Here is a 142,154-nt window from a genome sequence, read left to right as displayed (position 1 = left end):
GCTCTGATTGGTTCTAGGTATCCAATTGATCGAAGAGGCATTTTCTTTCCTGGTTCGTTGAAACACGCCCCATAATCACAACTCAATGGAGCAGTATCAGACTCATATTCTGACTAGAATTATGAGTATGACATTGTCAGGCTAGTATACCATATAACTATCGTCTGACTTTGAGACTTCTGAGAAGGTAGTATGTTGCTATGTATGTGGATTCTTTGCACAAGTGAAACCCTTCACGTCTCATCTTTAATCCTCCAATTTATAAAGTAGGCTACTTTTATTGTTAGGTTGACTTTACAGTTGCAATCAAAATTATTCAACCCCCATTGCCCTTTTAGGTTTATTGGCAAAATATACAATTTCTCAGCTGTTTGTAATAAACAAATTACACATTAATTGTTTCAGTAGTTTAACTCTTTCAGGTCCGGCCATGCAAATATCAGTACCACAGTACTGATGACGTAATTCCGCTGTTTTATCATAACCTAACATAGAAAACGTAAAAAAAAACTATTATATTGTGTGACAGGGAGGTAAGCCAATGACAAAATGTCTTCTATCTGTGTTTGAATGGTACACGAGATGGGATTAGTTGAATTTTATGTCAGTCTCGCATGACATAATTTCGCACCCGTATACTTTCAAAATGGCGTCTTTACCGAGACGAGCAAGACCATCGAAATCATATACTTTGGATGAAGTTTTAGCTATTTTAGATGATGAAAACAATAAAGGAGAGCCAGACAGTGAACCAGAAGGGATGTCAAGTTGTGAAATGAGTGAATTAGACCATTAGCTGCTAAATTATCTAGAATCGTCCGAAGAATTTAGCAGCTGATGGTCTAATTTACTCTCTTCACAACTGGGTGCCAAGTTTTTTCATTCGAGGCTGACATAAACTGCTTTGAAGTTTGGCACAGTGATGAATATCATAAACAGTTGATAATTGAAAAGCAACTAACAAATGTAGAACTATAAGAAATTGTAAATGTACATATTTAGCTAATAGTAGTCCATATTGTCAGATTCAACTATTTTACGGCATAGTGACATGTGTACTTTAAAAGTGTCCTGTGCCAGTTCTGGTTATTGAATAAGGATGAGAGCTTAAAATAAAGTGCACTACATGTCAATTTAACTTTTTGCTTTCAAATGTTTGGGATTCACTACTATTTTCTATGTTCTAGCCCTGTTTTACTGAAAATACGCGTCACGGAATATGCTAATTATGCACATATTTGCATAAATTAGCATAATTATAGAAATATATTTTTAAAATCTAATTTACCAAATATTAAATCCCAGTTGTCATGGATTAAAAAAAGTTGAGTATGACCAATTGTGATTCAATATATAATTTATTATTGATGTTTGAAACAAGTTATCCATTTTCTAGCAATTTTGCCTCGGACAGGAAAGAGTTAATGAAACTAATTTTAAAAGGGTTTTGTCCAAATTCAACACAAAATACAAGATGCATCACGTTTGCAGCAGGTCATAACAGCAAAAGGGTGCTCTACTAAGTACTGAAGATGCTCGTCATGAAGGGGTTGAATAATTTTGAGACTGCAGTAAATTCATTAAAGTCATTAAAAGTTTGTTAAAAGATTCCTTTTAATCCTCCTCCAAAGCACATCACATCACCATCAGAGGACCATCACATTGCCTCTACCATTGTTGATATATAGTGTCGAGCACTCTGGCATATTTTCATTTTTTTCTGTGCCTCACGAAAACAGAGATTGGCATTGATATAATATATATATTTTTTAAACGGCATTGATAAAAAAAACTAAATTGAAAAATAGAACATTGCCATTGAAACACATGTATTGAAATTAACTTTGGGCATTACATCTCTGAACATGGGCGTGGCTAGACGTATAGAGATTGTACAAAAGAGAAGAGAAAATCCCACTAAAGCCTGTTCAGCGGCACTTCTCATCCACAAAGAGTTTGGATTGATAATTTAACACTGGATGAGTAACTACCTAGCCAAACTGGATACTTTCAGGATACATTGATGTCCATACATTATGAAAAAAGGCCATCATTTCATCCTAAATACCCCTCATCACTCTTCCCAGCCCAATAAGCCTATGTAGATATTTCATTCAAAATCAGCAATTTCCAGTTGTTATTTCAATTTGCAAGTCTGCACTATAGTATATCCGGTCAGTGATTCCATAGTTTTGAACAGTAGTGTACATACTACTAATACAATGTAAACCCTACTTGCACTGTTTGTTAGCTGTTAGTAGCTTTAATGAATAAGTGAAAGTGCAGATTTGATAGATGATCTTTTATTGTTTGCTGACATTGTAGTTGAGGGGCTGAAGGAAACTACAACTAGCAACACATTGGCTATAAAACGGATTCTTACCAGGTAACTGGGGATACAGAACTTGACTACTCTAATGGGAATGTAAAAATGAAATCCTGGCAGTTGTTGAGAACAATCACACAGGCTCAATGTGTTGACAAATAAGGTCAGAGCAAATAATATTCATTGACATTCGGGGGATCTGCCAGATAAGCATGATTCAGGCCTCTGTCCAAAGATGAGCATTACTTGTGTCTTCTACCATCTCATTCTTCCTTGTTCCTGCTCTCCACATCTGTCCTGGATTTCAGGTTGGATGAGAAACTATTCACATTTTTCCACTTTCCAAAACTTGCAGATGCTGAAGGGGAGGCCATGTGACTGACAGCCCAGCAGGGCCAGATTCCCACTGATGCTCCAGACATGAAATATTTTCTTAAGTAGTCAGGTAGTTGACGGCACATTGGATGGCCTTGATCCCTGATCAGATTCCAGTCATGTCTTACGTTTCTCACTTTCCAAGAATGTTTGGCATACCAGTGGTCTTTATTGACTTGTTGGAGCAGCAAGAGAATGCATGCTCTGCCTTGTAAGGTATACCTGAATGATTTTGTGTACAATTCCAGGACCTCAAGGCAGAACACATATTAGATTCTGATCTGATACGGGGATGTCAACACAGATACAATGGAATAAAATTGAACATGTACGTACATTTATAAAACGTTATGAACACTGTTCACACATATAGCTTCATTAACCATTTCAAACTAAATGTAATGCATCCCTGACTGGACTGTGGCACAGTGTGCTTTAGGTGTCCTGTGGTATATTACTTACTTTTTTACAACTGTGCTATCATAAATCTGGGCTGGGTATTGTTAAACAGAATTGCATTAGACAATTTGCGATCAACAATGTACTGGGTGTTACATAGAAGTGAAAAGTATTCTATGTGCACAGTTTTGTAGTCCAAGTTTTGTAGCAAGTGTCAAACTTAAACTGAGAACTCAAATCTTGACTTTTTCACAATGGGCAAGTTGACGAGCAGTCATGAAGCCTGATGTAGGAACTAAGACAAATTATTGCATAAAGGGTGAGAAATGAGAGGGCAGAGAATACTGCGCCTGGTGTTGGCAGGATAAGATCTGCCCTGTCGAGGCGTGATCTATGTGGATCAGATGTAGAATTCCAGCAATGCCCACATCCTTGCCAAGATCCAGTGTTTTCGCCTTTTGTTTTGACCAAAATATTATCTGCTTTCCGTTTTCATTGTCCTAGATTGGCACTTAGGCATCACACAGAAATCAGACTGGGGTTTTGTCTATGTCTATATAACACACCATCTCCATAAACTTTGAACTTCTCACTTTTTTTTCAAACCAGCATTGCAGGTATTGTGGCATAATTTTCATGGCAAAACATATGATAAACTGCTCTGTCTCATTCTCCTGTGTGTGTGTGTGTGTGTGTGTGTGTGTGTGTTTTGGGGGATGTTGTTTGACAAGTTTTGATTTTGATGTTTGTTTATACCATTCGAGACCATTGATAGGAGCTGTTCAGGGGCGTTCTTGTACAGAAAGATATATTGGTCCCTTAATTTGTCTTTAAATACATTTTGGAAATATGTTAAAGGCTAAATTAGTGAAGTGTCTACATCACAGAATGAGCTCTACATAATCAGCCATTATACATCTTCCATGTCATATATCCTATCTATCCTTTATCTTCCGGTCTCTTTCCTATTTCCTATCCTATTCCTATTCCTCAGTGGTCCATTATGGGTAAAGTAGTAGTAGACCTGATTAACATTCGTTTCAGAATATGTCAGCTATAGTCTCATTGAATTCATTGCAAACACTTAGTATCTGTCTATAAGTTTTAAAGAGTTCTTGAACTTGTACGTGTAGTGTGGGCTCTATTCTCCTCTCTCTCCTCGCTTTTATTTATTCTGTTGTCTCTTTTTCCCTCCCCTCCTGTCATTGTTTTTCAAGTCTTCATGATCCATTTTTAATGAAATTAAACACTGCCATCTAGTGTTCAGTTTCTGTAAATATGTATTATTAGAGATAGAAACAATTAATGTTTTTGAGCACTTGCACATGCAACTGCACATGCACATGCAAATGCCTTTTGTCATGCATTCAATCTCAAAAGTTGGCGGCTACTTTGCTGTTTCATCATACATTCACGAGACTAACACCACACAACACCACAGGCAGGAGCATTAGCCTAATCATTAACAACTCTAAATAGGCTATGCCTACATAAAACACAAAATATGATCTCATACCAAATTAATAAAATCAATCATTGTTGTTTCAGGCAAATAGCTTAAATAGCTAGAGATCATGAAAATGAACAAGACTACAAAGACAAAAAAAGCAGAAATAAAAATATACAGTATATGACCCATCCTGATCTTTCACAACTAATCAAACAAGGCAGGATAACTGAACCTATCATAGCATTAATTAAATCACATTTTCTTTCCCTAATTGAATTGCCAGGCATGATTAAAGATTAATTAAAAGATGTATTTAATTTATTAAGAGCAATTTCCTTAGATGGATATTCAGGTATAACCATAATGCCACTAAAGTAGGCTATAGAATGTTCATAAACCAGACTTTTATATGGAAAAAGGGTATTTCAAATCTGAAGATCCCCCAATCACTGCTCTATAGGTCATCAGAAAACCTTATAATCTGAATCGGGATCTGAATTCCTACATTCAACGAGCACTAGACATGTATGCCTACAAAGATGTGGCTTGGTACAATTGCTAAGACACACATTAACACACAGTAGGGGAAAGTGGGGTAAGATAAGACTTCTTTCTTAAGTGAACCTATAGCCAATGGATGGAACAGGAATAAACCTAATGCATACAACACAAGCTCAGGATGTGTGCCCTCAATTGAAACCTTAGCAGTGTGCTTAACTCAAATAGACACCAAAATATAGAGTCCCAAAAAAGTGTTTTTGTGGCTCAACTTACTCCATACTCAATAGTGGTACACAATAGTGGTTGGTCCAGCTGACAGAGTAAGTTGAGTCATCTGAGTAAACAGTGGCTAACTATTGTACTAACCAGATGTACAAAGTAAAAGATGATATAAGTGTGAATCAATATTTAAATATGCCATTCTGATGATTTTTTTGGTGTTCATGAAAATTAAGTTTCATCAGTGTCACTAAACCTCAAGTCCAAGTCGAGTCACTAAACCTCGAGTCCAAGTCGAGTCTTGAGACCCCAGTGTCCGTGTCCGAGTCCAAGTCTGACTCACCAAAGAAGTGTCAACTCATCAACAAACTATTAGATGGATGAATCAGAAATAAATTAAACGATCCCTTCATTGAATGAAGTTCTTTAAAATATCTGTTGTTTGCCATTAATGTGTGGTGAACATTACACTGCCAAAGCTTGTTTACTTTGTCAATTCATGTCAATGGTAAATCTGTCAGATTTGGAAACGCTTCTCACAGCAAATTCATATATGCGATTAATTTAGATTAATCAAATCATGTCATCAACAAGTCATATCATTTATTTGATCTTTTCTTTCTTTTTAATCGCCTGACAGCCCTAATATTATATAGCTATCATGCTAGAAGATGATTTACCTGCATGCATAGTGCATATATATTTTATTTTCACATTATTATCTCTTTTAAATAGTTAAATAATAATCTATTTCAAGCATTTACATTATTATGTATAGTATGATTCAAAATCTGTTCTTTGGAAAATGTCAGGAGCAAACCCAGGCTGTAAACACACACAGAAAAGAGCAAAGAAAATATCTGGACCAAGTTATATAGTATACTGTCAGGAGCTGTATACCCCGCAAACAGGGAACGTCCCCAGGACGTTAACAGGACATTCGCAAGGTCCCCAATTGTCCCCAATTGGTCCCCGCCACAACGTTCGCTAGAGGATGTTACCAGAACGTTTTTGTCGTTCGTAGCAAGTCTACGTTGGGTCCTTCTTTGACGTTCGCATGAGTCTTAAATCGGACTTTTAGGGAACATTATAATTTGGTCTCTCAGAACACGTCCCCAGGACGTCCTTCAAAAATGTCCCCGTTACCTTTACCTGTGGTCGTCATGCATGACGTTCGCATGAGCCTTAAAACGGACTTTTAGGGAACTTTATAATTTGGTCTGTCAGCACACGTCCCCAGGACGACCTTTAAAAACGTCCCCTTAACCTTTACCTTCAGGTCCTCTGCGTGACGTTCGCATGAGCCTTAAAACGGACTATTAGGGAACGTTATAATTTGGTCACTCAGCACACGTCCCCAGGACGTCCTTTAAAAACGTCCCGTAACATTTACCTGCAGGTCCTCTGCGTGACGTTCGCATGAGCCTTAAATCGGACTTTTAGGGAACCTTATAATTTGGTCTGTCAGCACACATCCCCAGGACGTCCTTTAAAACGTCCCCGTAACCTTTACCTGCAGGTCCTCTGCGTGACGTTCGCATGAGCCTTAAAACGGACTTTTAGGGAACGTTCTTATTTGGTCTCTCAGCATACGTCCTCAGGACGTCCTTCAAAAACGTCCCCGTAACCTTTACCTGTGGTCCACTGCGGGATGTTCGCATGAGCCTTAAAACGGACTTTTAGGGAACGTTCTTATTTGGTCTCTCAGCATACGTCCCCAGGACGTCCTTCAAAAACGTCCCCGTTACCTTTACCTATGGTCCACTGCGGGATGTTTGCATGAGCCTTAAAACGGACTTTTAGGGAACGTTCTTATTTGGTCTCTCAGCATAAGTCCCCAGGACGTCCTTTAAAAACGTCCCCGTAACCTTTACCTGTTTTTTCTTTTGCCCGACATTTTAATGATAAGCCGGCCAAATATCTAGCCTATTTCTGCTTCTGAATTAGCCTATTGAAGAAATCTGACGGCCTGCGTAGCTTAAATAATAACATAATCAGGTAGTTTAGAATGCAACATGTTTATTTTCCTAAGTTTACAATGGGAAACAAAAACATTAATGTCTGATGCGCGTCAATAAGTGGCCTTTAATCGCAACCTGCTGTGGCGTTAAAATGAGCGCCGCAACATGGTCATTGCTCTGTTCAATGAAAGCAGAGATTCTTAAATTATTCGACCCTCTTGTGAATCCTTTGCGTCGCCTTTTCGCAGTGCTAACAGAACATTTTACTGTCACTATCAATTACCTCGCACCTTAGCCAAGAGAACTTGTCACTCCATAACGACATAAACGCCCGACATTTCGGATTTTTCTCTGGTGATGCTGTTCGAACATCTAGGGCTTCAGTTATTCAGTGTTTGGAAAGTTCACTTTCTACATGAACTAGCTCAGTTCATTGATCATAATTCAAAATTTTGAACTAAGTTCACAGCTCACAATTTTCAATATGCTGCGAGTGCGAGCTATCATTTTTCCAAATCTCTGTCTGCAATACCGCTCTCGGCTCCAACTTTGGTGCGCTCACGCACGGGCATAGACAGTAGGCTATAATAAAATGAAACGCGTTCAGACGCAACACTGCAGGTATTACAGGTTCATCCTCGTCAGACGGTTTACCCTCATCAGTTGTGTTTGGCCTCTAAAAAAAAAGCTTTTAAGGCTAGTCTGCTTGGCCATGTTGGATCCTTCTCACTCAGTTCGCTCCTCGTTTGAAACCGAGGGTTTGCGCTTTATTTAAAATGCAGCATATGCGTGTTGTTAAATAACTTTCTAACGGCAAATTAGCCTGTTCCTTTAAAACATAATAAGGGCAGTGCACGTTTGCTTTATAGGCCTAAATCTTAGGATTGTTGTCAAATCCAGATTGTGTTTGCGAGACGGGATTTTTAAGAAATTCCAATCAGACAATTTGACCGGTGAGGTCTACGTTCTGTTGCAGCATCTTTGAAGGCCTGTGGAAAGCTCAATGTTAAAGCTAGACACTTGATAGACCTTCCTATGTATGCATTGTATTGGAATCATGCAGACATTACATTTATACCACAGATCAGTAGAGAAGCATTCATATTTATTTTATTTCATCATTCTTAGTTTGGCTAGTTATTCTGCCTCCCTGCCCGCACTTCCGTGACGTGCCATGGATGTTAATTAAAGAAGGAATTATTACGGAAAACCCTCAATGCGTAGTGACTGAGATCGCTACAATATGCTTTTCCTCAAACCCTCGGAAAAAATGACTAAGTTTGTTGGCTGACTCACACTGTGATAAACGTGTTAAAGTGACAAAATAGTAATCAGTGACATTATTTTATTTTCTTCATTTAGCTCAGCAAAAACGGTTGTGCCTGCTACGTCCGAGGTGCGTCCTTGAATAACGTCCCCAGGACGTCTAAAACACGGTTCCCAGAAGTCACCACAATGCCCTCAGGACGTTCTTGCAACTTCCTGCAGAACGTCCCCAGGACCTATAGAAACACGTTTCCCAATTGTCACCGCAACATCCTCGGGACGTGCTTGCAACGTCCTGCATAACGTCCCCAGGACCTATTGTTTCCCAGTTGTCACCGCAACGTCCTCGGGACGGTCTTGGAACGTTGTGCAAAACGTCCTTGAGTTGTCAAGGGAACCATACACATTTACGTTTTTAGAACGTTCAGAGAGACCATTACAGGATGTCGAGGAGACATCATTTTGCTTACAGGGTAATCATAATCTGCCATCAAACACGTAGGACCTGTACCCATTTCTAAACACTGAACGATTTTGCAGTAGCCTAGACAAAGCACCAGAGATGTATTTCACAATAAGTAAGATATCTTAGCAGGAAGGGTAATTGTCCCCTGTCTTTTTAGGAAGTATGTTTCTTAAGGTCTGGAGTAAACTTGCTCTGTTATAACAGTACAAATGTGTCGTATTGTGACTGAGGTTGGCTGACAAACCATGTTAGCTTCACTAGCTAACAGTTAACTTATTAGACCAGTGCTAGTGGCAAAGTTGACAACTTTTTGAGCTTACCACAAAGTTAATGTAAATCAGTTTAGTGATCATGCCATTTTTACAAAATACAAGTTCAATTTCCAATAGTGATTGAGTCCGTTCTTTGCTGGACTTGACTGTGGTTGGTGATACAGTGCCCTCCAGAATTATTGCCACCCTTTAGTAAAAAATTAGCAAAACGAGATGCGAAAAAAATTCTTTATTGTTTATCCTCATGATCTTTCATTCAAAATATTCACAAAAATCTAACCTCTAATTGAAGTAACATAATTGAAAGAAAAAATTCAATTAATATCATGAAACAAATATTTTTCCCCAAAATATGTGTGCCACAATTATTTGCATCCCTATATTTAATATTTTGTGCAGCCTCCCTTTGCCAAGATAACAGCTCTGAGTCTTCTCTTATAAAGCCTGATGAGGCTGGTGATCACATGGCACATGATCTGAGACCATTCCTCTTTACAGTATCTCTCCAGATCCTTCATATTCCAAGGTCAATGCTTGTTAGGTTAGGCTGTTAGGGTTTCATTCAATATCTGCTGATATTTGATGAGGCCCATGATACCATGTCCTAACAAGATGTCCATGGCCTTCGGAAGAAAAACAGCCCCACAACATCAAAAATCTGCCACCATACTTCACAGTGAGTACGAGGTGCTTTTCTGTATGGCTATCTTTCTGTCTACACCAAACCCACCTTTGATGTTTGTTGCCAAAAAGCTCTATTTTGGTCTCATCTGACCATTTCACCCGGTCCCATTGAAGGTCCCAGTAACATTTGGCAAACTGTAGGCGCCTTAGTTTGTTGTTGATTGACAGCAGAGGTTTTTTTTTGGCAATTATTGCAAGTATTTTCCAAGGGCGTAGGTTTGCATAGGGTTGGTAGGGACTAGTCACGACCAAAGTTTGGGAAAGACAAAAAAGTCCCTACCAATATTTTGTTAATTTGAGAAATAAATTATTTTGCAAAATATATTTGCAAACTCATTCGTATTATTCGTACAATGTTCGTCGCCCAGAAGACGAACATAAATGCATTTCTAAGTTTTCCAATGCGCCCTTGAGCCTGTGAGACAAGATGCTGTCATTTAATTGGCTGAAGTGGCAGAGTCAGAAACACTACGTGAATCCTGAAAGAGTGCTGCTAGTAGTCTGATACGGTAAGCTACTTAATTCGCCAGGAAATAATAACGCCTCATATCAGTATTTCGTTTGGTCTCAGCATTGATATTTTGACCCTTTTGTGCTCTGAAAAGCCACCTAAAAAGAAAGGATATACCAGAAGTTTTTTTCCACCCATAGAGCTATCAAAAAGCCCAGGTCGCTGTTAGTTAGCTAGTCGGAAAACTACCCACATTGCGAAGCTGCTAACCCTAAATCGCCACCCATAGTACAATGGAAACATGTTTTGAAAGTTGTTAGTGTGTAGGGCATGTAACTTTAGCTTGCATTACATCTCGTCTTGTTGAAGACAGAAGGATAAGCTACCCTACCCTGTTTAGACAATTTTACCCATGAATGTAATCAATCACACTGGCTATTTTGAGAATACATGTTATACTTGAAGGTAGTAAAAAGGTGCAATAAATTGGGATGCCCAAATATATGTAGCATATAATTCATGAATACATTATTTCATTGCACTGCAATCCAGATGATGTAGGCTTAGTACAGCTCCATAAAACCTGAACATTTTTACAAATTAATTTCAGAACAAACAAATGCACTGCATGGACTTCTCATTAGGTAATTTTGTTCATTAAGGCAATATTTTGAAATGCATTCAGGAAACTAAGAAATCCAGTGCAGGTTGAGGAAGAAGCAGCAACATGTGATGAAAAACATGTGATGTCAAGAAATGTGGAGAACATTTAATTTTTTATTTAAACTAAGGGTTTATTATTCTTATTATGTTTGAATCAGCTCCAAGTTCCACAAGTTAGTAGTACACAAATGTTAATATATTCAAATAAAGTTTGCCTGTTAAATATAACATTAACTACATTTTTTAATTTATGGTGGGGGTAAGGGGGTCTGCCGGGCAGTGTCCCTACCAATGCTGAGACCAAACCTACGCCCTTGGTATTTTCAACTGTTTAGAGATTTTTTTACATCCATTTTCTGATTTGTGCAGCTCAACAACTTTCGCCAAGCCACAGCATCAACAGCCAGAGAAAAGCTGCCATCAGCTAGAGACACCAGCGTGTTGTTTACGATGCTGAACAGCTTGTCACAAGCTTGAGAGAAATGCTGCCATGTCACCATGGTCTGCTACAGGGCTCACCACACAGAACGAAAGTTACGTATGTAACTACGGTTCTATGAATCACTGGATGACCGCTAGACGGTGCTTTCAGCACTGGATGATCCATCTTGCGCACGCGCAGGTCGAGGAATAATGCCAACATTGTCACCCCGTGACCCCCGGATAGTCTATATCTTCCGGTGGGGTCAGGGAAACTGTTCCTACGCAATCTTCTCGCGAGAGCACGAGGATTCTGAGTGACGGAACAGTCTAGTGGTCATCCAGTGATTCATAGAACCGTAGTTACATACGTAACTTTCGTTCTATTTCATCCTTACTGACCGCTAGACGGTGCTTTCAGCACTGGATGACATATACCAACAAAGTCACAAAGAACTCTAGCACTTGCCTTACTGAGAGGAAGCAACAGAGACACGCAACGGGACCACAGCCAATGGCTGGGGAGTGGCAACATACACCCGGTAGAACCTGGAGAAGGTACTAGGTTATGTACATGACGCTGCCTCGCAGACATCTTCCAGGGGAATGCCCCGCGAGGCTGCCCAGGATGTCGAGACAGCTCTTGTGGAGTGGCACCTCACCCCGGATAGCAGGGGGTGCCCACTTCCCTTTTGTATAGGTGACAGGATCACAGCCAATGGCTGAGGAGTAGCAACACTCACCCGGTAGAACCTGGAGAAGGTACTAAGTGATGCCCATGACGCTGCCTCGCAGACATCACCCAGGGGAATGCCCCGCGAGGCTGCCCAGGATGACGAGACAGCTCTGGTGAAGTGGCACCTCACCTCGGATGGCAGGGGGTGCCCACTTCCCTTTTGTATAGGTGACAGGATCACAGCCAATGGCTGAGGAGTAGCAACACTCACCCGGTAGAACCTGGAGAAGGTACTAAGTGATGCCCATGACGCTGCCTCGCAGACATCACCCAGGGGAATGCCCCGCGAGGCTGCCCAGGATGACGAGACAGCTCTGGTGAAGTGGCACCTCACCTCGGATGGCAGGGGGTGCCCACTTCCCTATATGTTTAGGTGACAGGATCACAGCCAACAGCTGAGGAGTGGCAACATTCACCCGGTAGAACCTTGAGAAGGTACTAGGTGATGTACGTGACGCTGCCTCACAGACATCTTCCAGGGGAATGCCCCGCGAGGCTGCCCAGGATGTCGAGACAGCCCTGGTAGAGTGGCACCTCACCCCGGATGGCAGGGGGTGCCCGATTCCTTTATACGCCTGGGTGATGGCCTCCACCACCCAGTGGGACAGTCGCTGCTTGGAAAAAGCAGAGCCCCTCCTAGGGTCAGCATAGCAGAGGAAAGCTGATTCGACCGCCGAATACCTGCGGTCACAGCCACATATGCCCTCAGGGCCCGCAAGGGCACAGTAACTTCAACTGTCTTCCCCCTCAGGGGGAATAAGTTGCGGCAGGTGGATAGGTCGATTGAGGTTGACTGTGTAAACCTTCAGAAGAAACTGAACTCGGCCACAGGGTAACCCCTGGGCCATCCAGGCTCCACCTAAACAGGGGCTGCTCATGGACAGTGCATGGAGCTTCCCAACGTGCTTCGCCAATGCGACAGCAACGAGAAAGCCGTCTTGTTAGAGACCCACTTTAGCTCTGCCTGAGCCAGGGGTTCAAAAGGAGACAACACAAGGCCTCAAGCACAAGGTGCAGATCCCATGCTGGGGCGCCCCGTGCTTGTGGGGGGCGCAGCCGTAATGCGCCCCTCAGAAAAAAGGGGACACCAACCTGTGGCTCCCCACCGTGTCATTATCCACCAGAGCATGTCGGGAGGATAGCTGCCACATACACCCCCAGGGTAGCCGGGGACCGGCCCCCATCCAGGAGTGACTGGAGGATCTCTAAGGCGCTAGGGACCACGCAATGCACGGGGCCCTCGCCATGCGGCAAACAGCTGCCACCTGTTCTCATACTGCGCCCGGGTAGAGAGTGCCCGGGCATTCAGTATGGTATTACGGACAACGTCCGAACATCTGTCAGCAGTGGGCTGGGCCCTGCGGCGGCCAGACCGACAGCTGCAACCGATGAGGGTCGGGATGCCATATCCGACCCTGTAACTGAGACAGGAGATCCTTCCCGTCGGGGAGGCGCAGCGGCATCCCGCTGCAGCCTGCACAGAAGTGGGAACCACGTCCTCCCTGGCCAGAAGGGGCTACCAGCAGCAGTCTGTGGCCCTGCTGGAGAACTCCCTGTAGAGTTGGAAAGATCAACGGGATTGGCGGAAACCCAACTCTCTGGCGATTGATATGGGAGACGGTCGAAACCTTGTCTGACCGCACGAGCACGTGTCGGCCTTCCAAGAAGGGCAGAAGCCTGCAATGCCCTGCGCACAGCCCGCAGCCCCAGAACATCAACAAGGTGACACCCTGAGTCTCCTGTGCCGGTGCTGCTCGACGTCCAGCTGAAAACTGTGAACCCACCACTGGAGGGGGCGTAGCGACAGCAGGCCTAGAGGAACCACAGTAGCAGCTGCTGTCAGCTTCCCTAGAAGGCGCAGAATTCCGCGTAACGCAACTGCCTGCCTTCCTGAAATGGGGAAGAAGGTGTAGGCTGTCGTACAATCGCCGTGGCGATGGACAAGCTCTCATGGCGACTGAATCGAGAGTCACCCTGAGAAGAGTGTGATCTGTGATTGGACCAGGCAGCTCTTTGTTAAGTTGAAGGAGATGCGTCGTGTCCAGGGCCATCTGGGGACGGGGCACAAGGGGCCAGTCGTCCAGGTACGGCAAGATAGTCATGCCCTGCGACTGTAGGGGTGAGAGGGCTGCCACCACACACCTGATGAAGGCACGTGGGGAAGGGAGAGGCCAACTGGGAGCACCCTGAACTGAAAGTGATGTCCCTGAAACGCAACCGCAACCGTCTGTGGTGTGGCGCTATGGGTACATGAAAGTAGGCATCCTTGAGGTCTACTGACGTAAGCCACTCCCCCCTGGTTATTGTACGCAGAACCTCTCACCATGCTCAGCATGCGGAACCTCAAGACCTTCGGGAACCTGTCGAGGCCGCTCAGGTCGAGGATGGGACGGAGTCCGCCATCTTTCTTTGATACTAGAGAGTAGGTTGAGTAGAACCCCCCGGGTTGTGTCAGGGGGTCTACCGGCTCGATGGCACCCCTGTCCAGGAGGGTGGACAGCTTGGTTGCATCGCTGGGCCGGGGTATTTATATTTACCGTCAGTCATTTAGCAGACGCCTTAATCCAAAGCGACATACAATGTACACACATTTCTACATTTACACTGACTAGTGCAGTGCCCGTAGGGGGTAACATCTATGACGACGACTGTTCTATGACTATGACATCATTCACAAAAAAGTGTCCTGATGTATCTGTTGTAATTCGTTTGTACTTTGTTTTCTCATTATTGCAATATTATAAACCTCAGTCTGCATTTACCCTAGCTGGGAGAGGCTGTCATTCGGAAGATACTGTGTGTGATCTCCTTTGCTCTGTGTTCATTAAACCTGTCAGAGTGTATGAATAAAAGGCTGGGTGCCAATCAAAATCACAACGCAAGAGTGGAGTACTACACCGCTACAACGGTGACATGGGTTTGCACCATAGGCTACGGCAAACGGTAAAATACAAATATCTCGCGAACTATGACTTCAAAAATCTTCAAAATCAAGGATGCACAGGTTCATGACATGCGTAAGCTACATTACTTTGAAACTTAATGTAAAGAAGCTTAAAAATAAACGAATAGATCAAATCAATCACTGTCTTAAGATTACCTGAGCAAAAGTCTGTATCTGTTCACCAAGAAGAATTTGAATGCGGACCTCACCTCCTCTATCCAACGGTATTCTGAACTTTGAGTGAAGGCAGGTTAGTTACTACGCGTATAGTGTTTGATTGTGACGTCACTACCCATAGTGCCGACGGGACGGGAAACGATAACCCATTGTTTCCTACGGGAAACGGTAAAATACAAATATCTCGCTAACTATAAATTCAAAAATCTTCAAAATCAAGGATGCACAGGTTCATGACATGCGTAGGCTACTTGCGAAATATCATAACTAACGTATCTACCGTCAGGGAGATACGCCCTAGACAGACTGACACTGACACACACACACCCACACACAGAGATTCCTGGATTTATAGATAGATGGCACACTGCACATCAGGAGTAACCAGGGGTCCAGTGCCTGTTCAAGGGCGCTTCGACAGGGAATCGAACTAGCAACCTCTTGTCAGCTGTTCAGAACAGACCCAACAGCTGCTCTGCCCCAGCCAATCTAGCCGCCCTCACTGCCTGCGGTATGTAGCTGCAATTCATGCAGGGGTTGTCTGAAACCCTGCCCTCAGGTGCTCGACACAGAGACAAGAGGGGCATCGCTCATGGCCACCCTCCACCTGCAGAGGGCCATGCAGGCCGCACAAGAGTGGTTGCCCACCATGTCTGCAACCCACGCACCACTGAGAGAGAACGGTAGTAGTAAGCCTCAGTAGTGGATAATGGTCCCAACATAATGGGGACAATCAGAATAGACTAGGTGCCGGGAGAGGGAGGCAGGAACCGCTGCCTCCACCGACAATATTCACAGGCCAGCAGTTACAAACCACACCTGTGCTGGGAGCGGGGAGCGAGAGCACTACCTTCACCAGGAGAGGGTGGATGGCCACACACAACGAATACACAGTGCAGAGCAGATGCCGGGAGAGGGAGGCAGGAACCGCCGCCGTCACCGACAAAATACCTGCAGGCCAAACTACAAACCACACTGGGCTTGGAGCGGGGAGCGAGAGCACTACCCTCACCAGGAGAGGGGAATAGCCAACTCAATGGGTTAATCAGCATAAATATAGAATAGATATAGATGCAGAACAGATGCCGGGAGAGGGAAGCAGGAACCGCTGCCGTCGCTGACAAATATTTGCGGGTTGAACTGCAACTCACACCTGTGCTGGGAGCGGGGAGCGAAAGCACTACCTTCACCAGAAGAGGGGAATGGCCACACTTAATGGGGCTATAGCGCAGAATAGATGCCAGGAGAGGGAAGCAGGAACCGCTGCCGTCGCTGACAAATATTTGCCGCTGAACTGCAAATCACACCTGTGCTGGGAGCGGGGAGCGAAAGCACTACCTTCACCAGAAGAGGGGAATGGCCACACTTAATGGCGCTATAGCGCAGAATAGATGCCAGGAGAGGGAAGCAGGAACCGCTGCCTCCACCGCCAAAATATTTGCAGGCCAAACTGCACACCACACCTGTGCTGGGAGCGGGGAGCGAGAGCACTACCTTCACCAGGAGAGGGTGGATAGCCACGCACAACGAGCTACACAGTGTAGACTAGATGCCGGGAGAGGGAGGCAGGAACCGCTGCCCTCACCGACCAATATTCTCAACCAACAATTACAAACCACACCTGTGCTGGGAGCGGGGAGCGAGAGCACTACCCTCACCAGGAGAGGGGGATGGCCACCCTCAATAGGTTACACAGTGCAGAATAGATGCTGGGAGAGGGAGGCAGGAACCGCTGCCAACACCGACAAATATTTGCAGGCCAACAACTACAAATACATGCATAACATGGTATGAACTGAATGAACGTTGGTGGTGGGTCGGAGGGGCCGTTTGGCGACTGGCTGCCACGCTTCCGTCAGTCTGCCCTAGGGCAGCCGTGGGTACTGATGTAGCTTACCACCACTGGTATGATTGTCTGAATGTATGGCCTAGGCAAGACTACTCTGTAAAGTGTCTATGAGTATTTAGAGAAGCACTATATAATTGAATTGATCGGCTGGTTGATACAGACCACACCTGTGCTGGGAGCGGGGAGCGAGCACACTGCCTTGACCAGGAGAGGGTGGATGGCCACACACAATGAACTGAACAATAGTATAATACTGGGCTTTCCCACAAATATTGCAGGGGGAACTTATTTTAATGAATCTGACTCAACTCAATTGAGGATTCAATTTAGTGCCAGGGCGCCGGAGGCGGGATGCGAACCCAGGTCGCTGGCGTGGTAAACCAGCGACCTGAAAATTAATTCAAACGTGAATTCAGGTTTGAGTGAGGGCGCCGGATGTGGGTTGCGAACCCTGATGCTGGCGTGGTAAACCAGCGGCTTTTCAAGTGGGCTAAAGCATCACTGAAGAAATATAGTTAACTGTAGTCACATAGGCCTTCACCATGCGCAAGTAATTCAGCTAGCGGAATTGCAATGCGTTTCCTCTGAGCACTGGAGGAAGAAGCGAAAGCGCATCCTTCCAGCGGCTATGGGTGTGGGACAACCACTATGACAATTAATCTTCTTTTAGCCACAATAAACGTAACAATCGCAGTAACACAACAATTTAGTATGGACGGTGGGAGAGGGGGCGGAACGCAAGCCTTCACCAATTACCAAACAGACGAGCGATTTGAAAATTAATTCAAAGACAATCCAATTTCACATTGGTGCGCCAGAGACGGGATGCGAACCCTGGTCGCTTGCGTAGTAACCAGCTACTTACCCAGTGGGCTAAGTCACCTCAATGAGTAAAAGATTTGAATTACCAATACTATAGTAGGCATTATAAGCAAGCATCAGCTGGTTAGGCAACGTAATTTAACTGCCTAGGTGGTGGGAAGGTGCGAATACACTACCTAAACCACAGCATAATTAATTACGGCCTTGCATACCTATCAGCACGCGCAGACGATGCCAATAGTTGCAACCAGCAATAAATTGAGAAAAGACCAAAGTACTTATCCAATACGATCGGTGCGGCCTCTGGAGGGCGAGAATGTTCGCAGCTCCGACTATGTCGCAAGGCCAACGGCACGGAACAGGATTAAGCACTTAATTCAAGCTTTGGTTTCCTTACACACAACTACCTGCGAGCGAGAACATGAAAGGAACAGTTTCCCTGACCCCATCGGAAGATATAGACTATCCGGGGGTCATCGGGGTCACGGGGTGACAATGTTGGCATTATTCCTCGACCTGCGCGTGCGCGAGATGGATCATCCAGTGCTGAAAGCACCGTCTAGCGGTCAGTAAGGATGAAATAGAATCCACTACCCTCACTGCATACCACGCCCACTTCACAGAAGTGTTCCCGCCACCCCTGGGCTGTGCCCACTGTCCGGGTCAGAAAGAAAGATGGCTCCTCCTGCTAGCACTAGCCACGGATACATGTGTCAATTTAAGCCACTTATATCGAGTTTAAGCCATTTATAGCTAAGCCACTTATAATTGCCTCATGTAGCTAACGAACAAATTTAACCCACTTATATTTACGCCGATGTCTGAGCCTTTCGAGAGAGGTGGTCTACGCCGATCGGTGAGCCACTTAAATAAGGCCGATGTAACATGGGGCTAGTGGTGACAGGTAAGCCACTCATAGGGAGTGTTATGAGCATGCGTGCCTACGTGGACATTACCCAGCCGCTTATAGGGAGTGCCAGGGCGGGGCTGGCCAGGTCTCACACATGCAACAGGCAGCCTCACTCACAGCGAGTGATCTCAGGGGAGTCATGGCCTCATGTGCATAGGGTGACCAGACGTCCCGGTTTTACCGGGACCGTCCCGATTTTGAGTTGCGTGTCCCACGTCCGGACAAAAACCTGTCGGGACGCTAAAATGTCACGGTTTACACCAACCACTATGAAATTGTCCCGTTGTCAGCGATTACATAGGCGATGTGGTCTTATTATAGCCTGATCATTAACTAAACCCATCTAGAAATACTAATAAAGCGTCCAGCGTATGATTTGAACAATATGTGTGTCAGTCAATCGTAGTGGTCTGCGTCTGTATAACCTGTGCAACCAGCGTTACAATGTATCTGCCTAGTAACGTCTCTTCAATTACAGCCAGGATTATAGCCATGGAGTTTAGCTCAAAGTAAATGGTGCAAGGAGTGAAATTGTAAGTAGGTAGTTACAGAATGTGGCTGTATCTGTTATCTGTAGTTGTTAACGATTGTTACCTGTTCAAATGTAGGTTTACTTGAGGTAAATGAAAGGGAATAGTGTAATGTAGTGGGCTATGTTAACACTAAGCTACCAAGCTAGCTAGCTATTTTGTTAGTGTGAACGAGCAAATTCGAAATACAATAAATAACCATCGACATCTCTCTATTCCTTGCATATATCTCTCTAGTATTTCGAAACAATAATATCAGTCCCTACCTATAGAATGTTGTTGTTTATAATCAGTTAATGCTAGTGAATCCTAATTTGACATGATTATAATGAATGCATTGGGTGCCTTCCATTTCAGCCCAATATTTTTCATTTGATAATTAAGATTTATTTCAAATGGGCACCCCAAAAAATTGCAGCGCGCTATGCGTGCAAACATGCCTCTCCCCTTGGGGATAAGCCCCCCATATCTTTCATACCTAGAAACGCTCCTGTTGTTGCCAAAATCTATGTTCTTGGCACATGTTCAGGATAAAAAGCGTGTGCGTGCACGAGCATTATGGGCACGCGCAAAGTGTCCCGGTTTTAGGTCCGGCAAATCTGGTCACCCTACATGTGCAGGACATATTTTCTGTTAATAAAGGTTATCTACACACCTTTTTATACGTCTAATCGACTCGCTTTGTTGTTTATATGCTACACGAATGCCGTGAGGTCAAACAGAATAGTGTAGGTCTTAACTGGAGCTCTCGACTATTACTGTTAGCTTGCTGCTAACACTTTAACCGAAAACCATAGAAACACATAGTAGCTAGCTAGCTAGCTGCTTAATAAGTTACTGTAGTTACATATAACGTTGACGTGATTTAACTTGTTGATATATATGAACTAGAAAATGCATTTCCTGAAGGAAATACCAGTGCATGAAATGCAAAAGTTAGGAAAGGAAGAAGAAAAGAAAGAAGAGTGAAAGAAGGAAAGAAGAAAGGAAAGAAGAGTGAAGAAAGGAGAGAAGAGAGGATGAAGGAAAGAAGAGTGAAAGAAGGAAAGAAGAAAAGAAAGAAGAGTGAAGAAAGGAAAGAGGAGTGGAAGAAGAAAAGAAAGAAGAGTGAAGAAAGGAAAGAAGAGTGAAAGAGGGAAATAATAGTTGAAGGAAAGAAGAAAAGGAAAGAAGAGTGAAAGAAGGAAAGAAGAAAGGAGAGTGAAGGAAAGAAAAGTGAAAGAAGAATGGAAGAAGGAAAGAAGAGTGAAAGAGAAAAAGAGTGAAAATATTGAAAAAAGGAGATAAAAATGGAGTGAAGAAGAGAGATTGAGTGTGAGAGAAAGTAGACTGAGAGGGATAGAGAGAAAGATGGAGAGATGGAGAGAAAAAAAGTAGAGAATGGAAGGTGTCTTAATGTTCCTACACTGTAAAAAAAAAAAAAAAAAAAGTTGGGTGAACTCAAAATTTTAAGGCAACAAACTTCAGTAAAATTTTAAGGCAACAAACTTCAGTAAAATTTTAAGTTTTGCTTTTGAGTTTGCTCAACTCTGATTTTGGTCAACTCAAGAGTAAGTTCTACTAACTCATAATTTTACATTGTAATAACATTTAATCCTTACTTGTGCCAACTCTCCCCTAAGTTGTACTTACTTATTATTTAACATTGTAATAACATTTAATCCTTACTTGTGCTAACTCTCCCCTAAATTGTACTTACTTATTATTTAACATTGTAATAACTTTTAATCCTTACTTCTGCTAACTCTCCCCTAAATTGTACTAACTTATTATTTAACGTTGTAATAACTTTTAATCCTCACTTCAGCTAACTGTCCTGTAAATTGTAGTAATTTATAATTTTACATTGTAATGAGTTCTTATACAGAATTCACTTTAAATGGGTTTAGTTAGTATAGCAGAATAATTTAAGAGGAATTTAAAATCGCACACTGCAATAGTTTATAATGTAACTCAACTTTATAATTTATAACCAGGAACTTCTAATCAAATGTATAGATAATTACAGACGCAACATATACATTCAAAACATTTGTTTTATTTATACTGTATCAAATCCCTTCCAAAAGGGGCAAGTAAATGCAAACTATCGAGACCATGTAACATGTTTCAGAAAAAACTAAACAAAATAAGATGCAAAATAAATGTAAAGTGGGAGATCGAGATACACAACAGTTGATTAATTAACATGGAGTTGGATGGACAGAAGGGAACAATTCCAGATCCAAGTAAATGTAAAGTGGGAGATCGAGAATACACAACAGTTGATTAATTAACATGGTGTTGGATGGACAGAAGGGAACAATTCCAGATCCAACACTTTACTTCACTGAAGAAGTTTGTTTTTTAGGGATCTGACCGTTGCAGAGAGGTCCGACCCCAGTTCCATTATGACCTTTTGGACAGTTTCAAAGGTGTATTTCAAATCCTTTGGGTAACTAAGGTTTAATGTATAGATCAGTCCAACAAGGTAGGCAAATGCAGTTGGCAGGTAAGGGAGATCTTGGAGGACAATCTCTTCTTCCAACACAAGAGCAACATTCCTGACACTTTTAGAGACTGCTCTGCTATCATCCTCCAACACAGTGAGGATACCCACAATGAGGCCTTTCGTCTGTCCCTCTTCTGGGTCAGTGTCCTTGTGTTGACAGACAGAAAACACCAAAACATGAATTGCAAGACATTAGTAATTAAAATACTGTGAATCAGAATAAGCTCTTAATCTAAAATAACTCAAAATATTGTATAAACATTTTTTTTCCAAATAGAATTAATTATGAGTTTGACATATTAACTATTTCCATCCCATACACCACAATCAAAAATGTAACCCTCATACACACATCATATGACATCAATTAGGCTACATCAAGTCAAGGGCAGGACAGTGAAACTACAGAAGACACTCTGGACATGGTTAGGGAACCAGGAGGACAGAGAGGTTATGGTTGAAGACAACGTTAAATACAGCACTATAAATACAGTATAATAACATATTTACAATTTCTATTCATAGCCACTCACAGTTCCTGAAGAGCTTCTCCTGACTCTCACGGAGATACAAGGGAAGGCCCTTTAAAGCTGCAGTTTGTCTATGTGCAGTGATGTCAGATGTCTGAAACAAGAGTTGCATGAAACATTACAAGATGTAATTGACATATAAGAAGTAGAGTAAACATGCAGGCAGCTGTCCTTTTCAATATCCAAAATGATTGCTACGATTACGATTGCTCACTGTGAAGGTATATCCACTGGAGGTGCTTTTTGTGTCACTGACAGGCTCATATCATTATCAGTGTCTGACAACATTATGAAAAGGCTCCCCACAGAGCAATGTCTTTTTGTTTTTAAGATTACAATACCCTTTGTTTAACAAGAAAAAGCCGCTATCGCCTCGATTTGAAAACTGAATCAAAAACGTCTAAAAATGACCCATATATTCCACAATTCACACTACATGGACAAAGATGTAAACAGTGTTGTTGGACTGATCATTAACTTCACTGGAGCAATTCCAAGAACGCGATTGGATAACAACGACAAAACGTCACGATTATCGGACCCAAAGTGTAGCTGCCCTCTCCATTTGCCTCGGGAATAAAGTTATCGATAACGACTTAATAAGCAATAACTGCAAGTGGCAACAATTTTTGTCTAAACGTGAATACAAACGTAGAACATATTTACAAAAACATGGCTTCTCCATATCCAGGGAACGTTAAAATGCACGAAATCGCACCTCGGCCCACCACCTATTAGGGGAAGCCAAGCTTTAAAGAAATCGCCAACAGTCGTAAGTGTGAACTAGCCAGGTAACAAACTACACACGATGGCAGACAATGCTAATATTTGTATAATGTACGCAAAAAATGAGCTCCCCCTCTTTGAAAGATCAGCAGCTGCCACTGGTGGGGCAGGCAGAACCGAGCAGCAACCTGTCGCTGGCCCCGCTCTCTCTCTGTCCCTACTAAACCAGCCTGCTCACCTGCTACCTGGAGCAGAGACGGAGCATGACTACCACTGTGTAGTAACACTACACTTCTGAAAGATGGCATAAAATGTCAGCTAATGTTGCAACCACAATTTTGAGTTAGCATTAATACCATAATGTCTTTTTTGTATCTGTAACAAGCTGGCAAACACGAATTAAAGCAGCACAACGGATCAATAGCTATACGCTAGCTATATGCTATCAGCTAAAACTGACGAAATCTCTTGAAATGTGCTGACTTTGACATTATTACAAACTAGTTATTCAACAACTGTCCTTACACAGTCAAGCAAGTGCAACACAAGACAAAGCAAGATGGCAAATAAGCTTACTAGTTCAGCAGACAGTGGAAAGTTGGGCGGCAAAACTACAAAACGAAGTTATGTGCCTACCCTGCATAGCAATGGCGCGGATGCAATTCTCCATATTAAGAGTCATTGTAGCGCCCCAATTTTTTTCAAGCTGTTATTTTTAGGTTAAACTGATTATCCTAACCCTAATCATGACGTATAATTGTTGCATTGTGTTACTTTAACACAATACCAACAGTCAGAAGATAACATGCCTGTCCTGTTTGAATAGGTTGCCTGACTGATGCTAGCTTTCTCTAATGACTGAAAAGCTTTGTGTAAATGTCTAGGTCGCTTTCTCCATTAAACGACGTACAACATAGGCCTACTGCACAACACAACTCAGAATAAAATTCGCGCATCATTTTAATTTAATTAAAGGTTGATTTAAAACGTACCTGTTTGGACTCCAGCAAGAGGCAGCAGCACAGCCAGAATGAGACTCATTGTAAAGTGCCAACGGACAGTTGGCTATTTGGCGCAGCTGTCAGTAAAGCACAGGTGCAAGCCAGTTTAAAGACCCTATTATGACGTCATAATGGCCCAATGTAAGTCAATGGGAAAATTTCGATTCGTTTTTATTTAATATCTTAAAAAGTATAAAGTTTAGAAAAGTGAAAAATACATAGCATAAGTGTCGTTTACAAGATCTACGCAACAAAGTTTGAATGAAGTTTCTACGTTAAGCGGTTCGGGCTGAATTAATCGCAGAAAAAGGTAACAAGAATAAGAAGAAGAAGAAGAAGAAGCCTAGGAATAACAATACAGGGCATTTCATGCACTGTAATTACATAGAATATATGAATTATATAGAATAAATTAACAAATTATGAATTCAATTAATTAGCGCAGCGTCTTTACTGAAGCGCTATTACAGTTAGCTTGCTTCTAACACTAACTGAAAACCCATTGGAACACATAGTGGCTAGCTAGCTAGCTGCTAATAAGTAACAAATAACGTGTAATTGATTGTTGTTTACTTTGCACATGAGCACATTTTGCGGCGAATGACCACCTCCAATGTTAGTGATCTCAGTCACTACATGGAGTTTGAGTATTTAATTATGTATGTATTATGTATGAATGATTGAATGACGCGCATTAATATATCAACTGTCTGTTTTGATGTATCAACTGACACATTTGTTGCACTGGTCAGAATTCAGTAAAAGAATGAAAACTCAGTTTTTCTACCGTTGTAACACATACACGGGTAGACTCATTTTCTTTCCGTCTGAGAGTGGTTATTCAAAGAAAATGTTAAGAACTATCTACTGATAGAAAGAAGGGAACTTTTAGCCACTACACTGCCTGTGCACGATGCAGATCCACGTTGATGTTGTTAGTAAACAAACAAGGTGGGAGCACATCTCTGTCATCTTTGGGCATGCCCAAGGCAAGGTAAGAGGCTTACATTTTGCTCCATGTAACCACTTTCCAACAAGAGCCACGTTAGCAATCTGACGTTGGGCCAACGTTGGTACAGTTGGCCATTTTTGGCTGACCTGTACAACGTTGGGCCAACGTTGGTAGAGTTGGCTGTGTTTGGCTGACCCACACAACGTATGCCCAACATTGGGCCAACGTTGGTAGAGTTGGCTGTGTTTGGCTGACCCACACAACGTATGCCCAACATTGGGCCAACGTTGGTAGAGTTGGCTGTGTTTTGCTGACCCATACACCATATGCCCAACGTTGCTCATGTTGGCCACTTTTTGTTCACCTATGTGACGTACGCCCTGGATTTTAGAAAATGTGTTCATTTGTTCATTGATTGATTGCTTTAAAATACAATATTATGATCTGAAAATGTGTTAATTTGTCCATGATTGGTTGCTTTGAATTACAATATTATGATCTGAATAATTACAAGGCAGTTTTAGCCTATAGTTAGGGTACGCCTACCCTTGATGGAGGCCTTCTCACATAATATAGGCCAGGGCGCTTCAATAGGCGGCCCGTGGGTCGAATCCGGCCCCGAGCTGCTTTGGACCGGCCCCCGATAGCCTCATTCAGTTTGTGACTAAAAATCGAAAAAATAAATAAATAATCTTAAAAATTTTTTTTTTAAAGTTTGTGACTATGGCTAATTGTACACTGTCGCGTGCAGTAGGTGCTGGTATGGTGGCGGTATGCACCTGTTTAAGCCACGTAAACGGGTACTGCCTGATTTGGCCAGACATACATTTTTGAGGGAAAACAAATTACCAATCAAATTTGCCCCTCTAAATTTACCGAGCTCTAGAGTAACATTTGGCCTTCATCACTCTGACTCGTACCTTTCAAACTGCGCTTACCAGACAAAAATGTCTACTGCACGCGAGAGTGTACAATTAGCCATAGTCACAAACTTTTTCTTTTTTGGCTAGTTAGATTAAATACAACAGGTTCAGCTGGACTGAATATTGAGGTATCTGAGGCTATTTAGTTATAGACAGATATGCAAAATGCAGTGTACTTTTGGCCACAGCAGATTAACTGCTTAACCCTGTTATTGTAAAAAGAGGTCAAATATTGGACTGTTACAGTGCTTGTTCTGTCAGTGATTATAGTTATTTATTTCAGTTTGAAACATTTTGCAACTCGAGAAATAAGTTAAAATGTGTCATAACTTGGCCTCCCGCTTACACATGGAAGCCGCCACGGTGTTTACATTGACCGCCGTGATACGCTTGCGCTGATTAGTCAATATGATAGCTGCAGCGACACGGAAACCAATAGAATACTGCTCATATCCATATTCAGACACACCATAATTAATAAAGACTCCGCGGAGAAATCGCCTGAGTAGTTGGATTATGCACCCCCACTTTTTAAATACATTCCGGCGTCACTGCCTGTTTGTGAACAGCTGTGGTGGGGGCAGTGTTAGGATTGGTCCATTGTCTGTCAAATCTGCAGTAAAATGTATTCCAGTCATTTGCCAGTTCAAGGCTTATCTGGGACAGCTCAACTCAAAACCAATCCTGATTACACATTTTAGAAATGTGATCAATGATTGCTTTTAGTATATTAGTATTGTTTTATAATACAATATGTGGTACACTTTAATGAAAGGGCAACATAGTAAGGCGGACAGAGTCGGTGTTACCAAACAAAAATGGGTTTATTTTCACTTTCAGCTGCACAATCACAACATGCACATGCACACCCCAATTCAGACACACCATGATAAAAAGACTCCACGGAGAAATCGCCTGGTTAGCTTGATTCTGCACCCCCACTTTGAAATAAATTCTGTCGTCACTGCCTTGGAAAGCGAAAAGCCTGGATGAACGCAAGCTGGACGATGTCTCGCACAAGAGCGAGCTGAGAATGGTAAGTGCGTAACGAATGGTTCTGTTAACGTTATATCCATACTCTGCAAGCTACCTGCTATAACGGGCCAGTCAGTCTGAAGGTACTCATCTTTTGTCAATAGTTAACCTTTTTAAAATTTTAATTTTAACTATTTTGACTTTAAAACTATAACATCAATATATGTATTATATTTTAAAGAAGCCATTGAAGAATTTCTCGTTGTTGTGTTAACAATGTTAGCTAGCCTGTTAGCACTAACTTCTAGATGCTAAAAGTGGCTAGCACTAGCTTCTAGATGCTAAAAGTGTCTATACTTAGACAAACTACGCAAATAGAAACTAGGTTAAACTAAGTACGAAGTGAGCAGTATGTCTGGTACAATTTGTTCTGAAAGGACGATTAAACGGCAAGCGAAGCGTAGAGCTCACCAGATATCAGGCTGAATTTAGACGGAGCCTAGTTTCACTGAATCTGGTTCATTTTTCACACCTATGAATCTTTTAATTTCGTAAAGACAGAGCCTGGTAACGAGAGATTTGCGTAAAAACGGAGCCACCAGATTGTGTTGAACGGGCTGTAGTACATACCCCACGCCTGTGGGTGGCGCTTTAGTGCTTTATTTACCCAACTGAAAAAACGTGAAAACCTAGAAGAAGAGACTGAACAGCACAAGGTAGCACAGCACACGGATAAACACATTGCACAAGACATTCAAGCTGGCCAATTTAATTTGTGGTCATGAAAGTTATGTTACGTCTGAATAAAAGAATTAGATCAAGATAGGAGGCTAATCAAAAATCAGTAGGCTGGGTTCATGACAGTGAATTCGAGGCCCACCACGAGTGAGATTTTGAGGGAGAGCAGGTGATATATATAGTGGTTGGAGATCACAAAACGATCACGTGGGTCAATGACGTCATCATGTTGCGTGAATCTGTGCAGATGAACACCAGCCCCCTCTACCCCCGACTTGGATCGTTGCGGATAGAGAGTGCGGATAGAGAGTGCTCGTCTAAATGATAGGGCTATCTGTATTAGCTATCTGTATCAGATTGACAAACTAGGGTCCACTAGGGTCGACCTCTTAGGCGAGTGCTCCGAGTCTGACTCTGCCCATGACCCGCTAGATGCTATTTGTAACGCCGATGGTATGGTCATTGGCTTGGCGGAGATAAGTAACGCCCCTAGCAATGATGTGTGGGAGGATGCCGCGTCCGATTGGCCAATTTCTGACTCAGAAGATTGTGATGTGGCGTCTGGATGGTCGGCAATGCCAACAAGCCAATCTATTGATTCCGACGATGACATGTATTATACCAGTGATGATAGTGATGATAATGATGAGCCTGAACCGTGTCTATTGGATGAACTGAGGGGGTGGGGAATAGACACCCAAACACCACTGAGCCATATAAACCTACTCCTGGGCATTCTTGGCAAATACCACCCCCAGCTCCCAAAGGATGCACAAACCCTTTTGGCCACTCCATCCTCTTATCAAATAGCATATATTGCTGGTGGGGGCATGCACTACTTTGGCATAGAGAGGGGCATAACAAACATTTGGAAAATTCTAATTCAAGCACACTCCCTGACCAAATTTCTGTACAAATTAGCATCGATGTGCTGCCACTATTTGAAAGCAGCAATACGCAATTTTGGCCAATTTTAGGCCTAGTAGAGGAAGCCAAAACCAGTGCTCCTTTTGTGATAGCTCTGTTCCAAGGTGAACATAAGCCATCAAATCCAAATTTGTTTTTGCAGGAATTTGTTACTGAATATAGCAAATTAAAGTCAGAGGGTTTGAGGTTAGGGGCCAGATTATTTAATATTGAATTATCAAAAATTGTTTGTGATGCTGCAGCAAGGGCATTCATTAAAAATGTTAAAGCACACAATGCCTACCATGGCTGTGAAAAGTGCACAGAGGAGGGGACCTGGGATGGGAACCGCATGACCTTCCCAGAGCTTCATGCACCCCTACAGTCCGATGCATCTTTTGCTGAGCATGACGATGAAGTCCACCACAAAGGGCCGTGCATCTTGGCTGATGTTGGAGTTGGCCTAGTGTCCCAGTTCCCGTTGGACTACATGCATTAGATCACCATCCACCAGGTCCTGTCCCAACACCATTGTCTCCAGTGAACTCCTCAATGACGCATTATGGTAAGGAGAATATTAGAGCAGAGCAGCCAAGCGTCACGCTTTGAGTGTGACAGTCACGCAATTTTACCCATTCTCACAACACACGCCACACTTGACATTTCTCATGCTTATTTCCCCTTTCAATACTCTCAATTTTTTTTCTCCATTATATTAAACTTTGGTCCTTGCGGCTTCGAGTAACACTGATTGACTGACCGACATAACCAATCCGTCAGTCCTTTGTGCCTAAATCTAACCAACCAAGGAAGGCACCACGCAATATAAACCAATCAGAAGCAACGTAAGGTGGGTCTTGAAACCCACTCGACTTTTCCCCGCTTTCTAGAAGAAGTAGCCTACTACGTAACTGAATCGTGTTCACTGTTGATTTGCTGTTTCTCTTAGAGTTTCCTAGTTAATATGTACTATTTTAAGGCTGCTGTAAGTCTATCATTGTCCTGTATTTGTTGCAGAGCTGTGTAACATTTATTTGCCTCTTCTCTTGCCCAGTTCACACTTGAAAAAGAGACTCTAACGTTAGTCTCAATGCGGAGCTGCCAAGCGTCACGCTTTGAGTGTGACAGTCACGTAATTTGACGCTTCTGACTCTAGTCTCACTCTTTTCATTTTCTGAAACTTGGCAGCCCTGTTAGAGTTATTACAGTGCATGAAATGCCCTGTATTGTTATTCCTAGGCTTCTTCTTCTTCTTATTCTTCTCACCTTTTTCTGCGATTAATTCAGCCCGAACCGCTTAACGTAGAAACTTCATTCAAACTTTGTCGCGTAGGTCTTGTAAAGGACACTTATGCTATGTATTTTTCTCTTTTCTAAACTTTATACGTTTTAAGATATTAAATAAAAACGAATCTAAATTTTCCCATTGACTTACATTGGGCCATTATGACATCATAATAGGGTCTTTAAACTGGCTTGCACCTGTGCTTCACTGACACCTGCGCCAGATCCAAGGAACCTCTTCTCTGTCCCTCTCAATTTAACTGTAGGAACATTAAGACACCTTCCATTCTCTACTTTTTTTCTCTCCATCTCTCCATCTTTCTCTCTATCCCTTGTAAGAAATGATGGAGGTTTCTTTGTTTCTGATGCAGCAATCTTTATTTCAATAATGTGCAGTGACGAAGCAGCCTTACTCCGGATTCAGCGGTGTAGGACTGAATCACAATCATCCACAATTCAAGCCATATATACTGTTTTTAAGACCACTCCTAGTCCTAGGCTTCTAATGTAAATGACCTAGGCTTGTAATGCAAACAGGTCTGGCAACCTTTTGTTGTTGTATCTGATAATCTGGTTTCTCTGTCTGAGTCTGAGATCGTTCTCAATGGCCTCCTCCATTCCCATACTATGATTAATTGCAGTCACTCACACCTCAGTTTGCTTCCTGACCCCAGGTGTCTGAGCAATACCAGTGTGGGGACTTATCCTTTGTGACCATGATAAGATAACCCTTTTGGATATTCTGCTGGTGGTCACAGCAGCTGCTTGATCATGAATCTTACCCCCTCTCAGTCTACTTTCTCTCACACTCAATCTCTCTTCTTCACTCCATTTTTATCTCCTTTTTTCAATATTTTCAATCTCTTTTTCTCTTTCACTCTTGTTCACTCTTCTTTCCTTCTTCCACTCTTCTTTCCTTTCTTCTTTTCTTCAACTATTATTTCCTTCTTTCACTCTTCTTTCCTTTCTTCTTCCACTCTTCTTTCCTTTCTTCACTCTTCTTTCTTTTCTTCTTTCACTCTTCTTTCCTTCATCCTCTCTTCTCTCCTTTCTTCACTCTTCTTTCATTTCTTCTTTCCTTCTTCCACTCTTCTTTCCTTTCTTCTTTCCTTCTTTCACTCTTCTTTCTTTTCTTCTTCCTTTCCAAACTTTTGCATTTCATGCACTGGTATTTCCTTCAGGAAATGCATTTTCTAGTTATTAATATAAAATCTAGCAGGTGAAGAGTCATTGTGATGGTTCTATAACACTTTTTGGGCCAATTGGTGGCTGTTTTCACTCCCGCGCACCTGGGCCTACAGAGAAGTGACACTTGTGTCCGTTGTTCCGTTAGGGGTTGGGTGGGAATGGGTCTGAGTCAAGAGACAAAAGGGACAACAAAATAGGTTAGATAATATTGTTTTTTTAAAGTGCCAAAGGTTAATATGATTGAAAAATAGGCAGGTGCCTGTCTGTAAACATTTTATTTGCTGAAACCACACATACTAAGTACTAATTTACCACTAGAGCATGTTATCCCGGAAAAAAAAACAATCGAATTCTAATAGCCATGCAATAGCTAAATAATACAGTTAGACCTGGATATAAATGCATCCTTTATGAATGTAAACTCAGCACAAAGAGTAAAGTAATTTGTGTTTGATAGATTATTTCTTTGTTGCAACGATGCTTCTTGGCAGAAAAAAGCATTGCTGTTCACGCTCTCATACAATGGAAGCTGGTGTTAGCGATCTCGTGCTCCGTAGATCATAGATAGCAACCGTCGCTCCCTAGATCATATATAGCAACCGTCGCTTTGTGGGTTTCGTTGCAGAAGAGACAGAAAGCGTAGTAGAAGAGACAGAAAGCGTAGTAATATAGCAGAATAGTACAGCAGCGGTGTTTATAATATTTATATTTAGTGTTAGTAGTGTTTTTATTCAGTGTTAGCAGTATTTATATTTAGTGTTAGTAGAGTATATATATTTAGTGTCAGTAGTATTTAGATTTCTAGGGTTAGTGTTTATATTTAGTATTTAGATTTAGTGTACATAGTAGTAAGATTTATAGTTAGCTTTGCGGCTGGTGATACTCTTTGAAAGGTGAGTACATTACATATTACAGTGTCGATAGTTAGCTATCCTATGTTAATGTAAGTGAAAACGTAGCCTCATAGGATAGCTAACGTTAACGTTCAGTAACTGACTCCAGGTATTCTAGCAGTAGCCTAACTACGCACGAGATGCCTGCTGCAACTGACACCATGATCGTTTTTAAACCATTATTCTCGAATGTCCGAGGATAGTTAGTTAGTCATAGTTAGTTAAAGTAGAAGCGTAAATACAGGGTTATTTATTACTTGGCTAAACCCAATCTCAGGGTACCATCAGGGTACTATTCGGCGACACTCGCTTAGCGGTTTAGCGAGCTAAACTCCAGGTTAAAAAAATACAACACCGCTTTAGCGGATTCGGCGAAGCAACTTTTGCTCAATTTCCATGGTAATTAATCGCTTAGCCCTAGCCTGCTCCAGGGCAGGCTAAGCAAAGTTTAGCTGGCTAAACTTGCCACACCCACGCCAAAAGGAGGGATCCCATTGACAATGAGTCATAGTTTGATTAGCGTAGGAAGAGTTCTTTGCGATCGCCAAGAAGATCCATTTTTCCATCATGATGAGTTCTTGTATGAGCGCTACCGATCCACCCGACAAGGAATAATTCATTTAGAAGACCTTCTCGAGTCATTTATTGCATACACCACCGTCAAACATTGAATGTCATCACTTTCTTGAGAGTGGTAGCCTTCATTTTTGTAATGTCGGCGATGCGGAGAACAAAGCACTCATAATTATATGACATTGGTAGCCTATAGTAGAGTTGGGTAGCATGCCATTATTCCGACGCCCCTTTGGTCCGACCCGTCAATATTCCGAAAATTTCCCATTAATCCTACAGCCCACTAATTCGAAATGATTAACATAAACCCATTGCTCCGACAGCTCAATGTTCCGACCAATGGCTGTTTGGGGTCGGTCAACATAATTCCCCAGGTCGTATGTTCCTCGCCCCTCTTTTACCCGGTGCCAAGTAGACTGCCGCTGTAAGGACAGACGCACGTTGTTGCTGCTCTACTTTGCGCCCAGACACCAGAGACGCAATTGAGACAGATACGGACAAGTTATTTCGATTTTTGGTCGAGCTAGAGAAGTCTAGGCCAGCAGCGTCTTTGCAAATGTAAAATAAACAAAACAAACCAACTACGGATGGGCTAACAGCAGCATAGGTCTACTGCAGCCACGCACAGTTCGAGGACGGGAGGTTGGCTTAATGGAAAGAACCCTGTTTGCGCTGCTTTTCGAGAGCTGTCATGGAAAGATGATTCCGCTTTGGTTTTGAGATTCACAGTTTTCTATCGATTTAGCCTATATAATTATAGTAACAATAATAATAATAATACTATAGGCCTGTAGGCATGCATTATTTTATCATGAGGTGACGGTGATCTAAAGCAGCTTTTGGTCGGAACATTGAACTGTCGGGACAAAGGGTTTCAATTTATTGGTGAAAATCTATCTAAGACTAAGGGCTGTAGGATCAATGGGACATTTTCGGAATATTGACGCATCGGACCAATGGGGTGTCGGAAAAATGAGCTGACCCCGTAGAGTTGAGACATTGGTACAGTTGATAAACCCGAAATAACTTTCATAATGCAGCCTGAGACGTGATTTTTAGTTTGCACATGAATACTAACGTTTTCTTTGATCCCAGGAAATTAGATATTGGCTAAAGTTGTTTTACCTACTTTAACTTACATCATTGCAAACGTTTAGTTTTGCAAACGTGTCTAGTGTTTGTGCGGTACTGAATGGTGGATGGTAAGGTGGGTGCATGATAAGAAGAGAGAAATAGACACAATTTCTTTTCATTGCTTAAATGTATTGAATTTCTTATTAATACATTCACATTTAGTCATTTAGCAGACGGTTTTATTCAAAGCGATTTAAAACTACAATTCCTACGAGGGTGAGGAGAGTCGAACCGGTGATCTACAGCATGCAAACCATACGCTAAACCCGTTGCACCATAGTACCTTTCTGTGTAGGGAAAAGATGTCACGTATTATACATCTTATAGACAGTTTCTTATATTGCTGTGGTAGCCGCGGGAGTGTTGAATTTTGACATGATTATGGTCTTGAATTCTTCATAACGTGTTCATGATCATAACCTGCCTTATCGGAGAAAATAATAGTGTTTTTCTTTGAGTTTAGACCATTGTACCTTTCAAAAAAATCATGGTTTTGGGGATCGACCTTTCTTGCCTTTTGAAGCAAGACGTGCACGCGCAATTTAGCTGACGAGATAAATTAACTTGAGGTTAAAATAAATTAGCGCCCGTCGCCAGACCGGCTTGGCCTGTTCTCATTTAGCGAGCTAGTTAATCTCCAGTTGCGAGCTAAATTAATTATCTTAGCTTCAGTTGTACGCCGAACAGGGCCAAGGGCATCGGTGTCTGTGATACGGTTCAATACCGTCAAAGTGACACGAAACAAACAGCTTCTAATAAATGTCCCGTGGGTCAAATTAAGAGTTGTTTAAGTTTACCTTGAATTTCTTTCCTCAATTTAGAGAGGCAGGTGCATCCTACAACACATCCTCCATCGAGTGAATCTGAGTCTGAATTATCTGACATTGTACGTTTTTTTTTAGTCATTAGTCCACAGTCCTAATATTACAAATGTCGTAATCTCTTGTTTACAAACACATGTTCTTATGATGAAGTTATTTTGAGCAAGCAAAACAAAATAATAAAACAATTTATGTTATTTTTATAGGAGCAGAACTGATTGATCAAAGGATTCCCAAGAAGGAAGGATCTCATCAATACAAAGTGTATTATTAAATCAATGTTTGTTATTAGATGTATTTATTTGAACCCTTAATCGTGTGTTGGTATATCACTATTAAGATTACAAGTTCAGGGCAGATTGGTAAATTCATTGTGATCAAGTAAATCATATCTAAATTAGGCCTACTGTGCTAATCATAAAGGTGGCAAAAATGTCAAGATGAGTGTTCCTCTGAAATAAGCAGTCAGCTTAAGATTAGGTTATCATAGTGTTGGTATTATTTTTTAAGTTGGCATATGGTTGGCAAAAGGTCTGCTGATGGTCTAATTAAATGGTTGGGCCAACGTTAGAAAAGCTTGGTTTTGGGTTGGCAAAGCGTTGGTAAGGTGTATTTGGGGTTGGCTGGGCCGGTGTTATAAGTTGGCATATGGTTGGGTTAGGGTTGGCAAAAGGTCTGCTGATGGTCTAATTAAATGTTTGGGCCAACGTTAGAAAAGGTAGGTTTTGGGTTGGCAAAGCGTTGGTAAGGTGTATTTGGGGTTGGCTGGGCAGGCGTTATAAGTTGGCATATGGTTGGGTTAGGGTTGGCAAAAGGTCTCCTGATGGTCTAATTAAATGGTTGGGCCAACGTTGGGCCAATGGACAAAATTACTTGGGCCAACACAACCACTGACGTTGGCCCAACGTCAGACTGCTACGTGGGACTTCCCTTAGAATTTTTCACACCTACTCGCGAAGACGATTCCATCAGAGCGGCTTACAAAAAAGACACATGTACACGCAGTTGATGATGCCCTTGACTACGGTTCGCTGGGTCAAGCTGGTTTAGTTCCTTCAGTCTTTGCAGCGGCTACTGGCAGGTAAAGCTGACTCCAGAGGCATGCCCAAAGACTGCATTCTCCATTAGCCAGGGGCTCTGGCACTTTAAAGTCTCCTGTTTGGGCTCTGCAATGGAGCAGCCACCTCTGTGCGCCTGATGGAGAGAGTGCTGGCTGGTGTTCCCCATTTATCCTTGACAGCGACACCAGTGCTATCTCAGGAGGGGGAGAGAGTGAAACTATCGAGAGCTGTTATCCTGGGAAATTGCAACTTCCTTGCCTACCTATATGGAAGATTCTGCTAAACTTGAAAGGGCTGGACTGGCAGCTGGCTCTCCGGTCAATAATCCCCTGGGGATGCTTGCCATGGAACATATGCATTTCACACCCTTGGGCCACCAGGTGTTCTTCAATTGGTCAAAAATCTTACCTTGGATTGGTTGCGCAATGTCTTGCCACTCCTCTAAACCCCATTGATCATGCATGTGTCCTCAGACTCAGTTTATTGTTATCCTTATTTGTAGGAGCCAAATTAACCTTTATGTTTATTCTATTCTATTATTCTATTTATCCTATGCTATCTTTCTTTATTAGTACGTGCGTGTGGGTGTGTATGTAAGAATGGATGAGTCACTATGGCTGTAGGTGTATTTGCCCCCACCTAGAGGACACCCGAACAAACCTGAGAGGCTGAAGGTGGAGCCCAAGGGGGAAAGGCCTTAAAAGCTAGGAGCCACAGCATCTGGGCGTGGCTGAGGAAGGCAACAGTTTTTTTTCCCCACCAACTTGTAATCGATCATTCTACAATAAACGGTCAAAGGGACCAACTGGACTCATCTCTATTTCTCATCATTTCTACACGCGTCAGAACTAAATCCAACTCAGCCAGCAGTAGTAGTAAAATAGGAATTGCTGCTAAATTATTATTTATTTATGATCATTATTGCTGTTGGTGTTCTGCTTTTAGGTGGGTTATATTCAGGGTGCGATTTGTCCAAAAACCAGAGGGGGGGATGTTTTTTTTTTTTTTATCATGAAAAAAAAAAACAAGCAATACATAGGCCTAATTCTCTTCATATACATGCATCATATATGTCTATGATAATCGCTGCTAGACGCTCAGTTCTTGTGCTCCCTCTCATTCACGTTGAAATACTGAAACCGAAACTGAAACGCAACTGTTTTGGACAGAACTCGCTAATTCAGTGAACAAAAAATAACCAGAGGGGAGGTAAATCCCCACCATCCCCCCCGGCAAATCGCACCCTGGTTATATTGATTGTCTGGCAAACACAAAAAGCTTTTATTAGAATGGTATGAAATCAAGTTAAATAGCAATTATTAGCAATATACAATTACACATGACAAATTATGTAATGTAAACAAATATAATGTAATATAACGTAACAAAGGCTTTCAGTGAGTGTAGCTCCCCCCGGTTCAATAACGACTTGAGAATTCCTTTGACTGGCAATTTATTGTATGTATAACACACGTAAGATGTTGCCTTGCCGTGAGAACTAAAAAGACATAATAAATGAATTAACATACAATACAATGAAACAAATAGCTAAACTTAATACACATTTAAATGACATATATACACATACTTCATTGGCCGCACAATCAGAGGGAGTAGGTGTATGGAAGTAAATCTGTGCCATCAGAGTTTGAATGCGAATTTCTAAGATTGAATTTTTTCAGTATCAAAATCAGACTTTGAATTTGAAAAACCATCAAATTTCTAGCACTTAATTATTTTTTTTGCCTCTGAATATTTTTTTTTTCCCGAATTCAGTCTAAAAAAATTCAACTTTTCTCAAAATATTCAGTATGGAATTGCTTCTCACTGGTGACCCGGATGTTGAGTCTGGTTCTTTTTACGTTGAAATTTCTCAAGTCGAATTTGATTGGACTGAATTTTTTTAGACTGAATATTTTGAGGTGTTGAATATTTTTTTTATTTAAGTTGAATTTTTTTGAAAAAAATAAATATTCAGAGGCAAAAAACAGTTCAGTGCTAGAAATTTGATGGTTTTTCAAATTCAAAGTCTGATTTTGAGACTGAAAAAATTCAACCTTAGAAATTCATATTCATATTCATGGTCAGGTGTGTGTCATCAAAAAGGATTCCCCAGTGCAACACATACCAATTTGTACACTTGAACATAAGTTATACCGTAATGACAGCAATAATGGGAAAACTTACATTACGTGTGAAGTATGTAGAAAATAAAGAATCAAGAAAATGTGTTAATTAAAATAATAAACACAAAAAACTCTCTGGCAGTTACAGTGAGCATAAAATAATCACTTGTGATCATTCTCAAGAAGGACCCAGCTCTGGTCTCCGGATCTATCCAGATTAACACTTGCATGCTAATTCACAATGTTATTCTGGTCTGCATCCAGTATCTTCTGAGCTCCTACCTACCCTAAAGTAGGAGCTAAAAGAAGTCCCTCAAAATGGCATTCTAAGCAATGGCATTCCTAGTTCCTGCTGTGCAGACACACACACACACACAAAAAAATCCAACGGTTCTGAGGACTATGAAAAAGTGTATTCGGTCCGACAGCGCCTACTGACAGTGAAGGGGGCCCCAGAAAACTCCAGCAAGATCAGTGCCAGCTTCTGCCAAGATGTTGTCCTCACTTTGGTTCAGGCCTGGGTCAGCAAGTAGACTGCACTTCCATCTCAGCCCTAGAACTTAAGCCTAATTTATACTTCTGCATCCCTCTCCGTCCTCGAAAAAAAAATGGGCGGGCGGGGGCAGGCGGTTGATTCAGAAAAAATTGAACGTACTGGTCGGGCTTTTATACTACTCCGACGGCTATGCGTCCTAAAGCCTATTCAACCTATTCAACGCCGGTCCGCTGGGTGGGGTAACGACTGTTTGTCGAGCCCGTAGCTACCACATAACCTCTTTATTGAAAGTAATTGATTGTTTTTCCTCCCAACTGTCACTGACATGACATGGATGCAGCCTCAGGACCTGACGGGCAAGTGTCGTCACATAGGCCTTGGAGACATGTAGCTCAGTCAACATTAGCATGTCTAATGCTATATATTCACTTGAGTAGGCAAATGTATCTCCATCGTGGTGGTCATTTTTTTGTGAAAAACATAGTAGCGATTTATAACAAAACGATATGCTTATCGTACATACAATACAGAAACTATTATAAAACGATCCAATAAAATGAATACGTTCTTATTTTCTTTGGTATTTTTGTCACATTCATACTGCAATGATCGCTGGGTAACCTTTGAATAACTACAACGCTATGACAATGCACTCATTGGCCACGAGAAGGTTGCCCTTGTCAAAAAGTGGTAACGTGAATGTGTCACTATGAAACAAAGCATGCACACTTCGAACAAAATTTACCCCCCAAACTCTGAGGACAGGGCCAGAAAAATAAACCCACGGTATTCATCATACATCATACATCATGCAGTGTTATAGTTATATCAGTCACACAGCAAGAACATGCATACCTCAATACAGTTGTGGGACTGCGATTTCAACCATGAATATGTTGAAAAACACATACATTAGCACACTTACTAATGATCATCTGCCAGGCTCTCACACACGAAAAGTTGATTCCAAAACTCTCGAATTTAAGACAGAGTGGACTGACAAGTAGGCTATGCATTTGTGCTGCTTGTGGGCAGGACAAAACCGATGTGTTTAATCTGCAACGAGACGGTTGCCCTTGTCAAAAGTGTTAGCGTGAAACGTCACTATAAAACAAAGCATACACACTTCGAACAGAAATACCTGTAGAACTATGAAGTAAGGGGCAGAAAGATAAACCCACTGCAGTCTTCATACCAATCCACATGCAGTGTTATAGTTATATCAGAAACACAACAAGAGAATGCATGCACATGCCAATAAACATTATTCTGATTCTGATACCTCAACATACAGTTGTGAGACTGTCTTTTCAACCATGAAGATGATGAAAAACACATAGGCTACAGGAGCACACTCACTTATTATCCTCTGCCTGGACACCTTTAATGCCCAATTTTCAAGAAGACGATCTTAGAGAAATCGTTGTGTGTGTGGTAGTCGTTTATTGTATACATGCCTCCTCCCGGGAATCCTCACAACAGCGAATGATGGCAACTAACAGACAATGGTTGATGGTGGAGCTGCTGGACTAGTTTGAGTTATAGCAGAGGACGTGCTTGTAGCGATTTGAGCGACAACTACAACAACAACAGAACAGGAGACAGGTGGTACGTACGTTTACTAGATGTTCCGCTAAATCAAGCGTTAGCGTATTCACAATAACTCTCAAAAGTGTGCTGCTCATAAGTACAACGTTGTCGTGCCGATTATGCTCTCACACGCCACCCTCATTGAGGCAAAAGTAATGTTTGACTCAAATGTCTTTCACTGCCGTTTTATGTAAAGTCAGTCATTCTAAATAGGTTCTACACATACATGAAATACATTTCCTATTTAATAGATGCAAAGTAATTATGCTGCCAGCATTACTCCGTAGCAAATTACGTATGTCAGTTGAAGCTGGTTGGAGAAGGCACTTTCAACACCGAGCCACCAGCCAAGAGACCAACAGTGGTCGGGAGAAATGTACTTTTCGAGGGTTTATATAAAATACGGTAGCCTAATGCTGCATGCTGTGCAGCTTTGTAGTTTACCAAAGTCGTACTAAAACATTTTGACAGAAAACAGGAAATGTAGGTCCTGACATGTGTGATTCCGGAAATGATGTTGTTTTGGAAATGATGTCGTAAGCTGGCCAATCACAGCCAAGTGGGTCTCCGACTCTCTCCGTCTCTTTTAAAAAGTTAGAAAAAAGCGTTTGTCTCCGACCAGCTCTCCGACGGCTCTCCGACGGGTCGGATGGGCGGCAACACCTGGGTGAAGGTGTTACCAAGGCGTGCCAAGGCGTGCCAAAGTGTCCCTCTACGACCAAAACGGAGAGAATCGTAGAAGTATAAAAATGCCTTTAGTCCCTTTACACGCAGTGACCTTGTTTCACCGTGCAGGCCAAGCTGCTGTATTGCCCCTGGCAGGCTCCTGGGGGCCATTGCGACATCCTGCAGCTTCTGGCACCTCGCCACCTGCCCTGCCGAGTTCTTCAGCTAGTCCATGGTTCGGTGGGGGCGGGTCAATTTGGAATCACGAAGACACTTTAACTCCAGTCCTACTTCTAATGAGAAGGTCGTCGACAGGACATGGAGCTCTCCGTTCACCAGTGTTGCGGCGATCTGCCTGCATGTGTATGTGCGTGTGCAGGTGACGTGGTCGCGCTGCTGAATGCACGTAGCAGCGGGCACGCTGCTCTAAGGTGAGCGCAATTTTAACTATTTGCCAGCGCACGCCCGAATCCTTGAGCAATATAGCAGCACGAGTCAGTTCGCGGTGGAGTTTGAAGAAGCAGCAGCAAATATGGTTGCGGTAAACTTCTGCAGTAAACTTCTCCAAGAGGAAGAGGAAAATGCGCCTTGGTCAAGACTTACTGAGAGAAGAAGTAAGAAGTCACACCCCAGATCCACTCACCAGAAGAGAGCTATTAAGCCAAGTCTCTGGTCTCTGGTCTCATAAAGCTCCCGGAAGAGTATGCGGACCTGAGCCAACTCCGATTCACCAGACCCCTGACGCCACCAGATCCATGTGAGAGACCAAGTGCCATCACCTTCTCCGACGGCAGTGAGCATGCATATGGTGCTGTGCTGTACTTACGCTGGAGCTGCAGCCATGGTGTTGTTGTGAGACTGGTGGAATCTAAAGCCAAGCTGACCCCTCTCGACCAGAAGGGTGACCCTGTGAAGGCGGAGATGTGTGGAGCAGTCTTTGCAGCCAGGTTAAAGAACTACTTCCAGAAACACTGCCGAATCGAAGTGGAGAGGTGGTACCATCTCGTGGACAGTCAGACCATCTTGGGTGCTTTACAGCGTGAGAGTTATGGCTACCAGACCTTCTATGCTAACCAGGTTGGCGAGATCCAGAGCAGCACCGATGTCCGGGATTGGTGGTGGATTCCAGGGCCGGCCAACTTCGCAGATATCATCACCAGAGGGGCCAGTCCTGATGACCTAACTGAGGAATCCGAGTGGCAGTCGGGTCCAAAGTTCCCTGAGAGTGAATGGCCGATGAAGTCAGCCAAAGACGTCGCTGCACAAGCAAGGGAAAATGTCACAAAAATCCAAAAGAAGACTTTTGTTGCAGTACTCACCAGAAGTCAGCAGAAACTGCAAGACCCAGTCAGAGTCCTGAACCAGTCCAAGTCCAGACCACCTGCAGTAGCAGCAATCCAAAAGTTATTTGAGGAAAGGCGCTACAGCAATCTAAGGTGGCTCATCGGGTCGATAGCGTGGACATGGAGAGCGGCAAAGAGGTTCCTGTGGCGGATTGGTGTCAAAGAAAAGTGGGAGGCAGTACCCTCATCTGGCGTCATTACAATCAATGAGCGACAAGATGTTTTCCGAGACCTATGCCTGGCAGCACAAGAGGGTGTACAATTTACCAGCACAACAATTGATAGGCTGGTTGTCTATAAAGATCAAATAAGTGGACTTCTGATGTGTGGTGGCAGAATCCAGACCTTCAGAGAAGACCACAGAGCTGTTCCTTTGCTACCTTTCCAGGCCTGGATCTCCACCCTCCTTGCCCGAGAAGCACACAGTGAGGGGCATGATGGAGTGGCAGGAACTTTGCTGCGGATGCGGTGGAAAGCATGGGTCATCAGAGGAAGAATCATTGCCCAAAAAGTTGTTAACAAGTGCATCATTTGCAAGAAGGCAAGAGCAAAAACCTGTCGGCAAATAATGGGAAACTTACCTGAAGAGAGGTCGAGCCAGGCTGCACCTTTTCAATTTACATCTGTTGACCTGTTCGGACCATACTATGTGAAGGATGACGTCAGGAGGAGAGTAAGAATGAAAGTTTGGGGCGTGCTCTTTTGCTGCATGTCAAGCCAAGCCATCCATGTCGAACTGGCAAACACACTAACAACCGAGAGCTTTATTCTTGCTTATCAGAGGTTCACTTCTGTCCGAGGCCATCCTCAGAAAATCTGGTCCGATCCAGCCACAAACTTCATCGGAGCGAAACCTGTCCTCGAAGAAATGTACGTATACCTGAGGCATCAGGGCAAGGAGTCACTTGAGGAATATGCTTTCAGAAATGGGACCTACTGGTCGTGGAGAATCCTTCCAGCCGATTCACCTCACCGAAATGGTGCCGTCGAAGCTGCTGTGAAGGTCACCAAAAGAGCTCTCCAGAGTCTTGATAGAGGAGAGGGCCTTACCTTCAGTGAATTCCTCACGGTGCTCAAGCTAGCGGCCAACCTTGCCAACGAAAGACCTATTGACGCAAGAGTCCAAAGCCGTGAAGACCGCATCCAATGCATCACCCCTAACACCTTGTTGCTTGGTCGAGCCACACCGAGTGGGGATTTCAAAAACTTCGCTTACACCACCTACCCCTTCAAAAGGCTGCAAGAGATGCAAACTCAAGTGAGTTACTTTTGGAAGTCCTGGAGCCAACTTGCAGGTCCAAACCTTTTCATCCGCAGTAAGTGGCATACTGCTGAAAGAAATGTTGCCGTTGGAGACATAGTTTGGCTCTGCGACCAAAATGCACTCCGAGGGCAGTTCAGGCTTGCAAGAGTCATCAGCGTGAATGCAGATTCCAAAGGGATCGTCCGGGATGTCCACCTGAAAGTCTCTCCGAGTGGGTGTGTCCAGGTGAAGACTCCAGGACCTGTCGCCAGAGAGTTCAGGTCTGAGAAGGATTTCCAGGGTACCATTCTGCATCAGGACGTCCAGCGCCTCATCGTCCTCATCCCGGCAGATGATCAACTCGAGAGGGACAAGCTCGCCTGAGAGGTGCGATCTTTCTGGGGTGCACCACACAAAGATCGAGTGGGAGGTGTTGCGGCGATCTGCCTGCATGTGTATGTGCGTGTGCACGTGACGTGGTCGCGCTGCTGAATGCACGTAGCAGCGGGCACGCTGCTCTAAGGTGCGCTGCAGCAGGTGAGCGCAATTTGAACTAATTGCCCATGTTTGGCTTAACTAAATGTACTGTATTGACTCATGACAAACTATTGCATTGTTATGTTTGGTTATTTGTTTGTTGCAAGACAAATTGTGTCTTAATTAATTGGTTAGAACCTTGTGTAGTGATTATATCAATATTGATTGTATTTGTTAAATCATAGCTAATTTTGCTTCATTGAAATGCAAGGTGGAAACATTTAGTTTGTGTATAAAAGTTTCTGTTTGGAAATGGTATAAAAATGAAAGTTTTTCTGTCAACAACTGGGTGTTAAAATACACAGTAAAATCGGGTTAAAATGCTTGATTTCATTTAAGTTAAAAAGTGAGAGAAATACATGTTAAACCTTTAACCTAAATTAAGATAAAAACGGGTTCATTTAAAGGTATATGGTTCTAAAAGTGGAACTTGCTTTCTGTTTATTCAATGCCTAATCTGTATAGTATTTACCTGTGCCTTAAAGTATTTATGTTTAAAAATACCTACTTACCTGCATTTCATAAAATGTATTGAAGTATGTTTAAATGTACTTTGGTTGATGAATTATGAAGTGTACTGATATTGTTTGTTTCTGTGTCTTTTGAAGGTTTTTCACCTTCTTCTTGTCCTTAAACTGTTACTGGTCAAAATAAATTGAAGACTGAGTGAAATCCTGAGTCAAGTCCTTCCCTTTTCAAGTGTGGGAAGCCACATCGCAAAATACACTTGCCAACCAGTGTGACACCTGCACGGCCAAAAGGGGCCGCCCAGCCAAAATTCAGCCGTATCAAGTAGATGTGCCTATGGATTGTTTGGCTGTGGATGCTCTGGGCCTTTTTCCCACCACTGGCAAGGGAACTGCTATGTCCTCATGGCTATGGATTATTTCACTAAGTGGCCAGAGGCGTATGTCCCTGATCAGAGTGCTGCCACCACTGCTGAGGGCCCGGTCAGCGAGATGTTCTGCCACTTTGGTGCACCCGAAACTTTGAGGCTGGCATGATTTGTGAGGTCTGCTGGCGGCTGGGCATCCGAAAGACTTGGACTACTCCGTTGCATCCCCAGAGTGATGGACTTGTGGAACAGTTTAACCACAACCCAGCTTACCACCAGCCAGCACCTTCTGCAGCAGCAGCTGACTAGCCACCAGCAGCACTTCCTGTAGCACCAGCTGTCTAGCCACCAACAGCAGCACACTTGGAAACTGCATCTGCATCCTATGAATATACTGGCCGGCAGTCTGGGAGTCAACCAAGTGTAGGCCTTATGTTCAGATGTGAGGAGACAGAACTCGGCATATGACACCCGTTGCCAAGGAGAGAACCTGAGATAAGGTATGGGTTTATTATCCTGAGCGTAACAAGTGAGTCTCTCCTAAGTTAGGTAACCAGTGGGTTGGGCCATGTACTGTGTTTACAAAACATGATGTTGTGTACAAGGTGCAGTTAGTTAGGCAACAGTGATCTATAGTTCTCCACCGGGACAGACTAGCACCCTACTGGCCCCTGGCTCACTCAAACGGGGAAAGAGAGACTGAGGCTCCGTCTCAATAGTCTTAAAATGCTGTCTTACTACCTTCCTCTCTTAAATAAGAGAAGGAAGGACTGTCCCAATTCGCTTAATTATTTTCTTCTGGGTTATACGATACCTTAAAATACGTCCCATAACGGTCATTTTTCAAGGTACCACCGATGTAGCCTTGATGCTGTCTTTTACCCACAAACCTGTGCGCCACGACCCTCCGGCAACTGAAAAATGTAAACAAAGATGGCAGACCAAACTCCGCTGACGGTCGTGTTTTGTATGTAAATGAACATTTTTCAGCTTTTTGCGCCTAGATTTTTCAAAAGTTACAGAGAAATAGACATTGCACTATCCGATGACACCATTATTGTAACCAGCAATAATTGATGTGATTTGCGAGGCGTCAGTCAGCCAGCTTTCTAACATCAGTACATTAGCCTACGTTAGTTAGCTACGTAAGCTACGTAAGTAACCTACGTTCTTTCAGCATACCAACGTCATAAAAGAACGTTCGTAAACAGTTTTTTGAATAATCTCACCCTTAAAAATAACCTCGCGCAAGACAGCTGTCTGGACGAGACACCAAGGTAGTAAGGCAGCTCTCTTACTTTTAACCCTTCCAGCACTAAGGTGCCCCGTGGGGAACTTTGTGGCATTTTTATTAATAGAATTTAAAATCTCAGCGAGTTTTTGTCCTACAAACATAAAACTAACACCCACAGCAACCTTGAACCCTTTACTTTTTAAATATATACAGTTTGAAACTAAAGTATAAATAATCACTTTGTAAGGAGGATATAACTAATCCCTTGCACATTTCAACCTCTGAGTGAGGTTTTGACCCTCCCATTAGCAAATGACAACTATTCATATGATAAGGGCATGGTAATTCAGTGATCACCATTGGTTCCTGATGTGTCAAGAAAACCTGTAGGGGGTAGTGGGGCACAAAGACATTCCAGGGCTATTACATCATGGCCATTGTCATTTGACCAAGGTGTCCCAGATTGTTCACACCTCTCTCATCAATATGCATAGTCCTCTAAGTGAAGAAAAGTGTCACTTTCTATAATACTCATAATTAGTATAGAAACCACATACACTTTCTGAATGCTAAACTCACCTATCTGGAGCAAACACCTATGTTTACAAGGTTCAGAGTAAAAAAGAAAACTTCCAAAATATTAACAATGTGTTTTTGTACAAAGTCTGAGCACCTCTAAAACTAGATTTCATTTTAGTATCTTTAGATTTCATTTGAATAAAACAACTTGTTTTACTACATTCCTTTTACTTTCATTCATTTTTTGCTGAGGTGTTCTAGAATATAATCATAAATGCCACTTTGGCCTCATGGTTTTTAGTTGGGTGAAATATACAAAGCGCGCAGCGGCGGTCATATAGGTTTAGTCGGAGTTTTTTCTTCTTCTGTTTGCCGATTTTCTGTCAACGATTCCCGGGACACTGAAACACCGAGGTGCACGAAATTTGGTGGGCATGTAGCCCCACTAGATGAGCGTGGAACCATTGATTTTCGTTTTGATCCGTTGCACCCCTGTCGGGACTGGACCCGTTTTAGAGAGGGTGGGGCGATTCAGTTTTCTGTGAATAACTCGAAAACCGTAGGGCTTAGGAGGACCACATTTGTTTTGTATGTTGGTCTTAAAGGCACCCAGTGCAACTTTATGTAAACATTCAATGAAAAATAAACATTCAATTTCTAGTCTTTTTTACACGTAGGAAGTTTCAATAACTCCATACCATTACATATCGTCATTCAAGGAGCAAAGATGAGACGTCTTTGTGTGGTGAGAACTGAAAGAAAATCGTAAACAACAACAATCGCCGGTGGGGAGAGGCCATTTTTCCATTGACTGGAATCCTGCTGTATTTATTGTAGGTTACAAAAAATAAAGAAAATGGCGGCGATTGTTGTTGTTATCGATTTTCTATCAGTTCTCACCACACGACGACGTCTCATCTTTGCTCCTTGAATGTCGATATATATAATGGTATGGAGTTATTGAAACTTACTACGTGTAAAAAAGACTAGAAATTGAATGTTTATTTTTAAGCCTCGAAAGTTGCACTGGGTGCCTTTAAGAGGCCACGTCAACCATTCCACTACCACTTATTTCATGTATAGCGCTACCTAGTTACAAATGAAAAAGCAAAAATGCAGTGTTGTAAAACATTTTATTATGACACATTCTGACACAAAATGCAGTGTTGTAAAACATTTCATTATGACACATTCTGACTGCACGTTAAGTTTCGTGGAATTCCATTCACGGGGGGGCATGCAATAAATTGATTTATATGATTATACACCAACTGGCCTGTAGGTGGCGCGACACAGTTTTCTTCGAATATCCCGAGAACCGTAGGGCCTTGGAGGGCCAAATTGTTCTTGTATGTTTGTGTCAAGGGGCCATGTCAACCCATACCATCACCAGTCATTACACCTGGTTAAAAATTAAAAAGCAAAAATGAGGTGTTTTAATCGAATATAAGTGCTCGAAAAATTACCAAATTTTCCAGGGACATCAAGCCTGGAACCGTCCATCTTCGGTAGAGTTTTTGTCCATGGATGGAGCAAAATGGCTCTGTAGCGCCCCCTAGAACATTGCAAAAACCCCTGCGCATTGGGGTTATTTTGGCGTAGCTTGACGGAATTCGGTACACGTCTTGATCATGCTTGGACGCACCAAAAAGTCTCTTGATGCCATGGTGGCAGGTCCACAGGAAGTCGGCCATTTTGAGTGGAAGATGCGTTTTGACGGCGTTTGCACAACTCGCATCTGATCGAACTCGTCCGACAGCTTTAATGGTAACGCCTTGAAATGTGGTCCGGCTACTCTTCAGCCATGGGCGACTAAAAGTTATATTGTATTTTCTCATTAGTCTGAAGGTGTGGGCGTGGCAGACCCTCAAACTTTGCCAACTTGTCAGTGCTTGCTTGCCACAAAACACAAAGTGTCTTATAACTCAATCGCATATATGACAAAGTGCTCGAAAAATTACCAAATTTGCCAGGGACATCAAGCCTGTAACTGTCCATCTTCGGTAGCGTTTTTGACCATGGATGGAGCAAAATGGCTCTGTAGCGCCCCCTAGAACATTGCAAAAAACCCTGTGCATTGGGGTTATTTTGGCGTAGCTGGACGGAATTCGGTACACGTCTTCATCATGCTTGGATGCACTAAAAAAGTATCTTGACGCCATGGTGGCAGGTCCACAGGAAGTCGGCCATTTTGAGTGGAAGATGCGTTTTGACGGCGTTTGAACACCTCACATCTGATCGAACTCCTCTGACAATTTTAATGGTAACGCCTTGAAATGTGGTCAGGTTACTCTTCAGCCATGGGCGACTAAAAGTTATATAAGATTTTCTCATTAGTCGTAAGGTGTGGGCGTGGCAGACCCTCAAACTTTGCCAACTTGCCAGTGCTTGCCACAAAAAACAAAGTCTCTTATAACTCTTGCGTACATTGTTTGATCCAGAGAAAATGTCTTAGGGTGGACGCTGGATCCAGCCCGCACGCGTACATATGCCTGACTGATATCACCTATAGCGCCACCTGTTGGTGGTTGGACAAACTTCACTTTGTTTCCAAACCTCTTTATTTGACCTGTTTTAACAAACTAAATTGCAAAAGAAAAATATACCAAAACAATCCACAAAAAAGTAGTACACAAAACATTACATAACCAAATCATCAAAATCTATCACAAATAATTCCCTTAATACATAAAAATGAAACACAAACCAATTTACACACACAAAACACATAAAAACACACAAACACACTGACAACCATGACTCATTCTGTGCCAAAACCTACTGAAAAGTTCGGCAGTCATATTTTGTAACGCTTTGCGTTACGTCTAGTTAATGTTAGAATTTGTGTTGTGTTCCATTTTAAAAAGTACTACTGTTTTCGTGCCTAGTGTCAGTGTGTATTTCTGTTACCATTTTTGTCTGTGTGATATGTGTAATACCCTGGTGTAGTTTTCTTCATGTATCAGCATCTTTGTCTATTCTTATCCTGTGCGCTGTGTCTGCGTATAAGGTCCCTGCCTTTCTGCCCATTCGTCATCTGTTCTTGAGTGGCCATCTGCTGCCTGCCTTAAATAAACGGCAAAAAAGCCATAGAAACGCCTGCTTCCTTAGTACATTAGTACAGTATTTTCTCCATTACCAATGCCATGTCATGCCATGATGGACGCGCAATACCCCTGCCATTGTTCCATTGGTGAGGAAGTTCTCCCCATGCACACAACATGCAAACAGAGAGGATGGGGACAGAGCGAGGGCCACAAACTTATGACTACATGTTCACTGTTTGCACGGGGGAGAGGTGGACTTAAGGCAGAACAGAGCAATCCCTTGCCACATTGGCAAGACAATGGGAAGAGTGGTAGGATTTCACCAAAATATTGCCCAGCATTCCTCTGAAGTGGTTAAGAGGTCTTTTGGAGCTATTTATCTTAAGTGGTTGAAATTAGGGATGCACCGATCCGATATTTGTATCGGTACCGATATTGAAGACATTTTTAGATCGGGTATCGGTTACTTTTTTTTTTTTTATATGTTTATAGGTAGTGTATTATGAGTGCACGTTGCTATTAGTAGCGATTAGCATGCTAAGCGGAGATTTAGTTATGTCCTGATGTTGATTGGCTGTAATATGGGTTCATCCTGTTAAGATTTCGACTGGATGAGCTATGAATGAGATATATGTTGCCTTGTGTAATGTCCACAATTATATGTATCGAGTAATATTAGTTGTGTAATTGTTATCGTGTAGCAATAACTCATGTTAAAGTTATTCAGTGCAGTGCTAATTAGTCCCCATTCTCATTGCAGACACACACATATGTAGGATCACATGCATCGTCATGTAATGGAAATTGATGAATGCACATTAAAGGGAGATAAAGAATACTGCTTTGGTAATCGTGGGTCTTTTAACAGCCTAGAACCAGCAAATACATTAAGAGGTCACCATGCTGAGCCTCTACAATGTAACGTTAAAGTTGACGCTAGTGGATATACAGTATGATTGCTAACTAATATGAACACTAGCGCTAGTTAGAACGTACATTATTTGTGATTATTTTTAGCCTATGTTATGAATTGATAGTGATGACTAGACATGATGTTAATTAGCAAATGAGCAAAAAATGCACCAAGATCTCATGTCATGCACTCCTCATTTCTCCCTCGCACGTGTGGTCACACACATACACACAGTTACCATAGTTTCGCGCAGTTTTTTTATATCGGTATCGGATCGGTATCGGCCGATACTAAACCTCAGATATCGGTATCGGTATCAGAGGTGAAAAAAGCGGATCGGTGCATCCAGTGGTTAAAGTGGGATTTGGTAGGTGCGGGTACTCTATTTTCCGGTGTGGTGGCGGCGGCGGGGGGGTATTTGGTGGATCTGGCGGCGGCTATTTGGTGGATCTGGTGGCGGTGGCGTTTAAATCACCCATTCCTATATTTTTTTAATCACAGTGATATAAGGAGGTCTAACCAAAGACCTAAACCAGGGATGGATCATGAGCCTTTGGGCCCCTATTTTGGTTCCATGAGAAAATTTTGAATTTGGTATATATGATTTCCTGTATTCTGGTGCATTTTGGGGATGGCCAGCTGGAAATGAACTATTAGTGCTGACATTTAGATTTGAAACTCATAGCATTTAAGCGATTAACACATTTTAGAATGTTGGCCTATAGTAGATATATGTTTATGCTGTAAACCACTTAGTTCTTTAGTAGGCTACATAATATACAGTATAGTGATATACTGTAGGTCTTCTCTCTGAATGGTGACAGGCCTACTGCAGACATGCCGGTCACACCCATCCACCACGCAAGGTTACAGAGCTCTTTATCATAAAAAAAATGATACAAAAAATACTGATTAGGCTACATGAAATGGAGCAGAAGAAATTAGACAAGGCTACTGTAAATCTACTACTCTTACACTTGTGTTCCCATACGTGTTTTTTTTTTAACAGAAAATGGAAACTTCCAGCCCCTGAGCTTGTAATTGTTTATTATTTTTTGTCTATCTGACAAGCTGACGTGCTAGCCAATAACCAACTAGTTGCCCATTGTTAATGTTCGTCATTCTCAGTCAGGGCTAGAGTGATAGAAAACGAATAACTAAAAGCCTGGTTCTTTCTTTAAGTTGTGTTTGTTGCCCTATTTAAAATATAGACGTTAGACTTTAGCTTACTACTTCACCTTGGACTCCAACATGCACTCGCTCTGACTGGAACAGTCTAAACACTTACCGTAAAGCGTCGCGCTCTCAACTGAACTGACAGGTTAACTGTTTTTTTTTCGCGCGAAGCGTGTTTGTCAGAGGGATGAACAAGGCGGGGCTAGGGGATGATATTACGTTTTGATTTGATCGAGACGCTGATGAACTCCTTCAGAAGGAGCGCGAGCCTTTCACAGTGCACGTAAAGGCCGGTTCAGACCAAAGATTCGCGACGAGACGAGACTGGCCTTAACATTAAAAAAAAAAAAAAGTTTTTTTTTTTAAGAATCTATTTATTTATTACTTTATCTAAGGTGCCGGTACTGAGTACCGGAGCGTTCCGGCCCACTTTAACCCCTGGGTGCATCCCTAGTTGAAATCACTTTGAGGCTCAGACTGTCATTTGTCAGTGATATGGTTTGGAGAAAATTGTCTTACATTGCAGCATATGAAACTAAAATGTTATAGCTAACATAACTGATCTTAGTTAAAACTCACGTTTAAAACTCATCAAGTTTACTTGCAACACCACAAGTCAAATCAATGTCATTAGCTGCAAGCTAGTTAGCGCATGTTAGCACATAAGCCAAAGTTGCCATAGATTCTGACAACCGTTTATGTTTGAAAGCTAGCCATTGAAATTGTGCTGGAAATAGACCTCTGAGGATATGTTAATCATCTAAATTTGAGTGGATCCTGTGATCTATACTGTTAAGAGGTTAAACTGAGATTGTTGCTCGATGGACTTACTGTAGCTAACTACTCAGCACATACTTCGGACGTCACCAGTTAACGGGAAGGAGGCCTACCAACTATTAACTAGCTAATGTTAGTTAAATAGCTCTCACTAGGTAGGTAGTGTCGTCTCTATTGCATTCTAATGCAATCCTCAATCAGCGTTTTAAACCAGGATACGAAGTTTTCAACAGATTTATTGCAGAATTTAAACCACAATGAAGAGATGAGTTCCGAAAAAATCTACACCTCCTACATACCCTGTTTGGTTGACTCCTGCAGCCAATTGAAATTGACCTCCCATCTGACCCCAATCCAATCAGAAGGCGATCCCTTATTTAATAACACACCCATTAATTTCCCTTGGATCAACTGGGGTCACACCCTTATTTCAAATTCTTACGGTCAACTTTAAACATCAACTGTCTTAATCTAACCCAAATCTAAACCTTAAAACTACTTGAATGGGTATCCTGTAAATCCTTTCTTATTCATACAAAGATATTCCTACAGTAGCTAATAACTAAGTAAGTTAACTATTTTAAAGCATGGATAATATGTAACTACTTAATCATGACAACAAGATGAAACATACTGGCAATATAGAGACATAGAGATACAGACACATCTCTGTAGGGATCCTTTACATTTGTCAGACACTTATAGTTACATTATGAGCCTGTCAGGCCATAATAGCCTGTGACAATAACAAGCTGTTTAATTTACCCTAGGCCACTTTGATGCTGATGCCTACCCCATAGAATTACATTGTGATTGCTGTTATAGCATCCTAAATCAATAGACTGATTACTATTGTTTTTGTCCCTAGTAAAAACTTGGACACAAAAAGATGGGAAAATAGGACAGAATAATAATAATTAAAAAAAGGCTCTCCTTTAAAATGGAAATACAAAGATGTCCAACGAGAAGACAAAGATTATTTATTTCATTTTTAGGAAAGTCCCTTACATTTTTTAATTTTGTTTACTCAATTACACAAACCCAAAATAAATCAAAAGTCACTATAAATAAGTAGGCCTAATGTGACTACATGTGTTGCCACGTAAACTAGCCGAAATGGATCGGAATAAAACAAGATTAGCGCGAATGTGCTCACTTCCCACACTGCTCGTAGATGAGAATTTTCTCTGCCCCTCACCCCACTCAACCACCCCTCCCTTTCTCCCTGTTTGATACACACGGGAGATTTCATCAGCAGCAGTGCTGGTCGTGTTGACAGCCAATATTTTCCTTAGTATCCGTCTCCCCGTTGGTCTGGGCTCCCAAGGTTAGTTTTGGGGAAAGGCCCATAGACTACCCTGCTCTTCCCATCTGGCTTCGCGTGTGGACCAGAAACATGCTGCGGAAAAGAGGCTGACGATCGGACTGTGTGCTCCAAAAATGATACCGGAGATGTAGTGTAGTGGGGAACACCTCTTATGACACTCCACTGCACGGCGAGTTGCATTGATAGGCGGCCGAAGACCAAAAAAATGTCGACCAAAACTCCCTTACCAACCGTGAATGAGCGTGATGCGGAGAATGTAAGTAATTACATTAAAATGGTATGGCTGTGAGAAGTAGGCTACATTTAAGGCTACGAGTGATGAGTCTGCTGTTTGTGTAGACATTACAATGCGATCCGAGGTAGAATTAGCTTGGTACCCGGCAAATTAGCTTATAGCAAAGGCCTTATAAGTAGCACGAATCCGTCAGGACAAGATGAAAGTCATGGACCAAATGTCTCCCGTTCGCTAACTATCAAGCGACACGAAAGCGCATTAGTACAAATAGTGAAAGACAGATTATTGGCGGACAGTTAGCCTGCCACCTCAAACTGTTCTGTAGCCGACTCTGTATCAGCAGAGAATGTAGCCTACCAGGTTACTCGTTTACATTATCAACTGTCTGTCACATTGGAGTCCTATCGACAGATTTACCGACAGATAATGTCGCTTACTTACTGCATGATTCAGACTATTACATGCGGGGGTCAGATATTTACCCACAAACAGTAGCCTATGTGATGGCTGATTAATTGACCCCGCTAGACCATGACAGCATCTGAAGTAGGCTGTAACCCAACTATTAGCCTACTGTTGGAGCTTGTTAGTTTAAAATGATGTAGCGCATACTTAACGAGTGTCGTTATGAAAACACCCTACAGAGGAAATACAGTATTAGTATGTAAATGAGCCTATGTGTGATATACTGCGGGAATTTGGGGGTAAGAAATATAAAAAAGTAGTAGGCTATTTACTGAAAGGTTGTGGATCATATGATTTTAATAAAACATAAACATTTGTAACACGTACAATATACAACACATATAATTACATGATATATTTAGATACATGGATTTTAAATAAATGTATGCACCCAGGTGAGGTTAGGTCAGCAAATAGGTGGCAGTATGCTACAGTCCGAACTCTGAACTCTTACCTGGGCTCTATCATAGAGGTTCTGATCGCGTATACATCTGTCTGTGATTTGCGTCATTGTGTAGTAGGCTAGTATAAAGCTACCTCTTATTAACCTATTCATCAACATAATTTTAAGTTTTCACATATTGTAATTAAGGGTATGATGAACGGCTATTGTTTTGTTTGAACTCCAGCCTTTTCCTCCAGAAGTATCATATTTATTTCTGTGACAAGTCTTGAAGTGTTTTGCGTTACAAAGGTTGCAGTGGCACCATGGAATTGCACTTCATAGGCTGACAAAAGTAAACCACAGTTTGTCTCGTCAAAGTTTTTGTTTAGTGTGGTGGTCACAGAGAGGATAAATAATGTGGTCTCCATATTGAGTTTTACAGATATCAGTATGTTCATGACATTGTATATCTCATCATGCTTAACTGTCCATTGAAAATGAGATAGTAATGCGATCAACTGAATGTGTCACTGTGTGGTAGTTTTTCTTGTTTTGTGTATTGGTAATTGTAAATTTCAGGCATGAAAACGGCCTTGATTTTAGAAGCCTGATTTAGTGATATTCAGTCTTGACTAGGCTTGTGATTGTTTAAATCTGCATACTTCAAACAGGGTCTATTGGTCCACATCATTGGTTTCTGTCTGGTTCAGTCCTCATGATAATCAGATCTGTCTCTGATGTGTGTGTTTGGAGCTAGTGAACACTCTGAGATAGTGAGGCAATGCTGACTCAGTAAGCCCCTATTTCAGAGGGGAAATTAGATTGACAGCAGGGAATTTGAGTTTATTTGAGTCTTTATGGGCCAGTGCGTGATAAGGGATTACAAAACTAAGGTCTGAAAAATGAAATGCTTTTACTGTGTGATTTTGTGTGTGTATGAGGGGGAAATAAAGGGATTTACCTTCTAACTAATTATGCATTGCATAGTGTATCTTTCTAAAAGCAATTTTGAGGCGTTTACCATATACCCAGCCATTTAGGAGTGCTTAAGAGGAGAATGTAACACAGAGGTTTCCAGCCTGAGGCTGTGTTGTTTTCATTCGTCATGAGGAACAGGTAGAAGTGGTGAGAGGGAGCTTGCCCTGTGTCTGTGCATGAATCTGGCATGGGCCTTCAGGCAGGCCACTGACATATGATCTCTCAGCCAGACCCAGCTCCTTTTCATCTGGGCTGCACAGGGTGTGGATTCCAGGTAGTGTAGTAGAGTGACTTGAATAAACAGTACTGCTGCTTCTTCTAACTGAGCCACTTGTGAAATTTCAGTGAATATTTTGGGAAAAGAAATAGAGGCTCCTCAAAAAACCTTGAACATTTGTATTTTTTAATATTTCAGACAAAGTATTTAAGTAGTTAACCTTTTTTTCAGCCGTTCTAATGAAAGAACAAAAAAAGTGGGCTTCAAAGATGCCATGCAAAATCACTGATGCAGTCATTCCTGCTGTGCAACCATGACGTTGAACATCAGGAAGCCAAGTACCATGTGCAACCATGACGTTGAACATCAGGAAGCCAAGTACCATGCTGGCACGACTCAATTCAATTGTGATTCTGGGACTGATTGGAGTTTCTTTGTAATTTCAACTAGTGCTGATGATAACCATAAAAACATTAAAATGATCTAGATTTTGCCCTGATGTGACAGACACTGAACAGGTATTGTTTATATTTAGTAACCCAACATGCAATCATTCATTGGCGATGGAGATAGATATTTATCTTTAGACAAAAAAATTGTGATTAATCACGAGATTGATTTACGTACTTTAGTCACCCTTAGTTGTACAATATTTTTCTCTATACACACACAGTGATGTGGTTTACAAAGCGAGCATGGAACTGCTCGAAACCAAATTATTGACTAACTTAAAGGACTGAGATGATTTTAACTTTTTAAATAAACTCTCAATTATCTAATCCATTACATTAATTTCCGGATGAAGTGTAATTTGCAAATGCTAATTGGTTTGGGGGAAAAACTGACATGATCAATATAACTTTCTCAATAATATGTACACATTACTGTGACTGGCATAGCAGTGACCGTTAGAGACTACTTTACAAAGAAACTCAATTTACTGGAAACAAACAAAGTGAGGATCCTGAAATGAGCATGAACAGTGTTGCTGCAGCTTGATCTCCCCTCAATCCTCCAATATTGGTGGTCTGACCAAGTGATGTGGTTGGAGGGACTGCCCAGATTCATACATGAGGTTTTTCTCTCCTTTCACCCTCCCCCTCTTTAGACCCTGGAACTCAAGTTGTCAGTGATCATAATCAGACCTCCATGATTTCGCTCTCATGGTCTCTCACCATTTTGTTCTCTCTTTATGGTGAAAGATGATTAATCCTCCCGAGGAAATATGAATTGCCCCCCGGATTCCACCCTCACATCTAGATGCTTCACCACAGTCTGTAATGACCATTCTTCTTATTTCTCATGCAGACGAAACATGTACATTTCTCCCCAATTGTCTTGTTATATAGTCTCACAGGATATTACATGATGATTTTGCAAGGTTATCCAAACTGATGAACTGAGGAGCTGTTGGGCTTAGTGTTACTGTGAAACAGGAGTGAGGAGAGGAGGGTAACCCAAGCCGGGTTTTGTTGACAGGGTGTGGTGCATGCATGGGGCCAAAGCCAGAGAGAGTAGCTGCAGTTACAGAATCAGAGTGAATTGCATTGTGCTGTAACAGACATGTTGCTCAATATGTTTGTTGAACATATCAGGCTGATTGATATACAATAACAGTAAAAGTCAAGTATGCCACATTTATAAATACACCTTCACTTACCACAAACAAGAAGCAAACCTTTACCAGTAAGTCTTTGATCACCTGACTTAACATTTTAAGAGGGGTGACATTATTCCATATCATCACAGATATCAGTACAGTCATAAGACCCTTCTTACCTATAACTTCTTTGCATCAGACTTTCACCCTGCCACATCTTTCAGTTGCCCAAGTCCAAAAGATCTAGGCTAGCAGTTAACTTGGTTGAGTGTTCTTTTGGCTCATTAAGTCTGTACATTTTGCTCACTCAACCAACAAAATACCTTGTGCATAGTATAATATATTTACGTTTCTTATATTGTCTATGTAGTTAGAGGTACATGTAGGAGAATTTTGTTCAGTTTATTATATAGCACATAGCATATATTTGCCACACTTTTCCCAGACTGCAAACAGTGTTTATTAGCTCAAAGCAGCAGTAAGGAGTTTTGGTCTGACTCTAGGAAGCTAAATATTTATAAGGCATGTGAAAATCTTACGTACACCACCAAAAGCCTATTTAGCACTGATAAAAGCTTACAAACATGCTCACTGGTGTCTTTTGGCAATACAGTTGATATTGTTGTGCCATGAAAGCTTTTCTTACATTTTTGCAGGGTGTTCCAGCCCTAATAACACAACTACCTAGTGCATATCCAAGATGGCTAATGGGAACGACACATGTCATTATCTCTCATATCACGATCACAAACTATCAAAATTAATTTGGAGATGATCCCAAAATTAAAACATCCCTCAAAAAGTGGCTGATGGTTGCTTAGTGTTGCTTAAATGCTGTCCACTGATACCTTGCCTCCTCTGTGAAGTACATTTGTGCAGTAAGGCTGCTGTGTTAAGCAATAGGTCTTGTAAATGCCAGATTTAGATTGGTAGCCGTTAGTCGTTATCAGACACCCCAGGTGAGCAGAGACGATCAGTTTGGCTTTCTTACTTAGGGGTATCCCACAAGTCTTTCATAAACAGACCCTTACCAATGTGTGTAGTAAGGCTGATGAGATTTCTCTTGAGTCTCTCTTGTGCATGTGTACATGAGCAGAGCTTCAGTGGACCACATGTCTTAACTTCCCTTGCCCTCTCTCTTCTAGCACACCACGTCAGTGGATGGCTCCCGAGATGCCCCAACACCGCCCACAAAGACCAGCAGCCGTCAGAGTCTTCCTCGGTGTCGCAGCTCCACATCCGATGAGCACCCACATATTGGAAACTACCGCCTCCTCAAGACCATTGGCAAAGGAAACTTCGCCAAAGTCAAGCTGGCACGTCATGTTCTAACAGGAAGAGAGGTGGGGCATTTCACCCTTGAGTTTTTCATTTGGGAGATATATCATGTTAAAATCATAAAGCAACTATATTAACATGGAGGAATTTGTCTCATGTGTTGTATTATCTATGTTGCTTAGTGATGTATAATGAGGGGTTCAAGGAGCAAAGATGCTGGAATTCGGGTTGCCTCCTCAGTCCTGTACATTTTCAGGATGCCCAATTAAAGTAGTAATGGTAGTGGCATGCTTAGACTGCAACTTCCATTAAGTTCCCATTTAAAATAGGGTTGGGCACCGAGAACCGGTTCCAATATGGCACTGGTTCCTATACAACCGGTACCTACCCGGACCGAAATGTCACGCAGAAACAAATCATGCAGCTAAATCTTGAAAACGTAGGTGAAATGTTGCCTTATAAACAGGAATTATTTTAGGCAGCAACATGAAACACGTTGCGAAACACGGCGGCTGCTTCCAGAACAGTAGAAAACTAGCTATAGCTAACTAGCAGTAACGTTAGTGGCGTAGATATGATCTGCATGAATTATTTTGTATTTTGTTGCCAGGCAGATTTCGTGGGGCACATTTAATTACAACTGCCCCAGCTCCAAATGTAAACTTTGTCCTGTGTCGCTCACCCTCATTGGTGTTTTCATAGCAACAGTCTTAAGACAGTAAAGAGCAGGCAGCATTTCACAGAACAAGCACAAACTGAACTAGCCATCAACCTTTTAAGAGAAAATACCTAAAGGTAAACGGTCAAAAGTATGGCTGTATTTCGCACAAAGAGATTCAAACATCGCAACGTGCAGCAAATTCAGCACAACAATTGCGTGTAAAGAGTAGGGATGGGTGGCGTTTGAGTTTTTTCCGATACCGGTACTTAATCGATACTTCTAAAACGATACCGGTGCCTAAACGGTGCCAGAACCGATACTTTAAAAAAAAATTAAAGACATTAAAGGCTTATTTATTGCCAAGGCAAATCGTTTTCTTCAAATTTAACAATATATTAACTGTTTAAGGTATACTATAAATAAAAATAAATACAAAACACTTGGCTTTAAACCTTTTAACTTCAAACTATGAACAATATATATATTATATTAACTTTTAACAACTGTTTACAGTATACTTAAATAAATATCAATAAATACAAAACACACTCTGTACGTACTTCACACTTCAGTTATTATTTTGCAGAAATATGAGCATATTTGCCTTCAGAGTAAAAAAAATATTATTTTGTTTGCATTTATTTAAACCCACTGGTTTCGTGAATGTGTACTGCCCCTTTAAGAGTTTAGGTACAGGGCTGCTGGCATTTCCGTTTAGTCTTCAGTCTGCGATTTCTGATCTGCCTTTGCCTCTTGCCTTCTCTCCCCCCTTTACACGCAATTTTGTTGTGCATATGCTGCACGTGGCGTTGTTTGAATCTTTTTGTGCGAAATACAGCCACACTTTTGATCGTTTACCTTTCGGCATTTTCTCCGTTATATTGATGGCTAGCTCTGTTTGTGCTTACTCTGTGCAAGGATGCCTGCTCTTCGCTGGCATTAGACTGTTGCAATGTTATTGTAGCCGCTACAATGTAGCGTCCGAGTTAGTGCTCTCTTAAGAACTCACACTGAGAAGGAATATCTTTGGTTGAGACGGTAGCTCTCCGTTTAATAAAGCGTATCCAACTTCTGCTTAGAACAACCACACTTATCTTGAAAACAAAACCACACACAAGTCAACCCATCACCATGGCAACTCCTCAACACAAATCCCGTTTCCACTAGTCCCATATGGAATGCTACATTATCACCAATGAGCATGAGCGACACAGGCGAGAGTCTACATTGGGAGATGGAGCAGTTTTATATGTGCCCCACGAAATCTGTTAACAACCCAAAAAAGTATACAGATCGTACTCAGAAAGATCTACGGCACTAACGTTACTTCTCGTTAGCTATCGCTAGTTTTGTTAAATTATTAATTTTTTAATAAAATAATAATAATAGTAAATAAAAAAAAACGGCTCAGGCACCGAAAGGAAGTACCCAACCCTAGTAAAGAGGGGAGAGAAGGCAAGAGTCAACAGCAGATCAGCAACCGCAGACTCAGGGCCTGATTTACTAACATTGTGACCGCAGCGTAATCTGCGGTCGCACATTAACGCACAGTGTTTTTCCGCATATTCCGTGGTATTAATCAAACCAGATCTGCGCTGGGCAATCTTACTCCGCCCTTTAGGTCCTGATTTACTAACATTGCGTCCGCAGCTTAATCTGCGCATTTGCAATACCGCACAATACCGCACGTTGTTTTCCCGCATTTTCCGTGGTATTTATCAAACCAGATCCGCGCTAGGCAATCATTATTTAGCGCACCGTTAAAAGACAGGAGAAATCGCCTGCAAGTTACTGCCACCATGGAGATTCAAGGAAGAGAAAATGAAGGTTCAGCGAAGAGGAGATAGATATATTGGTTCACGTTCGCTCAATCACTGAACCTGATTCAATGTGCTTGCTGTTATATTGTCGATCTGCCCACCATCACCTACAGCGAGATGTTTAAAAGAACACGATTATAAAGAATATGCTATTGGTGGCATTAATGCATAAACTGTCTATTATAACAATATAGATGTGTACATGGCGAGATTAATAATTTCTGTTCGATGTGGGTGCAGTCAATGGCTCCAATTACATTCGGAAAGTTTGCAATTTCAAAAAAACTCCTGTTTGATGTCTCTAATTTCAGCTATGGCAGTGGGGAAATGTATTGACCAGTGCGCCGTAGCAATGCTTTCGAGTACCTGGGTGAAGATTTGGCTGAGTGAAGGCTGAGATATACCAACTGCTGATGCTATAACTGTTTGAAATTATCCGGATGCCAATATTTGCAATGCTGTCCGGAGTTAAACAACTGATGGAATGGAATGTGATCGCCGGTTGGAGGGTTCGATGTCGTCTCTGAGCTGGTTCAGTAATTGAAGTATTGCGTGGCTGGTTAACCTGTACCGTCTAATGATTTGTGGTTCGCTTAACTGAAAAAGTGTTATACGAGTTGAAAAAATAATTTATGTGCGCTGTCTCTGTCTTCGCCTTGCTCTTATAAATGCTGCCATATCAACGTTTTCAGACTCAATGGAAATGCACTTCCTGGTTAAGACGTATGAGGCGGAGAATTATCCCGCAAATTAGAGACGTGCGCTCGCCAGGCAGTTTTAGTAAATACCACGCAATACATCATTAGGCGCACTTAACTTCTCTCCTCCCATATATTTGTGCTACACGCCCACGTTTCTTATTCCCTCCCACCTCGTTGCGGTTTACACCCACAAAGCGTAAAAATGCGCTTCTACTCAAATGCGCCTCCTTTGTAAATACCGTTTTATGTTCACGACCGCTATTTTACGCCTGAAATGGGCGCAATCCTGTTAGTAAATCAGGCCCTCAGTGTGTTCAAGTCAGTTAACCATAAACAAGATAGAAAAGATAGGTATAAACAAATCAGAAAATGGTGAAATTTCATGAAATAAATGCAAACTAAATAATACATTTTTGACTTTAAATATGCTCATATTCTTGCAAAAGAAGTTTGAAGCTGTAGTGTGTACAGAGTGTGTGTGTTTTTAGTTTTTTAAATTCATATTTATTTAAGTATACTATAGACTGTTGTTTACAGTTAATATAATGTTCATAGTTTGAAGTTAAAAAGAAGCTGTAGTTTGAAGCCAAGTGTTTTGTATGCATTTATATTAATAGTAGACTTTAAACAGTTAATATATTGTTCAATTTGAAGAAAATAATTGCCTTGGCAATAAAAAAGCCTTTCTTTAATGTAGTCAATCATCGTTATGTGCTTTAAAAAAAAAAAGTATTGGTTCAGGCACCATTTAGGCACCGGTATCGTTTTAAATGTATCGGTTTAGCACCGGTATCAGAAAAAACCCAAACGATACCCATCCCTAATTTTAAATGCCCCTTGAAACACCAAATGAAAGTTTAAAGATAAAAACTAATTCATGATTGAAAAATTAATTCATTATATCTTTCCCCACGAATTTTGTCTCTTGAAATTTCTTTTCTACTAACTGAGAAGTAGTTTAAACTCATTTAAAATGAAACACACTTAGAGGAAACTATTCAATTCAATTCAATTCAATTCAATTCAATTTTATTTGTATAGCGCCATAACAATACAATTGCCTCTCGGCGCTTAACAGAGCCCAGAGCCTGAACCCCCTTAGTGCATGCACAACGGCAACAGGGGCAAGAAAAAACTCCCTGTTAGGCAGGAAGAAACCTTGAGCAGAACCACGGCACATAAGGGGGGACCCATCTGCTTGAGGTCGGCCGGGTGGAGACAGGAAGGTGGGACGGGGGGAAGGGGGGACGGGGGGAAGGGGGGAAGGGGAAGGGTAGTGTGGCAGAAGGGGAAAGGAAGCAACAGGGGCAATACACAGCCAGCATTTGGTCACTGGACATATGTGTACATACATCTGGTGGTAAATACATGATACAGACAAGACCAGATTACTGTGGCAATAGGGTTACTGTTACAGGGGTAGGGGATGTAGGGACAGAGAAACATTTCGGTGGAGGCAATAATGTATATTGTACATAAATGCTAGCATAGGGTATTGGGTAGAGTAGGTGTACGGCAATGCAGTGGCAGTGGGTGCGGTTGGCCGAACTATAAACAAGTTAAATACAATTAGACAGTTAGATCTAGTCGAACAATCTATTAATTTCTGACTGGATATTCTGGACTCTTCACTGCTAGTTGTCACTCTGTGTTTGATATCCTTTAACACAAACTGGTGTCTTCAAACACAATTAGTCTGTAGTAGTAGTAGCTTTAGTATTCTTGTAGTCATGAAACGGTCTAATGCAACAAATTGTCTCACTGCTCTCCCATAAGCACTTAAGTGTAATTAAGGATCAGTATGTTTCCTTTGCCTAGGATGATTATGGATCAGTATGTTTCCTTTGCCTAGGATGATTAAGGATCAGTATGTTTCCTTTTCCTATTATGATTAAGGATCAGTATGTTTCATTTGCCTAGTATGATTAAGGATCAGTATGTTTCCTTTGCCTAGTATGATTAAGGATCAGTATGTTTCCTAGTATGATTAAGGATTAGTATGTTTCCTTTGCCTAGTATGATTAAGGATTAGTATGTTTCCTAGTATGATTAAGGATCAGTATGTTTCCTTTGCCTAGGATGATTATGGATCAGTATGTTTCCTTTGTCTAGGATGATTAAGGATCAGTATGTTTCCTAGTATGATTAAAGATTAGTATGGTTCCTTTGCCTAGTATGATTAAGGATCAGTATGTTTCATTTGCCTAGTATGATTAAGGATCAGTATGTTTCCTTTTCCTATTATGATTAAGGATCAGTATGTTTCATTTGCCTAGTATGATTAAGGATCAGTATGTTTCCTAGTATGATTAAGGATCAGTATGTTTCCTAGTATGATTAGGGATAAGTATGTTTCCTTTGCCTAGTATGATTAAGGATCAGTATGTTTCCTTTGCCTTGTATGATTAAGAATCAGTATGTTTCCTTTGCCTAGTTTGATTATGGATCAGTATGTTTCCTAGTATGATTAAGGATCAGGCCTAGGAAAAAAAATGTTGTGTTTCCTGTTTCAGCCCTGAAAAAATTAGGGTAGGTAGGTAGGGATTATCTTTTTTTTTTTTTTTTTTACAATTGTGATGGACCGAGCCCCCGGTAACCGTCTATCCGTGGTTATGGCCACAAGCTCAGAGTCAGAGTAAAGTTTTCCAGTTTTTTTTGGTTTATTATTCTTCAAAAGTTCAAGTATCCAAAAGTAATTTCACAAACTCATTAATTTCATTCCCTCAGGCATTCACAAATCTCTTATTTCCACAGCCCACATAGATCCACAGACAGCAATTATTGTATTAGTTTAACGCTGAAACTATGTGTCAGATTTCATTTTCATATCCAATTTTAAATCTCTATCTGTCTGCAATACCACTCGCGGCCACTACGCAACTTCGGCGCTCTCACACTTGCCATGCGTACAGGGGCGGCCCTAGCACATTTGGCGCTCTAGGCAAGCCTCACTCTTGCCCCCCCCCCCCCCCCCCCCCCCAATATTTTTTCCCCCCACGAAAACGGATTGCAACTTTCAAACGCTATTTTGCCCTGTGAGACTGAATTTCTTTCACATAAACACAACAACGATCGCAACAATGAACAAACTTTATTCAAGAACTAAATCACTGAGAAAATGTCTCGCCTGAGCTGAACTACGCTCCGTCCACGCCCCCCTGTTCATACTCTTAAACCCTGTATCAACATTTATGGACACACACACGTCATCTTCCCAATCGCATCCAAATAATGTTTTCTTAGTCTTCTGTTCTGTTGATGCCTGGCAAATATAAATCTTAGAAGGTCTGGGTCACTTGTTGCACATATTATTCACTCATTTAAAGCCTATACACTATAGAATCAAAACGAACTTTCAACAAACAAAGCCTGACATTCTTTTTTCATTTTAAGATGCATAGCTCTTGATTAGTAAAATCAAGTCTTATTAAACTGGCTAGCTCGCTCCACCAAACTTACGTTGTTATGCTTACTCAAATCATTATTTCATGCCACATCGAAAATGACGCAAATTGCGGTATGCCTACAGCTGAACTTGAACTGATGTTTCGACTGAATGGCAATAGCAAGGAACGTAACAAGTCACTGGCTAGCTAGCGTTTGCTGACTAGCAAGATTACATTCAATCCATTCGCTTAAATGACAAAACAACACTTGGATTTTCACCAGTATTCCTCACTTGTTGACAAGTTGCCGTGTTTGTCTTTTTTAATGGGTGCAACGAGTATTTTTGTAGCGTTGTTGCACTGCCTATTGGCTTTATATGTGCGGCCCTATTTTAATCATGTATTTTTTGTATAATGTAAATTTTTGAAATACCGGCCTCTGTAAAAATCATTAATGAACTATGTGACAGGGAGTAGGAAAACTTTCAATGATGGGGTAGGCATACTGTTCTTCTTTACTCCACTAAAGTGCCCGCGGCAATTCACTCACTCATGAACGTTTTCTTATCTGGAATTCATTCTAGGCTAAGAACAGGATTTACCTTTCTCCTTGGCACGTTTCTCTTCTTCCTTTCTTTTCTTCCTAAATTGCACCGGATGGCTTTTGCCTCTTCATTAATTCGTTCTTCAAAGTTTCTTGAACACACACACACACACACACTAACCAAACGCCTTACTGTACTAGCATGTTCTGACGAAACCAAGGAGGTAGGTAGGCTACCCTTCCGTTTTCGATTTTTGGCTCATTTTACCCTAATGTTAGATTTCATTTTTATGTCAAAATATTGGTTGGAGATATAGAAGGGGCGCCAAAATATGCGCCCGGGAAAAAAAAAAGAAATTATAATTGTGTTTTTTTTTTTTTTTTTTTTCAGGCGCATTATTTGGCGCTCCTCCTCTAGATGGCGCTAGAAAGGCCGCCCCTGCATGCGTACACAGTCATAGAAAGCACACGCAGCATCTACTGTTTGGGCAAACCTGGATACAGGGCTGTTAATGATGTGTTTTTCGCCTGGAAGTCTCTAGAAATCTGGCACCTTATTCAATTTCAAGTTCAATTTAAGAATCCTCCTGAGAACACTTCAGCTGTGTTCAGAGATATTTTCTGACTTCCGAAGTCCGTAAGAAAACGAAAATGAAAATGAAAAAAGGCTTGGGTCGGCAGTTTTATTTAGGGTCGGTCGGGAAACAGGAAACACAAAAAAATTCCTAGGCCTCAGTATGTTTCCTAGTATGATTAAGGATTAGTATGTTTCCTTTGCCCAGTATGATTAAGGATCAGTATGTTTCCTTTGCCTAGTATGATTAAGGATCAGTATGTTTCCTTTGCCTAGTATGATTAAGGATCAGTATGTTTCCTTTGCCTAGTATGATTAAGGATCAGTATGTTTCCTTTGCCCAGTATGATTAAGGATCAGTATGTTTCCTTTGCCTAGTATGATTAAGGATCAGTATGTTTCCTTTGCCCAGTATGATTAAGGATGCTTATCGGGAAAGCATTTCAGTGGGATTCAGTGGGGTCTCTCTCTGCACTGCGCTAAAAAAGGAGAAGGGGTGTAGAACTGACAAACTATACTTTAGAACTGTAGAACTATAGATAAGCGGGCTGAGTGTTGGGTGTAGAACTAATCAGGATTGGGATAGATAAGCAGGCTGAGTGTTGGTGTAGAACTGATCAGGATTAGTAGATAAGCAGGCTTGAGTGTTGGTGTAGAACTGATCAGGATTGGTTTATAAGCGGGCTGAGTGTTGCTGTAGAACTGATCAGGATTAGTAGATAAGCAGGCTGAGTGTTGGGTGTAGAACTGATCAGGATTGGTATTGATACGCGGGCTGAGTGTTGGGTGTAGAACTGATCAGGATTGGTTGATAAGGGGGCTGAGTGTTGGTGTAAAACTGATTAGGATTGGTATGGATAAGGATGAGTGTTGGGTGTGGAACTGATCAGGATTGGTATAAGGGGTGCGCGATATGGCCAAAATCTTCTATCACGGTATTTGTAATTTTATATCACGGTTACGGTATATATCACGGTATATTATGTACATAGGTTGACCAGATTTGAGTTTGTGAAAAAGAGGACATTTCAGCGGTAGCTAAATGTATCTACAGACATAGGCTATACAGTATGATCATTTATTTATTGACCCTTATGAACACTAAGTTGCAGAAACAATACTGCCTTAATAGGCTATTGGCCTAAGCAATCGTGTCCGGTATAGGCCTACTTTGTACTGAACGTTTCCATTGAATCTTTAAATAGTAAGATTAAAACAAAGTGCATGTAGTGGCACTAAGTCCAGTGCTTGTGGCTTTAAGTGGTTCTTTAATGTACTTTCAGAAGATAAATCAAGTGTTTAAAAACTTTCTTTTCAATGTTTTTTCATATGTTAACGCAATAATGATGAGAATTTTTTTTTCTTACTTGGCCACGTATATTAATACGAAAATTAAATTGGCCATTACACATTACACATACGCCCCATTGACCGCTTCAGCACGTTGGCGCATCGTGCTAAAGTCACCGGCATATCGCTGAGGTGAAGACTGTCCTGTACACAAACGCAAGTAAACGATGAAGCTGCGTTTTTTCTAGATAAAAAGCACATTAGCATTATCATTTCTCAACCGATTTAGTTTTTATATTCATGGGTTTATGATATACGTGGAGTACCAAAAAAAGTTGTCTCCGTGTTACTTAGAATCTAGATAGTCAAGCTATAATCGCCATAGACACATACATATGCTGTATGTCTATGATAATCGCTGCTAGAAATCTAAACTAACAAAATCGTGCATCTTTAAGTACTAATATTTGACCATCATTGAGAAAATGGAACACACTGCAAATAAATGGCTACACAAGACACTTTTCAGTCCATATTTTTCAGTATATTGAATCTTTCCCAACAGTCGAGGATTTCTCAGCAAGTTGGCATGACAGTCCTTGCACGTTATGTGCTTAAAGATTGTACTGGGTATCGTATTATACGGCTCTTGAAAATGTTCCAAAAAGTTCTGTTGATTTGAATTGGCCGTCCCAACGTTTGCACGTCTCTAATGTCTTAATTTTCACTGCTGCGAAAATGTTATGGCCGCTGTCATTGGCAACGGGTTTTGTGGAGTAGTTTTGTGCATAGAGCGAATTCATATCATTCCGCATGTAGTCCGGTCATTTCACGTAACGGAAGTCAGAATTTCAAAATAAGAGGATGTATATCAAAATAAGACTATACCGCAGTTGGAACGGTATAGCCAAATCTCTCCCAGTAGACACATTTCTACCGTTGCACGGTATATACCGTCATACGGCCCAGCCCTAATTGGTATTGATAAGCGGGCTGAGTGTTGGGTGTGGAACTGATCAGGATTGGTATTGATAAGAAGGCTGAGTGTTGGGTGCTGGCGCTCTCTTCTGTTTCCCACTCACACTACATTTAGAAGCTGCCTTATTACTGAGAGAGACACATTGACCCTCTCCCTCTGGAGACCCTCTCTCCTGGATGCTATATTAGACTGAATGCCATATGTTACGAACTTACTGAACAATTCACAGAACTGGTTGTGATGTTCACCTCCTGTCAAAGAAACAATGGTGAAAACAAGACCTTTTATTTTAATGCACCCAATCGCAGTTGTGTAATGGGCTTAGTGTTTCCCGTTTGATAGAATTTTGTTGATGAAATTTTATTCATTACAGATATGTAAGCCTTGTCCTGGCTGGCACACAAACAGGCAAACTGTAGAGAAAACAAGATTATGCCAGACCTTTCCCCTCCTCCATCGGTCCTGTTGAGTGGCTGTGAAGAGAAGAAGTGTGATGAATCTACCCACCTAAAGCATGCTGAGAATAGCAGCCACCTGCGCACATCATGACTTGTCGCTCCGCTTCTCATTGCTCCCTCCACTGCTTTCTCTCTGCCTGGTTACCCAAACAGCAGGCAGCTCTGTTGAGCTGCTCCACCAGAGAGCACAAAAGACTGTGGAGGCACAGCAGAACTGTGTCAGAAGGGTCATGGCCTCTGTAATTACAACAGGGAACCTGTCAGAGCAAATGCACCACCGCGTCTGAGTACCAGGATGTTGGCATGTTTAACAGGAACAGGTCACTGAACATGCAGGGGCGTCTGAAGAGGCAGAGGCTAACTAGACGACGAAATAGACAGAAGCAGTGTCAGTGATGAACCTCCCCTGGTTCCTTAAGAGGCCTACCAGTTCTCCCTCAGACACACACCAGATGTCTGTCTCCTAACAGGAACTACCAGGAGAGCCTGTCCATGTAGCTAGTTATCTTTATAACAACTGTTGTCTTCAATGCTCATTAATAAACTGATTCTCCACACTTAATTGTCTTACAGGTTGCAGTGAAGATAATAGACAAGACACAGCTGAATCCTACCAGTCTGCAAAAGGTAAAGACTCTGCTATCCTCTTAAGCCTGCTTTGCAAGTTAAAGGTTTGTACAAACATCTGAAACCTGATCAGGGAGACAAACCTTCTAATTGTTAAAGAGCAAGGCACTTGCAATGTGAAAGGAAAAAAACTTACAGACTACAGGTAATGAAAATGAACATGGTGACCAAATTATATTTTTAGAACATGGCATACAAAAGTGCTTGCACCACTAAATGTATCTTGGTGAAGAGAACCAAGGACACAATGTCTTTGACCAATCATGGTCAGATTTGTCTCAGAGTTAGCTGCTGTCTGCAAACAATCTTCAAACATGACTTAATGGTGGGTAATGTGTAAATGTTTTTTACTTATAGAGGGCAAATTAGCACTCTTTATTTTGATTTGTAGTATATTACAGCCTTCTATTGTCTGAAAGAAAAAATGTGTGAATAATTACTTAATTAATTAGAATTATGTTTCTCTTTAAGGAGTGTCCACATATTTTGCAGCTGGGTTATTATGTATGGTTTCATCTAGAGCCTCTTAGTTGAGCAAGTCATAAGTTCCTGGATGTTTTACTACAAGCACTTCCATATGTATAATAATGTATATAATACACATGCAAAGCATTCCCCTAATTTCCAGGATTTTAGACACAATTCTAATCACGGGCGTCATACCGAATGTGGGTTCAAAAATATTGTGTTTTAATATGCCAAGAAAGTATTGCTGTCTTCAAAGAATACACCATTAATAGACATTCTTATAAGCATGCTAAATATGCCACAAGAGAAGAGCAAGAGAAGAAAAAAGCCTTGAAATTGTCTTCCAATTTTATTGCCAGGCAATATTTTTAGAAAAAAGTCTACAGTTCAAGAATTGGCACCAAGTTAGCTACATGCTGTCACACAAAATCACAAACTAAAGCGCTATATAAATGTGATGTATCATTATTATTATTATTATTATTATGAAAATACAGCATGCCATTTTGGTGAGTTTTTAAAAGACTTTATTGTAACATTATTTTTGATCATGCTGGACAAAAGCAAAGATACTGCCTGTCTGTCATGGATATCAAAGTCTTGTCAACAACATGCCAGCACTGTGCATTTAATGTTTTATTGTATTCATCCAATGTGTGGTCCTTAGCTCACTTTATAAAGTAAGTATGAACCGCTAGAAAGAAATGTTGCCTAGCCCTGAACGCAATTAGTGTATTGTCATTCAGACACAAACTGCAACGTATCATTATTTCTTTTGAACTTGTACAGTGTCAAATTGTTAGCTGGTTCCATCTGCAAGTAGAGTTTGTGAGATTCCCGCAGTGTGAACAATACTCTCTGGCATGTGCACACAGGGATGTGTGGCATTAGATGTTTGTCTGTGTAGGGATGGCCTGATGCTCTTCTATTCTCCTGTGCTAACTAAAGAGTGACATTCTTCACATTCTCAACATATGCTTGATTTTCAAAAGGATTTCCACTGTTGAGCTGCAGAGGCTCTTGTTTTTAGTCTGTATGGTTCTCAAGTTGGCTTGACGCAGTGGATTGACTTTGTGCCCTTCATGGATTTGACTGCACAATCTGGACAATTCTTTGTGATTTCTTTACAATGAAGAAGGTGCAACTTGAGTTAAAATACTTAGCTTGTTGCGACCAGGAATCACTTTGCCCAACACTTTGCAGGTTGTCACAACATAACTTGTAGAATTTGTATTTAGCTTTCCTTAATCCGGCCCTGTCCATTAGTTACAGCGTGGTTGCAGTGTGTTGACCACAGTAGATTCTCCATCGGTTAAACTTTTTCCTGGCCTGACTTGAAGTAGTTTGGTTCAGCGAGGATTCCATAACCCTGCTAGGCAAATGATGGGCCTGCGATTGATTCTTTGCCCTGGTACCTATAGGGACAGCAGTCTGAAAACTGCTCCTGATGCTTGATGACATACAGTAGGTGCTCGTTCACAGACTTCAGGAATTAAGCCACTGCTGCTGTGTGTGACACTACAAGTTCTTTGTGTGTTGCCGGTTCTTCAGACGATGGGCAATGCCAGCACTGGGTGAACGTTTCACCTGGTTTTGCATGGTGCATGCATAGTTTTCAGCAAAGTCATTGACTTTTCTTTACTACTGAACCTTTCGGTGGTATCTGGTCTGATATTTATTGTTACTCTAGGTCTCTATTGCTCGTAGCTTGACTGTTCTCTCCCTCGTTCGTGGCTTTGGACAAAAGCGTCTGCTAAATGACTAAATGTAAATGTCAATGATCGTGTTCTCCCTAAGTGTGCAGCTGATCATTGATGACTGCATGACTGCTGGTTCTGGGCTAGATCAAGTCGGTGCATCTCTGAGGAGATTGGGGCAAAGCTGCACTCATCGATACACTCATCTCAGAGATCACCAGTCCTCCATGCTGTGGACCTCCAGGGGCCAATGAGAGACTCACGCTGGGGCCCTGTATCTGAGTTGGACTTCCAGGGGCCAATGAGAGACTCACGCTGGGGCCCTGTATCCGAGTTGGACTTCCAGGGGCCAATGAGAGACTCACGCTGGGGCCCTGTGTCTGAGTGGACATGATGAACCCCCATTGAGACTAATTAATTAAGCCTGAATAGGTAGTGTCCAACTTCTCCTAATAGTCTGTCTGTTTCCTCTTATAAGTCAAAAGTGTATGAGCAAAAACACTTACCTGCTGTGAGGAAGTGTGTATCTAGATGTGTGGATATAGTTTCTGTGCCTTGTTTTTGTGCCTAGTTTATGTGCCTCTTTGTGCCTAGTTTTTGTGCCTAGTATCTGTGCCTATTTTGTGGCCTAGCTTGTTACTAGCGTATGCCGGTATTGGGCCCAGAATGTGCCAAGCAGGTGCCTAATGTGCGTAGTTGCTGGACTACGTTGAGCACTGTTTGAATTTTGATTTATGTTTGTGTTTGTTTGTTTTGTGGGCACATGTTTTGGGTCGAAACCAGAGAGTCCCTGTGTAAATAAATATATATTCATAAGAAAGCTACCATCTCCTGCACTGTGTTTTTCCCCACTTCACCACCAAGTCCAGTCGCCAACATCCCAAAAACATGGGGTGACCGCTCTGTCCCTCACATCATGTTTCAGGAATATTGTGGCCATTGATTGAATCCTGATAAACCTGGACAGAGTTTGACACAAGAAATGTTCCTAATTCATTAGGGTAATACTGTTAATTCTGTAATACAAGTTAATTTGACTGTAGAACACATCAAAACTGTCTCAAGTGTTGAACATGAGCCCAAAACAGAGAGTAAATGGAGGTGTCCAACAATACTTAATATTATACCCCTCAGAATAAACAAGCAGCACTGTAGAAGGGAGAGGGGGCCAGATAGAGAGGGGTAACTTACAGCGACCTCAATTTATGACATGTTTGGTTGTGTGCTTGTTCCTGTTTGTCTCAGAACTACATGAGGGCCTTTAAACCCTTGCTTTCTTCCTTTTAGAAAGTGTCACCTCGGTCTCTGCTTACAGACACATGAAACCACGGGCCTTCCATCTGGCCTCGTTGGGCACGGCTGCAGGCTGGTGCAGAGCACCTGGGAGACTGAAGAATTAGAACAGAGGTTTTTGTATGGCAGGCTTTTAAGACTATTAAGACTTTAAGCCTCAATTATCATTAAGGCTATGCTAAGACTATCAATGCTATCATATGTAGCAAAGCTGAATAACCAAAAATCACATTATGTATTTACAGATCTCTTTCAAGTCACATTCACATGTGGTTTGACAAGCTATTGAAATCCAATTCTGGAAATCGGTTCATATCTTGACGGCTATGATCTGATTTCAAGTGCCTTTTTTCATTTTTTTTTTTAACTTCCAACGCGTCATACATCTCATGTTGTATGTCACATGTTCAAACGAGGAACATGGCAGTGTGGTGGCAGAGCCATAAGCCACCAATCCAACGAGGAACAGGGCAGTGTGGTGGCACAACCATTAGCCACCTTTCAAACAAAGTGTCCTGTTAAGGCTGTGCGAAAACGAGTGCATGTAAGCCTCCTTCGTCTAATATGAATTCAATGCTATTACCATGTAGGGAGTTATCAACAGGATTTGTTGAGGATTGCCCTGCATATGGGTTTGTATATCAACTGTAATCTACTTCCTGTCATTATTATAGCCACCAATGTAAATAAAACAGGAAATGAGGATAGCTACAGGACACGACACATACATCCGATCTGATAACTTGCCATATAGATATAATGTGGACAGTCAATCAGGAAGATCAAATTCCGATTACATATGCAAACAATTTGATTGACATTGTGAACGTAGCCTAACTGTAGGAGTAGTTTTCTTCCCAGTTCTGCATACCAAAGCCAACAATGGATTTAACAGCATGGATGACCCCATAACCAACCCATAACTCATAAAAAAACCTACTCTCCTACTTTCTTACTACTTTCTAAACTACCTTCCTGTTTTGCTGCTGGAAGTTTTTCAGCTTTATAACTACCAAAGCCAACATAATGTAATGACATTACCACACAATGACTTACCATTCTTAACAAACCAAGCAATTGCTTAACTATTATGATACAAGTGAGAGTGGGGCTGGCAAAGGATATCCCCTCAGCTGTGATCTGGCCACAGACACAAGGCTGGAGGCCGAGTGCCACAGGTAAATGTGACTGTAATCCAACACACGTTTTGTCATAGACCTCAAGCTGTTCGGTGTGCTACGACTCCAGTCAGACACAGTAAATGGGAAATAAACAAAGTGGCTCAAACCAAGCCACATCCAATTCTATCCCATCATCATGTTCAGGAGCAAAGAAGGGAGGGGTGGTTGTTTTGATTGGGTGTTGAGCTCAAATATCAACAAACTTTCACCAGAATCGTGGGCCACACTTTTGCACTTGCAAATCACCATCACACACAGATGGCACTGCAGATTTTTGTGGTGATGTTGACGATGCATAATGATAAAGATTCCAATATGGACTAAAAGCAGTTAACTCACCCCACACGGCAAGAGTATGTAGGTACAATGGGTACCAGCCTCACAATGGGAACCAGAATAATGTAGGTACCAAACCTTGTGAGCCGAATTGATGTGGGTGCTATTGTGCATAAATAGTAATACTGTATTCACGAGGGCCACCAAAACAACATTGATACTATCCTGACAACAGCACCAATACTATCTTGGTGATCTCACCTTATTGGACAGGCATCGATCATTCAACAAAACTGAAGAGCAATTCAGTTGAACACATGGGGGCGCCACACACACCACAGTGGTCAAAACAAAGATCAGCCACAAATCAGTCTCATAAATCAATGTAAAATGTCATAAAATATTTTAAACTATCAGTTTGGAACCTGGAACATTAAATAGATAGAATTAAATAAATAGAATTAAGCTTTATTGGTGCTTGGTCATTTTGACCCTTTGCAAATAGTTTTTAAAACTATATAGTTTTTAAATAGAATTGCTTAAGATGAGACAGGTATGTATTAATGAATGAGGCACCTGTGGTTGAGAAATATAAATGATAATGTGTCCACTAGGATTACGAACAACTAGTACTAGCTTCATGGGCGAATAGGTGTTGGTATGTGACACGCCTGGTTTATCAGAAGCTTTAGGGTGCATTACTCCATTATGTGCTGTATAGACTAGTGATGAAATACTGTCAGTGGGAGGTCAGACACACTGCAGCTGAGTAACATGGTGTCACAGCACATGCAACCAGCTCACTGCTCCAGGTTGCAGCGCAGGTCTCTCTGCATTGTCTAATAGCACTATCCACATGGTTATAAAGCACGATCAACACCACCTTACATATGATCTAGCTAAATTCCAGTGGTTAGTATCTGATTGACAGTTAATAATAGAGCAAGGGTTTCACTCTGTTTTAGCAAAACAGTGCGTGTGTGTGTGTGCCTGCTTACATGGACAGTGCTTGTAAAGTACCACTGAGGAGCAAAGAGAGAACATTCACATTATGTGCTTGTTCGGGAAAGGTGTGTAGAAATTCACAAACATTTGTAGAATCTTGTAACCGCTAAGAATCACCATTATTTTGAAACAGGGCCCTGTTATTGATTTATTTTCTGCTGATGGACTGATAGCACTTGCTATCTTAAGGCGAGACATGCCAGGTGAATAGGGTAAAAATTTTAAATACAAGGGATCACCATGAAACTTTACCAGTTGATTACATACATCATTATAAGAAAAAAATGTATTACAAGTTTTTGAATTTTACATATTTAATTATGCTAATTAGGCTGGATCTTATTAAATATGCACATTTTTGCATATATTTCCGGTGCATGAATCTTAAACTGTGATAAAGCCAGGACCAAAATTCTTTTTTAATTTTGTTTATTTATCAAATGACAAAAAATCCTCACATGGATTTTAGGATATCTGCTTTTATGACCTGGGAAATCAAAATATACTATCCATGGCCTTAAAAACCCTTTTTTCGCCATGATTTCCAGGTAAAATGACCCATAAATCTGGCCAGGAACAATTTATAAATAAATCCATGTGTAGATGTCTTCATAACAATGCTATGTGTGAAACTGGGAAGTGTGGTGTACCTAGGTTCTACATAGGCTGAGAAATGTGCACCTAAAAATGAAAAAACACTCATTTTGAGAAAACGGCATTTAAAGATTTACACGTGAGGCACTGAGCGAATCACATTAGCAGAAAAGCGCCGTCAGCCAATGAATCGACTTTAGTTCTTCAGAAAGTCAGGATTGGTTGCTGAAAAGAAAGGAAATGCCCATATTTGGATTACACAGCCTTCTGATCGAGGCTCAGAGCTTTAAAATCATACCAGACATGACAGATGTTGTGTAAAAAGACGAAACGCTAAACGCGGTTCGAAGGAAGAATTCTTGGTAAATTTAGGAGAAAATGGATGCCGCGGCTGAACTAAATGCAGTGAAACAGAGACATAAATGTGTAATTTTGACGTTTTCTTTATGGTAGTATGAAAGATAACAAGTTAAGGAGGCAAACTAGCCCAAAATCTCAAATTTGACCAGGGCATGAAAAAAAAATCGATATTTCACCTGCCGTGTCTCGCCTTAAAGCGAGACATGGCAGGTGAATAGGGTAATTTTTTTAAAAACAAGGGATCACCATGAAACTTTACCAGTTGATTACATACATCATTATAAGAAAAACATGTATAACAAGTTTTTGAATTTTGCATATATAATTTTGCTAATTAGGCTGGATCTCCTATGCAATATGAAAAAAAAAATCGATATTTCACCTGCCGTGTCTCGCCTTAAGGTAATTTGTATAGATAATTTAGTTGGCCTGTATTCACCAATCTCTCATTCTTTTATACTATTATTCCTGTCCTATCCTAAATAACAAACTAATTTGTCTCAATCTAAACTTGTATGTATGACTTTTAAAAGTTAAACTGCAGAGCAAGCAGTAAAGGTATGGTCAGAGGCATTAAGTGGGCAAAGCCAAGGCAAAGTTAATTATCGTAATATTTGGTTTAAATGTCCTAGCCCCATCCCTTTCAACTGATTGTTGTATTGTTAATCAGGTTAGATCTTCGTAACTTTGTTTGCTCACTTAAATTCCATGACAACCTAGCAATCTTATTGTCATAATCAATATACCACATCTGGCATCCATTCTGATGAATTTATTTGGGCCTTGAAAGTCAAATGTGCAAATGCGTGAGATGTGATACATATTCAATTAAATCATCTAAATTCACCCAATGGAACACATGTGCAACTTCTAGGTAAGTAGGTACCTAATTGAAACATTATAGCTTACATCTTTGCTGAAATGTTACCTGTTTCAGCGGACATTCTAGCCAGTGGTAGACGAAGTACTGAAGTTTAGTACTTTTACCCAGCAAAATATTTACTTAAGTAAAAGTATAAGTACTACATCAACAATCCAACTTGAGTAAAAGTTAAATTTACTTTAAGTATTAACTACGTACTCACACAATGGGTTGTCTCAATGTCTAGGCTGTGCAATTTTGATAAGAATGCAGATATACAGGTGCATCTCAATATATTAAAATATCATCAAAAAGTTGATTTATTTCAGTAATTCTATTCAAAAAGTGAAACTAATTTTTTTAAATAGGTTCATTACACACAGACTGATATATTTTAAGTGATTATTTCTTTTACATTTGATGATTATAACCGACAGCTAATGAAAACCCCAAATTCAGTATCTCAGAAAATTAGAATATTACTGAAGACCAATAGAAAAAAGGATTTTTAACACAGAAATGTTGGACTAGTGAAAGGTATGAACATGTACAGCACTCAATACTTGGTCTGGGCTCCCTTTGCATGAATTACTGAAGCAATGCGGCGTCGCATGAAGGCAATCAGTCTGTGGCACTACTGAGGTCAGCTCTTCTGCGTTGTTGGGTCTATTGTCTTGCATCTTCCTTTTCACAATACCCAATAGAATCTATGGGTTTTAGGTCAGGCGAGTTTGCTGGCCAATCAAGCACAGGGATACCATGGTCCTTAAACCAGGTACTGGGACCTTTGGAAGTGGGTGCAGGCGCCAAGTCCTGATGGAAAATGAAATCCGCATCTCCATAGGATTGTCAGCAGAGGGAAGCATGAAGTGCTCTAAAACAGACGGCTGTGCTGACCTTGGACCTGAGAAAACACAATGGACTAACACCAGCAAATGACATGGCACCCCAAACCATCATTCACTGTGGAAACTTTACACTGGACCTCAAGCAACTTGGATCCTGTGCCTCTCCTCTCTTCCTCCAGACTCTGGGACCTTGATTTCCAAATGAAATGCAAAATGTACTTTCATCTGAAAAGAGAACTTTGGACCACTGACTAACTGTGCAGTCCTTTTTGTCCATAGCCCAGGTGAGACGCCTCTGACGTCTCCGGTTCAAGAGTGGCTTGACACAGGAATGTGACAGTTGAAGCCCATGTTCTGGATACGTCTGTGTGTGTAGGCTCTTGAAGCACTGACTCCAGCTGCAGTCCACTCCTTGTGAATCTCCCTTGAATGGGCTTTGTTTCACAATCCTCTCAAGGCTGCGGTTATCCCTGTTGCTTGTGCACCTTTTTCTACCACATTTTTTCCTTCCATTCAACTTCCCATTAATGTGCTTGGATACAGCACTCTGTGAACAGCCAGCTTCTTTAGCAATGACCTTTTGTGTCTTACCCTCCTTGTGCAGGGTGTCAATGATCGTCTTCTGGACAACTGTCAAGTCAGCAGTCTTCCCCATGATTGTGTAGCCTACTGAACTAGACTGAGAGACCATTTAAAGGCTCAAGAAGTCTTTGCCGGTGTTTTGAGTTAATCAGATGATGAGAGTGTGACACCATGAGTCTTCAATATTGAACTTTTTCACAATATTCTAATTTTCTGAGATACTGAATTTTGGGTTTTCATTAGCTGTCAGTTATAATAATCAAAATTAAAAGAAACAAACACTTGAAATAGATCAGTCTGTGTGTACACAATCTATATAATATATGAGTTTCACTTTTTGAATAGAATTACTGCAATAAATCAACTTTTTGATGATATTCTAATTTATTGAGATGCACCTGTAGCTCGTGGTAATACTTATGCCTCTACAGATGTCTCGACTAGTTATAATTATAAGCAACAACGTTTGTTTATTGGACAGGTTGGTGTACTTATTGTGCTTACTCTCTGTAATACTGTTCACACTCGAATTTACAATTCTGTGGATGACAAGTTATCTACCAGGGATTATCTACAAAGTTAATACCATTAAGCCAAACCAAAAGAACAAAATGCCGCCGGATCGGGTAGTATGGTATTACTCCCTACATGGCTCTGGGGCGGTCTAATTCTAATGTGCGCTCCTTGGGATGTCACAGTGGGGAGAAAATCTGAAGGACTCGCTTAATCGCATCTTTCCTGACATAGACAGCCCAAAACAAATTGACTGGGTTGTCTTTTTTTTAATCGTTTTTTGGGTTGGTAGGCATGCCAGATACTCAAATCTTTCCAGTGTCTGGACAGAGAGATCGCTCAGGACTTCAACAGTGATCTGCGCTTCCAGAGCTCTGCTGTCATGGCTCCTCAAAAGGCCAATGAGGCTTACCTGCCTGGTCTGTTCGAGGACGCCAGCCTGTGCTCCAACTAGCTCGTCGCATCCGTGGGGAGTGTGCCTAAATTCTCAAAAATATCCTTTAACCCACTTAATCACTTCCGCCTATCAGATACATATATAATACATACTGGATTACGCAAGTCATAAGTGCTGTTAAAACCCATCTTTTTAAAACTAGCATGCTCGCTCAAACTGCATTCTCCGCATTTCAATTTAAAATGCAAATTTAAGTCATTGCTGAGCTATGCTCTTTTGCTGATTGTATGTTGTATTGTTGACTTTCTTCATCATTAAAATAAAGTGTTACACCAAAAGATGCATTATCTCTAGCTTCCTTTGAGCGCTGAGGCACTGAATTGAATATGTTCTAGTGATACAGAATATCTTGCGAGTAGTGCTGTAGCGACGCGTTGATGATGTCGACGTGCCGATTTCAAAATTACGTTGACGCCTTTTTTTTACGTCGACGCTTCGGCACATACACGTGGCTGACCCAAACAGAAACAAACATTGCGCAATTAGATTGGAGATAGAAAAGCCAACCACCTCACAGCAGGATGCCCATCAAAGCCCTGCAAAAAGCCCCATTAAAATAAAAAGTCAAAATACCTTGCCCTAAATCATCAAAGGTATGGGAATACTTCAAATTCAGTCCCAAACGTAAAGGTGTCGTTTATTTGCAGTCTTTGCCAAATGGAGTTGGCATACCACACCAGCCGAACAGCGATGTGGGAGCATCTGAAGCGGAGGCACCCCATTGTCTCACGTGAAGGGGACAATAAGTAACGTTGGTTACATTAATTTAACGTTTGTTCAGTGTGTTGTGTAGCTTGAGCTCCGGCGCTTTTGTGGTGCTAGCTAACTATCTTCTTAGCACTCCGTGCATTTTGTTCGTGCTTGGTTGCTAGTAGTTAACGTTAGCTACTAGACGCTCGACAGCTGTGCCAGTTTAGTTAACGTTAGTTAGCATCTAACTTACGGCTGCAGAACATGGCAACCAAGCACGAACAAACGGCACAGAGAGCTAACTCATGCTGTGGTCATTTGCGAGTCAAACACATAACATTAGACTAACGTTGGCCAGCTTATAGTATGTATCATGATTCACTTCGTTAGATCACCAATGCAGGGCTCTCAAGTGTCACGCATTGAGCGTGACAGTCACTCATTTCGGTCTTTAATCACGCACTCCCGCCACACATCGTATTTCTCACGCTGAAAAAAACCTCTAGGCTATATAATGTGCCGCTGCGCACAAACATGACCTGGCCGCGCTGCCCTCACCATGGAGGAATCAAGCAAGTCTCCCCGAATCCCCTTGAGTTCTGACTTGAGGTCAGGTGCCACTTATCAGCCAATCCAAAAAAAGAAATGGGCTACACAATAGCCAATCAGGAAAAACTTATCTGTTGTATCTGGGTAAGATTTAACACAGCAACCAATTAAAATAAAGCATCCTGGCATTGCGCGCGACTGATGTTCTGAAAGTTTTGTTCACCTGGAGGAAACCATGAGCTCTGAGCATCAGTCTTCTACAAGGAGTAAGTCGTCTCCTGTTTTAATGTTACGACAAATTCACAATGGTTTGATACACGCAATGACAACTTGACTCCAGTTAGAGAATTTCCCGCAGATAATTAGCATCAGTTTTGAATGAGTGTTTGTAGCCAACACAGTTTTAGGCTACAGCCTGCCTTTTCACTATAGCTTTGACTCCAAACTTCATTTATAGGCTATAATAAATTCGATTTGGCCTATTCAAATTTTATCATATTTTAAACATATTAGAACGTGATTGTACAGTCATTACATCAGTGAATGAACACATAGCTTTAATATCACTCTGCTACTTAACTACTATTAGAATTGTGAGGGCCTCAGTTGGCCCCCCTTGTGATGAAGAACTTTTTCACATTGGACCAAAGTCAATATGAGAGGAGAATCTTTGAGGGAAAAATGTGCTGCTAACGGGGTGGGATTTTCACTGAAGTAAAAGAATGGGATAATACTCATCTAGCTAGCTGTGTGACCTCACTAATTAGTTAACTCCTATCATCCCATATGAGTTCCCTTGGAGTTATTCGTTCTTTTCTTCAAGAACTCAGAAGAACTCAGAACTCAAAAAATTATTCCAATTCGTCTCTTTACTGTTTTGATTCAACAAAATGGGTGTCAATGCTATTCAATTCAGTTGTCTGAATGTGAAAGAAATAACAGTTTTGATGTAATGTAAAAAACTAAAAACACTTTTGTACTGTGTTTTGCCAAGATATTTACTAAAGGGAGTATGCTAACCAGCTAGTGTTGGCTTGGCCTGTCTCGTTAAACCATTTTGTACCTCAAGAGGCATTAGTGAGTCTTTGTTGCGAAAACAACAAGTAAGTTTGGCTGTCCTGTAATTAGTTGCCATGCTAATCACTGGCCCAAAGTGCTTGGAGTGTGCGGTATGAAATCATTTTGCTTGCTAGCCAGTTAGCCAGGACTGAATATAGTACCTTTTAAGGCAGAGGAAATATCAAAGTTTGGACTTCAACAGCAATGTAGTAGCAAAACATGAAGGAGGGTTGACGGTCTTCTGTTCGGAGGAATGGGACAGAACTCCCAGCTGTGGAAATGTTTGATTCTAGTCATTGTTGATAAAGGTTTTCACACCAGTTATTGGAGGGAGGGGTTCACATTCCTTTTCACAGTACGGTATTTTAATGTTGGATCATTTCATCAGTAAAGGAACAAATGATAATTCATTTTTAAAATAAATATTTGATTTGCTTTAGATTAAGACCGGATCACATTTTAGACCATGTTTATGCAGATTTAAGAACTTTTCAATTGGTTCACAAACACATGATGATGATGAATGATAAACCTGATGAATGATAAACCATGTGAAATGTAAGCAGTGGTGCTCCTAATTCTCCAGCAGCCTCTGTTAAATGCACATAAGGGTAATGCCTTTTTCTTGATATTTTTAGATATTTCAATTTGGCATCATTATCAAAATATGGCAGTAAACATGCCAAACCGAGAGCGTGGCTATGTCAAAGGAAAATAAAACCTTTTAACTTCATGGGAAGATGTATGAAAAGCCTGTGTCACCACATAAGTACTATATTTCAAGATGAGCCTGGTTTGATGTACCTTACAGTAGCCCTGCATTGCTTTGAGGCTGTCTTCAGAGACTATTGTGTGTCCATGTAACCAATGGACAGGATTGAAACACTGAGGTCTCTGGCTCTTTTCAAGCACCGCTGGGTTTGGGAGGCTGTAATTCAACTTATCTGTGTACTTTTCTGTCTAGCAAACGAAATTAGAGACTGCTTCGTAACGGATCATAGCCTGTTAGTGATCATATTTTGACCAGGGAACTAAGGCCCTGTTGATCTACTGACTCCACTGTAGTGGGGTAGGGTTATTCTTGGATGGTTCAGTGGCTAGTACGGCAGGTTTTGATGCTGTTGTGGTGTTTCACAGTCATTTGTTCAAGGCTGCCTTGAATATGTTCCTAAATAACTCTAACCTCTTTCATCAACTGTGGTTAGAGACAGTGTGGAAATATTTGATTGTTTTTACTAAAAAGAAATAATACATTTGTATTTAATGCTGATTCTAATAATACCCATTTGTTTCCCACACAGCTCTTTAGGGAGGTTCGGATAATGAAGCTGTTGAATCATCCAAATATAGGTACTATGTCCTTCTTAACATTCTGTTACTGCATTCAATATTCATATTTTATAACACGGGTAGATTAAATCAACCATTCTGAGAGTGAGTTCCGGGGTGTGCCTTAATCAGCGATATAGTAACTGTACGACCTGTTTTCATCTACCTGAGCGTTCCATATCAGTGCGCACTCAAAAAAAAACCTGAACCAAGATGGCGGCGTGTTGTGGGGAATGTTTCATGTGCATTAAGCCATCTACACGACTTTTTATATGTCTACATTGACTCGGTTAGTTGTTTCTGTGCTACATGAATGTTGCAGAGTATTGTAAGGCCCAATCTCAATACTTCCCCTTACCCCTTACCCTTGAAATTGCGCGTTCATGTGAGAGCTAGTGGTGTCTCAATACCCAATTTGATCAAGATTAAGGGATTAGATCGAGTGCTATGTACCCCTTATTTTTAAGATTATTTGAGAGCTCACTTGAGAGCTCACTTACCTCCAAGGGCTATCCCAGAGCACATAGCGAAACCAGTTCGGGAATTTTCAAAAAAAAATGGCTGCTTGAAGCGAGGAATATTTTACATGAATAAAGCTATCTACACAACTTTTTATATGTTTATAATGACTCGGTTTGATCTGAAATGTACTACACGAACGATGCATAGTATTGTAGGTCTTAACTGAAGCTTTCAAACGGTAGTTTTAGGATACAATTAGCGCGTATACCACCACTCCATTGGCTTATATGGTAGCTTGCTAGCTATCATGCTACATACACTACATGTAAGTATTTTTGGCTTATAATTAATTTAAAAATGACGACAGTCTTGTTTCGTGCTCTACACAGTTGTATACATATATATTTGCAACCATGTTCTTCATTAGACTTTTTTTTAAATCGCTAGTTTCATAGCTCATACAGTCACGCGTGACGTACCCGAAACCGAGTGGCGTCTCATTTCATAGGGGAAAGTTTTCAGCCCTTGGCCCTTACACTTGCAAGTGCTAGGGTTAAGACAAGACAAAGACAAAGCAAAAGGGGCAAGGGGAAGAATCGAGATTCGGCCTTAGTCTTAACTGAAAGTCTCGAATATTATTTGTAGGTGACTGCTAACGTTAGACCAAAAAAACATTGAAACCGATAGTAGCTAGCTAGCTGGCCTCGCTGCTAATTAGTATAACGTAGCTCTCACACGCGAGTTAGTGGCGATATCCAAATCAATATAAACAAATATTAACAAAGTTGAAAGTGTCCCATTGTAGTTTTTGTTATTTTAATGGCAACTTTATAAAATGAGCAATGTGAATGAACAAAATGGTGCAAGATCAATGTCTATCTCCTAGCTAATCATGAACAAACTTTAAGACTAACAGACGTGAAGTTCCCAATGCTGTTTGTCTGTTGCATAGCAACAGCCACACCAGAGGGACTATTTTCTCTTGGCTACTGAAATGCGATACACAATGTTTGGTGACTAGAACTTTTTTGTGCTGAAAGGCAGCTTACTGTTTATAATGTAATTACAGTGCATGAAATGCCCTGTATTGTTATCCCTAGGCTTTTTCTTCTTATTATTCCGTTTACCGAACTTCTGCGATTAATTCAGCTCCAACCGCTTAACTTAGAAACTTTGTTCAAACTTTGCTGCGTAGGTCTTGTAAAGGACATTTATGCTATGTAATTTTCATTTTCACACTGAACGTTATAGTTTTTAAGATATTAAAGAAAAACTAAATTTTCCCATTGACTTACATTGGGCCATTATGACATCATAATAGGGTCATTAAACTGGCTTGCACCTGTGCTTCACTGACACCTGCGCCAATGTTCCAAGGCTCCTTTTCTCTCTGTCCCTCTCCATTCAACTGTATAACTAGGAATATTAAGACACCTTCCATACTCTTTTTTTCTCTCTCCTTCTTTCTCTCTATCCCTCTCACTCTACTTTCTCTCACAATCCATCTCTCTGCTTCACTCTTTTTTTCTCTCCTTCTTTCAACATTTTCCCTCTTCACTCTCTCTTTACTGTCTTTATCCAGAGCCACTCTTGTTCACTCTTTCCTTCCTTCTTTCTTTCTTCCACTCTTCTTTCCTCTCTTCTTTCCTTCTTCCATTCTTCTTTCCTTTCTTCACTCTTCTTTCCTTTCTCCTTTCCTTTTTTCACTCTTCTTTCCTTCTTCCACTCTTCCTTCCTTCTTCCACTCTTCTTTCCTTCTTTCACTCTTCTTTCTTTTCTTCTTTCCTTCTTCCACTATTCTTTCCTTTCTTCTTTTACTCTTCTTTCCTTTCTTCTTTCCTTCTTCCACTCTTCTTTACTTTCTTCACTCTTCTTTATTTTCTTCTTTCCTTCTTCCACTCTTCTTTCTTTTCTTCTTTCCTTCTTCCACTCTTCTTTACTTTCTTCACTCTTCTTTCCTTTCTTCCACACTTCTTCCCTTCTTTTACTCTTCTTTCCTTTCTTCCACACTTCTTCCCTTCTTTTACTCTTCTTTTCTTTCTTCCACACTTCTCCCTTCTTTTACTCTTCTTTCCTTCTTTCACTCTTCTTTCTTTTATTCTTCCTTTCTTTACTTTTGCATTTCATGCACTGGTATTTCCTTCAGGAAATGCATTTTCTAGTTTTACTTAATATTTATAAAGTCGCTGGCAACCGTGTTATAAAAGCAATAAGGTACTCGAGTCAGTACGGTATCGTCAATGATGTACTTGTTCGAGGGTTTGCCGGCCCTCCGCTGCGCGTCGGGCCTAACAACACCCTCGAACAAGTACATTATTGACGATACCGTACTGCCTCTCGAACCTTATTGCTTAAAAGTATGCTCACATTCTGTTACTCTATTCAATATTCAAATGAAGTATGCTCACATTCTATTACTGCATTCAGTATTCAAATTAAGTATGCTCCCCTGATGACATTACATAGTTTATAATCACATTTCTTTTGCTCTTCTCCAGTTAAATTATTTGAAGTCATAGAAACAGAGAAGACACTTTACTTAATCATGGAATATGCCAGTGGAGGTGAGTGACTGCCTTGTGTCCTACACTACGTCCGTGAGTCAGCCCCTCACATCCCCTCTTACCAACACAGAATATGTGCCATGGGTGGGCTATCTATCTGCAATGGGCCAGTGAAGCTGCTGGAAACTCGAGCTCACCTGATAAGACTGAAGTAATTCACTCATCACGCTTGATTATACCAGGCATGTTCCTCTTAGTATACATGATTGAAATGAGAACCTGCAGCCACAACAGCCCTGGGCGAGACCACCTCATCAAGACCATCAAGACCACCTGTCCCAATATATTCCAGCAATTGTGTTTTTATGGACCTAGCAAATGCCCTAGATTTGTAGGTCTTTCCCTGCTATGCCACATTGTTATGAAGTTTTGAACTGCTCAACGATTGATTGAGATCTTTAACATTTATTAGTTCAGTCAGTTTAGGTAGAGCTTTGACAGACTTAAAGCCCCTAGAGGTGATTGGGACATTCTGAATTACAGTACAGTTCCACAGCCCTGTTAAAAATCTGAAGGAGAAAACTGAACTGTTTCATGTATAGGCAAGGACCTCTTCCTGATCTAAGTTTGTTTATTTCAGGTGAGGTGTTTGACTACCTAGTGGCTCATGGAAGAATGAAAGAGAAAGAGGCTCGGGCAAAGTTTCGACAGGTATGTGTAACCCCCCCAGACTCCACCCTGAGAGAGTTGGGAAATCCCATGTGTAGAAAGTAAAAGTATGCCTTATCAGTGCACTGAGCCAGCTGGCATCACCCATTACATGTATTCAGGTTCAGTTCATTAGTTCAATTAAAGGTTGAATTCTTAAGAACGGTAAAGGACATCTACTTTGTAAACTTGGACTTTCCATCACCACCCAGAAAGCGGTTGAATAAAATGCTTTCCTCAGAGCACTATAGGGTAAGACGAACATATGACAAGGAATACATAACACTTCAAACCAGTGACCAGGATTGCAGGGGCCATGTTATTGTGATGTTATTGTGATGTTGTTGCGATGTTATTCTGGTTTGCTGATATTTGAAATTGATGGACTATCTATTATGACTATTGTCTTTTGCCAAACACTACACACTTGACTTTACCACATAATTACCAGCATCCATTCCTGTCTATATGAAATTAGACTTAATGGTGCTGGGATGTTCCCACTTAAAGGAGAGATGAGTGCCATTGCCATACTGCACTGGAAAGAGAAACAGGAAGTTGCTGTTCATTGATGCCTAGAGCTTTCCCTTATCTTTCTAAATCTGACAAACCTGTTTAAGATATAAATGTGCCTATGACTACATAATATTCACAAATGACACACACACACACACACACGAAATAATATTGAAATTATTGTTTGCTGTGTCTGTAATCTGTATCCAGCATGCTGAAATACTCTCATGTTTGCATCACACTCAGTCCTGCTGCATTTCAGATCGTGTCTGCGGTGGAGTACTGCCACCAGAAGATGATCGTGCACAGGGATCTGAAGGTCAGTGCTTATCGTGTCACCTCAGCATATAGCACAATGATGCTGCCTATAGGTGATGACAAGCTCATCTCACATTGGTGAATGGCCACTGGCTCCCCTCCTCATTGTCTTGCAGGCAGAGAACCTCCTGTTGGATGCAGACATGAACATAAAGATAGCAGACTTCGGCTTCAGTAATGAGTTCACCATGGGCAGCAAGCTGGACACCTTCTGCGGCTCGCCACCCTACGCCGCCCCTGAGCTCTTCCAGGGGAAGAAGTATGATGGGCCTGAAGTGGACGTCTGGAGCTTAGGAGTCATCCTGTACACACTGGTCAGCGGATCATTACCTTTTGATGGCCAGAACCTGAAGGTTTGTCCTGATATTTTAAAAACACAGATAATGCTACAGCTGCTCTGAACATTACTTATCAGTGTTGTAACATCAATTTGTTGTTTTGAATAGGAGCTAAGGGAAAGAGTTTTGAAAGGGAAATATCGCATTCCCTTCTACATGTCCACAGACTGTGAGAACCTGCTCAAGAAGCTTTTAGTGCTGAACCCTGTGAAGAGAGGCAGCTTAGAGGTAACCAGACCTACGTTTCTGCACAAGAACAACTCAAAACAACCAGCATTAGCTAATATCTTGACACTCTTTGATTTTGAGAAATATTTATCAAAGCTCCGTCTGCATTAGAAATTAAGTCGATTTTCTTTTTTACATACCCCATTCTTCACTCCAGCAAGTGATGAAGGACAGGTGGATGAACTTGGCCCATGAGGAGGAGGAGCTGAAACCATATACTGAGCCAGAACAAGACAACAGTGACATCAAGAGGATTGGTGAGTAACTACCTCAGGACGTCACACAGGGTAACAACATAATAACACCACCATGTTTGGCAGATTAATCCACCTGCTGGTGATGTAGTTTCATTACTGTCTCTAATGTCATGTTCTCGTTCTGCTCCTTAGAGTTAATGGTGACGATGGGATTTCCTAAGGATGAGATCCTTGACTCTCTTGCGGGGCAGAAGTATGACGAAGTTATGGCCACTTACCTGCTACTTGGTAGAAAAACACCAGAGGTTCGTGACTAAAACATCAGTGTATAGCTTTGAACTATATAGTCAATAAGTCAACTGTAGTTAAAAAAAAATCATGGATTTTGCAGCAGTTTGCTCCTTTTTTAAGTCTTTTTTTCTGACAAACTAGTTTTGGTATCCTCTTCACATTCATTGTGATGTGGTCATGTGAATAATCTGTAAACACAGCTGCCAATCCCACGATCCCTCCAGGCTATACACTCTGTAGTTCTGTAGTCTGGGACCACACACACTGTGAACATGTAAGACAGCACAACACTGACAACTATATGGCCAGAAGACAATAACATGCTAGCAAGGTTTTATCAGTGCCAACCATTTGCACGCCTTTCAGCTTGCTAGTTTTAGATCACTGCTTATCGCTGCTTTAAATTGAATCCTGAAGCTCAAATGGTAAATAATGGGGTGTAGACATTATGGTATGTGCACCTTTGGACAATGCGCCCATGTTAACTGAGTAAAGCATACACACTGTGCCCATGTTAACTGGTTGAAGTATACACACCGTGCCCATGTTAACTGGGTAAAGCATACACACTGCGCCCATGTTAACTGGTTAAAGCATACACACTGCACCCATGTTAACTGGTTAAAGCATACACACGGCGCCCATGTTAACTGGTTAAAGCAGTAGCTGTGAGTCATTTAGAGTTTCACACGTGAGGTAAGCGGTTCTCAGCAAAAATAGACAGTAATAAGATGTTTTAATAGTCATGTTGACATCATACTAGCAACATTTACATAACTGACACCTTTCATGCAGTTTTGATATCTGGGCTATATATTACAGGCATGACATAAATATTATATTTTTTAACCATTTTAGCAATTGCATGTTATGGAAGGGGAAAGTGGAGGCTACATGTGTACTACATATTAACCCAATGTAGGCCATTCAGTTCATTTAAATTCAATTTGACTTAAATAGCGCCAAAACAATGAAACTGTCTCAAGGTACTTTACAGAGCCCAGTGCCTGAACCTCCCTGGACCAAGCACAATGGCGACAGGCGCAAGGAAAAAATCCCTGTAAATCAGGAAGAAACCTTAATCGCCGCACAAAAGGGGGGACCCATCTGCTTGAGGTTGGCTGGGTTGAGATAGGAAGGGGGGGGGTCGTGTGGCAGAAGGGGAGGGGAAACAACAAGTGGTAAATGTACATGGCATACACGGGGTAAACGTTTTCCCTAGGCTACCCCCTACATTTCAAAGACTGTTTAAGTTGCTCATAGGTTACTCATACGATGTGTCAAGCATCAGATGAGTAACTTAAATTAACGAAAGCTGTTGTGGTTTAGCCCTGCATCTCAGTTGGATATCTCTCTCCCCCAAATCTGCTTCGAACCATCTGACCTCTGCACAAACACTACATTACTTCAGTGATGCTGTTTTAGTCTTACCACTATGCTGTAAATCCAGAAGACATGGTTCAGAGTTCAGTCAAACACTGTGAAACTGAAAATCCTGTGGATAGTTATGTTGTCTTGGCGGAAATGTGTACCTTCAATTGTACCTATTGTTCTTTTATGTCTAGTTTGAAGGAAATGACTCCGTGTCCAGCAACCTGAATCTGAGAACACGGCCCAGCAGTGAAGTCAACAACAGCAGTGGTCAGTCCCCCAACCCCACCAGTGTCCAGCGCAGCATCTCGACCAGTCAGAAGCAGCAGCGACGCTTCAGTGATCATGGTGAGGATGACAGGCCACTATGTAACACAGGTTACTCTCTCTCTCTCTCTCTCTCTCTCTCTCTCTCTCTCTCATGGTGAGGATGACAGGCCACTATTTAACACAGGTTACTCGCTCTCTCAAAAATCTTTTACTACTACTGTCTGTCTCTTCAGCTTGCTCACTTGCTGCCGAACCAAACACACATGCAAACATGACATGCATCACCTTCAGCTTGAGCAGCTCTAGGGAGCTAGTAGGGTCTGTAAAATCTTTTAAAACCAATTAGTTGAATTTATAACAGTAAATTCTGCTTCCTAAATTCAGTCCAGTTTAATTGTGTTCAGATGAGCTTTAGAAGAAAAGTTAATTAATTTGATCTATACACCTTTAATAAAATATTCAACAGTTCATTTATAGCATTTTCCCTCTGAAAAACTAGGCCTCCCCACCAGTTGTTTGCAAAGAGAGAGCTTGCCACCAAGAATAACTAGAAGGGGAAGAAAGAGGCACAGTGACATGGCATGATTCTTTAGTCCCCTGGTTTGGGCAACATTGGAGATATCATTTTCAGGCCTTACACTGGACAAGTGCTGTTGAAAAGTTACAACGCAGAATATTAATTTCTCTATCTTTTTTTCTCTCTTTCTCTGTGTGTGTGTGTGTGTGTGTGTGTGTGTGTGTGTGTGTGTTGTGTATTAAATTGACAGTGGGCCAGTCTGTTTCTCCAGCTGTGTCTGGCTCAAAGCATGCTCAGATCAGCGTTATGGAGGGTGAACAGAGGGAGGAACAGGACCCTTCATGTAAGTCCACCTCCGCTGGCTCCAAAACTGATCTCCAAGCCTCACCATCACACGCTGCTGACAAGAAGAAAGTGGTAATCCCACCCATTTCTTTCTCATTGTTCTGTGTTATATATTGATGCCCTAATCCTCTTATGTTGCTTGGGAACAGGAGGCCTCACAGCTCTCTCCTCTCCTCTCTTTCTCTTCCTGTCAGACCAATGGGGACAAAACTCGCAGGAACACGTATATGTGTGAGCGCTCAGCTGACCGCTTCTCAGCCATCTCCAATGGAAAAGACAGCACGTGAGTACACACACAGAACACTCCACAGAGCAGTACCACTGAGCAGTCAAGCACCACAGCACTCTGCACAGAAGACCACAACACTTCACTGTCAAGCACAGGAGGAGCAGTGAGCAACACAATACACCCTCACATATGCACTTAGCTCTGTTTTACTCCCTCTTCCCCACAGTTTAACTGAGGTCGCCAGCCCCTCTCCCTCTGGGGCCTCGTCCAACCTGGTGCCTACACGCCCTCGACACACCAAGTCCATGTCAGCCTCAGGCCACCCCTCCAAAAGCACCCTGCCCCCTATCCAAGACAACAGCGAATACGACCCAGGGTGAGTCAGGCTCTGGACCAGTTGTCTGGGGTGGGAAAACATACAGGCCTTGTATACTATAGAGGACTCTTGGTTCAGTTATTTGTTTTAGATTTGGCAGCCCCTGCAATTTAAGGAGGTAAGTCATTGACAGCCATTTATTGACAAGCTGAAGGATTTGGAACCATCATTGTCTTCAGCATGTCAACAAATGCACATGTTTGTAATGTTCCAAATCAGGGTTTGAAATATTCCACAGAGCTCAGAATAGTAGCATGCTAAGCTAACGAAACCAGAACAACAGACACCTAGCTATAAAAATAAATGCTGGGCGAACAGAAAAAGAACAGCTGGCCAACCTTATAAATAATTGATTTCCGCGATATGCATTGATAAAAATCTGAGTGACTAGCTTTCCAACATAGCTCTACAGCAACTGACACAAAGAGGACTTATTTCCAATTCTAAAAGTGTTATCTTGCAAGTGTGCTAGCATTGCCAAAAGAGCTAGCATCCATATGGGCCAATGTCTTTGCTAGCACATCCAAACAGCAACCTAGTGTAGTATAACAACAGAAGAGATACCAGTTAAATATTGTATTGAGTAGCTGGCTAAAATCCCCATTTAGAGATGTAAAAGTCCCATATGTTCTAGCGAGTTTCTGTTACTAGCCTCAAGCCTAGGGGAACTTGGGCTAGTACAAACAGGTCCTTCGCACTTAAGAAGAAGGACAAAAGCAGTTGTCAAAAGCATGGAGTTCACTTTATTAAATATCCATAAAAGCAGGCTACAATAAAAGATAGGCTATCAGTTGCCCAAAACCATGTGCATTTACACACTACAAACATCACTAAACACACACACAATAAAATACAGGCTATCATCAGAATCAGATTTTATTTGCCAAGTAAGTTAGAACAAACGAGGAATTTGACCTGGTGAACTGGCTCTCAATGTGCTTACACATATATTACACAAAATATACATTACAACACAATACAAAAACAAACACAATATATTACACAAAATATACATTACAACACAATACTTAATAATACTTTCATAGACCATTAATAATTTAATGGTCTATGAAAGTTGAAAGTATGTACAGGAGCTGTGAATTTGTACAATAGTGCAAAGAAGAAAGTGGAGAGTGCAAGAAGTGCAGGGATAAATATAGATCATCAACTGCCCAACCCATGTGCAATCACACACTACAAACATTACTAATCACACACAAAACAATCACCCTTCAACAAAGAAACACTTCACAACCCAGTTTGCTATAACATACAGACTTATTGTAACATACAGACTTATTGGCAGCAGTTCAAATGACAAGGAAAGGTTGGATTACCTTAAGAAGAAGGACAAAAGCAGTTGTCAAAAGCATGGAGTTCACCCACATGCTCCCACATTCCTTCTCTTATCCCTGCCCTGCTTAGTGCCTTTAATGACCCCTCGCTGCTTCCTAGAGGCCTGGAGTTAACCAGGCATGATTGCATGTGTGTATGTGTATATTGACGTGCGGCACTACTGGAAGCCCGTTACATTTCCACCCCTGCCTCATCTAAACTACATGATGCTAGGGCTGGCTGCGTCCAGCCTGAACCACTGATGTATGAACATGACCGTGTACCGTCAAAATGAATAAGTGAATTGCTATGACCAATGTGATTATTGCATTCAAAGCATATAAGTAACTGATTCTAAAAATGTCTTCTGGATGTTATCTTTTTTTGTATTGTCTGTGAGCTTTTGTGTGTATACAAATGTCTGTGCCTGTGTGCGCTTTTATCTGTGTGTATATATGTGTGTTTACGTATATGCATGTGTGTGGGTGTCCTCCTACCCCAGTTCCACGCCCCGGCCCCCCTCCACTTCTCCTTCAGCGCACAGCATCAGCACCCCAGACCGCACACGGTTTCCCCGAGGTACTTCCAGCCGCAGTACATTCCACGGAGCTCAGCTCCGTGACCGCCGCAGTGCCACCTACAATGGCCCGCCCGCCTCCCCCACCCTCTCCCACGACACGGCTGCTCTCGCCCAGGCTCGCCGTGGCACATCCACCGGCATCATCAGCAAGATCACCTCTAAGTTCGTCCGAAGGTCAGTGGTGACCCCTGTACCATTCTGTTCCTCCCTCTCAGCCTCATCATAGCTTTTCTCTTTCTCTCCTTTTTGATCCCTTATTTCTGCATTCAGGGTGATGTCTTCATTACTTTTTTAATCTTTACTGCTCTTCAGTTTCACTCTGTGCGTTTGGTCTTCCATTCCATACCTACTCTGTTTCTCTTCTCTCTGTCACCACCCTCTGGAGACTTGCTTACGGCTACTGTTCCCCTCCCCACCCTTCCCATCTTATCTTCCATTTTCAACACGACATATCAGTGCATCAAAACATAGTAGGGAGAACACTGATGAACATTTCAGTGTTTTGTTATTTCAAGTGGGGGGTTAACAATCCAACCTCTTTGATTTTGTCTAACATGCTCATAGGTTGTGAAGGCATGCAAGTATATGCTTTACTATACCTCTAGGACTGACTGTTAAGGCCCAATGTGGCTGTTGAGTTAGTTCTCCAAAGGGAAAATGCAGTAGGAGTTCATCCTCATCACCTCTCCTCTCTTCTGTTTTGGAACTGTCTCTTTCAGGTTATCGCGGAGGTAGGAGAACATTCCAGAAGTTTTGCATACATTCTTACTGCCCTCCTCTCCCCTGCTTCCACTGTTCCTCCTCAGTCCCTAAAACACAGCTGCTAACGCCTCTCGCCCTGATTGAGGTGTTGATGACGCTGCCACTCCAGCACTCCTACCCCCCACCCCCCAGTTCTCCTGGCACCCCTGCATGATTACTCACACTGACACAATGGCCACCCTATGGGTCTTAACCTATCCTCTCTTTCCCTTCAATGTACAATGTGTGGGAAAGGTGCAAGGTCCATGCCCCGCAGTTCGAATAGGGTACTCAGAGATAAAGTGACTCACTACACTGCCCTGCATCATTTCACCTGTGTGTGTGTGTGTGTGTGTGTGTGTGTGTGTGTGTGTGTGTGTGTGTGTGTGTGTGTGTGTGTGTGTGTGTGTGTGTGTGTGTGTGTGTGTGTGTGTGTGTGTGTGTGTGTGTGTGTGTGTGTGTGTGTGTGTGTGTGTGTGTGTGTGTGTGTGTGTGTGTGTGTGTGTGTGTGTGTGTGTGTGTGTGTGTGTGCGTGCGTGCGGGTGCGCGTGCGTGTGTGTGTGTACGTGTGTACTAAACTGTAATCTTCTATTATTTTCAAGGTTTCCAAGTGAAGGTGAAGCAAGTAGCAGAATGGACCCTCCAAGGTGACGCTTTATCCTTAATTCCTCTCCCTCTATGTGTGCCCCAGTTCTGACGAGGCTTTTTTATGGGTGTTCTCAGAGGCTGTCAGTTCTGGGTGCTTTCATTCCCCATTGTCCAACCCCCTTTCTGGGCACATACTAGTTGTATAGTTAAATATATTACATCATATCATCTTATTGCGTGTCAGTTATATAGTTAAATCAATTCTTTATCCATCAAATAAGGAACAAATAGCATAGGTTCTGAGTTTCAGACACCCTCTCCTTTTAACAGGACCCCCCTTATGTCGTGAATTCTGACCTTGTATGTTGTCCTTCCCTGGGATAAAAATATATAATCAAAACAGAACTATCTAGGCTTGGATCTAAAATGTGTTAATTTTAGTCTGAAATCCCATAATTGTAAAATGCTTAAAATACAAATCTTCTGACACCACCTGCCAATCCTCCAACACTTCCTGACGGGGTATAGGCCACTGGATTTTAATTTCTAATCTATCTATCGAATTTCCATTCAGGCCTGAACACAGCTGGTGTCATCGGGGTACACAATCAGTTAAACAAATACAATACACCATAATTAGCAAAACATCTCTAATAGCAGTTACCATTGCAATGTTTCACTTGACAATCCATTTTATAAGGTATGTACTGTATGTAGCCTAGCATTTGGACTTGTTCGTAGCTGTGTGCTCCACCTCATGAAGAACCAAGCACAGAATGCTCAACAACAACCTGGGGGTATTCCCCGTTCCCCTCTCCCCCTCCCACTGCAGGAGTGCTTCAGGAGAGCCCAAAGAGGAGAGCCGTGACTGCAAGCCCCGCTCACTGCGCTTCACCTGGAGCATGAAGACCACCTCCTCCATGGAGCCGGGGGACATGATGCGTGAGATTCGCAAGGTGCTGGATGCCAATAACTGCGACTACGAGCAGCGCGAGCGCTTCCTCCTCTTCTGCGTCCATGGAGACGCACGGCAGGACAGCCTGGTGCAGTGGGAGATGGAGGTGTGCAAGCTGCCCCGCCTCTCGCTCAACGGGGTGCGCTTCAAGAGGATATCTGGTACATCCATTGCCTTTAAGAACATTGCCTGCAAAATCGCAAATGAGCTAAAGCTGTGAAAAGAACAAAGCTAAGTGGTCTAAAATGTATCTGACTGAGAGGATCGAAAGAAGTCCAGTCAGATTAGATGAGCATCTACTCGGTAAAGATCAACATACCGAGGGCACAAGACAATGATGCAATAGGTCTGGATACAGGTGCAGTCTTCGTCCATTGACAAAAATGAAGGACAAACAGAAACCTTTCAGTGTTTCTCCTCACAGCCCTAGTTTCTCAAGAGCCTGCTTCTGTACTCCAGTCTCTTTCATACAGCACATGGCCTAAAGACAGCCATCCATGCAATAATGTTGCTCACCTTCCTCTCCTTAAAACTCTAACTCTCAGTTCTGTCTACTGAACGGCCGTAAAAGAGGCAAACCAAATGTGCTGTTCCACTTGTACATGTGAACATGTGAAACTGCCCATTTACTTTAATCTAGTTACAGCTGTACTATGCTAAAAATGTATGCATAACACCGCAGGTGCTGTATAGTTGCTTTGATATTGAAAAGGATATGATAACTGTATAAAAGCTACCATTTTTAGAGATTCATCCATGTGTCCTAATAGACATAAATGTTCTAAAAAGTTTCATTTGATCCTTGTTTTGTAAGTAAGAGACACTGTATGTTCATCCTTTACAAGGTAACAAACTGTATATAAATTATTTTACAGATGTGAAATTGCAAGTTGGATGATTATAAGAATCTTATCACATGGTCATACATACTCCCAAAAGACTCAAAAACACATGTTGATAACTATATTGATCTGTATTGGCTATTACCGTCTCCTGTGAGCAGTGATGCTATGTATTCACAAAGCCCTTCTGCACTTGCACAAGTTTTACTTTGATCACCAAATCCTATATGATAATACTGTTCTATGGTTTCATTTTGCACAGTTAAGTTTAGATTTAAAGTGTAACTCCACCCAGTTGTTTGAGCTGTACACAACATTTTATGACTGAACTTTGATGAAAAACATCAATGCTGGTGTTAATATTCCCATTTGTACAAGAAACGGCATTTTATGTGCTGAAAATGGCTCATCCAAGGCCAATGCTAACGTAGAAACGACTGTTTGGTACATCTCTGCATCATGATTTCAGCAGAGAGCATTGAGGATATGGAGAGCCACAAACATACGATCACTTCTGTGTTCGCTGTTTGCAAGGGGGATGCAGATGCCCCTTAATGCAGCTCAGAGAAAGTCCCATTGAAGTAAATGGAGTCTTGTGGGATTTCACCAAATTATTCATTGCTTTTTTTCCGCCCATGCCCATGTCTACCTACTTGCAGCCTAGGTGCTATCTAGTTAAATAAGTTAAGGTAACTTTTTAAAAAGTGTTATTTCTATGAAATGATAACTAGCTAGCTAACATAACTGACTATAGGTAACGTACGTAACGCTAAAACTTGACGTTTGCAACTCATTAAGTTTACTGCAACATCACAAGTCAGATTCTTATAGTCCTTAGCTGCTAGTGACTTAGCTCATGTTAGCACATATTAACAATGTTGCGACAGATCCCTTAGGTTGTGTTAGCTTCCTAAGCTACCTATTATATTATTATTTCATATCCGAAAGAGCAAAACAGCACACTAAATTAAGTTTACCATGTCTTAATGTTTATTAAGAGGAAAAGATAATGGTGTGACACTCCCACTTATGAGTCCCAATTTAGCTCCCATCGAGATGAATTGCATACACTGTTCTTTATCTCGATTAGTATTCTTAAATCTTGGCCTCAGCCCCTTGGCCATGGCTTAACTTTTCACCAAAATATGCAGTGGGTGGAGTTAAGATCAGAGCTGTGCAAGTGGTCCTCACTGCAGACCCTAAGATCCAGGGGGTGGATGACTGGTCGATCCAACTGTCTGCTGCATTTTTGATTGGTTCAGGTTCCGGTGGCAGTTTTGCCACAAGACACATAATATTAAACACGTTTTGTTGTCCTACCATTTCCTCATTGTGAACAGTCATAATAAAGTAAGCCAACCTGCTAATGCAAAAACAAACTTAAAAAAACAACGCTAAAAAAAACTATAATAATTTGATAATGTTTTAAATGATAAGTGTACAAACACTGTAGTTCTGGTGTTTTGCTAACCAAGTTAGTGATGCTTAACAGCCTAAATTAATCATATTTAGTCTTCAGAAGCCAAACAAGTGGGTTACATGTTAGCTATCTAGCTAGGTAGCTACCCATCTGAAAAGTTTATAATATAGGCCAGGAGTTCCAGTTTCAAATCGACCATATTTAGTGTTACAAATTCCCCCGTTTGCCCATTCATTTTCCTTTCAGTGATTTGTCTCCCTTATAACATCTGTGCTTACATCATCTTAAGTGGAACAGTTGACCTGACCAGCTACTTGCGAGCTCCACCCGACCATGGGCTGCAATTTTACAAACATGTTTGTTAATCTGGTGGAGCAGAATATAAAGTAGGTGGAATTGAATCAGAATCCATTCTCGCTCCCTTGATCTCGTGTTCTGCAGTGAGGACCATCTCAAACTGGGGGTGAAGTTACACTTTAATTAGAATTGTTGACAAGTTGTATTTATTGTGTGTGTGCGTGTGTATGTGTGTGAGAGAGAGAGATATAGAGTGAGGTGTGCTGCTTTATAATGATGACATCCCAAGTTTTTTTTTTCATTTCTGTAGTAAAAAGGGGTGGATGAGGTGTGTGAGACCACTTGGAGTAATAAGGTGCCGTTTATGTTTATCGTGGAACTTGCTTCTACTCTGCTCACTGGTGGGTCTTTTACAGTAATCCTGACAATTCATTCCAACCCCTCAGAAAATTAGCAACCATGAGAGGTTGTTGACTGTGCTGGATCTACTTTTAGTTTTTCAAACATGATCCGTCCACAATTACCCACCTCTCTGGAATGAGAAATGCACTTCATGAAGACACAGAACAGCAGTATAGATAGCAGTTCAGATCCTGTTATATTATAGAATAGTGGTTGTGTTACCTTAGCATATACTTATGCTAAATGAAAAGTCTACATTGGACTACCCCAGGTTCCTGTTAAAAATTGTTAAACCCGCCATCTTTGATTCGGTCTCTGATAAAAAAAAAAAAATTAAAACTTGGAAGAAATGAAAGAAAACTATTTGACGTCTGCTCTCATTCCTGCATGAATAAAGTGGGTTTAACTAGCATGGGTCAACTGGCCTGTTGAGGACCCAGATGTAGCATTCTTCTACTGTTTTAATTTTAAAAGATCATTGTTGTCACTCCATGTAATAACTACTCAGTTTGATAGAAATACTCCTCACCATCATGGCTTTTGTCTTTCCTTTGGCTTTCAACTATGCAGATTAGATGTTTGCATACACACAGTGTGTTACTGAAAGGAATCAAGTCACATTGCTTTTTATGCTTTTAAGCACCATTATTTCAGTTTATGTCAGTGCTATGGTCTGTTACTGGAAAAAAAATAATTTAATAACAATTAGTACATTGTGTTTTTTTTTTACAAACAAGCTGAATATAATTAAATATATACTGTTGAGTAAACATTTAACCAGTTTGTTTAAAATATTTTTTTCATAATATTTCTTACAAAAGCTTAAACATAATTATGTGGAAAGACACAAGAAATTGTAAACATTTATATTGGCAGATCTAGTTGTTCTAGATTTTTTTAAAAAAGTATTTTTTTTTCATCTCCCCTAAATCAAGCACATCCAAAACCTGTTGAGTAGTAAAAATTGATAAGAAAGAGTGCTGATTTACAAAAAAGCTAGATGATGATAGTACCAATCACAGCACACTAAAAATATCTGTCAGGAAAGGCTCACATAATTCATGCACATAAATTGACATCCTTAATTTGACATACATCTTAATTTCAAACACCATCAGCATCACTGCATAATCTATATAGGCAAGCATCAAATGCTTAAGTCGATGATAAGATGTTCGGCTCTCGGCTGTCAATGGACACTGGGGAAAAGGCTCTGGGTGCTTGAATGTTTAGCTCCTGGAAGTGATCAAATTGTCCTCGTTTTGTGTCCCACCGATACACCTGTGTGAATGAATAGTCACTGCCCAGGATGGCATATTGCCACTGGCCTACAGTGAATGGCTGGAAGACCATAGAGCCTCGAGAGGGCATTGTCTGTAGTTCACTGAACATGGAGCCGTCCCACTGCATCACCTTAGAGTCCCCAATAAAGTGTGTGAGGCAGATATACAGCTCACCTTTCACTTTGAAGTGCTTAATGGAGTAAACATCCTCCATGTCAGGAATGTCTGTTCTGCGCTCAAACATCTTGGTGCCCTTCCTCCACTGGTATACCTCAAGCCTTTGGGAGCTGCTGGAGAGGATCAGATGGGGCTGGCCAGAAATGTCCATATACTCCACATCTGTGTCCCGGTACCACGGGTGTAATGCCTGATGAGGGTAGAAGCCGTTGCCGTTCCATCTGTAGACGGTGGTGGAGCCAGCTTTGGAGCTGTCTGCAATGACAAAGAAGAATTCGCCGTCTACTTGGAAGGTCTCCACATCATTCGGTTTCCTTATCTTGAGGATGTCAATATCCTGGATCCTGATGAACTTGCTAGCAGAGATATCCCGTTTGTAGATGTGGGAGCCACCAAACAGCTGGGCCACAATGATGAACAGCTGGTTATCGATAACCAATGGTTTGCAAATCACAGTGGAGATACCTGAGGGACCAGACAACGTCTTAAATATGTTTTGTCTTTGCTAGTAAATGGTTATACACATACAGTCGTATGCAAAAGTTTAGGCACCCCTCTAATGCTGCATGATAATTTACTCTGTCTTCACCAAAAAAAATCACAGTGGTCAAATATTTATTTTGTAGTTATCACTGAGTGCTAGGGTGTTTTCCAGACAAAGATATTTAGAGTAGCATTATTTATTAGTGTGAAATGAAATCAAATGTGAAAAATAGGCTGTGCAAAAGTTTGGGCACCCTGATAATTGTGTTGATTTGAATACCTGTATCTACTCCATGCTGATAAAATGCAACACAGAATTAGTCTGGTTAGCTCGTCAAGCCTTCAATTCTTGAAGCCTTTTCCACACACACGCCACAAACAAGCTCGCTTGAGGTTTGCCAAACTACATTTGAACAAGCCAGGCTAATTTTGGAACAAAGATAGAGATATTTGGTCGCAACAAGAGGCGTTACGCATGGAGGCAAATTAATACAGCATTCCTAGAAAAACACTTGCTGCCCACAATAAAATTAGGTGGGGGGTCCATCATGCTGTGGGACTGTGTGGCTAGTACAGGAACTGGAAATCTATTTAAAGTTGATGGTCGCATGGATTCAACTCAGTACTAGCAAATTCTTGACAATAATGTTCAAGAATCTGTAACAAAGCTGAAGTTACGGCGGAGTTGGGTGTTCCAGCAGGACAATAACATGAAATATTGCTCCAAATCCACTAAGCAGAGGGACAACTACAATGTTCTAGAATGGCCATCCCAGTCCACAGACTTGAATATAATTGAAAATACATGGTATGTCTTGAAGCAGGCTGTCCACGCTAGGCACCCATCAAACCTTACAGAGCTGGAGCTGTATTGTAAGAAAGAATGGTCCAAAATACCTTCATCCAGAATCCAGACACTCATCAGAGGCTATAAGAAGCGTCTAGAGGCTGTTATTTTGGCAAAAGGAGGCTCTCGTAAATATTATTGTGATTTTTCTGTTGGGGTGCCCAAATTTATGCACCTGTCTAATTCTGTTATTATACATTTGGAATATTCTCTGTTTATCTAATTAACCTTATTTCACTTCTAAAATATCACTGTGTCCATGTAGTATTATATATGTGACAAAGAAGTTCCTGATCCAAACGCCCAACAATTCATAAATGAAAGTAATAAAGATTATCAGGGGTGCCTAAACTTTTGCATACGACTGTATATCATGGTATCTGTACATACATGAAAATGTCAGTAGACAATCTTAGGGGAAGAGACAACGGATAAAATTACATTAAATGAGCGTGATGAACATTGTACTTACTGTCTATGTCATCAAAGTTTCTGAACACCATTTCAACATGATCCCATTCCAGGAAGCTGCACTGTCCAGTAAAAGGTTGAGCAAACTCTGTAAAGGATTAAGGAAATCATTACTAAACCAAATCGTGTTTTGTTGGTCTCACACTAAAGTGTTGAAAATATAAATATGAAAATAAGTGATAAAACATGATGTGATCTAGAGAAAGCTACCACCTGCTGTAATGCAGTCAAACGACTGTGGCACGAGGTCAATGACCTTTCTCCCATGGAAGAGGACTGGACCGCTACAGGCGATCGGATCCACTGTGGCATTACTATGTGTAGGTGAAACCGGGGTTGTTACATTAGTTTAATTAAATCAGTCTCATAAAATGTAATAATCATTAAATTTAGTATTTAATATTTTATAATTAAATTACTAAAATAATGGAAAGCTCTAGTTGTACCACTACAGCTACAGTCTAAGTATGGTACCACAATACTACCGTACTACAATATCACTACAAAGTCTATAACACTTCATGGAACAACCAGAGAAGTGAAGGCAATTGAAATTCTTGATTGGCGGAAAATGGCTTTCAGTGGAATATTGGAACAACAACAGACAAGACAATTGTTTAAGTCTAAATAAACAATTTATTAAAGGTAACAGACAGTAATTAATGGCTAATACTAATCACATAAACAACTGAGTATAACACTGAAACAAGGCACAAAGTGCAGTTGGGATTTCAGAGGAGGGGGGCATGAGAGCCTGCTCGTCCGTGTGTGTTTGTGTGTGTGTGTGCGTGCGTGCGCAGGTATGCCAATATAAATTGGAGGATGGGCACAACTTTAAATGAGTAGGTTACAACAGACAAAGGATTCTTATCTCAAGGACAGAATCGGCCTTCAACTCAATACAATATATTTCAGCAGCACTGAACTCGCGATGTGGACGTGTATATGTTCAGATGGTGATTGAGGGAGTTAGGGAGAGATAGAAAAGGTGCATGCACGTTTCAAGCTATTTAGCAAAAGTAAAAACAAACGCAAGATATAGCACGGTTACAAACCATGCACTGTGAATTACAAAGTAAGCATTTAAATCATAAATGAAATAAAACAACAATACTTTCACACATATATTAACACACATATAAGACTAATCTCTGCCCAGATGTCAGCCTTACGTGAAGAACGCTCTTGCTAAAGGCCGAATTATGCTCTGTTTTAGACGTAACGCGTAAGCACGTAAGATACACAACCCCCCCTTGCGCGGTAAAATACCCCCCCTTACGTGCTTAAGTGCGTCGCCCAAAATTCCTGACTATGCGACTAAAACACTACGGCCCTACACAGCTCGTAAAGGCTGTGATTGGCAGGCTACCACAGCCTTTCACACAGAGTCTCACGTTTCCGGGTTAATAGCATACAGTCTTTTTTAGACCCAGACATTTTTTTAAATCATGAATACCCTGCAGACCGTCTCACAAGCCTTTTCTTATGGATTAGGAACAAACATAACAGAAGAGGTCCGAAGACATGAACTCCTTTACAAATCCTCTTTAAACACTTATAAGGACGCTCAAATTACCGCGAATATCCCATTCTCACCCGCGATTGTTTGGAGAGAATGTGGTCATTCACGAACAAATAGGTACTTTCATATTCATTTTCCGCCACTTGTGAGTCATGGTGATATCTTTCATTGAGTTATATTGACGTGAATCCATCAATTGCACCAGCGAGTTTGATAGAATGAGCCCGGTCTGCTCATACAAAAGTTAACAGTAACCTGCCGTTACCTTGTGGCCAGCACCATTGTAGTTACAAGCATTGACAACATGATGAGATTCTTTCGCCGTTTACCACCTCATCTTTGAATAATGTAACTCATAAACACATCGTTTTAAAGCCTGTCGCAGTCATTAAAAGATGTCAATAAACGAACTTTTGCGTCATGTGCTGTCTTTTTCGCCACTGGTACTGAATTGCCAACATTTGTATTTTGTGTAACACATGTATTCATAACATCAAGCCTTTCGCCCACTACACTTTCATGCTCCGGTAAGTTTTTTTCCTTTGTCCTGCTGCAATAAATAGGCTTACTTAACTCAAAAAAAAATCTACAGTTCTGGCGTCAATTTGCTTTGCAACACGCAACACGGCTCACAAGCCTTGCAACACGGCTCTGCGTCTAAAACGAACCTTAAATCAAAACTTGTCTAAAACAAGTTCCTTGTGTAAATTACGTGCTTACGCGTTACGTCTAAAACAGAGCATAATTCGGCCTTAAGCATTCAACGGTGTTTGCGGAATCCTTGGAACAACGCGTCACGTAGGTTCACTGGATGTCCGTCTGTCCTTTCTGCGCCTCGTCAGGCGAATTCGCGGAGGCCTTGCTGGAGGTCCGATGGTTTAGAAGGATGAAAAGTTCTGTCGACTTGGAGAAACGAATAAGGGAAGCCGGTCGCCTTATCCTACTCAGAATACTGCTGGGCTGCAGTAATATACTACCGGTATAACTTGGTTGCAACTAGACGCGTCAAAGTATTTTCTTAACTTCGGCCAAAAGTTAAATACGACTGTCGTGCATTGTCCTTTGTTCTGCAGAGAGAGGGTATCTCTTAATTGAATGATGTTCACGTGTGTAAAATCACCGCCAGAGAGAAAGATTTGGGGGGTAATCACTGTTTTAAAGGGCAAAATGCCTTTGTGACTTTATGACTTTATGACTTTGATGTGACCAATTGCGAGGTCACTGACTGTTGATAAGGAATGAAATGTGATAAGGGAATTGTGGGTAATGGAGTCTATGGTGTCTCATTCACTTACATAAGGTACATCCAGTCTACAAGCCACTTGAGGTTACAGTCACAGTTGAGCTAATTCCCACGAAGATCTCTGAAAAGAACAGGATATTTAAAGGATACCCAAAACACGAGTATGCCAACCAGATGTTTGCCATACAGCATGGAGGACCTTATTTCAGAGGATCCACACCACACGACGGTATTGCACAATGTAGTATTATATATGTGACAAAGAAGTTCCTGATCCAAACGCCCAACAATTCATAAATGAAAGTAATAAAGATTATCAGGGGTGCCTAAACTTTTGCATACGACTGTATATCATGGTATCTGTACATACATGAAAATGTCAGTAGACAATCTTAGGGGAAGAGACAACGGATAAAATGACATTAAATGAGCGTGATGAACATTGTACTTACTGTCTATGTCATCAAAGTTTCTGAACACCATTTCAACATGATCCCATTCCAGGAAGCTGCACTGTCCAGTAAAAGGTTGAGCAAACTCTGTAAAGGATTAAGGAAATCATTACTAAACCAAATCGTGTTTTGTTGGTCTCACACTAAAGTGTTGAAAATATAAATATGAAAATAAGTGATAAAACATGATGTGATCTAGAGAAAGCTACCACCTGCTGTAATGCAGTCAAACGACTGTGGCACGAGGTCAATGACCTTTCTCCCATGGAAGAGGACTGGACCGCTACAGGCGATCGGATCCACTGTGGCATTACTATGTGTAGGTGAAACCGGGGTTGTTACATTAGTTTAATTAAATCAGTCTCATAAAATGTAATAATCATTAAATTTAGTATTTAATATTTTATAATTAAATTACTAAAATAATGGAAAGCTCTAGTTGTACCACTACAGCTACAGTCTAAGTATGGTACCACAATATTACCGTACTACAATATCACTACAAAGTCTATAACACTTCATGGAACAACCAGAGAAGTGAAGGCAATTGGAATTCTTGATTGGCGGAAAATGGCTTTCAGTGGAATATTGGAACAACAACAGACAAGACAATTGTTTAAGTCTAAATAAACAATTTATTAAAGGTAACAGACAGTAATTAATGGCTAATACTAATCACATAAACAACTGAGTATAACACTGAAACAAGGCACAAAATGCAGTTGGGATTTCAGAGGAGGGGGGCATGAGAGCCTGCTCGTCCGTGTGTGTTTGTGTGTGTGTGTGCGTGCGTGCGCAGGTATGCCAATATAAATTGGAGGATGGGCACAACTTTAAATGAGTAGGTTACAACAGACAAAGGATTCTTATCTCAAGGACAGAATCGGCCTTCAACTCAATACAATATATTTCAGCAGCACTGAAGTCGCGATGTGGACGTGTATATGTTCAGAAGGTGATTGAGGGAGTTAGGGAGAGATAGAAAAGGTGCATGCACGTTTCAAGCTATTTAGCAAAAGTAAAAACAAACGCAAGATATAGCACGGTTACAAACCATGCACTGTGAATTACAAAGTAAGCATTTAAATCATAAATGAAATAAAACAACAATACTTTCACACATATATTAACACACATATAAGACTAATCTCTGCCCAGATGTCAGCCTTACGTGAAGAACGCTCTTGCTAAAGGCCGAATTATGCTCTGTTTTAGACGTAACGCGTAAGCACGTAAGATACACAACCCCCCCTTGCGCGGTAAAATACCCCCCCTTACGTGCTTAAGTGCGTCGCCCAAAATTCCTGACTATGCGACTAAAACACTACGGCCCTACACAGCTCGTAAAGGCTGTGATTGGCAGGCTACCACAGCCTTTCACACAGAGTCTCACGTTTCCGGGTTAATAGCATACAGTCTTTTTTAGACCCAGACATTTTTTTAAATCATGAATACCCTGCAGACCGTCTCACAAGCCTTTTCTTATGGATTAGGAACAAACATAACAGAAGAGGTCCGAAGACATGAACTCCTTTACAAATCCTCTTTAAACACTTATAAGGACGCTCAAATTACCGCGAATATCCCATTCTCACCCGCGATTGTTTGGAGAGAATGTGGTCATTCACGAACAAATAGGTACTTTCATATTCATTTTCCGCCACTTGTGAGTCATGGTGATATCTTTCATTGAGTTTATATTGACGTGAATCCATCAATTGCACCAGCGAGTTTGATAGAATGAGCCCGGTCTGCTCACACAAAAGTTAACAGTAACCTGCCGTTACCTTGTGGCCAGCACCATTGTAGTTACAAGCATTGACAACATGATGAGATTCTTTCGCCGTTTACCACCTCATCTTTGAATAATGTAACTCATAAACACATCGTTTTAAAGCCTGTCGCAGTCATTAAAAGATGTCAATAAACGAACTTTTGCGTCATGTGCTGTCTTTTTCGCCACTGGTACTGAATTGCCAACATTTGTATTTTGTGTAACACATGTATTCATAACATCAAGCCTTTCGCCCACTACACTTTCATGCTCCGGTAAGTTTTTTTCCTTTGTCCTGCTGCAATAAATAGGCTTACTTAACTCAAAAAAAAATCTACAGTTCTGGCGTCAATTTGCTTTGCAACACGCAACACGGCTCACAAGCCTTGCAACACGGCTCTGCGTCTAAAACGAACCTTAAATCAAAACTTGTCTAAAACAAGTTCCTTGTGTAAATTACGTGCTTACGCGTTACGTCTAAAACAGAGCATAATTCGGCCTTAAGCATTCAACGGTGTTCGCTGAATCCTTGGAACAACGCGTCACGTAGGTTCACTGGATGTCCGTCTGTCCTTTCTGCGCCTCGTCAGGCGAATTCGCGGAGGCCTTGCTGGAGGTCCGATGGTTTAGAAGGATGAAAAGTTCTGTCGACTTGGAGAAACGAATAAGGGAAGCCGGTCGCCTTATCCTACTCAGAATACTGCTGGGCTGCAGTAATATACTACCGGTATAACTTGGTTGCAACTAGACGCGTCAAAGTATTTTCTTAACTTCGGCCAAAAGTTAAATACGACTGTCGTGCATTGTCCTTTGTTCTGCAGAGAGAGGGTATCTCTTAATTGAATGATGTTCACGTGTGTGAAATCACCGCCAGAGAGAAAGATTTGGGGGGTAATCACTGTTTTAAAGGGCAAAATGCCTTTGTGACTTTATGACTTTATGACTTTGATGTGACCAATTGCGAGGTCACTGACTGTTGATAAGGAATGAAATGTGATAAGGGAATTGTGGGTAATGGAGTCTATGGTGTCTCATTCACTTACATATGGTACATCCAGTCTACAAGCCACTTGAGGTTACAGTCACAGTTGAGCTAATTCCCACGAAGATCTCTGAAAAGAACAGGATATTTAAAGGATACCCAAAACACGAGTATGCCAACCAGATGTTTGCCATACAGCATGGAGGACCTTATTTCAGAGGATCCACACCACACGACGGTATTGCACAATGATATGAAGTGCATGTCAGAAATGAATGGTGATTGCCATAGGTAACTGTAACCATCACTACTGTCTTCCACTGGCAAAGTATTTGATCCAATGATGTCTTATCACGATAAAGGTTCATTCATCACACACCACACACATCTTCCACAGTGAAGAGGCCTCTCTCCAGAATGCTGGTCTTCTAGAGTATCGAAGAAAAAGCCAATAAAAGGAAAAAGAAATTGAGGCACAGAACAAATGAAAAGATGCAGGAAGAGCGCTTGGCGCCATCTGTCAAGCACGTTTGGGGAAATGTGATGGTCTGGGATGATCTGGTAGGGAATAGTAAACAAGGAAGGCTATCACTCAATTTTGCAACTCTATGCTATACCCTGTGGGTGACCCTTGGTTGGAGCCCAACTCTATGATGGTTAAGACATATACAGTAATTGCATTGAGTGGAGTGGGATGCCTATCTTAATAAATTAATTAATACTTACACTTTTGTAAGGGCTCCCATGCCATTGAAAAGATTTTTTGGCAATGACCGAAGATTATTGTAGGCCAGGCTCCTATTGACACACATACACATAATGTTAGTACATATATGTAAGAGGCTCACACATACACATAATGTTACGTATATGTAAGAGGCTCCTATAGACACACATACACATAAATGTTACGTATATGTAAGTCTCACCGTCATTAAGGAAAGATACAAAGGTTGGGAACAGTGGGACAGTTATGCAGCAGTGCACAGTAGGCCAGCAGTTTTCTGGCATTACAAATAGCAAAGGGGTTCTGCATTCTCTGCCAGATTAGGAAGACATTTCATGACAGCCTTAACCATTTCAACATAGAATGGAAAGGGGGAGATGCACAACCTTCGTCATGAGAGGGCAAGAGCTGAAAGAGGGGAAACATGTTGAAGATGTTATGCAGCTGTATACAGTCGGCTAATATATGTAGTTATCTGGCAAATCTGACCATTTTGAGGGGCCTTGCATTCCCAGCCAGATCCCCCCCCCCCCCCCAGATTTAAATTTGGCAGCCTTCACCAGTGCTCCTGCCACGTTTGGGACAATCCCTGGGAGTCCCGTTCCTTAAGCATATCCAGCACCATCTGTGATGCGCTTTTAATCTCCTCCAGTGTATCAAAACGGTATCCTTTCAGCTTGAACTTCTTCTCTGGAAAGAAGTCGCAGGGAGCCAAGTCCAGGAAGTAGCTGGGGAGTGACAATCATGTTGAGAACTCACACATTCTTCACCCTCGGTAAGCGTGCGTGTTGTCATGATGGAGCACCCGAATGCCAGCACGCCACAGTTCAGATCATTAACGCGTGCGTCCCCCAGGCTCAACAGGATTTGGACCTACCATTCCCGTCGTTGCACACAGCAGTTCGGTGGGATATTGGCTGCTTGTGCACCTCCCAACACAAGTCACAGGTCCGTCTATGCAGGCACCCCCATGACCCTTCAATGCAGGAGCATAGGGATTCCCAGATGGCACAGAACTCTGGCATATATTTGGTACATAACCACTATATAGCAGTATGAATGAGCCTATGAAGGGTCTGGAAGATCAGCCATTTACACAGGCAAATATTGACTGCTGAAATTTGTGGAACAAGCCAATTGGAACTATACGAAATGTGATCAAAGTATACTTGATTTACAAAGTATACAAGATTTCACATTGTTATGTTTAACAGATATTGACATGTGTTCGCCCCGTATAGACAAAGTTTCACAACATTTGGCCTAAGAATATTGCAGTGATTGTGTTTACTAAATCTTTACATCAGAAGATATTGGCCATAGCGTCATTATGGACCAAGCCCTCATTTTCGATTGACGTGTAACAGAAATGTTCTGTAGATGATTTCCACCAAATGTCCTGAGAATTGGATGAACTTCCTCAGAGGAGAAAACGTTTTTTTGCTGACTGGATCCTCATAAGAAAAAACTTAGACCCCTAATCATTTAATAAAAGATTATAAGCATTTATAGTTTACCCTTTTTGACACTGTTTACATCACTACATCACTGATTGCCACCCGAAGGATGAATCAAATGCAGACAGAGGCATAGTAGGATGATGATAAGCTACTGTTTTACTATAATAAAAAGATTTGCCCCCCTTCCCAATCAGTCATGATTTTTATATTAGTTCCATTTGACACCTACATAACTGCTGCTTATACTGTCCAATGTCCCAAAAGCGTGTGAATAAGTTGTGTCCATCTGTGACCACCACAGCTGTCCCATTCATTACGCTTCAGGAAGCTCTCAGAACACTAGTGTCAGATCAGCAAGATGAGTTCATTACAATTTGTGCATCAAATGCAGTAGTACCAAGCAATACTTACACATAAATTAGGGTTTTCAATCCTCTGAAAGCATGTGGTGATATGGATTTGATCTGGTTGTTTTCAATGAATCTAGTGATTAAGACAAAAGTTAAAAGTAAAAATGCAATTTGTAGTGAAAAAATTACTGACACCCTTTGTAAGAGCTTCTGTGATACATTCTTCAAATCAATCTGATCACAACAGTGTTGTAGTCAAATCATTAGACCTCGAGACTGAGTCGAGTCACGAGTCCCTAGTGTTCGAGTTCGTGTCCGAATCGCCAAAGAAGAGTCCAAGTCGAGTCCCCATTACCTGAGTCTGAGTTATTAATTAACTATTAGATGGATTAATCAAGAATGTAGAAATGTTGAAAATGCACTCTTCATTAAATTAAGTTAATTGAATTATCTGTTGTTTGCCTTTAATGTTTGGTAAATGCTTCTCAAGACAAATCATATATTGATTAATTTAGATTCATTAATAACAAATCCTGAAATTTTACCCTGCATGAATAGTGTATAGATTTCACATATTCCATTTCACATTATTTTCTTTTTTTAAATACTGGACCTATTTTAAGCATTTAAGTTAGATGCATAATATGGTTAACAAAATATATATGTATTTGCTAAAGTGTCAGGAGCAAGGCCAAGCTGTAAACGCACTCATAGGAGGGAGAGCAAAGAAAATCTCTTGACAGTTCCACCAAGTCATATAGTATACCATGAAAAAGCTATGTAATCATAACCCAGTGTGATTAGGATCTGTCATCAAACACGTAGCTTAGGGCCTATACCAGTTCATCTAAGCACCGACAAAATTTGCAGTAGACAAAGCACCAGTTGCTTTTGTTTTTAGTCAGTGGGCTGAGACCGTCTATCTTGCTTAGTTCTCGAGTTGAACCCTGCAGCTGTGAAGCTAATTTTTTGAAGGAAGCTGAACCAGATAATAAGAAACATATAGCCGTTTGTTTCCTACGCGGGAAGTTGCACATTTAATAGTATTTTACGATTAAGTTCTCAAAAATATCATCAAAAGTTTTCCGGCGTGACGTCCAATCAAAACCGCGGATTGGGATATTTCAACCAATTGCGTTTCTCGGTGTCGCATCGTCACGCCAGGAAATGCACATCGACTTCATCTCCCACTGGAAAATAGCTGAGATACAGCTTTGAGGTAAGAATTGTTTAACTTCAAGTGGATATTTCAACACATGACTATTTTTCTTGTCATAAATGAAACCTGTTTAAGGCTACATGTTGTTAATTTCGTCAGTATAGGGTGTGAAACATTGATTACAATAGACGTGAAGCAAGATCCCCTCTCCTCATATGAACATGCTCCAGGTAAGGCCAAAGCTGGGAATAGGTACAATTCGCCTGCGCGAGAGTCAAAGTTCAAAGTTCAAGTTCAAAGTACTTTATTTGTCATTGCCACAAAGACAACGAGACAGTAGAGGCAACCAGACTTCTTACACAGCTAAATAATAATAAATAACAATTAATAAATAGATTCATAAATATCATACATAAAATAATAATAATAAAAATAATAAATGCAATATATTTCCATATCTCCATATTTCCATATTAAGGTGCATCAAGTGTTAGAGTGCACAGTCCAAGGGGGGCGGGGCGGGCTGGGCCGGGGGGAGATGAAGGGGGGTGGGGGGGTGGGGTGGGTAAGCTGTTGAGGAGCCTTATTGCACAGGGATAGAAGCTCTTTGCCATCCTGGAGGTGCGTGCCTTTTTTGATCTGAACCTTTTCCCTGATGGGAGTAACAGGAACAGATGATGGGCAGGATGAGAAGGGTCTGTGAGGATGCGTTTAGAGCGCTGCAGGCAACGGGAGGAGGAGATGGACAAGATGTCGGGCAGCTCTACTCCAATGATCCTTCCCGCTGTTTTAATCAGCCTCTGGATGGCTGCCTGCTCCGCCTTTGTACAGCTGTAGGACCATACATTCAGGCAGTATGTAAGCACACTCTCTATAGCGCAGCGGTAGAAATTGTACAGCAGCCTCTGAGGAAGGTGTTCTTTCCTCAACTTCCGGAGGTAAAAGAGGCGTTGCTGGGCCTTCCCTAAAACGGAAGCTGTGTTTTTGACCCAGGACAACTCCTCCGTCAGTGTCAGACCCAGAAACTTTAGAGAGGTGACACGCTCAACCTCTTCACCGTTGATGTAGAGTGGGAGATGGTGATTATGCTGGGAAGACTTCCGGAAGTCAATGATCATCTCTTTTGTTTTCTTAATGTTGAGATTGAGGTTGTGCTCAGAACACCAGACTGCCAGGTTTCCCACTTCTTGCCTGTAGGCAGCCTCATCGTTGTTGGAGATGAGGCCAAGCACTGTTGTATCATCTGCAAATTTGAAGATGTAGTTGGATGGGCAGGAGGGAGCACAGTCATGGGTGTAGAGGGTCGCTTCACGCGAATCAGGCACAATTCGAGTGGCCGAGACTGGTCCGTGTATCTTCTGGCCAACCGATTTTCGTTTTAAAACCAGGAAATGGAAAACGGATAACGAGCCGTCTTCCGTCTCCCGTCTCGGAGTCGGAAAATGGGAAACGAGGAACGAACCTATTTCCCATTTGCGATTTCCGATTTCAAAACGTTTCGAACGTTTTCTGTGGTTCGTGTGCGTGGTTATGAATGGAAATTCGGGTAAATAAAAACAGGGGCAATTTTCCATCACTGATTTTGCATTAATATGACCCGGGACTGGTTCTGTGACAAGGGCCTAGACGCTCATAGAGAGTCAGTTGATGGTGCATCTTTGGCGGACACATATTTCTAACATCCCGGTGCCTGTGGAGGTTGAAAACAAGGGCCTGGAAGCTCGTAGAGGGTCCGTGGATGGTGCTCTGTCCTCGGACACATAATTTTGACATCCCGGTGCCTGTGGAGGATGAAAACAAGGGCCTAGAAGCTCGGGGCCAGTCAGCTGATGGTGCACTGTCCTCGGACACATTATCTTCACATCCTGGTGCCTGTGGAGGATGGAGACAGGGGTCTTGCAGCTCGGGGCCAGTCCGCTGATGGTGTAGCCTACTATTCTCGGACACTTGTTGCTTACAACTTCATCAACGGTAACCATGATTAACAGACACTGACAAAAGACATCAAGTTCCGGGTCATATTAACCTTTCAGAACGTAGGTTTTTTTTTTACCAACCTACCGCAGTGGGTGAGTTTTTTTTCTGGCTGATTTGAATGTTCTACAGAATGTTCTACGGGAACATTCTACAGTCATTGTTAAGGCTTCAAGCAAATTATTATGCAGAGTTTTCCTGATCTGATATGCTATCTAGACGTTTTTATCAGTAGCGTAGGCTATTCATTAAAAATATTAGACAAATATCAGACTTATCAACAAGTGCTTCTTTGTCAACCGTGTGACGTCATCGTAACACCATAGGCCGACAGGTGCCTGCACGTTTGTAGCGATGATAATGTCGTGGCAGTAGTTACCAGCCAGTCTCACATGAATTTGTCATCACCTGGCCCAACAATTGATGATTGTCAACGACTATTTCCTTTCCTCACATGGATTCAACAAAGGGTAAGTGACCTTATAATGTCTTTCTTTATTATATCCAGAAAACATCAGTTTTAAATTAGGCTATACAAATCGATGTCAAACCGTTTGTAGGTCAATAGAGCTAGTTAGCGGAATATGAGGTGATGTGATGTGATGTGATATGATGTGTAAATGCAATGCAATCGCGTGAATGCAAAACAATACAAATGTGAATACAATCCATGTCGAACTGTAGGCCAATAGAGCTAGCTAGATGTGAAAATAACGTGGAAATATACTCCAGAAAGTGAACGTCTAATTCAGTCGATTCCACAACAGTAGCCGATTTTTTTTTTTTGCTCAAATCCAGAGCTAGTCAGATGAGGCAAACGAGAAGTTGAGGTGAAATTACCTTATTTTTGTGCACAGATACCACATATCAGTGTATTACTTTGCGAAGTTAATGTAGTCAATATCAAATACAAGGCAGTTTAGTGTTGATTTTGGGAACATGATAAATGTCGAACAGTGATTTTGAGTAAAAGTTAGGCTAAGTGTGTACAACTCTATAGCAAACTATTTGAATATTTCAAGAAACCAGAACCATGGATTTTTAAAAGAGGCCAATTACTTTTATGTGCTCATGGACACAAACACAAGCACACACGGACACACATTCACTCATGAACAGGTTTTCATTTGATGACTGTGTTGAGACATCAACGTATCTATGCTTATGCGATGAACAGTGTTTGTACCGTAGGTTTATGCGGTTGCGTCTTTACATTTTGGCCATTACATTAACAGACTGGTATTTCTGTATGTTTCAGCTGGTGAAGATGTCCCGAATTTTATCATCAGTGAGCTGCTGCCTCCTTTCAACATTTCATGTCATGTTTATTTAGTTTTGTGAGTTTAAGTTTACGCTACTTGTTTTTCTGTAATAAATGAATGAATGCGATGCAGGTATCGGTGTGTCGTTATTTTTTTCAAACTGTTGCATGTTGTGGATGCGCTGATAGTGCGCAAATATGATTTGTCAGTGACAAGTGACTGTAATATGAAAAGGTGTCTGCGCAGTTTGTGTGCATCAATGATGAGACTACAATTATGCGTATCCTAGGAGCGTATGCCTCTAAGCTTGTCAGCTCGTGAAGCATTTCATTTACGGTATATTCCAGCTGCGATGCTGGTTTTCATATCGAGATGTCGTTGGAATTGATGTTTGGCTGAACATTGAGTAATGAACCATACATGTTATTTTCAGTTATGTATATTTAATTTACCATTATTTCCCTACGGGGATTAATACGTGACCTGATCCAGCAAAATGAGTCACAGTGACCAAGAACTCAAAATTGAGATATTGGTATCTTTGGAAAGATGGGAAAATAAGCTTTTAAATGATGTATTGGTCAAAGTCCTATCTTAAACGGTTGTGAAGTTACATTAATTTGAATGATGGTGTGGCAGCACCTTTTTCCAACTGAAAACCTGAGATAATCGCATTTTAGTTTTCCGTCCGTTTTTTGATGACCTCTTCAGTAATCCTTGGCATCCAGAGCTGCACCCAGTGTTTTTACAACATGATTTTACTTAAGGCATTTAGATACTTAGAAAAGGCTATTAAGTTGGACTGAAACATCAATTATTTCAAAATATTTATTACATATTATTCAATATTTATCAAATAATTCAATAATAATTTAAGGCGCGTTTTACAGAGATTCAATTCATTTAAATTCAATACAATTCAATTCAGCTGATTTGACACACTCATGTCCAAAACAACAAAAGACAGAACAGATATATATTAAAAAGGACTATAAAAACATAAGTAGATCAAATGTCACATACAAACATACAAACATTTTAGGTACAATAGTGTGCCCTCAGTCTGGATGTGTAACAGGAACATTGATGAATACCTCCAAAGATTGTACAGACATACAATATTTTCGCTTTAAAGCCTTTGAGACAGTGGCAAAATGCCAGTGTGTGTGTGTATGTGTATGTGGCAGAGAGAAATTGACTATTATATACATGTATCTACATAGAGAGAGAGAGAGAGGGAGACTGAGAGAGAGTCAAAACAGACGTACTACATTTTCACTTTAAAGCCTTTGAGAGAGTGGCAAAATGTCAGTGAGTGAGTGTTCAGTGTGTGTGTGTGTGTGTGTGTGTGTGTGTGTGTGTGTGTGGCAGAGAGACATTGACTATATACATGTATCTACATAGAGAGAGAGAGGGAGAGAGAGGAAGACTGAGAGAGAGTCAGTGAGTTAGTGAGAGAGTGTGTGTGGCATAAACACAGAGACACATAGTTGGAATCATATTTCTTGTTGCAATCACGTTTCTTAGCTTCTTTCTCAGTGGAACAGCTCACCTTCCCAGCTGGTTTTGGGCATGTAATGTCCCTTGTATTGTCGGTGCAAAACTCACGAATGTGTTGGTAAAGATAGTCCTGACGTTTCAAATCCAAACCAGGAGGATTGACAGCAGGGGGCCTCTGCATTGGTGGTGCATCCTCTTTGAGCAGGCATATTCCACGTTCCTCAGAATTGGCAAATTCCTTGTAGAACACCCACCCAGGATAGTCTTTGGTCATTCTGAAAATACAGAAGATTGAGAAAAAAAAATGAGTAAATCATCCATCCTTACAAACACACACACACTTTAACAATTACCTACATCAACGGCTTATTTACATAATTTCAGCACACAAATGCTCAGTAATAAGCAAGGATGTAGTGGTAGCTAAACGCAAGTAAACACAGTTTATCCACATCTTAATAGAGTTTATGTGCCAAATGCAACTATTAACATTGCCAAATCCCACTGCATTATCCTGATTTAAGATTGAACCCACCTGGCCTGGAAGCCATCAGACTATGATAAAGATTAAGTTTAAAAGTATACAGGCCTTACAGGATTAATATCACAGCAATAACCTTCCATCATCAAACATGTCTGCATGTCTTTTTAAACATCTGATTCTGCATAGCCTACTACATTTACCCCCCTCTTATTGTACCACTACGACATTTAACTCGTGGGGTCAAGCCGTGTTCCTTGTAGTGTTTAAGTAGAGCTGTCAGTTTATTCTGGCTGATTCTGAAATTAAACGGGAACATCACGTAAACTACTGTCAGTAAAATCAAGAACATACTTCTGATCAGTCGCATAAGTGTAATGGTTGTAAAGCCTACTTACCAATGTATGAACTTGAATGTTTCACGGCAAATTCTTCTTCCATCCAAGTAATATTCCGACCTTTGATGTTGACGCTCTCGTTGGATTTTCTTCGTCGAACAAGTGCGTTTATCATTCTGGAAGTGACAGCTGATCTTCCCCAGAAGAATTAGGTCTTTCTCGTATTCAGAAAGAGACGCCATGGATCAATACATCCAAAGTAGTCTTTCACCAGCTTTATCCAGTCTTCCTGGCCAGTAGCAGAGCGCAAATTAGAGGCGCCAACGGAGTTTAACGCATTAGCTATTTCACATTCTTTAGATAACGACATTACCAATCACACGGTATGGTACACTTTACCAAACACACGTAATGCACACTACACTTTAAAAATGACAAGGTTGAATACAAAGTATTAAGTGAAACGCGAACTTTTTGAGGAGATATTTTGGAGAAAATGTTGCTAGCATTAGACTTCAGTATCACTGCTAATCTGACAGGGTGGTAGGTGGACCAATCGCGTCGCACAAGGCTGTAAACAGGGCTTCCTATTGGCAATTGAGGAGGCTCTGTGAACATTTTGATAGGTTTAATAAGAAAGGACTTGACGTTTTCACACCTATTTGGATAACTGAGAGCATGACGTTTCAGGGGATATCAAAACATAGGAAAATCCTCGTGCGAAATCCTTGGTCGAGCCGGCTGGTAAAACAGCGTTATTCGAGACATTCTTTGTAAGATTAAGAGTTGCAAGTCAACCTAAACAGCCATTTAAGTGAATTTTCGCAATTACTGTGATGATGAAAACTTTGGGAGATTAATTTTGAAGACCTTTTCTTTCATATAAGGTAAAAAAAAAAAAAATCAATATTTTCAATGTTTCTTACTGTAAACGGCCATATCTCAAAATAGAACGTTGCGACTTCCGACTCATTTCGCCAGAGCGGGTATTATACAAGTTTCATGAAAAAAAACACCAACTATTGCTGCCAATGTTACAACTGCTCATACCCCATATATCTTCTATTGCTACCTGTACCTGTATCATATCTGCGCTAATGACCAACTATTGCTGCCAATGTTACAACTACTCATACCCCATATATCTTGCGCTGCCATATCATACTGAATACAAATGCTATACAATACATTATCTGTAAGGTTGTGAGTGTGCAGTGGTAATGTAAGTTGATATTGATTATGTTTTTATTCAGTCACACACAGTAACAACAAACAAGTTCAACACAAATAATAATACATTCAAAGTGACTGAAAAGGCACAAGCTGAAGAATAATGCTTGTATTTAAGCCTGTCCTGTTTGACCAATTTAAGCTACCCATCAACATATGCATTTTTATTTTATTTTTTACAAGTAATACATGTAATGGAAATAAAAAAACAAACAAAAGAATTGCCTCCAAAAAGTTAGTCACAAGAAGAGCAATGAAGCAAGATCTCAAATAAACAGCACAAAATCCTGCATACATTATGGACACTTGTAGCCCTCAAAAATTGCTTTAGCTACCATCCCTTTGAAAACAAAAAATGTCTTACACTTTCTTAAGATTATGTTAGCATCATTCCATAATGAAATTCCAACAACAGATATACATCTCCTTTTAATTAATTTTTTGGCATTTGGTACACTTAATTTACAGACATCTCTGAGATTATATTTTGTCTCTTGAAATGAGAAAAACCTTTGTATGCTGACTGGGAGTTGGTTTGATTTAGCTCGATACATTATTTGCATTATTTTATAATATACCAGATCATTAAATTTCATAACAAATGATTTCATAAACAATGGGTTAGTGGGTGCATAATAATCAACCTTATTTATTATCCTTATGGCTCGTTTTTGTAAAATAATGATTTCATTGACAGTTGTTTTATATGTCAATCCCCAGACTTCCACACAATATGATATGTAGGGAAGTATAAGTGAACAGTAAATAATATGTAAGGCCTTATAGTTTAACATGCTTCTTGATTTGTACAAAATTGCTATCATCTTAGAGATCTTTCCTTTGATATAATAAACATGTGGTTTCCATGTTAATTTATGGTCAATGACCACTCCTAGAAACATGCACGGCGGCAGGATTTTTTCTCTCCCGGTGCTAAGGGGGGGCTTGACCGATACGTGGGGTAGCTAAGAAAATAATTTATTTTCATGACGTCACTTACTTTATTAAGAGGTTCTTGTTTTTTCCCCCAATAAAAGCAGCTATGATACACAGCACGAGAATGTAATACAAGCGGCAATGGCGGAAATGTTTCACGTGCGTGCAAAGGTTCAGCTCCGGACAGCGACCATGCGCCTGCCCATAACCAGACAATACATCCAACATGCAACAAGTATTTATTCCATATGCATAATAAATGAAAACAAACAACTATGCATTGACAATATTGTCTCGGATCACAACATCATAACTTACATTACATTAATAGTAAAACTCATAACATAGGCTACAAGTGCAGCCGCAACGAGAAGTGCGAACAGCTTGTTTGAATGATTAAAAACAAACAAAAAAAAATCACCAGAGTTGTTTTACAGTAGGCTAGGACAATGCGTCTGTTGCTGTGGTTAAGTGCAAATGAGTCCATGATCTTCTGGATCTTCTGGACATCCAGAATCGTATTACGCTCTGAAGACTCTAGTTCTGCATAAAACAAAGACGTATCGACAATCGACTGGAACTTCAGCGACGAACTTTTTTTTGGTAGGTTAGCAGGACTCGTTCTTTTTTATGAGCTAAAGATTGTGTAGATGCCAGACAGTGGAACGGGTTGAAACGAAAACAGTGTTCACCTTACGGCCTACTCCCCCCTCTTGTCCCCTCTCTCTCTCTCACACACACACACAGCACAGGGCAAACGGGGTACAGGCGCAGTACAAACACGCAAGCATGGATTGTATTGGAACAGAATGCATACGTTACATATGAACCTTTATAGTTTTTCTCAGTCGCCTTGGTACATTTCTCAAATCATCCTCGACATTTGCAAAACAGTGCTTAAATGCTAGAGGGGCTTAACTGGGGCTACACATTTTTTTTGCCGGGGCTATAGCACCCCTTAGCCCCGGTGTAGCGCCGTCGCTGCCTAGAAATGTTATCTCGGTCACTCGTTCAGCATCACTTATTTTTAATTGAATGTCCTTACCTATTTCCTTTTTCGATTTCCAAAGACCATGAATTAGTTTTTTATTTTTCTATTGAGTGACAATCTATTAACATCAATCCAGGTTTTGAGGATTTCAAAATCTCTTTCAATAGAAGTCAAGAGTTGCTGTAGATTACTACCCGAACAGTAGACTACATGTTTGTATCAGTTGGATTCGTAGAACGTAATAAATTACATTGCTTGACCGTGTGGCTATTTGTCTCTGTTTTGTTATTGTTATCTTTAATAAAAGTCTCAACAACGTTTATAGGTTACGTGTAGCTATTTGTTTGTAGTTCGCGTCCTAAGTGAAGCGCGCTTCATTCACAAAGTGGCGACTCTCGCGTGAAGCGAATTGTGCCAAGCGAATGGCGACTCTCGCACATGCGAAATGTACCCATTCGCAGACAAGACCTTAGCTCTGAGGTGATCAAGCGGTGTCAGTGTGGAAGCCATGGACCTTAATGTCTCAGTAATGAAGGAGTTTCATCTACACCATTTCTCTGTCATGTCAATGTCTTGAGTTACTTGCTCAAACCCTGTTTGGTACACAGACCTCATATAATACAGGCGAAAAGTAAATCATACTCTGAGTACAAACCTTCACTGTCCTTGGCTGCCTTTTCTTTCATCTTTCGTGCTCTTTCAATGTGTGCTTTGGTGAACAGCATGTAGCATTTGCGGTGGTATCCTATTGCCATATTAGCTGGCAATTCCTGGTCTTCTTCCAGATTTAAAGCTTCTAGGGCATTTCGGGCCACTTCCCCCTCTTTGCAGGGTTGCAGGTTCAGCCATGAATGGGCACACTGCAGGAACTTTGACCAACTTATATTTGAAAATTGTACTACAGGTGTTTTTTCTCCAGGCACTAAATGCATACAGCACTTCATTTTGTCCCATTTTGCTACTGCTAGCATTCCCACGTGTATGCAATACATGTTATGAATTCATGTTGTTACATTGTTTAAGGGATAGGACCACCCATCATGTTAGAGTAGGCATAGCCTTATGGTTAAAAAGTCAATTACTTTCTTAATGTATGATAATGCAAATTAAGTTCCCATTTAATAAATAAATTCAATTTTGTCAAGTGAATTTTGTGTGCTTGTGTTTTTATCAATAGATTAAGTTGGCTCTGGTCTGAACTAAGGCTATGCCTTATGAAACCATATCAAATATGTGTAGTAACAGTTTTAGAAAAGCAATAAGCCCCGCGAGTCTGTGCTTTGCGCTGATTTTAGAACAGGTGGTTTTACTTTTTAACCACAGAAAATGATTGGAAATGCAAAGATGAGGCAACATCACCTACTCCAAGACTTAAAGTAGAGAAAATGGTGTTTAAACATTCAGTAATAATGTATTACATATTATAGATAATGTGCCTTATCTAAAATATATCACTCCAGTTGCAATCTCCCCTGGAGAGAAGAGTATTTGGTAAGGTTCAGCAAGAATTATTTCTCCAGACAGCGACACCCGAGGTTGCTTACGTCTTGTTGTCATTGAAACGCACGGTCTCAAATAGTTGCCCTGAAAATTCGCCCGATCAAAAAACAGAGACTTTACAACGATATGTTCGACAAATGTGCACGAAACGAAGGTGGAAACAAAGCAAATACAGTTTGGTGTATTTTTATGAATCCATCCTTAAAAAATGGGCTTCACAGCTGGACGGTAAGTATTAAATTCACAATTCGGGGGTCCAGCCCACCACCTAAGAGGTTAACCATGACTTCCTGTTCCACTGACGTACAAATATGAGGTGAAATCCCAAATCCAGGCCAAATCCCATTAGTCATTCATCACAATGGGAAAGACCCAAGAACACAGTGACGATGTGCGATGAAAAGTTGTTGAGCTGCACAAATCAAGAAATGGACACAAGAAAATCTCGTACCAGTTGAAAATACCCATTTCCACTATCATGGAAATAATAAAGAAGTTTAAAGTGTCAGGAGATGTTAAGAATCAGCCCGAAAGACGACGCGTGTGTACATTGACCCCACGCACCGTGAGGAAGATGGTTCGACTGGCAAAATAATCTCCAAGGATCACAGGTGGAGAATTGCAGACATTAGTTGAGTCTTGGGGTCAGAAAGTCTCCAAAACTACCATCAGACGCCACCTACATCACCAAAGGTTGTTTTGGAGGGTTGCCAGAAAAAAGCCTCTGCTGTCAACAACAACAAACTAAAGTGCCTACAGTTTGCCAAACAGAAGTCAGACGTTCAATGGGACTGAGTTAAATGGTCAGATGAGGCCAAAATAAAGCTTTTTGGCAAAAATAACAAAGGTGGGTTTGGCGTAGACAGAAAGATAGTCATACAGAAAAGCACCCCATACCCACTGTGAAGTATGGTGGCGGATCTTTGATGTTGAGGGACTTTTTTTCTTCCAAAGGCCCTGGTCATCTTGTTAGGATGCATGGTATCATGGACTCCATCACATACCAGCAGATATTAAATGAAAACCTAACAGCCCCCTCAAGTAAGCTTAAAATGGGCCATGGTTGGACCTAGGGGTGCAACGGATCATCATTGATCCGTGATCCGTTCGGATCATCTATTTCGGTTCGGCACACGCATGATCCGCGGATTGATTTATGAAAAAAATAAAAATTGTGCGCATTTTCAGTCCACACACAGCCGTAACCATTCCTGCTAGTTCCAGGGACAGAGCTACTTAACACGCTCTGGGTAAAAGTCTGCATCAGTTCCTTTTAAATAAGCAATCAGTCCTATGGCTCGTTGTGATTTATTGTCCTCAGCGTACAACATGTAGAACAGTGGGCATGGAAAATAAAAGTAGGCTAGACTTCAGTGAGTACTGTAACGATAACTGCTGCCTCTAGTGCTACGTCTGTTTCCATATACTCGCGCTGCCACACAAACCTGTCGCCTAGGTTACCACACAGACGTAACACGTAGCTGACATAGCGATTGCTAACATAAAGAAAAACCTGCAACACAGCGTGGTCATGGCGAGCGGAGGAACAGAAGAACTTGAACGCCCCACATTTAAATCCCCTGTTTGGGAGCATTTTGGCTCCCCTGTCAAATTGAATGCAGAAGGAAAGAGGTTGGTGGATAAAACCGTGACGGTGTGTAGGCACTGTGGCACAAGAAAGCCATACAACAGTGGAAACACATCGAGCATGGCCAAGCATTTACAGCGACATCACCCCGGTGTTTCACTGACAGGAGTGAAACCGAAAGCGGCTCAACAACCGCTCATCACCGCGGCAATTAAGCAGCCCCTTCCTCCACATGTTTATTTGTCTTGTCTATTTTTTTTTTTTGCTGATCCGAAAAATGATCCGATGCGTGACTCTGATCCGAGGAACGATCCGAACCGTGAGTTTTTTGATCCGTTGCACCCCTAGTTGGACCTTCCAGCAGGACAATGATCCGAAGCATACCTCAAAATCAACACAAAAATGGTTCACCGACCGCAGAATAAAGGTTTTGCCATGGCCATCACAGACCCCCGACCTAAACCCCATAGAAAATCTGTGGAATGAGCTGAAGCCTAGTCTGCAAGCGTTGACCTCAGAATCTGAAGGATCTGCAGAGATACTGTATGTAAGAATGGTCTCAGCTGTCATCTTGGCAAAGGGAGGCTGCACAAAACATTTAATTAAGGGGTGCCAATAACTGTGGCACACATGTTTTGAAGAATAATATTTATTTAATGTCAAAAAAACTTTTTTTCTCAATTACTTTACCTCAATGAAAAGGTAAGATTTTGATGAATATTTTGAGTGGAAGACCAAGAGGATAAACAGCAAAGACATATTTTTTCATAGCCTGTTTGCTCATATTCACTAGGGGTGCCAATAATGGTGAGCAGGACTGTACATGCGAAATCTCATAACTAACGTAACTACCGTCAGGGAGATACGCCTGTCACAGACAGACAGACACAGAGATTTATAGATAGATATAAGTAACACATCAGCAGTAATGAATCAACTGTACTGATATTAAATGTACTACTAACATGCCATTCTCAAATTAAAGCCAGTGACATGAGTATTAACGATTAACGATGGATACCGACAGTTAGCATACCTAGCTAGGACGCATTACCATTGGATGTGAATGACAGTTATGCTAGCTCTTGCTAGCCCTTGCTATCCCCAAGAAGGAGCATTGTTTCCGGGGATTTTCACTTGACGAGCGGGGGGCAATACAGTCATCTGGAGAGTTCAAAATAATACTAAACGAGGGGAAATCTACTGTATGGAGATATTTCTGCTTAGTAGACAATGCAGATTCTAATTAGGCTGTTGGATATGTCCAATGTAAGGAGTGTGAAGTTTTAATGAAATATGATTGATGCAACTCTCGTTCTCCACTTGTCTGGGAATTCCCCGCCACTTCACTGCATTTCATTTGCTAGTTAGTCTGGCCAACTCCTCAATGGAGGTCCACTTCACTCACGTAATTGGACACGCCTTTAACCAATCAGACCAACGATACTATACAACCATACAACGATCGGTAATAAAGCAAACACATATTTTTTCTGTATGAATTGTTCCAGAGCAGGTTTCTGTTCTATTTTCAAAGAAAACTTGCCTTTGAAATCATCCAAGACAGCCGCGAGAGCAGTATATAGTTTACTGTGCTTTTCTCTTAAGTTTCGCTTGTTACGGTAGACGTGGTTATTTTAAATCCGCCAATGGCTCGCCAGGTAGCCAAAAGCCAGTTTGTGATTGGCTCCAAGGATTCTGGAAATCTTGAAGTGAACTGCTATCCTAAGTTTGCCAGACCCCCTTCAGAGGCTAAATCAAATTGGCCGGAGAAGAGGGGCGGGACTTCCCAGACTAGTTCTCCACAACAACATGGATAAACCTGGATGGTTGGATGTAGTTTCAGAACGAACGTCGGCGTGCAAAACGATCTTCAATGGTAAGACTTGCCTGTTGTGCCTCTGTTGGTGTCTCATAAAACGTGAGTTTTATTAAAGCATAGCGTGTGTATTGTGTAGCTATTTCATTCCGAGATGGCAGGGGAGTAAAATGCTCCGCTGCCAAAATAGAAAACATGTTTTTAACTTCGAGGTTAATTCCCTTTACGTCTGCTGCTGGTTAGTAAATACAGACAGCCGGAAAGGTTAACGAACGGAATGAAATAGCTACACATTACACACGCTATGCTTTAATAAACCCCACGTTACTCACATACTGGTTAACACTGTTACAGCGGGTGTATCAACTGTACCTGTAACTGTTGCCACTGCATTAGTTTTAATATTTTGCACTCTCTATCTAACCACTCGTTCAGGTGTTTTCTTGAGTTGGTACAGCCAACTACTGCAACCACTTTTCCTCGTTAAGTTTTCCATCCTTTTTCACACTGTGTCTCTGCATCGATATCGGAGATACCTAGCAAAATAAACCTGAGCCCGCCAGAACGGAAGTGGAAAGCATATACGGGAGGATTTAAGGAAGTAGAGCGGAAACGGGTCAAAAACTTCTATACTACGATCATTCACAAAAAGTTTCCTCTGCTTGCTGTTTACAATTCAATGAATGAAACTAGGCCTATTTTCTAACTAACATGCTAGGGATCCTTACGAGTGGTGTTTTACATAACCACGGGGGAAAGAAATATAGAGACAAAATGCGAAGTCGCTATGACAGATGTTCACCGCTGTCATGTTCTTCGCCAGCTACTGAAGATTACAATTTGACTCACCTTGTTTCAGACTCAGGATCGCTTTCTTGACCTTGTAATTCCTGGTCCAAATCCATCTCCTCATCACTGGAAAGACCACCAGTTTCACTGTCGACATTGCTGTCAATTTCGCTGTTGCCATCTAAGATCATTGACCTTACTTGTTCAGCCGTGAACTTTTTACCGAAGGACGCCATCTCGGATCTACCGCTTCCAGATGTTGTGGGCATTACCCAATCATTTTGACAGATAAAATCAACCAATCACAAATCCTAGTATTTTAATTGGCTATGGTATGGAGAGGATTTTGCAAGATGTTAGAGCCATAATGAGAATAGGAAAATAATAAGACAATTATAATTTAATATTTTGTAATGTGTAATGTTTGCTTGAATATTTCCTAGAACTGACTGTTGTTTGTTTAGTAATGTTAATTGTTAGGTTTAATATTGCTTAATTATATGTAAGCATGACATCATTATGCTGAAGAAGTAAGCTGCGTGTGTAACGTGCCTGAGAGACAGAGCGCAACAGTCTTTGACCGTGACTACACGGAATTAACCGATCTCCTGTTTAAATTAGAAAGAACTTTTATTTTTGCCATTTTAGTCTTGTACTGTGAACCTTTTGATTTAGTAAACAGAAGAAGCTTTAAAGAAGTCTCGCGTCATTTACTTAAGCTCAAGGAACTTAAAAGAAACTGCATCTACACAAGATATATTTGGCTTTTTAAGACAGTATTTAGTTGTCATAACAACCGAGACGTCATCGTTCCTGGAGGAACGATATTTACATGGATCGTCACCAAAGGGTTAAATTAAGAAAATACAAAGGTGTGTTTTGTTATTCTAGTTGCATTTTTGAGTGCAACTTAGCTCAGATAAAACTAGTGTGATTAACTAATTTTCAAAACTTGCTGTGTTGAATAAATAAGCCAAAGTGAAGTGGCAGACACTTACAGATACTCCAGGTGTGGAAGTCCAATGAACGCATCCTCGTTTATAGTGTCAAGTGAATTAGTTGAGAATAGGCTTGAAAGAAGAAGATGGCACAATATGAAAACAATGCTGTCCACACATTAGGCCTATTCAGAGTACAGCATAAGGCCTAACATCGACATATGGGGCTAGTCTTCACGCATAATGTGGGTACATTTAGGCCGAATCTCGATTCTTCTCCTTGCCCCTTTTGCTTAGTCTTGTCTAGTCTTAACCCTAGCACTTGCAAGTGTAAGGGCCAAGGGCTGAGATCTTTCCCCTATGAAATGAGACGCAACTCGGTATGAGCTATGAAACTAGCGATTTAAAAAAAGTCTAATGAAGAACATGGTTGCAAATATATATGTATACAACTGTGTAGAGCACGAAACAAGACTGTCGTCATTTTTAAATTAATTATAAGCCAAAAATACTTACATGTAGTGTATGTAGCATGATAGCTGGCAAGCTACCATATAAGCCAATGGAGTGGTGGTATACGCGCTAATTTGTATCCTAAAACTACCGTTTGAAAGCTTCAGTTAAGACCGACAATACTATGCATCGTTCGAGTAGCACATTTCAGATCAAACCGAGTCATTATAAACATATAAAAAGTTGTGTAGATAGCTTTATTCATGTAAAATATTCCTCGCTTCAAGCAGCCATGTTTTTTTGAAAATTCCCGAGCTGGTTTCGCGGTGTGCTCTGGGATAGCCCTTGGAGGAGTAAGGTAGCTCTCCGATCATCTCAAAAACGAGGGCCATACACCCCTTAAACTTACCCCTTAATATTGATCAAGTTGGGTATTGAGACACCACTAGCTCTCACATGAACGCGCAATTTCAAGGGTAAGGGGTAAGATAAGGGGTAAGGGGAAGTATTGAGATTGGGCCTTAATGTTATATTTAATTGTGTTGTAAACGCAGTGGCGGTCCGTGCATTTCACGACTAGGCCTTCAGCGATGTCCTACACGATGTTAAACTGAGTGAATCCACCTCCTAATACCATCATTACGACGCCATGGCTCTCGAACCATTATATTTATACAGAAAGGCAGTATAAGTGAGCATTGCATCACCTTAACATAGTCGAGTACAACAGACTTTATATATATTTCCGGAGCATTTAAAATCAATACACCCGTATTAACAATACATTAAGAGTAGTAAACTCTCAGTTATATGATCGCTTGGATATTACGGTCACAACTTAAAAATAAAAGGCGATTTTCAGGGATTAGTCTACAAAGTTTTATTAAGTCCACCGAAAGTAGCCTATGTGAGCTTTAACAAGTTTGTCCACTAAACATCGCATTGTCCCACCTGCAAAGCAGTTTCATTAAACTTCCCATCCTCACGATATCCAGTTTTTCTTGAAAGTTCCGTCTTGAAAATGGCGTTGTAATTGTATCAAAAACTGGAATTATCAAGTTGGTGTAAACTAGTTTATTTGAGTTGGTTAATGTAATTATATTTAGTCTTACCAATTGAAACAACTAGCATAATAGCTAAGCATTGAAACCGATGTACGTTGTTTTCGCATTAGCCAGCTAAACTGAGCACTGAAGCACTGCACCGGTCTGCCTCAGTATCCAATCAAAGGTCGTTTACGTGTCACTGTCACGTTCAACGCGAGGAAAGAAATCTTCCGGGCCTTCTAGAAGGCCCAATGTCGCCAACTCGAAATCTGATTGGTTGTCACAACTGTCTGTTTCAGTTCATTCAACTTAAATTAACTGAAACAGCCACTTGTGATAACCAATCAGATGTACACGGGCCTTCAATGTGAATTCTGAAGGCCTCAGGGAAGATTTCTGTTCTCGGGGAAGATTTCTTGGAGCATGGCAACACATGATAGTTGAAATATGATTGGATGAAAGCTCTAAAATAAATTAACAACGCTGGAAGCTATGAAATGAAGATAATGGACTTAGGGGAATAATTTAATACATATTTATGAAAAGAAAATATTAAAATTAAATGAATTTTATTATATTTATTTTCTGATGATGTTTAGGCCAGCAGAGAAGGCCTTGAAGGCCCTGACGGACCACCACTGTGTAAACGGTTAACAGCATAAGGCTCAACGTCAACATATGGGGCTATGTTGTATTACTGTTACTAGTAATGAATGCACTGCCTAACTAATAATTAAATAAACATGAAGCTTTACATCATAAACCTAGGTGGATTTCAAACGTAAACAAATGCGCTTGTCATTCCACTTCATGCTGTACACCACCAGCATTACCTGGCTCGTTGTACTACAAAAGTGGCGCAAAGTGGCGCATGCGGACTCACATCAGGCAGGGACTCACATTTGGCAGCGACACTATCAACGAATGTTACGAGATGAGGTTACTAAAATATTCTGCATGTCTACTCAGTTTTACAGTGCTTCCCAAGTAAAGGTTTGAAAAGAACTTCAAGCTTCAGACTTTCTGTGTTAGGGAACCTGATATCTATCTGCAGAGTAAATGTCAGGCTCATACAAAATCATTAACGTGAATTAATGCTAATACCTAGCGCGGTGTCTATAGGATTTCCCATATACGTTAGCATTAAGCTAACGTATTTTCTACCACAGTAAAACATGCAATACTATGTGATTGTTTTTAGAAAACGAATGTTACGTGATGAGATTACTAAAATGTAGTCTGCATGTCTGCTCAGTTTAACAGTGCTACCCAAGCAAAGGTTTGAAAAGAACTTCAAGCTTCAGACTTTCTGTTAGGGAAACAGCTTTCTATCTGCCAAGCAAATGGCAGGCTCATGACAACACGCGCAACCTTTGGGAGCATGAACTGCTATGAGTAAATTTTGCGCAACAATTAACCCCAACGCAGAAGCAAGCAGCCGCTTATTAAACCCCCTTAGCCTACCTGTTCTAAAATCAGCGCAAACCACGGACTCGCGGGGCTTATTGCTTTTCTAAAACTGTTACTACAAATATTTGATATGGTTTCATAAATAAAGACAATTCAATTTAAGAAACAATTAGTTTAATGATAAACCGTCATTCTTCTGCCACTAAAAATTATAGTTCCCAGATAAATCGTTGCCACGCAACCCTTGAAGCAACGCAACAGCCAGATGGAACACTGGGTATGAAATGCACTATATGAATGCCTTGCCATTCGCTGCAGTAATATGGGATGTTATCAGGTCAAATTAGGTAATGCTGGATTTTACAACGGCTTTTAGCCAATCACAATCAAGGATTTGAACAATCCGTTTTACCGCTTTCAACTTTGTACATAGGCCTATGAGATATTAACATTATAAGATATGAAAGTTTTTTTTTTTTTTTAAATCCTACTTCGCACAATACAAAAATATTTTTTATCAAATGAGAATATGGCCATAATTGTGTGACATTGAATGAATCAGCGCAGTTAGATAATGTGTGTAGGCTATTCAAAGGAAAATGTCTCACAGGAGATGAAGAGCCGGAGTGTGGATGAAACTCTCATTGGGGATTTCACTGAATGCCGCCTTCATAAATGATCTTTATGTTAGACATAAAACCATATAAGTAGCCTATTGTCAATAACACGGTACGGAAATGTTTTACTAGAGACTACAAAAGTGGACTTTAGTATTTAGCCTAGATAATGTGCGTTCCAGATAGTGTCTTGTAACATGACAGGAAGTAAACATACAAAACTACGTTAGCATAACAACATGATTTTAAATGGTGCAATTCATCTTCGCAGACTACTTACAGTGAGATTACATCTGGGGGAAGCTGCTAGGAATCGTCGTAACTCCTTCGCAAAGTGCGTTATCTTTGGTGCAAGTATACAGAAAGCTGGACATCGGGGTTGCCTGAGTGTCCTGCCGTCTGCTTGAATTATGACGACGCAAATGAAGAGGGCCAGTCTCTTTAGGATTCCACTTACATATTCCATCCTTTTCGATCCAGCTTGTCTACGGCCCTTTAGTCAAATGTGTCTGCACGTGAATCACTAGGCTATTCGTTTCTGCGTAGTCTTATTATGCTTCAGCCGATATGCGCGTTTCAAATGTGTGTCACTGCCCAAGCTTATAATTTAGCCAACTGTCGAATGAATAAGCGAGTCCATTGAGTGAATCTGTTCGCTGGCTGGTGCACTGTCCCTGGAAATCAAACAATAGTGGCTGCTAAGGAAGACATGGAAGCGACACACAAGCCAGATAGGTCATTGTAAATACCAGCTGGCCTGGTGTCAGATGAGTTTCTTAACCCGCTGTTGAGCTCTCCAACGCTTTTGTAATGCCACGCCATTTTATAGACATTAGTTGTATACTGTTTTAGTCCTGTTTGTATTTATTCTGTCGTTGAAATTATAACGGCAAACCAGACTCACACATAGCCTATACATCCTTGAGGCAAGCGATTAACAAATGCATACAAATAATGGAAAATAGTGGCTACCAGATCAATGCGAGCTCACTTAGCCAACAGTTGTAGTGGCCTGTTGAATCCACAGCTGCACTTATTTGTTTATCTGAAACCACCAGTGGTGGTCCGTCAGGGCCTTCAAGGCCTTCTCTGCTGGCCTAAACATCATCAGAAAATAAATGTAATAAAATACATTTAATTTTAATATTTTCTTTTCATAAATATGTATTCAATTATTCCCCATAGTCCATTATCTTCATTTCATAGCTTCCAGCATTGTTAATGTATGTTAGAGCTTTCATCCAATCATATTTCAGCTATCATGTGTTGCCACGCTCCGAGAAACCTTCCCCGAGAACAGAATTCTTCCCTGAGGCCTTCAGAATTCACATTGAAGGCCCGTGTACATCTGATTGGTTTTCACAACTGGCTGTTTCAGTTCATTTAAGTTGAATGAACTGAAACAGACAGTTGTGACAACCAATCAGATTTCGAGTTGGCGACACTGGGCCTTCTAGAAGGCCCGGAAGATTTCTTTCCTCGCGTTGAACGTGACACGTAAACGTCCTTTGATTGGATACTGAGGCAGACCGGTGCAGCGCTTCAGTGCTCAGTTTAGCTGGCTAATGCGAAAACGACCTACATCGGTTTCAATGCTTATTATGCTAGTTGTTTCAATTGGTAAGACTAAATATAATTACATTAACCAACTCAAATAAACTAGTTTACACCAACTTGATAATTCCAGTTTTTGATACAATTACAACGCCATTTTCAAGACGGAACTTTCAAGAAAAACTGGATATCGTGAGGATGGGAAGTTTAATGAAACTGCTTTGCAGGTGGGACAATGCGATGTTTAGTGGACAAACTTGTTTAAGCTCACATAGGCTACTTTCGGTGGAGTTAATAAAACTTTGTAGACTAATCCCTGAAAATCGCCTTTTATTTTTAAGTTGTGACAGTAATATCCAAGCGATCATAACTGAGAGTTTACTACTCTTAATGTATTGTTAATACGGGTGTATTGATTTTAAAAGCTCCGTAAATATTAATAAAGTCTGCTGTACTCGACTATGTTAAGGTGATGCAATGCTCACTTATACTGCCTTTCTGTATAAATATAATGGTTCGAGAGCCATGGCGTCATAATGATGGTATTAGGAGGTGGATTCACTCAGTTTAACATTGTGTAGGACATCGCTGAAGGCCCAGTCGTGAAATGCACGGACCGCCACTGGAAACCACTGACAGTTGATGAGCCAGATTGCCTTGGAAACCAAGATGTAGCCTATCCAAGATGTAAAAAAAAAAAAAAAAACAATCTTCTCTGGCAAGTGATCTGGCAGGCCATTTTGTCATAGTTGTCTGTTTAATGACTGCAGTGGAGAAATTAAGGTTTTGCTCATATGTGGGGAAATTACTTGGTCTTCAGTGAATATACCTACTGTATCTCAGCATCTTCAAAGAAAGGGAGAACAAGCTGCAAGATTTATTTCAAGAACTAGAATTAACACAATAACAGGCCTGTTGGATGCACAGGGAATCTTTGAAAGCAGGTCTGTCAACTACATGAATATATATAATCCTTCCACCAAGAAGTGTTGTGACAGATTTTGAGCTGTAAGAAAATATCCACCACTAAAGCCTAAGAATGTGTGGCATCTTCACCCATAGATTGTGGTGTGCAAAGTGTCTTAGGAGAATGACACTGGAGGATCACAGTTCTCATTACGGGACCATGCTTGCAATCAATCAGAAGTGCACTAAGTGCCCTTTCTTAAGGAAAAATTTAATTGCCTCTAGTCCTATAATAATAATAATTCATTCCTTAATGATATTTTCATTGCATTTAGAAAAAAAAAAAAATAGTGTACTTACATTGGAAATCAATGCCCTATGAGTTATAACATCATTGTGAGGGCAGAATCCTCTTTGACAACTCAAACTTCTTCCTACACCTTTACCTAAGGAAAAGCCATAGCCATATGTCTGATACGAGTTCTTGCTACACCTTTACCTAAGGAAAAGCCATAGCCATATGTCTGATACGAGTTGGCTACCAGTGGCTTGTCTTTACCTCTCCCCACTCTTCCCATCTCTCAACACTTTTAATTGTAAGTCCCTTTTGGCTGGTCTTAGTTTGACCCAAATCTGGGCAACTGCCGGTTGTAAATCTGAAGTATTTTACATTGAGGTAAGAGAGGTCTGTTGCCTCAGCTGTTTCCAGCATAAGTGATACTAAAGTGAAGTTATACTCTCCATATAATTCCTGATGAGAACTAAAATATTGCTTAAAATTCACAATTAACTGAGTAGGGCTGTGTGCTCAGCCCCCTCCTGTTCTTCTTGTTCACGCATGACTGTGCGGCTACGCACAGTTCAAATCTCATCGTGAAGTTTGCTGACGACACAACCATTGTGGGCCTCATCACTGACAACGATGAGGCAGCCTACAGAGAGGAGGTTGATACCCTGACAACATGGTGTCAGGTTAATAACCTCTCTCTTAACATCAGTAAAACAAAAGAGTTGATTGTGGATTATAGGAGACGGCAGGAGGAAGAGCATGCGCCCCTATACATCAATAGATCTGTAGTGGAAAAGGTCAGTTGCTTCAGGTTCCTTGGGGTGAACATCAGCGATGATCTCACCTGGTCTGTTCACGCGAACAAGGTGGTGAAAGCGGCACGGAAACGCCTTTTCTTTCTCAGGAGACTGAAGAAGTTTGGTATGGAATCAGTCATCCTCACTAACTTTTATAGGTGTACTATAGAGAGCATCCTGACTGGTTGCATCACAGTGTGGTACGGGAGCTGCACAGCCAAGGACCGTAAGGCCCTACGCAGTGTGGTCAGGTCTGCGGAGTTTATCATAGGCAGGGAGCTCCCAGCCCTGCAGGACATCTTCCATACACGATGCATCAGGAAAGCTGGCAGGATCCTTAAAGACTGCTACCATCCATCCTATAAACTTTTTTCCCCTTTGCCATCTGGTAGGCGTTACCGAAGTATTCGATCTCGCACCCGTAGATTGGAGAGCAGTTTCTTTCCCAGGGCCATCAGGCTTTTAAATGGACAGTGATACAGTTTGATACACATTTGATTTGTCTTTTGGTTAGTATAGGTATATTAGGTTAGTTTAGGTTGCTATATGTGTAGTATATGTTTAGCAGATGGTATTGTATATTTATATTTATTTTGTATATTTATTATAATGTGGAATTTATGTTCAGAGTACTTATATGTTATGTTATGTTATTTTATGTTATGCTATGGTAGGTTGTTGTGCAGTGTGTTGTCCCAAGAATTTCAATGCCCAGTCTGACAAATAAATACTTGAAAGTAATGCACCTACATGCATACAAATGTGTCCAAAGGCCCAAATTCAGTGTTTAGCATTGCTCACCCCGCCCTCTAGCTTGCCAGACAACTGGTATGAACTCATCAAAAGGGTCAATCTAGTTAGCAGTTTATGGTTCAGTTTTGGTGTCAACCAAACGCAAGTTTCCTTCTACACTGCCATTGAGAACTGCATATTGTTTGAAATTGTTGTTTGAATTGGCATTCAGTGTTTTCTAGGGCTGTCCATAACGGAAGAAGTGTTAAGGACCTTTCACCTGTTAAAGTTTATAACGTCACATGTTTGTCTAAGCCAAGGCTGAGTAGTGTTAGACAGTCAGTAAAATATATTTTGTCAGTTACGAAGTTACATGCCAGAGCATATGTATTGAGACGCAGGAAGAAGACAAACACATAACACTTTAAAACTATACACCTCCATGTTGATGCATGTGAAAGCAGACTAATCAGTATTTGACAAGCTTCAAGCGTCAAGCAGGTTCAGATGCACTTCCTCTGAACTTGAGAAAGTCGATGTGCACTAGACAACATGATACAGTTTACACATTTTGAGGAATCATATTACCATGTCGTCATCAGACCACTTCCATTTTGCCTGTGCAATACAGTAATGTACCTTTACCTCCACTAGGGGGAGGTTGAGATCAGGCAGAATGCAAACATGCTGATGGTAGTCTTTCAAGAAAAGTTTTCTGATAGTTAAAAAAAATTAAAGATAAGCCTGCACCATTATGTTAATAAACAAAACATCAATCCAGTTGAGCTTGAAGTATTTGTTGCTAATGTTAATTTGCAAATACTGTCAGAATTTGACAGATTTAAAGAGGCACCAGAATGAGATCTGAGTATGTACTGACAAAATTCACAGTAAATTGGGTTGACTGGTATGGTTCAAGTCATTTTATTTCCACTTACTCCACTAATTCATCAGCTGTGAATCATCAAAGGGGTTTCCACTGGTTTCATATGAAGATTAACATGAGGCATAAGGTTTGGCATGCCTTCAGAAATATCACACTTGAGCTGTTACATTTATCACACCAATGGCCACTATGAATGAGATCCAGAGTCCCTTTCTGGCGATGGGAAAACCTTACAGAAGGACAACCATCAGTACAGCCCTCCACCAATAAGGCCTTTATGGTAGAGTGGCCAGACGGAAGCCATTCCTCGCTATAAGGAACACAACAGCCCACTGGGAGTTTGCCTAAAAGCCCCTGAATGACTCTTAGACCATGAGAAGATAAATCCTCTGGTATGATGAAACGTAGATTGAACTTTTTGGCAACAATTCCCAATGGCGTGTGGAGAAAAACAGGCACTGGGCATCACCTCATTAATACCATCCAGTCAAACATGGACAGAAGGATGGATGCAGAGAAACATAGAGTGAAAACTTTTTCTAGAGTGCTCTGGTCTCAGACTGGGACGAAGATTTACATTTCATTTAGACCACCCAATGCATACCGCCAAGAGAATGGCTGGCTACATGAAAACTTTGAAAGTCCTGGAGTGACCCTGCCAGAATGCTGACCTGCACTCAACAGAGCATGTCTGTAGAGACCTGAAAGTGGCTGAGCAACAACGCTCCCCATCCAACCTGGTTGAGCTTGAATGATTCTGACTAGAAGAATGGGAGAAACTTCCAAAAGAATGGTGTCAAACTTCCTAGGAGTTCCATGGAGGACTTGAGGCTGTCGTTCATGCTAAAGGTGCTTTAACCAAGTACTAACTGAAGGGTCTGAATACTTATGTGAATGGAATATGTTTGGTTTTATTTATAATACATTTAAGGAAGGTTTTTATGTCATTGGAGTGGAGTGTTGTGTGTAGATTGATGAGAAGAAAAATGAATTGAATCCTTTCTAAGATTTGACAAACAAAATGTTTTTATTATACCTTTAGAAATATATTGATTATTTAGTACACTCTCCAGCTATAATTGACGAATTTGCGAATCATTACACTAAACATTAAATCTTAAAGTTTCCATGGGAATTTGTACTGGTTTATCATATTTCTATTCACAAGATTTCTTTTACGTGCTGTTTTCTTGTAGTAACATTACACAACTTCTGTCACTGACTAGTGTAGTGATTCTGTTGCCCAGCACCTAAGCAGTAGCCCAATACCTGTATTTACACTATAACAGTCTTTCACTACCGAAAGTACATACAGTATTGTAGAGATGAATCAAACGTAGACATTTCATTCCATGAGGTGGGAGTTACTGAGAGCATGGTTCAGGTGTGTGCTCGTACTCTTTCCTTAGAGGAGAGTTAAAGCAGAGAAACAAGGGAACCAGAATGGCTTTAAGAGGGGATTCCCCCTTCCTCCGCGGTCTTAAGGGCGATGGCCTGAGAACGTGTGCATATGACGCCTATCCACATATGCTGATAATATGCTGGATTGGTAAGCTTCTTCCCTGGCCAAAGCTGTCAAAGACCAAGACAGGTCATGTTTAAAGGTGAAAGGTGAAAAGTGTTTGACAGATGACTTGTGTCCATATAGTGAACTGCTGATGTCAAATCGGGATAGCGAATCATCTACATACTTCTGTTTTAGAAAATGACTATCAGACTTTCACTGGAGGGTTGTTTAGTACAGAACTGAAATCGGTTTGGTTAGAGACAGTATTTGAAACATGAGTATACACATGGATATGGTGACATACAAAGGACCATTTAAATAATTTATTATAAATGACAACTCCAGAAGTTCCACAAACAACCATCATTTAATCTATAACACTATGGTGTATCTGGTTACCCTCAGTATGATGGAATCTAATTTCCATTCAACATTTCGCCAATAAGATTCCTTGTAAAATCACTTCTTGACACTCTCCCAGCATAGGCAGCAGAGGGTTGTCCTCATATGGCCCTGCCCCTTATCTTCTTATTGGACTAGTGGTTAATAATCCCTCCTGAGAATATAAGCCTGACCTATGCCATACAGAAAACCTGACAGGTATTACCCACTGTAAATATAACCTTTAACTACTTGTTGTAACACAATTCAGAAAATTACAGGCAGATTGATTGCTTGTAAAATCTCAAGCTACATCTGTTTCAATCACCTGACCAATGAGAGTGTGGTTTCCTGGAATGACGAACTACAATTATGTTTATTTCAACTACTGTGAGTTTTACATATAGGGTTTAGTCTGCCCATGGTGACAGACAAGGGTTTGTACATAGAGTTGACTTGACATAAGCAAGGCTCTTAATAACTAAATCTTTGTGGATCTTCAAAGCAGGCTTACAACAAAATCCAGTCCTGACAAATCTTCTTACTTTTGTATAACCTCTGATCCATTTCCATTTCAAATAGTTTGAACCCTTTTGCACTTAACAAAACACAAAATATTGACTGATTCTGACTATCGTCTTGAAGTAGAATATAATTTCAGGTTTCATACATAAATTATTATAAGCATTCCCTGATATTTATAATTAAAGTGATCATTTATCTTTCATAATTTCTAGAACAACATTTAAAAAAGAATACATATGACATGTATAAATATTGTATGTATTTTACATGAAAGTGTAACTTCCCCTCTTGCACAGAAGAGTTTACCCCAAAGACTAAATATTTCAACTATGTATGTTACTGCATATTTTATCCTATAGCACACATTATTGAAGACAAAAATAATACTTTTTTACTGAGAAACAGTATAATACAGGACATCATATTATTCATATATTATGGAATGTCAATATAATATAATGAAAGAGTATAATTACTTATCTCTTGTCTTCAAAGCTCAATTCTTAACCTTGACAGGTTTTACATGCAATGTTGGATGTTGATTTAGGTTAGAATTCTGTATGATTTTTATGATCATTAAAGTGATGCCATCATTTGGCACATAGTGCACTATTTGCAACTGGCCACTGGAAGAATTGTAACTTTTAGCTAGCCAAGAAATATGTATTCCCTCTTTAAATCAGGCAATACATGTATCATTATGAATTATATTTTCTATCTAAGATTATTTGCATTTTGTCATATTAAGCGTATTCACATACATGGCAAGAGTCCCAGCCTGTGGTCTTCCTGTCAGCTCAAGAGGGAGGTTCAGCCTTCACTGGGGGTTAAAAGGCAGGTGCTCTGTGCTCTGCAGACTCATAGGGAAGCTAGCATACTGTGCAGGTCTTTGATTTTCCACCTTCACGAGACAGAGGGAAAGGGAGAGAATGATTAAATATGAACACCAGACATTAAGACATGGTATATGTTTTTATAAAGGAGAACTAAACACCAGACATTAAGACATGGTATATGTTTTTATAAAGGAGAACTGAACACCAGACATTAAGACATGGTATATGTTTTTATAAAGGAGAACTAAACACCAGACATTAAGACATGGTATATGTTTTTATAAAGGAGAACTGAACACCAGACATTAAGACATGGTATATGTTATTATAAAGGAGAACCTACCGGCATCAGCTTCCTCATTCCCACCCTCCAGCTTCTTCTTGGCGTCTTCGAGGGCTTGAACCTTAGCTGCATGGACATCAGCAAGCTTCTTCCATTCCTCTCTATTGATGTTCAATCCGGTAAACATTGGCGTAATTTCTTTATGGAATCTTGAAAATTCCTGCATAAGAATTGATGAGGTCACTTCCAGACATGTCTTAAGCTGACAGCTTGTGCAAATGCAAGACATGAATTAGAAAAGTAGTTATATAAATGAATAACAATTATTTTACCTTATACACAAATGAGCACACAAAATCAATGAAACCACATTGCATTTTGGGTAGTTCCTCAGCCTTGTTTCTGTCCATCATAGGCTATAAAACAGAGGTCAAAGGTTGCAGTAGTGTCAAAGCAGTAGCACACACTGAGAACACTGGGGTAGAATAATGGAACTGGACATGGCTGCATGAGACAGGGAAATGGAGTCTTACAATGGGCTCTTGATCCAGCACTGTCCTTTCAAGGTCTCCTTGCTCCCAGAACTCAGATGCAACCATAACGGCAACCTGTTCAAGACAGATGATTCATTTGAATATATATAAACACAACAACATGGCTGATAAGACGGACTCAGTATGTGGCGACAGCAGGTGCCAGGTTTAGATGCATTTACTCATCATTATAGGGTGGACTAAAGACAGTCTTTGCCTCCCATTGTGCTTTTTGATATTTTTGGAATTACGAGGAGACCTGCAGACTGAGAACGAAGTGGTCTTGGTGGGCAGAAGGGGAGAACTAAGTCCTTCATGTAATTTTGAGCTAAGGCCTTTAGAGCTTTGGCTGTTAGAAGGAGTACTTTGAAATCAATTCTACTTTTGACAGGGAGCCAGTGCACAAAGGCAAGTACAGGTGAGATATGTTGATATTTAGTAGTTCCCTCTAGTGAGTATGTGAGCAGCATCCTTCTGTAATAGTTGGAGGCTCATGATTGAGTTGTTGCTACATCTGGACAGAAGGGCATGGCAGTAGTCTAGTCACGTGGATTAGTTTTTCTGCATCTTGGAGGGACAGGACAGGACAGGCAGTATTGGTGTGAGTGATTTCTTATTCCCTTTTTCAGTGGTGCATCAGTGTCAAGGGCAGGGGCGGATCTAGCCATTTTGGGGCCCTAGGCAAAATATAGACATGGGGCCCTCATTTTTGAAACACGTACACAAAACAAATAACCATCCCAATACTCTTAGAATCGCAATAAACCCATAGTGAACTGCCACTCAACTCTCCACAGTAAAATCAGTTTCAGATTTCTCCAGCCTTTGCCAAAATTACATGTTTATTACTCAGATCAAACGAGAAAGAGAGAGAGAGAGAGAGAGAGATTAGAATTTCCATTCTCTGCCAGAGAAACAAAATGATCTTGCACTTAACAGAACTAAAATACAAAATGGATATGAGTCAATGAAAACCACCATTTACATTTAAACAGGACCAATGAAAAGATTTTGTGTGTGGACAGGAATAACAGTGGCTGTGTGTGTGAGTGAGAGACAGGCAAAGCAGTGGTTCAGTGTGAGTGAGTGAGTGACAAGCTAAGTTGCGCTTGGCCAAGTGTATAATAATGGCGATCAGACGTTTCAAGATCTCTCTCCATTTGTTTACTTCGTTCACAAACAGCTCTTGATTTACATGATCTATGGCTTTACCTGTTTGGAGACGTTGCTGAAGCGTTCGCCAAACAGCCATATTTGCGAGGTGATCAGCAGACTTCTCGTGTTCTTTTAGGAAGGCTGATACATTTTTCCAGTCGTTCGTGCCGTCAATTTCGGCAGTGTATCTGTTACAGAACCTGTTATCTATCTGCCGAGCAAATGTCAGGCTCATATACAAAAACATTAACTTGAATTAATTGATGCTAATACCTAGCGCAGTCTCTGTAATTTCCCCTATACGTTAGTATTAAGCTAACGTATTTTCTATCACAGTTTAAACACGCAATGCTATGTGAAACGAATGTTACGAGATGAGATTACTAAAATGTATTCTGCATGTCTGCTCAGTTTTACAGTGCTACCCAAGTAAAGGTTTGAAAATAACTTCAAGCTTCAGACTTTCTGTTAGGGAAACTGTTTTCTATCTGCCAAGCAAATTACCTATTGTTCTGGAGGTTTATTGCTTTGCAACAGGGGCAACCTTTCTAGGGATCCCTCTGCTTTGGTTTGAAGTAACGTTATTTCGCGCTGCATGCGTTACTACGTGATCATATTCTGGACTAGTCCAATGCACAATGGAGGGGAGCATGTGTGCTGGAAAATTATTATTTAGGCATTAGTTCGGCGTTATGTTGATATTTTTGTTATTTTTCTCTACTAGAAATGTG

General features: G+C 41.1%; 2 protein-coding genes and 1 pseudogene across 3 annotated transcripts in view; 1 reads left to right on the top strand and 2 right to left on the bottom strand.

Annotated features, from left to right (window-relative positions):
- Positions 1 to 53,651: 53,651 nt before the first annotated feature.
- LOC308373217 (serine/threonine-protein kinase MARK1-like) lies at positions 53,652 to 96,496 on the top strand (the record flags this gene model as incomplete). The annotated part of the gene is made up of 18 exons (XM_080848638.1): positions 53,652 to 53,702; positions 58,472 to 58,669; positions 69,591 to 69,644; positions 83,380 to 83,428; positions 86,368 to 86,433; positions 87,014 to 87,084; positions 87,860 to 87,916; positions 88,032 to 88,268; positions 88,362 to 88,481; positions 88,639 to 88,738; positions 88,871 to 88,983; positions 90,535 to 90,688; positions 91,378 to 91,541; positions 91,634 to 91,755; positions 91,928 to 92,077; positions 93,915 to 94,170; positions 95,328 to 95,380; positions 96,154 to 96,496. The coding sequence occupies 18 exons, from the start codon at positions 53,652 to 53,654 to the stop codon at positions 96,494 to 96,496; spliced, it is 2,358 nt and encodes a 785-aa protein (XP_080704764.1).
- Positions 96,497 to 100,392: 3,896 nt separating this feature from the next.
- LOC308373601 (leucine-rich glioma-inactivated protein 1-like) lies at positions 100,393 to 131,505 on the bottom strand (annotated as a pseudogene). Its single transcript has 9 exons — positions 131,320 to 131,505; positions 131,031 to 131,102; positions 127,574 to 127,645; positions 111,070 to 111,141; positions 109,198 to 109,269; positions 108,533 to 108,601; positions 105,860 to 106,028; positions 105,716 to 105,802; positions 100,393 to 101,162 (listed from the first exon to the last, which is right to left on the bottom strand). The product of its transcript is annotated as a leucine-rich glioma-inactivated protein 1-like (transcript).
- A 7,908-nt stretch (positions 131,506 to 139,413) lies between these two features.
- The window catches only part of LOC308373779 (cone cGMP-specific 3',5'-cyclic phosphodiesterase subunit alpha'-like), a gene marked incomplete at its 5' end in the record, with an annotated part of 13,728 nt that continues 10,987 nt past the window's right edge, over positions 139,414 to 142,154 (bottom strand). Inside the window, 4 exons of the mRNA XM_080849414.1 lie at positions 139,414 to 139,517; positions 139,796 to 139,955; positions 140,068 to 140,151; positions 140,269 to 140,343. Of these exons, the coding sequence (XP_080705540.1) occupies positions 139,486 to 139,517; positions 139,796 to 139,955; positions 140,068 to 140,151; positions 140,269 to 140,343 (351 nt within the window). The 3' untranslated portion in view covers positions 139,414 to 139,485. The remainder of the gene's footprint in view (positions 139,518 to 139,795; positions 139,956 to 140,067; positions 140,152 to 140,268; positions 140,344 to 142,154) is intronic.

The sequence above is a fragment of the Sprattus sprattus genome, assembly GCF_963457725.1.
Source record: "Sprattus sprattus genome assembly, chromosome: 12".
Classification (NCBI taxonomy): domain Eukaryota; kingdom Metazoa; phylum Chordata; class Actinopteri; order Clupeiformes; family Clupeidae; genus Sprattus; species Sprattus sprattus.
The sequence above is the reverse complement of the archived record's forward strand: the minus strand, read 5'-3'. Positions and strand labels throughout refer to the sequence as shown.